At 44.0% G+C, this 112,366-nt stretch overlaps 2 protein-coding genes and 1 long non-coding RNA gene across 3 annotated transcripts; 1 reads left to right on the plus strand and 2 right to left on the minus strand.

Annotated features, from left to right (window-relative positions):
• Positions 1-3,140: 3,140 nt before the first annotated feature.
• Positions 3,141-71,390, minus strand: PLPP3 (phospholipid phosphatase 3). Its single transcript, XM_005284771.5, has 6 exons — positions 70,705-71,390; positions 34,981-35,138; positions 25,017-25,297; positions 24,034-24,091; positions 11,258-11,434; positions 3,141-3,325 (listed from the first exon to the last, which is right to left on the minus strand). The coding sequence occupies exons 1-6, from the start codon at positions 70,841-70,843 to the stop codon at positions 3,200-3,202; spliced, it is 939 nt and encodes a 312-aa protein (XP_005284828.2). The 5' UTR covers positions 70,844-71,390; the 3' UTR covers positions 3,141-3,199.
• Positions 71,391-72,926: 1,536 nt separating this feature from the next.
• Positions 72,927-84,240, plus strand: LOC122173820 (uncharacterized). The gene is made up of 3 exons (XR_006174726.2): positions 72,927-73,052; positions 82,806-82,899; positions 84,104-84,240. It is a non-coding gene; the product is annotated as an uncharacterized LOC122173820 (long non-coding RNA).
• Positions 84,241-106,228: 21,988 nt separating this feature from the next.
• LOC135972979 (uncharacterized) lies at positions 106,229-108,825 on the minus strand. Its single transcript, XM_065553871.1, has 2 exons — positions 107,864-108,825; positions 106,229-106,869 (listed from the first exon to the last, which is right to left on the minus strand). Exons 1-2 carry the CDS (start codon positions 108,438-108,440, stop codon positions 106,394-106,396), a joined length of 1,053 nt encoding a protein of 350 aa, XP_065409943.1. The 5' UTR covers positions 108,441-108,825; the 3' UTR covers positions 106,229-106,393.
• Positions 108,826-112,366: the final 3,541 nt, after the last annotated feature.

Raw genomic sequence — 112,366 nt, forward strand, 5'->3', positions numbered from 1 at the left:
TCCCTCTGAGAAAGTATTGGAGATATTATCAGACACAGTGCAGCTAGAGATGCCATCTTTCAGATAAGTCCTGCCAATGAATGTTAATATAAAAAATCCCCTTGCACTAAGAATAGCATTTACCCAGCTGTACCAAGTTTGAGTAATAACAACTCCTACCATGTTCTGCCTGCTTAATTCCCCCCCTGCTATTTCACTTTGATGTGGAATTCACATCCTATCACAAACGGTCATGCATCTTTGCCGCTACTGTTTTTCACTCCAGAGTGAGCTATCAGAGAGATACCTTGACTTTTAACTGCCACCTGTGTGCGGACATAAATAGATGTGGGCATTTTTGATTTTTATTTTTGCACTCAGAAAAGAACTTCCATATCCACCCAGATGAAAGTTCCCTATTACATTGGAGCGTTGTTGGTCTCAGAAGAAAAATGTGGAATAAATAAAATGGGGACAAAATAAGATTTCTTTGAAAATGCTGAAAGAGAGGTGGAGCATGGAAAGTGGCAGGGCTGCAGACTGTGGTCTGTGTGTCTTTGTCCTGTACACAACAGACAGCGTGAGGCTGTTGTGCTCCAGTGCAAACGTGCAGAGGTAACACATGGGCACATGTAAGGTTAAGTGCCTGGCAGCCCTTGACGTTAATTAGAAGCACTGTGGTCTAGCGGATAGGGCGCTGGATTGGAAAGCTGGTTCTCGCCCTGCCACTGATCTTCTGCATGACTGTGGACAAGTCACTTGACTTCTATGTTTCTGTTTCCCTCTTCAGTGTTCTCTATTTAGACTATACGCCCTCCAGAGCAAGGACTGTCTCTCCCATTTGCATTGTGCCTAGCAGAGAGGGGCCTACCTTAACATAAATAAGTAGAAGTAAAGTTCAAGCTCCTTGAGCACCACTCCTTCATACACAAGAGCACTGGGTAAGAAAGAGGTGTGGCCAGAGGAGAGCTCATCCTTACTATGTAAATAAGGGGTTTAGCTATGGGCTTCCATCTTAGTTACTTCTGCCTTGTGACAGAAATAAGCCAAAGTCCTGGTCTACACTTAAAATTTAGACAGACCTAGTGACATCTCTCAGGGGTCTGAAAAATTCACACCTTGAGTGCAGCAGTCAAGCTGACCCAAACCCTGGGGCAGACGCGGCTAGGTCAACAGAATTCTTCCATCGCCCTAACTACTGCCACTTGGAGACATGGATTACCTACATCGACAGAAAAACGCCTTCCATCGATGTAGGAAGCATCTACACTACCGCTCTGTAGTGGTGCTTCTGTAACACCCACAGTGTGGGGATGCCCTTGGTGACCCCCACATCAGAGCTCTCATTTAAAGTGAGATCAGGTTCAGGGCTTTTTTGAGCCTGGAACAGATATATGCAACGTCTACCCAGTGCAGTGTAAAGCCCCAGGTATACCACCCCAATGCATTTTCTTCAGATTAATCTAAGAACACCACAAATGTAGAACATGGTTAAAATAGGATATTTAGTTGTGTTATGAGCTTTTATTTAAAAAGCACATTTATACAGCAATAATTTCGCAGATACAAACTTCAATTTTGTATTCTACAAAAGTCTTTGAATATTCTTCTCTTTACAAAATGAAACATTACAAAAATACAGACAATTTAATATGATTTTTTATACAATTGTCTCTAGTTGTAGTTATTTTCATTAAAATATTGCTACCACAGACCTACAATATTTTAGTTGACTACAAAAAAAATTAATTCAATGCTTTTTTAAGCAGCAAAATGTAAATAACACAGGTCAAGACACAGTTTATAATCATAGTGGATATATCTAAAAAATTGTTTCAGAAATAATATTTTACATAGTTAATTTTTAATGTTTTATACATTATTTATATAATATTTATATATAAAAATCATAGCTTGCTATAGCTGAAATGATAGGACGGATTGTGTAATATAGATGTGCAAATGGCCATTCCACGTGGTTTGCATGATCCCTTTTCAATTTAGCTTTTTTTCAAAGTTTTAAGATAGATCTTCAATATTTGTCTTTAACTTCCATCAGAAAGCCAAAAAGCTAGGAGAAGTAGGCCAAATTCTGCTCTCTTTTACACACTCTTGATACACTAGCGATGTAACTGAGATCAGAATTTGGCCTAATGTCTATTGAATGGCTTATAAACAGGACCCTAAACAGAGAAGATGAGGGAATGTTCAAAACTGTTTGAAATCCAGGCTAGGACGTTCCACCCAGCAGTCCGTCCTAAAACTGCAGAATCATTGTTCCCTGGGACTCAATCCCAAATTCATAGTGCTAACATATCTTCAACAAGATTGACCACTAACAACTGACATGACGTGAACTCCCAAAGACGGCGGTGATAGCACAGAAAATCCTTCTGCAATTTATCAGGGCCAGGAGTAGTGAAGAGAGCCTTTTTTTAAATTAGGCCATTTGTCAATTTTGTGTAGGCTTGATGCCTCGTATAGTACTAATGTTACCAGGTACACAGTGGAAATGAAGAGATTTGGCTTCTAAGTGGATAACGGATTCATTCATGCACAATTTGTTGTGGAACCACCTTAGATTGTTGGGTTTTTTTTAAGTTTGTGTAGTATGACCAGGCACCCTTCTGACATTTTGGACCGGGCAAGCTTCTTCTGAATCAACATCACAGTATGGAACGGAGTCAAACAAAGCAATGTTTAAAAGAAGGGGGGAGAGGAAAAGAGCAGTTACACTTAGAAACCAATCCCAAATCTTGAATCAGTGCTGTTTCTTGTAGATAGTGCTATATAATTTAGTTGTGAGTTTTTCTTACAGGCATGGGAAATCTTCCTAGTAAAAGCTAAGATGGCCGGCTTTACATAATCGTTTAGTGTTCATTATGCTATGAACAATTTGAGTTCACTACAACATGAACACTCAACCAATTGCACATCCAGAATTCCGGCATCACTGTTTGTTTGTTTGTTTGTTTGTTTGTTTTTCTCATTGTTGCTTTTGACTTAGTTGAACAATACCCATTTCATGCAAATGTTGCAAGTGAAAAGGCCAGAGAGTAAGACCTTATTAGTTGGGCAAGAAAGTCTCTCCCTACATTCTACTGTCTGATGAGATTTGAGAGCAGCAGGTAGTTGCTGTCAGCAGTCATTTTTGCAAAAAAAAAAAAAAAAAAAAAAAATGGGGGGGGGAGGATTGTGGAGGGAGGAGGGTTGCAAAGGTCTACACCATATTGTGGTGATTGTTCCGTTCAATGATGTCCACAGGTGAAAGGATATCTTTCCGGATTGGAGGAGGAGGCAGGGAGGTCCTCATCTTGGGTTTGAAGAGGTCTGACACATAAAACACCTGTAAATAGAATTTAAAAATCAATGGAGTGATATTTGAAGAAGTTTTCCTCAAACACTATTTGATAGATTATCAATGAGAGAGTTTTCATGTTCTATTTTACTGTAACCGAATTCTTTGTTTGTTTGTCTGACTGACTACAGGACTGGGACCTAGGAATTCCTGAGCCCAAATCCCAGCTTTGAAACCACCTCACCGTGTGTCTTTAGACTCAGGGTCTGGTCTCAGAAGCTGCTGAGCATCTTCCACTCCCACTGGGGCAATGGGAGTACTTAGCATTTTGTAAGATTGGGCCCTTAGCCTATGTATGGCTGTTTCCCTAGCTGTGGCATAGGCATGTACAATACTTGACTAGAAGCCACATAGGGTTTTGGGAGGTTACATGATAATGGCTCAGTATGAACTGTGGTGGGCATTAATAAATGATCGCATTTATTTGCTATAAATAGATTGATAACACACAACTCCACAGCATAGGCTTGAAAGCCCAGAAATAAAGAGAGTTCCTTGGGGCACGGACTATCTTTTTGTTCTGTTTGTACAGCACCTAGGACAATAGGGTCCTGGTTCAGGTATACGCCTCCTAGGCACTACAGTAATACAAATAAATAATAATAATAATAATGACGATCAATATACTAGGCTCAAAGACACCCCCCACAAAAAAAGTTTTAATCCTGCTTGCCTGACTCACACAAATAGCCCTACTGATTAAAATGATCTGAGGGGCAGTTAAAAGCCCTAAAGTTAAAACTACTCTACAAACAACACCATTTGTAACAGGGGGAGGGATAGCTCAGTGGTTTGAGCATTGGCCTGCTAAACCCAGAGTTGTAAATTCAATCCTTGAGGGGGCCATTTGGGGATTGGTCCTGCTTTGAGCAGCAGGCTGGACTAGATGACCTTCTGAGGTCCCTTTCAACCCTAATTATCTATGAATCAGGGCCACTTGATATACTCTACTTTCCCCCTTTCTCATGACACATGAACTACAAAATTGAAGTTTAGTCAGGATGACTGTCTAGCAGTCAGAGTCCAACGGAAGGAGGAGATATTCCTGCATACCCAATGACGTAACCACGCTGCCGGATGTGAAAAGGCCAGCATTTGACAATTTAGGGAGGCAGAAACAGAGTGCTGGGAGGAAACCTTCATTTCCTCCTTGGCAGCCTTGGCCTAACCCTTATCAGTCCAGCATGACTGCTGCACTTTCTCCCTTACTAAACTTAAATCTGAAGCCTGAAGGGAAAACAGTCAGACAGTGTAACTCTCCGTAAACAGCAAAATGCAGAGAGGACTCATCTTTGCTATTTAGCACCAGAAGTTTGATATAAACAAAAACAAACTTCAGTGACGGGTGAACACACATGCCAACAAGCACCAAGGCTACTTCACTGCCCCACTTTTGATAAGTCTGTGAGTCAGAATTTGCCAGCTGAGCTGAAACTTATTGAAACACTGAAATTTGACAGCTGTCCGTAGAGAACGCATCACATTTCACTTCAGCCAAAGTGATAGGGAGAATGATACTTGGTATTTTAACGTTTGTAGAATCGTAGCAATGCAGGGCTGGGAAGGACCTCAAGAGGTCATCAAGTCCAGCCCCCTTTGCTGAGGCAGAACCAAGTATGCCTAGACCATCCCTGAGAGGTGTTTCTCCAACTTGTTCTCAAAAAACTCCAGTGATGGGGATTCCACAACCTTCCATAGAAGCTTATTAGTTCCGAGCATAAGCAAAACATTGGCAGGTGTAGGGTTAAGGTTCCCTTAAGGAAAAGGTTACAATTTTTAATGGTCCATTATGGGGTTTCTAAAACATCTGGTGGAGACAGGATACTGGATTGGATGGACTAGTGAGCTGATCTGGTATAGCAAGTCCTACATTCCTATCACGCTTATAGGATGGCAGCCTTAAAATTATAAATGTATTTGTATCTCTTCCTACTGCAGTGTTTGGAAGTGCCCTTGATTTAACACAATCAAATGGAAAAGGGATAACATGCTTACATGAATAACACTAGACTACACAATTACATTAGCTAGTCCAAGTACAAAGGTTATTGAACCGCATGCTTCAGGGTGGTTTATTGGTGAAGACAGGAAGGCATTTCCCTCTCACTCCCGTCCCCATCATATAGCTGTCCAGATGCACTATTCAGCAGGAGTATTCCTTTTCCGCCTCAACATCTTTTCTAAGCTACTATCAGAGACAGGAAACCAGGTTAGATGGACAATTGGCCTGATCTGAAATGACTATTTATTGCTACTTCTAAAACTGAGAAATTGGGAGTCTGAATCCTTCACTTTTCAAGTTTTATTACTTATCCATAAATATTTGTCTGGAGCAGAAAAGCGTAAGAGGCCCAACATTTAAAAAAATATTTTTTCCTTGAGTGAAAATGCGGACATTCAGATGTCTAGCTAAATAACTGTGCCCACATATCTGCTGATTAGACAAATAAATGCTAGCATTTGTGCTACAGTAAACGGAGGGAGTAAAATTGCACCCACAAAAACAGAAGGTTGGAGGAGTCCTTTTAAAAACAAAAAAAAGTCATGCTCGGAATGTCCCAACGAGAGAATGCATTGCTGTAAAACATTTTTCTTTTTTTGGTTGTTAGTACTCAAAAAATAAAATAAAATAAACCAGCTGTTTTGGAGTAATTCTGTTGCGATTTCTCTCACATGCCTGCCACCTACCACTGGATTCAATCAGAAAGGTGTCCAACTTCTACATCAAGAAATCTATGTCAAATCAATTGGTGGAAGGAGGTACGTGGCGGTTGCTCCGTGCAAGAGGCAGATGGAGATTATATTGAATGTGGCCTTATTTTATAAATGAGTCAGTTATGGATAGAGTATCATCCTATGGTTGGTTGTTTTTTAGCCTTTCCTCTGCAGTTCATTGCTTTTGAGGGTTTAATTCAAATACTTGGTCGTGGTTTTAATTCCCCTTTAAACTGTATTTCTCTCTAGCATGGCTTGAGGCTATGTACACACTTACAAGAATCCTGAAACATGATCTTTTAGGGTCAAAACAGTGTGTTAAATCCTCCTAATGCTTGAACTGTTTAACACTAAAAAAAGCTAATAAATGTGCAAAGTTTTTACTTGGATTTATTCCACTTCCTGTAGAAGGTGCTCTCCACCCATAAAGAAAATTTGACAGCAGAGAACTGGGATTGTACTATACAAACTAAGTCAGTCGTTTATATTTCCATTTAATAATCCCATTTCTTTTCATCATATTAAAGAAATCCATTCTCATATACACAATAGTAAAACAAACTAATATGATTTTAAGAGTTGAAACCAAAAGGTATCTTGTCTCTTTAAATGTTTCCACTCATGTAAACTATGTGATATGTATTAGTCTGCTTATACTTCTATTTTGATTTTCGGAAATTCTCATCCTATTTCACTTTGGAACCAAGTAAAAATGTTTCAGCAGCTGGAAGTGCTTGACACAAATGTCTTGCGTTTGTTATTTCAGGCCGGGAAGGACAAATGCGTCTGCTACAACTTTTAGCTTTGGTCACTCTTGGAGATGAAACACACAACTGGCTTCCACGGAGAATTACAGCATGATTACTACTGCACTTAACGGCCTTTTAGTATCAACAGCCTGGGACTCAGTTCTTGAGTCACAGCGGAAGGCTGTTCTTCAGAATGATTTTGAGTCACCCCTCTCTGACACAATGTAGTAGGGATGGGAGTGAAAAAACTGTGGCTAAGCACGGAGGCCTTGAATGCCCCGTGAATCAAAGGTCAAGCCTGGCTTTATCATCTTCACCAGTTAGTAATGTAACAGAGAGAGAGCCCTAGCCAAGTGAAGGAGAAATTACTCAGTGTGCGTCTCCAGAAAGGTTTCCCTGACAAGCAGGAGTTTATTGTTCTATGAGAAGAGCTGATTAGCTCAACAGGAAAGGGCAAGCCAAAGAACTACATAACTTGTAATGGTTGATATTAACTAGCAATTCATTTCAAGGAAAATCTTTCCCCTGCCTCACTGGTTCCAGTGAGTTTCCAGCTTTCAGAACTGGTCTGAAATCTGTTTTGCAAAGGTGTAGCAGAATCCTGGGGGGAGGGGTCATTAGGTTGATGTGGAAGTGAGAGTGGGGCTAGGATCTGGTGGGGAGCATAAGGAAATGAGTTGGGAGCTCCCAGGTAGGGTGACCAGACAGCAAGTGTGAAAAATCGGGATGGGGGCGGGGAGTAATAGGCGCCTATATAAGACAAAGCCCCAAATATCAGGACTGTCCCTATAAAATCCGGACATCTGGACATCCTACTCCCAGGCCTAACTCCTCTTCATAGGAGGGGATGCGATGCGATGCATTAGGACTGTGGACACTGCAGCAACCTCAAGGTTTCAGCTGTGGCTACGGAATGGCTCTGCAGCTGTGCTGTGGCTTATGAAGGAGTGCACAGCATCCAGCCCAGACAGTGAACCTAACAAACAACAAATTCTACACTTGATGCAATGATCGGGGCTTTTCTTGTCCCATCTTAGCATAGACAAGGGGCGGGGGGAGGGCAGCCAGCCAGCCTTTGAAGACTGCTAGTCTACAAGCAGTTAGCAGTTGGGCAAGAGAGGGAGGAAGAGAAAGTGAAGAGCTGGGCGTGGGAGTGCAGGGAAATCGTGCAGCCAGCCAATGAGAGCTGACTGTGAAGTTGCAGGGTGGTGGGAGGGATGCAACCCTGTGATCTCTGAGCTGTTCTGGGACATAGTGGTAGATGGGGCATGCAAATTGCTAGGATCTAGGGCTATCAATTGGGGTGCGTCTGACCTAGGCATAGGATGGAATGGGAAAACAAAAGCCTACTGCTTACAAGAGAAGGTCTAAGGTAGGACTTAAAGAAAGCCTGATCCTTGATCCTTTACTCATGCGAGCCATTCCTCTGACATGCTGACAATTTAATTTGGCAGGAGGTGAGACGGTTGCTCATTCCTACACCACTGCCCTGATTCCAGCTGCAGGGAACCCTGGAGTGGCTTCACAGTGGCAGTAGCCTAGCAGCTTTTTAGAGCCCGTGGCCCTTACTGTTAAGGGAGCCTCCAACCATCTCCCCCAAAAGAAGAAAAGAAATGTAGGCCCATAGTGGGCAAATACTAACCCTGGTCCTCATTTTTTAAACAAGTGAGTTCAGGAATCTAAGAACATTTTAGCTGTTGTTTGCACCTGGACAAATACGCGACAGGGATTTGGGTCTGAATCCCATTGGAAACCCTTTGTATCTTTTCCAGGCAGTAGGAACAGGGCAATGAATGACCAGTGCCCTCTCCACATCCGGGCTAAGAATGGAGGCATACAAAAGAGCAGTGAGTAGAGTGGGTGTGCCCTGAGCTAGAAGGGAAAGACCAGGCCTGTTTGTGAAATAACCAGGCAGCTGCTTCCTATGTTGATTTATTTCGTCACAGGAAAGTCAGCCTATGGGAGCAACATTCTCACCCTCCTCCTGGCCCACTACAATTTGCCATCTGTTAAAGGGTCAGGGAGGAGACCACCAGATTTGCAACTTGTCACTAGACAGGAAATGTACGAATGTCTGTCCCTAGCATCTGGACCCTTATTGTCTTTCAGAAGCCACTACTTAGCTCAGTCTCATGTTTCATCCTTTTATCATGTTGTTGTGCATATTCTTTCCCGCCCCCCTACCTGTGACAAAGCTTTAAAAAAGTGACAAAAAGGTTATGTGGATTAGGAAATGCACACACAAAAAAACAGTCTGACTACATACACAGTTAATGCCTAGACCAGTGTTTCCCAAACTTGGGATGCCGCTTGTGTAGGGAAAGACCCTGGCAGGCCGGGCCGGTTTGTTCACCTGCCCCGTCCACAGGTCCAGCCGAACGCAGCTCCCACTGGCCGCGGTTCGCTGCTCCAGGCCAATGGGGACTGCTGGAAGCGGTGCGCGCCGAGGGACGTACTGGCCGCTGCTTCCCACAGCCCCCATTAGCCTGCAGCAGTGAACCGCAGCCAGTGGGAGCCGCGATCGGCTGGACCTGTGGACGGGGCAGGTAAACAAACCGGCCCGGGCCCGCCAGGGGCTTTCCCTACACAAGCGGCGTCCCAAGTTTGGGAAACACTGGCCTAGACAAAGCCACATGACGTGAAATGAAGCACCTGAACTGAGAAAAACTGCTTCACTGTTCCAAAGGTTGCCCAAGAGCTTTCAATAGTGGTGTGTTGTTTCTTTACTTGGCTGCTAAGGATATGAAAAGGTTTCCAAGGCTTTGAGGAAAACTGTGACATTTGAACAAAAGATATATATGAACCATAATGATTTTGCTCCTGCTATGCATAAAAGAGGCACATTTAAAAAGGAAAGTCACACATAGTAGTGGTCTATGTGGAAGACTTCCACCAATTAACCCTTTGGCACTGGTATTTAGGATTTACTGACACTAACCCATAATGGTGCATGGGCACTTGGCAATGGCAAAACCCAACTCCCATACCCAAAGGGGTTAATCATTTTTTAAACAACTAGATTGCAGCTTTTTGTTGTTGTTGTTGCTCAGGTTTAGCATTTTATCAATAAGTGGAAAATGCACAAACAACCTATTTTCCACTCCTGCAAATAAACCTCTAGGGAACTTTATTCCTTGCCTCGAGGTTTACTTTACTTTCAGATCAAGCAAAATAAAAAGTGTGTAACCTTTTGAAAACTTGGTTTTAAGAGTTTCTAAAGCCACATAATTACTTTAGTCCCCAGTCCCTTTGTTTCTAAACAAGATAACTACACTGAAAACAATCACGTCATTACACGGAGCCGGCGCCTCCCATTCTGCCTACATTAAACGTTTACATGTGTCACTTTGAGTTAAAGGACTGTGCAATCAGGTCACTCTTTGGAAAGTAAATTGCATGAGAACAAGCCAGGCAGTGACAGACAAGCAATCATGGCTTTTGTAAACCATTTTCTCATAAACCTTTTTGCCACATAAAAAACAAAACAAAAAACCTGCAATCAAAAGAACAAACCCAAGATCCACATTCCCAGGCAGGGAATTGTTTTGGTTTAACTCTGAAGGGAACATATATGTTCCCCACCTCCAAGACAGTCTTCTGGGATCTTTGATTCTGTATAGATCCTCTGCAGAGCCTCGAAAAGCAACACAGCTTTCATCAACAAAGGAGTGTTTAGCCTTTGAGGAAAAACTGCCACCACTGTTTGCATGTTAGCCTCCCTGAGCTGCACTGGTAATTTGCTTGGATTGGAGAGGGCCACTAATAATTGAATCCTTGCTAATCAGCGAACATACTGACCCTAATGCTGATAGGGCAGAGCACAACTCAACTGCTTCACTTAAGATGCGGTGTGGGTTTTACATAACATCAGATGAGACTCTCTACATTTTACATATGGACTTTGATCCTGCAAATCCTTGGCCGGTGCATTGTTGGTGTCATTACTCATTAGCGCGAAGTAGGGGGAAACACTACGTGTAGTTGTCCTCATTGCAAAGCATTGTCAAGTGCCCCACGCGCCCGTTCCCTTATTTGCAAGGGCTCAGGGGTGGAGAACGTGCACAGCTGAGGACACAGGGGCTTAACAGCCATCCTCCTGCTAAAGAGGCTCTCTGCTCTTAAGCCTCAGAGCAGTTGCTGCACAGGAGTAACTAGGTGGCATTGCAGCCGTTCTCTGAGGCAGGATTGAGTCCCGTCTCACAGCACTCCCTACCTGCTCTGTGCAACAGCCATGCCCCCAGCGAAGACAGATTTTTAGAGAGGCTTTTGATTTACACGGCATCTTCCACACTGCAGTCCACCATGTAAATGTTAACTCTCAACAGCCCCACCTGCCCTGAAGTAGCTGGATTTCCTAACATGGTAAATAGCCTCCGTCACAGGTTATGCCCATCAGCATCTCCAGTGTTACCAGGATTGCCCTGTCATTAGTGCAACAGTAAGAGATGCCACTCACTATGCAGTAAGCCACCAGGGCTCCTTGTGCAAATCCCGCCAGCACATCTGTAGGGTGATGCTTGTGGTCAGACACACGGGACAATCCTGTGTAAAATGCCATCATGATCAGGGTAAACTGCAGAAGGGGACGTAGCAGACGGGCTCCTCTCCATGTGAATCTGGCCTGCAGATATAACTAAGGAGAGAAAAGAAAAACAAAGGGGAGCATTAATTTTACACCCTGGTCACAGTGTGCACAGCAACGTAGAACAAATGCTCTGGCTAGCTGTAGAAATGGAGCGGAGGAACGTCATTCTGCCCTCCGATGCACGCATCTGGCTGCCACTGGATACAGCAGGAATTTCATGCATGTATCAAAGGGCAGAACTTGGTCCTTCATATGTTATGGTGGAAGGGAAGGGGGTTCTTTAAAGGAGATGAATTACTTCAGATAACAAAAGCTGCCCTGAGACGGGTGCCTGAGATGGTCGTCATGGCAGCAGAACTGGTGGGATTCTAATCCAGTGGTGAGAGGCAGGGGGAGCTGGATTTCTGGGGGCTCCGGCTGGACCTTGGACTGTGAGCCAGCCCCAACCCCTAGGCTTTAGACCCCGAGCTCCAGCCCAAGCTGCAATATCTACCTAGCTATTTTTAGCACCGTAGCACGAGCCTGAGTCTGTGGAGCCGGGCACGGAGACTGGCTGCTGCGGGCTGCCACTCATTGTGTAGACCAGTGATTCTCAAACTTTTGTACTGGTGACCCCTTTCACACAGCACGCCTATGAGTGCGACCCCCTTATGAATTCAAAACACTATTTTATATATTTAACACCATTATAAATGCTGGAGGCAAAGTGGGGTCTGGGTTGGAGGCTGACAGCTCATGCTGAGGGGTCCCAACCCCCAGTTTGAGAACCCCTGGTGTAGACGGACCCTACGAGAAAGCAGTCCACACCACTGAGCGTTTTCAATTCCAGTTCATTCTGCATTAACAAGCCTGCTGAAGGTAAAGGATAAACACAACAATTCTCTAACATTTGCCAAGCAGAGCAATGAGAGTTCGTATTAACACTATTTAGCCAGACCCAGAATTAGGCTTGGCAGAATTCAATTTTTATTTTATTTTTATAATTTCAGCAGATCACATCGATGTTTATTTTAAAGCATTTTTTCCAATTGTATCTATTTAAATATTCAGTCATGCAGAATTATGGGATTTAATCGTCTTTTTCTATGATCCATTTATATTTTCACAACTGTGGGAAATTGGGCGTGGGGGTGTCAGACAATAATTACTTAAGGGCAGTGCAGAACACAAAGTGCCAACAGCACGTGTCAAACTATGCAAAGCAAATATCCTTATAGCAAACGCTGATAAGTTCTCACTTTCTTTCTTTGCCTGTCAATTTCTATGATCATCAATGGAAATATTTTTTGTCAGTTTGTGTGGATACCGTGAACTTGACATTTACCAATAAAAAGCTAATCTGAGAGGGAGGCAAGCTGCTTATCTAACGGCAGGAACTCTTCACCAAGAAAAAGCTGGTGGTAACAATGCACATATCCACCTCCTTCAGTCTGTGCAAACAGGATCATTATTAATGGACCTACAAAGAGCCAGCCCTGCTCCAGAATAACTGACGTGTTACAGTGGGGTTCACTCACTACTCACACAAGCAGACCTTATGTTGGGGCTACTCACATCAGGAAAGACTCTCTACCAGCTTAAGCTCTGATCCTTCAGCATACAGAATTCTGCAGTGCCTTTGTGTTACTCAAAATATAGAGAGGGGTGTGTGTGGGGGGGGAAGGTGGTAATGTTACTTTTACTTACAAGGGGAAACAAAAGGACTTGACCTTAGGTGAAGAAGTTGAAGTGACGTCAAATGGGTATTGTCCCCCCTACAGTTATCTTGAGCTTTTTTCCGTTGCAAACGGTGGGCACAACCTACTTCCCAGGTTCCTGTGGGAACTGGGGAAACCAAACGGGAAGAGAGGACAGGAAAACTGGAACCTTCTGTCCACAAATCAAAGTTGCCTGAGGCCGATCACCCCCCAAGGCAGAGCCAAGAGGAGCAGAGCCCTCCCAGAAAGTGCTCCCTTCCTGTGCATGAGGGAGGAAGTGGAGACGGCGGTGGGGAGGGCTGGATGGGGGAGATGTGGAACGGATGTGGATCAGGAAGTCATAGCACTGTCTGGGGTGTGTGGGTGGCTAGGGAGGAGACAGGAGCAGCAGCTTCTTCATTAACACTTGCAAGACAGAATACATCCCCTCCCCCAATGTCTAGAATTGTAGCCCAGCTAAACACCCTGCACAGCTCTGCCGTCCTTACCAATGAAATAGAAAATATAGCCAGTAGCCACGTGGAAAAAAATGGTGATTGAGTCAGGTTTCTAGGCCAGCCGCTCTGCTGGCAGAATGGTGTAACGTGGCCTTTGTGTAAATGAGAATCAAGCCCAGGGATATTTCCATAGCAGCCCCCAAAACACAGAAACGCTGTGCAAAGGCAAACCTGGAAAGCCGTAGTAAATGGTTTAATAGGTTGGGTCTGTTTCACAAACCTTTTATTTGCCCCTTTTGGAAAAAGTACGCGGAATAACGTTAAAATGATCTGAAGAAACATTTGCACCAATCTAGCAGATGCTTCAAATTATCCAAATTGACAGCCAATTCGGATTGACTAGAGCAGTACCAAAGCACCTCAGTGTTGGCCAAAGCACATTACAGAGTCTGTGGAAGACAGCAACATCTATACTGATAAATTCACTCCCACACATTTGTACTTGCATTTTTAATAATAATTTACATGCTAGGGAAAGAATTAGTTAATCAGAAAAATGCTTTATAAACACACTGCATCTTTCATCCAGAAGGATTTAAAAGCGCTGCTCAAAGTATAGGCACTTCAGATACTGCTAAAATGCAGTCATCTCTGAAGTGGAAGACAGAAGCTGTTTAATAGCACAGTGCAACACTACATAGCCATTTAAAACGATTTAACAGTGGGCACTTCTTTATTCACAGAACCAGCACGTTCCATGTGTTTCATTAACAGAGAACTGGCTTCTGAATGGTTTTCAAATATCTATGTGCTCATTCTGGGCCAAATTCTGATACCCTTGGTCATATTGAGTAGTCCTTTACTCCTTAAGAAATCAATCAGTGGGAACTAATTGTGGAGATAAGATACTGTGGAACAGGATTTAAGGGGCTCACAATCTGCGCCGTTATCATTCAAATGCACTTTCTTGATGTTGTTATACAGAGACAGTGCTGTCCCTTTAAAAGTCTACATTTTGGGAGCAAGGGTGGTGGTTTTTAAAGCAGCTGAGGGTTGTCAGCTAAATTTGCATTGCCACTGATGTTCAGATGCAAGTTTGCAGCCTCTGCCTCATTCAGATACAAGCATGGACCCTGTATACAGCATTACACTTTACACACAGTGCCCCTCAGCTTTGCTAGAAGAACTCAAGAGCTAATGTCATGCATAAAGCTTCATGCTGAGTTCATTCCAATTCCTTAAGAAAGAGGTTTCAAATGTTTGATATTATGCAACAGTAATGCATCTATCCCCTTCTGTATACTGATTTGAATTACTTCCCTGTCCTCTCCTCAATGCAGCCCAAAGGCTTTGACTCAAGAATTCAATCAGAGTAGAGAAAGCAAGAATTTAATTTAAAAAATGACCAATTAAAAATGAGCATTGAATTTAAATAGAACATAAGCTCAACAGTGACAAACTCAAGACATTTGGGGGTAAAATGAGAAAAAATGGCTTCAAAATGTGCCCGTCCAGCTGTTTGTGTGCCCACCTTTTCAAAAACGAATGTCTTAATTGTGCCACACATCAGGCATTGTATGCACACAGTTCAGGCTGGCACATGTCCTTCTGTAAATATGGGACAAAAGCAATGCATGCCTGGTATTAGGTAATTAAAGACCTCTAGCTGCCCAAATTGCATGCACGTCAACACACAACACACAGTCAATCTGTGGAACTCGTTCCTGGGTGATGTTGTGAAGGCCAAAAATATAACAGGGTTCAAAAAAGAACTAGATAGGTTCATAGACAATAGGCCCATCAATGGCTATTAGCCAGGATGATCAATGATGCAACCCCATGATCTGAATGTCCCTAGACTCTGTTTGCCAAAAACTGGGAGTAGAGGACAGGTGATGGATCACTTGATGATTGCCTGTTCTGTTCATTCCCTGTGAGGCACCTGGCATTGGCCACTATCAGAAGACAGGATATTGGGCTAGATTGGACCAGTATGGCCAGTCTTATGTTCTGATTTTGGAAATTCAAAAATCATGCACGTACAATAGGGAGGACAGTCCAAAAATCAGAGCACTAGCCTGGGACTTGGGGGACCCTGATTTAATTATTTGCTCTGCCACAGACATCCTGTGTGACCATGGGCAAGTCACTTAGCCTCTCCGTGCCTCAGTTCTGCCTATGTGAAATGGGGATAATTGCACTTCCCTACCTCACAGGTGGTAGTGAGGATAAATACATAGAAGATTGTACCTAAAACATAACATTTCCAGGCATGAATTTAGGAGGCTGAACTGAGGCTATATTGAAACTGTAGCCCTTGGTGTGGGTGTGTGTGAAATACATATCATAGGGGAAGAAAAGAAAAGCAAATCAGAAAGCTAAGGGAAAAACAGAAAGCATCAGAATGTCCTGGCACAGAAAAATCAGTAGTATAATGTAAGGCAGGAAACCCCCAGCAGCTTCTCTGCTAATCTTTTTCAGAGCACACTGTAAAGAATTTGCAAGTGGCTTCTGCTAAATGTGTAAATGCTGCCATGTAGGAGAAGTTTATGGGTGAGCCTGGATGGGGGTAAGATAATAATGTAAAATATGTTACTCCCACTGCAGCCCACTGTGTAGCATTACAAGAAAGTAACATATAATGATTAAAAGGAGCAGGCCTGTCAAAACGCAAGAGGGAAGGAAGGATGAAGTGACCTGCAATAATATGTAGTCACGGCCGGCTCCAGGCACCAGCTTGGCAAGCAGGTGCTTGGGGCGGCCGCTCCAGAGAGGGGCGGCACGTCCAGGTATTCGGCGGCAATTCGGCGGACGGTACCTGACTCCCGCTCAGAGCGAAGGACCTCCCGCCGAATTGCCGCCGCAGATCGCAATCGCGGCTTTTTTTTTTGGCTGCTTGGGGCAGCAAAAATCCTGGAGCCGGCCCTGTATGTAGTAGTAGCTATTTAGAGAGCCTATCCATTGTTAGAAGTGCTGGCAGAGGAGAAGTTACCACAGAACAGATGGCTTTAGGAGCAATACATAGCTTTCCTCCTGCCAGGGAACTTCCACTGATGTCAGGGAGAGCAGACTGTGGTCAGCAAGTGAGCCTACGCAAACAGAACAAGAGAACAGTTTGTGTCCACCTGCAGGATTACAAGTCAGGAGCAGGCAGGAAGAGAAGAATATATACACTTAATCTTTATACTTTGGAGTCGTTTACTGAGGAAGGCGCTGAGCAAGTAACTTGGCTGTCACAGGAGCGCCGCCAGCTTTTCTGCCGCCCTAGGCGGCGGAAGGTCCCGCCCCGAAATGCTGCCCCCCACAAAGGCGGCAGAAGGTCCCGCCGCCGAAATACCGCTACGGTCGCCGCCCTCCAAATTGTAGCGCCCTAGGTGACCGCCTAGGTCGCCTAATGGGTTGCGCCGTCCTTGGGCTGTCAAACAGAACTCCCCTCTCACCCCATCCATATCACATGGCTGCATTCAGCCAGCTCTAGGAAATTTGTCATTTTCTTTCCTAAGATTTCGCTCCGAGCATTGGCAGGGCCTTATCGTGTTTCCCTGACTGGACTCTTTACACTTGACCTGAAGTTATCTTCCATGTAAACCTCTCCCTCCTCCCACCCCAACCCACCCACACCCCCGTCTTTTGAAGAGGGCACAAATCCTGGAATTCTTATATGGGCAAAACTCTCTAAGCCAAATTAATCCCTGGCAAAGTCCACTAGCCTGCCTGGATGCAGTTAGCTAACTGATTGTGAATTGCAGGATTAGGAGCACAAGCACATTTGCAAGCACAAGCACATAGGAGCAAAAGCACATTTGCATTTTCTTCCTTTTGTCAACTGTGTAATCTGAAATTTAATTGCACATGGTTACCTAGGGGTCACATTTTGGCCCTGATCCCATCAAAACCCCCAAATTATCAGCTAAGTAGGACTTGAACCAAGCACTTGTTTTTCTTAAATGACTCTTGCCAGCAAGTTAAAGAAGGATCGGCTGGCTAAATGGACTATAAGGTGGATAGAAAGCTGGCTAGATCGTCGGGCTCAACAAGTAGTGATCAATGGCTCCATGTCTAGCTGGCAGCTGGTATCAAGCAGGGTGCCCCAAGGGTCAGTCCTGGGGCTGGTTTTGTTCAATATCTTCATTAATGATCTGGAGGATGGCATGGATTGCACCCTCATCAAGTTTGCAGATGACACTAAACTGGTAGATACACTGGAGGGTAGGGATAGGATACAAAGGGACCTAGACAAATTAGAGGATTGGGCCAAAAGAAATCCGATGAGGTTCAACAAGGACAAGTGCAGAGTCCTGCACTTAGGACGGAAGAATCCCATGCACTGCTACAGACTGGGGACCGAATGGCTAGGCAGCAGTTCTGCAGAAAAGGACCTAGGGGTCACAGTGGACGAGAAGCTGGATATGAGTCAACAGTGTTCCCTTGTTGCCAAGAAGGCTAATGGCATTTTGGGCTGTATAAGTAGGGGCATTGCCAGCAGATAGAGGGACGTGATCATTCCCCTCTATTTGGCATTGGTGAGGCCTCCTCTGGAGCACTGTGTCCAGTTTGGGGTCCCACACTAAAAAAGGATGTGGAAAAATTGGAAAGAGTCCAGCGGAGGGCAACAAAAATGATTAGGGGTCTGGAGCACATGACTTATGAGGAGAGGCTGAGGGAACTGGGATTATTTAGTCTGCAGAAGAGAAGAATGAGGCGGGATTTGATAGCTGCTTTCAACTACCTGAAAGGGGATTCCAAAGAGGATGGATCTAGACTGTTCTCAGTGGTAGCAGATGACAGAACAAGGAGTAATGGTCTCAAGTTGCAGTGGGGGAGGTTTAGGTTGGATATTAGGAAAAACTTATTCACTAGGAGGGTGGTGAAGTACTGGAATGGGTTACCTGGGGAAGTGGTGGAATCTCCTTCCTTAGAGTTTTTTAAGGCCCGGCTTGACAAAGCCCTGGCTGGGATGATTTAGTTGGGGATTGGTCCTGCTTTGAGCAGGGGGTTGGACCTCCTGCAGTCCCTTCCAACCCTGATATTCTATGATTCTATGACTCCAGCTCACCCCCTGAGCTTGCATCTGCATGCTACTAAACTCACACCATTCTTGGACCAGAGAGAGTATTCCATGACCCAGCTCTCCCCACTAAGCAACAAGCAAAGAACAATGCTAAAGGATTGCAATCAGTCAGTTAATCTAAAGCATAACTGCTGGCATCTCAGTTCTCATGAGGGAATGAGGATCCCTGGAATACAAAAGAACTCAGATAATTGCGAGGTTATTAGGAAGATTCTGTCACCAGGCGGCATTGAATTGCAGGCTAATAACTGATGTTTCTCCTTAATTATGCTCACTGACAGGTGGGGGGGAATTCTCTGCTATTCTTGCTTTCAGAGAACAGAGAAATGAACTGGTTCCCAGCACAAAGCTAAAGCTTTCTGCAGGGCTTGAGGAATAGAAATCTCCCTTCAGCCCAGAGCCAGGGCGTTAGGGCATCAACGTAGCTAGTCCAAAGATGTTACTTCAGGTTAATGACCACCCTAGAATCCACCGGCTTCCCCCTTCTTCCCCACTGTGCTTAGCAATATGATCCACATGGGCTGAAAAATCCTATTGTACAGGCCATCTGCATCCTCATAGTTCAACATCCTTATGGGCCTTATCTGACCTTCCTCCTTGTCTTCACTCGGGGGAGAAAAAAAGGTGTGTTCTTAACTCAAGTTAACTACCAGGAAGTAAATCCTATTGGAGTTCAGGCAGTTTGTAGTTTTCATGTTAGCAGGTTGAGATAAACCCCCAGCTTCCCTGGAGGCTTTAACTTGACCTGCTAACTCCCTTGAAAACTACAAACCACTTTGTCTTCAGTAGGGTTTTATCTTGAGTGAAGAACACCTCTATTTTCCCCCCTAGTAAAGACACTCCCTTAGTGTGCACACAAATACATTCAAACTTTCTCGGCCATTTCCAAACCAAATTGTATAGCTCCTCTTCACCCATCGCACTATAAAAATTACAATAAGCGTTATGGTTCTACTTAGCCAACTGGTAACAGGGCAAGAAAAATTAGTACAAACAGGATTACCAGAGAGTCATTTCCTTTTGTAAATTGTTATATAAAGCACGTGACGTTAATTGCAAGTCTCTGATGACAAGAAAATGACACAAAATGTAGCCCTGAATCTGTGTTTCAAATTGAGCCCCAAGCGCTTTTTGTGTGTATTAAATGTCTTCCTGGAAACACTTCCACAAGGATTTGGAATATAGAATCCCCTCTGGTACTTAGTATTTATTCCTATTTCACTAATGGGGGCAAATAATAACAAAACTCTTGGCCTCGTTTGGATATTTTATCAGTCCAGTTCCTGGTGGATAAATGTTCTCACCGGGGGGGAAAAAAAGTGTGTGGGGGGGGACCCACTACAATTTACACTAGTTGACAGCATCACCAGGGAAGCCAAGGACCGTCCCATCTTCTCATCCCCAGGGCTAAACTCTCCAGGTCAAAGTTGGAGCACATGGGTTGGGCACTGTGGGGGAATCTTGCACTGCTATTTCTACTCTGGATCATTTCTGTGGATAAATGACAGGCTGGGGCTATCGGTCAGGCACCCTGCAGGAATGCTAAATCCACCCCATAGTTGGACACCACAAAATGTGCACATTTTCTAAAGCTGTCTGACAGTTTTTGGTAGTGTTTCCCCACACAAGTACATATTTCCTAGTGAGTTTGAGGTCTCCATCTAGGCTCTCATGGCCAAAGAGCTGGCCAATGAATGGCACAGACCTGTTGAAAAGGAAGGTTTGCATGAACGATATTTTTATTGAGGATTTTGCACATCAGTGAATTATTTTAGATACCCACCCACTCATAAACACAACACCTCAATGGTTCCTTGGGGCTGATCATTTAAGAATGAGATACTTGCTGAGGGTGAGATTCACGGCTGAATGAGTGTTCTGCATTGTTCACTAAGCCCCCATACATCTGTCCAAGCATGTCTTTAAAAAAGGACCTGGTGACTAATGACCCCCAATCTGCAGGAGATGCCTGAAAAAATGCAGCCAGTTCCCTGTTCCACAGGCCCCTGCCAAGCCCTCCATCACACAAGCCCTCAGCAGTCCAACTTTCACTAAGCAGCTTCTCAGGAATCAGAGAGCAAACAATTTGTTTATATCAAGATGATTCCTTGATTGGGTCCATCAAACTTACTGTTAGAAGCATGCAAAAATAGTGCTTTGCCGTGATTTATCTGTGTTTCAAACCAGTCTGACGAAGCTTCTCTCACCCAATCAACTGGGAAGGAGAGAGGGTTTTTTAACACCTGCTAATACAATATCATTATCAGCTTTCAGTACAATGGATTTTGTGCCGGGGCAGTACATTTTCATTATGTTTTTGGTGTCAGAAAACACAAAGGAGAAGACTCTCGCACGGAGTGGCAGGAAGGAGTGGAATGACAAAGCGGAGGCCACTACTGGACAAGGAGACTTCCTGACATCAGACATAGACTATACACAACTATGCCTCTGTTTGTTTCTTTTTTCTCCCCCTCCAATTTCCATCAAACCCATTAGCGTAATTTTTGCCCCAGCTCTATGAGCACAATTGAACAGATAGCCTGACTGTGCATACTACCAATCCTAGCTCAGTCTTTCGAGCCTTAAAACCTCTGGGAATTCTGGGCCAGTAATCCTCCATCCAGAGGGATAAATGGAACCAATCCAGTGTCACGGGTCAGTTTGTTATATCCCAGCTAAGGAGCAGAGGTCGGTGCCTTCCAGACTGCAGTCTTGGAGGACATAGGCTGTACCGGTCAAAAGCCGGTTTCCACGATGTTTTGTTTTCAGTCTCTAGTGGGTTGGGGGAGAGAGGCAGACGCTGCAGAGCGCTGATAGCTGAAGTGCTTCCATATGAGGATGAAGGGAAGGGCAGGGACAGGGAAGAGAAATCAGAGCTTGATTACTGTTGGTGTGTGCCATGGCCACAATCTCTCTCTCTCTCTCTGATATATCACTGCTGCCTGCTAACAGCTGCAACCGAGGCCCTGTCCGACAATGCACTTCTCAGTAGATTCAGATGAGCATGCTTCCCCTCTGGAGGAGCCTAGCAGAAGGCTCATGGGCCGTGACTATTCAGCTGTGCGCTACCCCAAATACAGGGCAGCCGTTAAAAGCCACATGGTAACCTACTGTGGAGCTCAGAGAAAAATATATGGCAGGCACTGGGGCAAAGAGGTGAAAAAAAAAAAAGCATTGTTCCTAATGTCCCGTGGCAGCATCTCGTGCAAGATACCATCTCCAGGCCTGCCTGGCTCTGGCCTCTGCAGGGAACCAAGTGCATGGAGCATTTATATGGTCAGGCCCATCCTGCATATCTGAACTGCCAGTGTGCCGTTTTGTTTCTAACATGCTGTGTAACTGCTAGCCTTGCAGAAAAAACCTGGCAAAGTTTGTGAGAATAAAACAACCCGCCCAGTGCTTTTAACATAGGAGAGAGAAACTCAGAGGTCTTTAGTCAACTTCCATTGAAGCCAGTTGGGCAAAAATCCTGAGAGATGCTGACCTGCATCCCTTACTGTTGTTGAAGACACCAGGCACATCTCGGGAAGGGGGTGGAGGGGATTTGCCTGAGTCAGCACTTCAAGATTTGTCCCCATGTATTTTAAGAAAGGAAGCAGCAGAACAGAGTCCTTATGATTTAAGAGTGCGAGCCACTCCTTTGTGGTATCAGGATCAGCAGAGGCCTTGAAAGGGTGGTGGCAGAATCTAGCAAACAACGGGATCAAACACAGAAAGACAGCACCAGTCTCGCTTATTGTTCTGACAGACCCAGCCACCTGTTTAATTAAAGCCGCCAGTCCTCATTGCTTCCTGAAGCCGAGCCTGAAAGCCTCTTAGTGATGACCTACTTGACTGCCCCCAGAACCTTATTTAATACTCATGGCGAGCAATGGCTCCAAGCTCAGTTTGGAAAGTTTTGCAAGTCAGCCATTAAGGGCTTAGATTTCTGTGAAACATCACTGCGTTGGCTTTGGCACTATGAATGATTCCCCTCCCCTCCTGACACGGCAAAGGAACTTTTAACCTGTTAACTTTAATTAAAGCTGCTGCACTTAAGGGTATATAAATAGAGATCACTCGCTGACAGCGTGCTGGGGTCGGGGGGGAGTTACTGTTTCATGGAAAACTGAAGTAGTGATTTTTGTTGATGGGTAAAACAAAACAGTCATTCAGAAACCTGTAGTGCAGAACTGTTGCCACAACCCCAGGTCTCTCTTTCTTTTACACACACAAACACAACATTCAACCCAATTTTGTTTGGAGGGTAGGGTGGGGTGGGAAATGTCCAATTCCTTTCACATCACATATCCCCAGCCGTTCACTGACAACGTTGTTTTAACGTCGCTGAGAGGAAATGGCGTGAATGTTTCCAGAATAAATTTGAAATGTTTCAAGAAAAGAAAAAAGAAAATGAGGAAATCAATGAATGGAACCCCTCCCCCCAACTGTCTAAAACCCCAGTAATTAAATTACAGAAACTGCTTCCAGCCTCAGGGAGGGGAGTAAAAAACCAGGAGAGAGCCGTGGTAATTTATCTTTTCAGATGGCAAAGTAAAGAGGAGGTGGGGAAGTGCAGCTCGTGGATAAATAAAAGTTCATGTTTAATGTTTTCGTAAGTACAGGGCTGTTTCTTCAGTTTCCAATCTAAGGTTACAGGAGATATGGGGGCTGCAAATCTTTGAAAGTATCCAAAAACCTTTTTCCTAATTATTTTTTGCACAAATCACTGTCCAAATCCCCTTTCCAAAAAAGTGTACTGTAGTTCCACCCATAATTGACCTGTGCTGGGTTGTTTCATGAGTGCTATCAAGCATGCCTCCAGCAGCTACAGGCAGGAAGCACCTTGGCACACTGCTCTATTCAAGGGCAGAGTAGAGGAAGGGCAGAACCATTTTTCATTGACAAAGAAAAACAGACCAGCCCACAGTTTTGGATCAGGCTGTGAGGGGGAGGCCAGTTCACCTGCTTTGCTTTCAGATTTGACCCCAAATGTGACATGGAAACCAGACTTTAACCTATAGGGGCAGCCAGTTAGGCTTATATATTCATCAAGGGCAGAGACCAGTGCAAGCTGCCTAATATAACCCTAAATAAAGCCCCGGTGAATTGATCTTAGGCGATGCAGCTTCCTTGTTTGGCTCACCCCAAACTCTTGTTGACTTCAGTGAGAGTTTGAGCAAGGAATGCAGGATTGATCTGGAGTCTTGGTAAAAGTCCTGGTGCAGCCAAGGTCTGTGTAACCGGACAGAAATTTCAGGAATCACAAGACCAAACAATGCTAAAAAGTTCAAGTATTTTTGAGTTTTTAATGGCAGTTGTTTATTCAGTCCCTGCAGTCTTCTGATGTAGTCAGAGCAATGTAATCAGCTGCCAAATTGCTACAAGTGGGGGTGAGCATCCCATGTGGGGATGCTGCGGTGTGGAAACAGGTTTGGCTCTCAAAAAATTAAGGGTACTCACCACCAAATAAAGCATGGTATAGAGCGAGAAGGAGGCGTGACCAGAGAAGAAGGATTTCCTGTAAAACAGAGAACATGTCTGAACCAGCCATTGAAATATTAGATTGAACCTGCCTATGAATAATCTTACAACAGGGGAATTAAGAGATGTAAGGTACACCCTTATTTTTTCAGTATGGGCTACCTGGCATCGTGGATGGGGAAGCAACTTCTCTGGGGCTGCTGCTCCCCCCATACCCAGCAGGGTAGAGAGTGAGTGGATGAGCAGGGTATGTATTGAGCATTGGCTCCACCCCCATCCTGACACTCCAGCCAATGCAGCTGAGCATGGCGACATGACAAGAAGACCAGTAGCAAATTATTTCCTCTATGCATCAATAGGTGGAGAATCATGGGATTGCAGTTCCCTTCCTGGACTGCTTTTGGGGCAGCACGGCTATGAACTGTTATATACTCAGCAGACTGATAACTTACAAACTAGCCCCAAATATCTGGGAATTTCTAGAGAAATAAAGGTAAACACCAATCCAGGTACATTAAGTATAACTTGTAAAGTTCACACACCCCCTCCGCCCCCAAAATCAAAATTAAATATCCAATGAACACGACACAAAAAAGACTTTGAAAAAGAGTTCCTGGCACTGTTTGCTGTCTTTACACAAAGGAAGGGCTGCTTTGCCGTGTAGATCAAAACCACTTAACTGTGATGTCAGCTCTTATGGTAAATTCCCACATTGAGCAAGCATTCATAAAACAATGGTGTGGGAGTTAATAGAAGGAAGGAGAGGAATTATTCAGCAGAGTTCAATAACTCCTTAGGGAAATTGCCAGTCAATAGTAGTAGCTCCATGACAGTCTTTCCAGAGAAGGAAGTTTTCAAATGATCCATTGCTGGCAGAAGGGACCTGAGGAGTATTTTGTGGGACACCATTTTGGCAGAAACAACAGTTTTCCCTCCTATATTGTCAAGGAAATGCCTCTCACCTGGCTTCCTGGACTCTGCTGTCATTTCCCCTACAGGTGTAGTTTTGAATGTAGCCTTTAGAGCAGTCGATTACTGAAAAGTCTGGATTACAAACGTCCAGGAAATGAGGTCGCAAGCGTCCGACGGACACTTTGGCAATGTCTGTGAAGGACTGGCTGATGGCACAGCCAAAGGCAAAACAGCCCACTTGTTTGTAGAGAGCCGCCACATATGGGTTCTGGATGAAGGACCGAGACTTCTCCTTTAAGTAGTGAATCCGGTAGAACTCCCCTGTTATGATCTGAGGGAGGAATTAAAAAAAATATATAAATAAAAAACACATTTTGCATTAAGAGGTCATATGAGGTAAATGTGCAACCACACAAGATAATAAGATCTCAGAATAAATGAGCATTTGTTAAGAAATAAACTACAGGGTCCTGCATTCAAGTCTTTCAGAGCCCCATTAATTACTGTAGGCTTAAGGCCAGATGCATATTAACACTTCTTAGTGAGAGAATTTTTGTTTCAGACAGAAGGCGAGCATGTTTCTGAACGATACATATTTATCCGCAAATCCTGTCTTAGAAGCAGACTCAAGTTAAATAAATATTGATGGAATTCCAAGAACAACTTGCCCATCTGAAAGCTATTAGATGCCATAATATCTCAGACTCACGATTCTACCTCAGAATGCAACACGGGGTTAAAAATAAAATGCTTTTGTTTATTGGCTGGAGCACCCCTAAAATGGCACTTACCAGTCTCTCTCTTTCCCCCCTCTGTTAGCCTGCAGATAACAGTGACATGCCCAGAGACATGAAGAAACTGGCCTAACCTCTTTTTTTTGTAGATTCTAGCTATCCCATATTACTGTGTCAACAAAAGCAGTCAGCCAGACCTAAAAAGATTTGGTATCACCATATCAGCAATTGGACACTTGCTTCATGGACGTCGTAAGATACACAGTGCAGTTGTGGCCCAAATCAACAGCAAATGATTCCAAAAGGCAAATATTTCCAAAGAAGCACTCACTTGGCCTGAATCAGTCAGCTGAGCAAGAGAGAGAGAGAGCCCTAGGAATGCCACTGTTCTTAATATAACAAAACCGCAGTGGATTACAGCATTTTCACCTTTTTGCTGTGTTGTCACTATGTTGTTGATGCATAAAGCAGGTAGCCCACCCACAACAGGAAGGTAAATAAAAAACCAGTATATCAGTACACTCCTTTTCAGAAATCTACAGTCATTTTGTTTTCTTCACGCATGGATGAAGCTGAACTTGAGATCCCTTAAGTTCCAGAAAAACCTTTGTAACCGGATGATGTTCATGCAATCATAGATATCAGAGACAAAAAATACCTGCTAGGTGTTCTGTTCTTCTCCATCCTAGTGCAAATTGTTCCCTAATTATATTTTGTATAATTTACAATGCTTTGCTTTTTCTTGTTCTGAATAGCTCAAGTAATGGGGCTTCCACCATGTCAAGTGGGAGAGCGTTCCGCCACCTGCAGGATCTCACCATTTGGAATTCTCTTCTCCGACACATCCTAAATGTCCCATTTTTCTTTATACTTTCCAGAAATCGAGACCAACATTTTTTTTTTCAACGTAAGGAAAAATTCTAAGACCAAGCTAGTCATTGGATCAAAATCTACTCTTGCATATGTTGGTGTAAAGCCGTAATAACTGCATTGACTTCAAATGCTCCAGCTCCCCCAGATTTATACCAGTGTAACTGAGATCAGAATTCAACCAAAAGCTAATCAGAGAGACAAAAGAATCAAGGTTCCTTGAGGAGCAAGGTTACTATATTAAATTCCATATAGAAAAAAAAATCTAGCATTTCAGAGGTGGGCTGTTGTTTTTTTATTATTTTTCATAGCTTTAAAAAAATGAACACAAAGAATCAGATTCTTAGATCCTCAAAGTATTTAGAATCTGGCCCAAAATTTGCAATGGCCAGACCCAATTTAAATCATACAAAGCTTCTATAAACACAGGACTTTCCTGGGAATTCCAATGATCCTTGTAGTTATTAAGCAGCAAATTATGTATTTCTTGTGCCATGAAGGGGGGGAGTGTTGTGGATTTCACAATGTTGTCATAAATCATAGTTATGAACCTGAGGACCTGGCTTCTTGTAATCCTAACTCTTAAAAGGCAATTTAATGAAAATCAGGCCATGAAATGAAGTCTAAATGTCTCACCTCTCCAAAAGAGGCAAAAGCTTAAATTGTTCTGTCACGTTACACACCTAGTTTTTGAGCTCCAGATTTACAGCTTTAGGATTTTATTCATTACTTTCAATGTTTTTATACCTGAGTAATAAAATGAGGTGTTTTTTTTTCTCCCTCACTCCCCTTTCTGTTCCAGTCAGCAGCATTGTGATATGTAAATTTAACTGTCAGGAAAAATGCCTTCATGCTAATCCCTTTCTGAAACAGCTAGCAATATTCTTCACAGCATGGCAGCCAGCCAGCTCCATGCAGAAGAGAATTCTCCCCTACCTACCTTTTTAAAAACTTGGCACAACTTTTGGAAACTAATAAACTGGAAAAGTATTGCAATTAGACTAAGAGGAGATGAAACTGTATCATGGTTTGAACTCTGAGTACCAGGGCTTGAAAAACAAAGGTTGACCTAAAGTAACTGAAATAATATCTATGCAGGCTTTATCAAAGGGAAGTAAAAAAAAAACCCAAATGCTGCAAGCAGGCACTTATACTTCCATACTTCTTGGAGAAAGACATCGGGGCCATTGACCTGCCATGAAGGGTTTACAAACCACAGTCACATTTTACAAAAGAATATTAGTATCGAGCTCCCTATGGGCTTGACTGAGGTTGTCTGGTCTTGCAGCTGACCTGTTCCAGAGTCATTTGTAATCCCTTGAGAATCCAAATGTTCTGCAGATGATGGTTCATCTAGATTTTGGACTATCTTCAAATGCAGGCTGCGAGCCAGGAAGTATATTTGCATGAGGACCAAAAAAGAATGCCTGAACATTTCTCCTGTGGCAGAACACAGTTCATTTGTGTCATGGAAAGGACATTCATGCTTTCTAATTGTCGTTTGGAGGCAGTTCTTCTCCCTGCCGCTGTCGTTTCAATTTTCTCAGTGTTTGCTCATTTATCTGCAAATGAGTGGTTTAGGAATCTCCTGTGGGTTTTGTGGGCACTCAGGAATCTATTTCCACTACACACAAAGCCCTGGTCTACACGTAAAATTTAGATTGACCTAGCTGTAGTTAAGCCAACCTAACCACTGGGTAGCTACCGCCGCTTAGGGAGCTGGGTTACCTACACTGAGAGAAAAAGCTCTTCCATCAATTTAGGAAGTGTCTATACTACGGCTCTACAGTGGCATAGCTGCAGCTGTGCCATTCATAGTGTCAACATACTCAAAGAAATGGCCTGTGGATTTTGCCACTCTCAAAGTGAAGGTGTCCAGTCTACAACTGCACCGCAGAGGAATACCTCACCCCAACTGCATACTGCAACTTTCTTTGATAGCTGGGTGCATATAGTCATGCAGGGAAGAGGTGCCTGCATCTTATAAGGCTTAGAACTGCAGAGGGAAAATAAATTGAATTAAGGAGGATACTTGACACCACAGGATGTACCATTATTCTCAGAGTTCACAAATGGATCCCCTTAAAGCTTAGACATGTGACCATTTTAAACAGGGACCAACAAAGTCTAGGGATTAATATTTTTTCTCACTGCTGGTGGTCTTGGTAATTGCACAGATGTAGCAGATTGTAAATTGGAGACTTCAGTCTCCCGCTAACACACTGCTGGGTAGTCATGACCCCTCCCTATTTTAGTTAAAATCATGGCTGAACGTTAATGAAAAGCTAAAATAGGGCGAAGTTGTTTTTTGGCAGCGCTCTCCCTGATAAAGAGGGACTTAGAAAACTAATTCAGCACAGATGTGCACAAACTGAAATTTCATCCTGAACAAACAAGTCAAAGGTATTAATCTCCTTTTCTGACTTGTGTCTCCAGCAAATAATTTGCATGTGGTATATAGAGAATTTCCCAGTGTGAATTGCTGGAAATATTTAACATAGTCACTAGTAAGAAACAAATATCAAACTTTTCTCTCTAGTATCTTCTACAATCTTTCTGATCCAGTGTAAGTTTTATATGCAATTATCATCAATTATCCAGTTGCCCCAGTAATTACACTTTCAGGGTCTTTCTAAACAGTTTTGTCTCCAAGGTATTGTTTTTCTGTGTCTTGCCAAATGGGAGCACTTAACATTGCAATATAAAGTATCTGACTATCCACATTTGTATTCTTATAAATTAGCTGATCTAGAAAGCTTGTTGGTTTTTTCCTCAAGCTGTCAAGATCTGACAGTACATGGAGTTGGGTACAAACAACAGTATTAGCCATAAGGGGGCTCAGAAAATGGAATAAAGAACCTTTTACCTCTAGGGTATGGCTTCAAATCCAAGCCTAGCTGGAAGTGATTGCCAGTTGTTACCACCTGTTCAGTGGCCTATGTGAAATAGGTTTGTGGCCTCACTCAAGATCAGAGGGTGCAATTCATCGCTGTGCAGAAAACCACCACAAAGCTTGTGCACCACAGACGGCCCTCTTTGAGGACATCAATGATGCGTAAGCCTTGTGCTGTCCTCCGCACAGATTGAATTTCAGTCCTAGTGAGCAATTGCCCCTCCCTTGTTAGCATTCAGAACAGCAAGGCCAAGAACTGAATGGACATGAATCATTCTCTCCCTGATACAGGGAGTCCCTCCCCAACTAGCTTTTAATGCTTACTGGCTGGTCAGTGTGGAGAATCTTGTATTATCACAGCTCATGCCAAGCCTCGTCTATGGATAAAAAGAGGCCTTCAGTCTCCATGAGGGTCAAATATTTTCCACAAGTAAAAGCACAGAGATTAGGGTGTCTATTACAGGAGTGGGTGGATGAGGTTCAGTGGCCTGCCATGTGCAGGAGGTCAGACTAGATCAGCGGTTCTCAAACTTCATTGCACCGTGACCCCCTTCTGACAACAAACATTACTACACAACCCCAGGAGGGGGGAACCGAAGACCGAGCCTGCCCAACGCCCGCCATCCTGGGGGGAGGGGGGAAGTGAAGTGGGGCAAAGCTGAAGGCCAAGGGCTTCTGCCCTGGGTGGGAGCATGTAACCGTAGCCCTGGGTGGTAGGGCTTGGGCTTCAGTCCTGGGCGGTGGGGCTTGGGCTTCAGACTTGCGAGACCCAGGGCCAACACCAGCCTTGGTGACTCCACTAAAATGGGGTTGCGACCCCAATACAGTTTGAGAACCCCTGGACTAGATGATCATGATGGTCTCTTCTGACCTTAAAGTCTATGAGCATTTAGTAGCGGTCTGAGAGCAAAAATCTTAGGGGCAATTACTATCTCAAGGGTCTCATGCATGTGTAATGCCAAGGGCAGTCTTTGTCTCCAAGTCAGTAAATAATAAATGCATATCCTACTATGTCCTGAGAGAAGCAGAAGTCTTCACCTCTAAAGTTTACTTAGCAAGAGCTCTGGCATTATTCAAGACACATAAAACACAACCCGGACCTTTCGCTCTGGCCTAAAGATTCTGCCGGTGCGAGTATTTAAAGCTGGGAGTTGGAAACGTTAAATTTTTTTTGTTTTATTTATTGTCCTAAATTGCCCCTACCTGCAGTCATGTCTTTGAAAAGCAAACATTTCAAATGAAAGGAGAGATATTGGTGCTTTGTGGATTTGGAAGGACTTCGTATTATGTTACAAAAATTCTGGTATCTGGGTTACATCTGAAAAAGAGGTTAGCATGACTTGAATTTTCCATATATTCTGCCATAGCATGAAATCTGTTTCTTAAATCACTTGTTAGCCATTTGTATCACTCAGCAACAAATAACTGAGCTTTTGTATTTTCCTTACCAATTTACTTTTGTTGTGAGTGAAGTGAAACCTACATAAAAAACATCCATTTCTTTCAGGGAAACTTTTTTTCTTTTTAATTGACCTGCCATTTCATGTTAGAAACTTGATGGATTAAATACTCAGTTGATTATGTTTCCAATTGCACTTCCAACTCTTGTATTTGCCACTGGCTCACTACTGATCAGAAGCAGATTCTGCATGGAGCCGACATGACGGTATGTCAGGCAGTAATGTGAAAATGAGATGTTTTTTTCATTTTATTTTATGGCTTTTCCATACTTGGGGGTATGGAATTTTACCTGCAGGGTAAAAATTTCTCCTTGTTTATAGATTTTTTTTTCCACTTTCACTTTTGGAATGAGAGACAGAGAATTATTGGGACTGTTTGCCCATGGCTCTATGAATAAACTGGCTGGCAAACGATGCTGCGATCAATGAAAGCTGAAACCTGGCTTCGTTTCAATTCTGCTTGGGGGAGGGGGGAAACTAACAGATAATTATCTTGGAAATGGAAAAAAACAAGCCAAAGGATGACTTTGAAAAGAAATCAGCCATCTGTTTGGTAGACACAACACAATGAGTCATATACTACCCTCAACCTATACATACGTGACTTCCATTGACGGGAGAGAGAGTTCCACTGGGGATTGCTTCCTATCTTTGCACAGACTATAATGTAGTTTTAATCACTGCTGAAAGGCTCAGACAGTAATACTGAAATAGGTTTGAAATATTTCCCTGAGGGAAAAATTAATAGGACAAAATTCATCCCAGTGCGCAGGTTCAGCACAGGACCCCTCTGTACAGCTTAAGCCTTGAGCTGGTACACTAGGCAAGCTAAGCTCTCTCCCTATGGCCCTGCAAAGGCTAGTGGGTAAGGCAGTGACTGGGCCAAATCAGAGGGAGGGTTCACAGGATCCATCTTCATCTGAAAGGGGCATAAAGAGGCTGTGACTGCTACTGTATCCCACAGGCTTGCATAGCAGCTACTGAGGGCCCGTGCATCAGTGCCTCGTGTTGCTCCCATTGGGAAGTGGGTTTCACATAAACAACTCTCTCCCTGCCAGTTCTTCCCCACAGCCCCCAACAACCTCCTGCGCCCAACAAACCCACCCACCCACCCCACATGCACTTCATCCATTCAATGACCAACAGCTCTGGCTTTATTCGGGTGAAGTGAATTCTACCCAGAGTGCATGAACCGTCTAATCAAACAGACAATATCATGATTCTGATTAATTTACAGCTGTAGCTTCTGATGGAGTAAAAGGAAAGGAAAACTCATGTGCACAATTTACTATTTGAACCACCAGGGTCAGTAAGAACGAACAGTATAAAGCTTAGGCGTGCTAAAGATATTGGACATTACAGTGCTTGTAGGACAAAGAATGAAAACTGGGGGAAATAGGAGCTTAAAGTCATTTCTGTCCCTTAACCCAGTGGTTCTCAACCAGGGGTCCGAGGCCTCCTGGGGGGCCGCCAAGCAGGGCCGGCATTAGACTTGCTGGGACCCAGGATAGAAAGCCAAAGCCCAACTGCATGAGGCTGAAGCCCAGGGCCCTGAGCCCAACCACCTGGGGCTGAAGCTAAAGGCTGAGCAATGTACCTATGCGGGAGCCCCTGTGGTGTGGGGACCCAGGCAATTGCCCTGTTTGCTACAACACCTGCCCTGGCTTTTATATGCAGAAAACCAGTTGTTGTGGCACTGGTGGGCTGTGGAGTTTTTATAACATGGGGGGAGGGAGGAGTGGCTTAGAAAGAAAAAGGTTGAGAATCCCTGCCTTAACCTACCTACTCACAATACAGTTGCTTTAGCTGACAGAACTAAGTAAAGGACTGTTATGAAAGTGATCCTTAAGGAAAAAACTACATTATGCTCGAAGCGGGATAAAGGGAAACTTCAGTACTTCTCATACAGAAATGCTGGGGTTGGGGGGAATGGAAATGGTATCTTGATCAAATGTTTAAACAAAAATTAAGGGCCAGAACCTTGCATGTGAACGAGCTATGCTCGGTGCTAGACCTGTGGGGACAGGGAGGAAGGTGGTTCAAAACCACCTTTGCACTCTCCCAGTCGTGGGGAACTTGGGTCTGGCACCCATCATACATTAGAGCAGACTGCAGGCTGCTTTAACTTATCCTGGCCACTAACACCTGCCTGCAGCCATTCTGAGGCTGGGGAATGTCAGAGTGCAAATTCTGTCCACGTCCCTCGCCATCAGGATGGGATGGGGTGGAGCAGGTGGTGCAGAGCTGAGTAAGTGTCACCAATGAATGCCCCACATCAAAGGAATCCCCAGATATTCTTTTGCACTGCAGGAGTGGAGCCAAGGGACTGGAACAGAGGCAAAGATCTGCCACCTCTAAAGGTGTTATTTTGTTTTTAAATAACAAACTGCACTTCATTTCAGCTTTTCATGATGGCATTACAGACACCGGTCAAATTTTTGTAGAGCATTGTGACTTGAGTGTAATGAGGCTTCCTGTTACATGTTTAGCCCAAAGTGTTTTTAGTAAATAGCTGACAAATGTACTAGGGTAAGAAGCCTCAACTCCGCTGACTCTTCCAGGGCTGGATTTGGCCCATTTGCTGAAACTTAAAGCAAATATGTTCACACACAACATAATCCCTCCACACAGTAGTGGGAAATTGGATAGGGGAAAAAAAAAATCAAAAGTAATCAGAAAGGCGACACAAGTAAGATCACAGCAGCAGAACTGCCCTTTAATAGATGTCTAGCTTATTATTTATTAAAGCTTAATACTGCCTCCAAAACTTTTCCATGCAGCAGTTGGCTGCAAACGCACAACCTCTTTTTAAAAACTGCATGAAATGTGGAATATGTAAATACCACAGCAATCACTCAAATGTGGACACAACATGCCAAATCCTTATTGGCACTAAATCCTTTAGCTTGTAAGGAGCATGCTTCCTGAAACGTGAACTCTAGCTTATATTGTAAAGTTTGCAAGACTTGCCCAAACGGTTTGACTTGTTTACTTGCTTCAGAAGTAATCTTACTCTTCCTGCTGTAAGTTTTCATTTGCATATGGCTGCAGATTGTTGTGTGTTTTGTGGAAGATGATTAACAGCACTGGAAATTTATGCCTCCTATACACAGTAAAGGCACATCCATAGGATGATGCTTCCCTATGCTGATAATCTGATATGGAAAGGGCTTCTTGCATTGGGACAGTAGGCCAATCTCATCAGTCCCCATCCATTTCCATTAAAGGGCTGGTCTACACTGGGGGGGGGGAGGAGGGGATCGATCTAAGATACGCAACTTCAGCTACAAGAATAGCATAGCTGAAGTCAACGTATCTTAGATCGATTTACCTCGGGTCCTCACGGCGCGGGATCAATGGCCGCGGCTCCCCTGTCAACTCCGCTTCCACCTCTCGCTCTGGTGGAGTTCCAGAGTTGACGGGGAGCACGTTTGGGGATCGATTTATCGCGTCTAGACGAGACATGATAAATTGATCCCCGATAGATCGATTACTACCCGCCGATCCAGCAGGTACTGAAGACGTACCCTAAGAGTCAACATGGTTTCAATAAGTGCTGGAGCAGAACTTAGGCCTTTTAGTTTCTCTGCTTCTGTCTGCATACAGGTCTGTGCTCATTAGTATAGTGGTATTTGAAATGGGGAGATCTTCTGCCACAAACGAAGCAAATCAACCCCCAGCTACTCACCAAATTATTAATGGGTTAATTCACCAGGGACACCAGACTGTCTTTGGATGCTAATGAGTTTCAGTCACTAACCTGGACTGATTTTGAACAACTGACCCAGAGGTGAAAGGCTTCATATCCTATTACCAACACCATCTTGTCCTTGTTGCTGTTGCAGTAGATTTTTTTTAACTTGTTCAAAGCACAGTCCTAACTCCCAATCCTTAGAAAATCTCTGCTCAGTAATTAATTTATAACAGTCTCTTTGTGTTGATTGGCACGCTGTGTGGGAGCGTCAATAGGGCCCTGTCAGCATTACCTGCTTAGGAGACGACACAAACATACAGTCCTGTCAGAGAGGGGCAGAAGAGTGTGACCGATTCTACTTACAGCAAGGATGGCAATGAGAATCCCTGCAGCACACAGCACAGCGTCGTTAATCGTCTCGCCCGTTTTCAAAGGGTACTTGATACTCTCGTCGTTGCAGTAAAACCCCCTTTGGTATGGCTGGATTGTGCTGGTTTCAATGATCAGAAAGGGCAGACCAGCTGGGGGAGAGAAAAGACAAACAACAGAGAACAACACAAAAGAAAAAAATCAGTAATGTGGACAAATACAAACAAAAAGCAACAAAGCCCTCCTCAAGAACGCCATAAAACACAATGCACCACAACTCTCATGATACTTTTCTTTTTTTCCTAATCCGTTTCCAAAGTGCACAGTGTTGGGAACTGTTTTATTAAGTTTCTCCTAGGGAAAAAGTACCTATTCTGCTATGGTTATCAGATGTACATGCTGCATGGTCCCAGTGAAGCCTTGCGCACTACAAATATTAACGTACAGGAATGAATGCCAGCAGCATCACTGCAAGAAGTCATGGAAAAGAATATGACACTATTCCCCACAGAGCGCCTGGCGCTGTGACCAGAGCACCAAAATGTCTCTCTGACATGACATGATGGAAGCTGAGTTGGGCAGGGCTATAGAAGGAGTTACTGAATAAACAAACTCTAATTAGCAAATATCAGGTCATGCTTTTCCTGCCATATTGACCAGCCAAGCCCCATCTACACTGGGTTCAATACAGTTTTTAAAAACAAAACGAAACTGCATTTCCATGGTTAATATATCTCTGTGTCTTAAAGGGGTTCCAACACAGTTTGCCTGGCCAATGTGGACAAAGGATTGGCAATGTTTGGCACGCGACCTGCCAGGGTAAGCCCCCAGGAGGGCCGGGCCAGGCCGGGCTAACATCATTAGCGCAATCTTTCTTTGAACACTTTTTGAATGCTAGTCAAACACAGCATCTATCCAACCATCCACAATAGCTGGTGAAACCACATCAGATCCTACTGGCTGCAACCATGAGAAATACCTTTTTAAAACACTGTTTTAAAGACCTTAATTGCCACACTGTAGCTGGAACTTCAAACCAGATGTACACTATATGGTCACAGACCAATAGAAACTGGTTCTAATACAAGCTAATAAAACTTAGAATTATTATTAATAATAACAATAATAATATTATTTCAGAGGAATGTAGCATTGTCTAGAACAGGGATCGGCAATGTTTGGCACGCGGCCCACCAGGGTAAGCCCCCTGGCAGGGCAGGCCGGTTTGTTTACTTGCCGCGTCCGCAGGTTCGGCCAATCGCGGCTCCCATTGGCCGCGGTTCGCCACTCCAGGCCAATGGGGGCTGCGGGAAGCGGCGTGGGCCGTGGGATGTGCTGGCCACAGCTTCCCGCAGCGCCCATTGGCCAGTGGGAGCCGCGATCGGCTGAACCTGCGGACGCGGCAAGTAAACAAACTGGCCCAGCCCTCCAGGGGGCTTACCCTGGTGGGTCGCATGCCAAACATTGCCAATTCCTGGTCTAGAAGTTAGAGTAGAGGATTGGAAATCTTTCATAGTTCTGTTGCTGATCTTGGATGAGTATGGGCAGGCCACTTAACACATCTATGTGCCTCAGTTTCACCAAGTGTTTTGCTGTTGACTTCAATAACAGCAGGATCAGTACAATTGATCCAAAAGCTCTTTGTAACCTTTTCAAAGTGATTTACAACTACACATATAGGAAAATCTTCTTCCATCTCTGAAATAATAGCCCCATTGAGGTGAAACAAAAAACCATTGAACAATGCAGCAACACTACTTAACAGTTTCGGACATGACGCAAACAGCAACAAAAAACAATGTTTGACTGAAACTACAGGGGATAGCATTTAGGTAAGCAAAATGTAATTATCCAAGTTCGCATTTGGCTAAAACACCAGGACTGCTCACCCTACTGTTGCAAAAAGTGTCATGGAATATTTATTGACCACTAACTGGGTTAAATGTCTGAGTTCTGGTTTACACTCCTCCAACTTTAAAATTATCAGATTTTTTCCTCTTAAATTAAGAAATGTTGCTTCCTGGTTTTCTCTTGATTTGCCTCGAGCAAAAAGTTTTACTGCTGTCATAAACAGCTACTCTGTAATTAGTGAAGGATTTTGTCCAGAAAGGTAAAATCAAAGGCTCATTTTAAAAATGGTTTCAATTTGTGTATGAACAAGTTAAAGTGCTTACATTTTGTAATCCGTTTTGGAGTTCTTTCATTCCGTTTTAACAGATTTTTCTAATCCATAGTTCTTACTTTTTGCTGATTGCCTTAAATAAACGATTCACAATGTGAAACGTATAAATGTACTCTGAAAAAGGTCTCTCATTCACACACACACACGCGCGCGCGCACACACACGCAGCTGAATTCTGTTCTCAGTTTCTCAAATACAGCCGAGACCATAATTTGGCACAGTGTTCTGGGTTATTGTGTATGTGATTTTCTATAAGAATATAAGGAGCTGGTAATATTAAGCACACAGAGATCCAGGCTGCCTGCAATGGGCTGTCTGTTTTCCAACACACTAATGAAATAGTGAATAAATGTCTCAGAACTATTCCTCTTGTCAGCTCATCTCAGGCTTTGCAAATAAAATTGGACATCTCATGTGGATCCAGCTCATCTTCATTCCACTGTCTAAGAGTTTTGAAACCTAGCCAGTTTGGCTCTGAAAGGTATCTCTTAAGCCGGCAATATGATATTAATAGCCTTCTTTAAAGATCCAGAGTAGCCCGATGAAAAATTGCACCAGAAAAGCTAACGCTGTTTGGTGCGATCCAGTTTCACCACCACTTGAAACAGCAGCATAACCGTTGAACTTGGGGAGTAGACATACCACAGTTACATGGCTTATTGTTATTTCTCCAGTTCCTCTTTTTAATAGCTTTCACATGACAGGTCTGTAAAACACATGTTCCCACAGACAATGAAACACATCTGAAAGAAAGAAAGAAAGAAAGAAAGAAAGAAAGAAAGAAAGAAAGAAAGAAAGAAAGAACAATACTGTTCCTGTGTACTATATGAACCCAGGAATAATAAAGATTTGTTTTCCCTTCATTCATTGAACAGCATGAGGTTGTAGTATTTCGGTGTGTTCAATCATACGTTGGATTGCCACAGCTATAATAAGAGCATAAGTGGCATACATTGTGTCTATTTTCCTAAAATGCACATAGACATAGTTTAGAAAAAGCCAATGGTTTTGTTTTCTCTCCTATAAACTTGTGGTTTAGTGGGATATTGCCAATAGAGTCTTGACATTTTTCCAGCAAAACAGTAACCTCAGATTCCCTTTTTTTCTTTTTCCTTTTTTTTCTTTTTTACAAGAGAAACATAAACATACCCTCACTAGCTCAACGGATATTGCTTAGAAGATATAATATACCCTAGACTGTGGGCTAGAGGCTGTTCTTTCAAAGGTTATTATCCAAGTGACAGAAGGCACCACTCTTGTAATAAAGAATGTGCTGCCAGATACCCTGCTAAAGATGGCCCTTTTTTGAAAAGATTATCTCTCTGAGCACAGATTGTCTAAGTGACTGTCACCACTCTCACTTTCAGGCACTTCACATGCTTTCTGGCAATTGTTTAGCACTGAGACTGCAACATAGGGAAGCCTGTACTAGTACCAGAAGCTATCTGGAGAATGGATTTTACAGAAGATGCTATGGATGAAAAAGAACACAATAAAGGAACAAAAGGAAAGGTCCCTTCCGGGTTCCTTACAGAGATGTTCCTGATTCTGCTTTCATTTACACTGGAATATTCATCAGAGAGTTAAAGACTTCCAGATTAGAGAGGTGGCAATTGTCTATCAGAAAGAGAAGGCAAGTGTCATGGAGGGTGACAAACAATGGAGTTAAATCAATGAAGTTACAGCAAGAGAGCAAAGTTTGGCCCCATCACTTTTCCTGTATTAGTGCCATAAGGAAAATAAAAAGACAAGTCCAATTTTCCACTGTGGCATCTTAATAAGACATCCACATTTTTCATTTTGGATGCTCATATTGACACTTTCCCATAAACGTACACACTGTGCCCTTATGCACTGATTTGTGTGTCCAAATTCAAGATTTGGACAACATTTTAAGGCACCCACCTTTTAAAAGCTACCATCCTTCATGATCCCTTGACATCACTAGAAGACAATGGCAGAAGCCCTCAGAGTGTTTAGAAACTAATGACAGTCAAAGAGGCAGTCCTTAGAAAGCAGGGGAGAGGTGGTAAGTCCATACCAAGGCGATTGGTTGATCCATATAATAGGCAATAGATTGTACCATCCTAAAATGATATCTGGTAGCTATTTATCCTGGTGCTTCTGTCCTTGGCTCATGTTCATCTATGCCAGCGATCCCCAAAGTGTGGGGCGCCCCCTCCTACCTCAGAGGGCCATGGAAGAACAAACAGGGAGGTATTGCATGGCCAGGGCAGGGCAGGGCCATGCCAGCCACCACAGTGGCTGGGAGGGAGCGCCATCCAGCCTCTCCCCACTCCAGTCCCGCTCCCAGCCACATAACTGACTCCCGGCCCTGCGCCTGGCACTGTCCTCAGCTTTGGCGTGGCTCAGCTCAGCTCCCGGCCCCGCACCAACCCCCCAGTCTCTCACGCTGGCCGCGGCTTTGTTCCCGGGCCGGGGCTGAGGCTGGGGGGCAAAGCCAGGAGCAGAGCTGCACTTGGCCACCGGCCCAGCTGCCAGCCCCAACCGCAGCCCAGCTCCCGCCCCCACCTCCAGCCTCGGCCCCTGGCCGCAGCACCACTCCCAGCCTGAGACCACCACCACCCCAGCTGCAGCTCCAGCATCGGCCCCCTTACCCCGGCCGCGAGGGAGCGGGGCAGATGGGGTAAGGGAGGGTGAGACCTATGCTTTCAGTTCCATGGGAAAGGTCTGCTGATCTATGCTTTCAGTTCCACAGGAAAGGATGGCATGAATAAACCTGTCCTCTAATACCGCTGCAGCGCTAAGGGATCACATCCTCTTTAGTACTGACAGTTCCCTTCTGGACACCTAGATAATGGCAGGCAGACTTTACTGTAATGCTTCAAGAAAGTACCATTTCACTACTATCCAAGGGCAAGTCTACACTACCGGTTAAGTCGATCTGTTAAGTCACTCAAGAGTATGAAAAAGCCTCTCCCCAACCCCCAAGTGATGCAAGCTTTGCACTGTCCACACCGGCACTATAGCAGCAGGAGAAGCTCTCCCACCGACATAGCTTACGCTTCTCGCCGAGATGGAGTAATTATACCGACGGGAGAGCAGCCTCCCATTGGCACAGTGCATCTTCACTAGACGCGCTACAGCGACGCTGTGCAGATGTAGCACTGTAGTGTAGACTGGCCCTGAGGCATTCACATACAGATTTACCCTCACCAGACCCCTGTGAGGTAAGGAAGTGCTATTATCCCCATTTTACCTATAGGGAAACTGAGGCATGGAGCAATTAAGGAATTTGCCCAAGGTCACACAGGGAGTTTTGGCAAAGCTGGGAAATGAATCCAGTTTTTTTTGGATTCCTAGTCCTGTCTCTTAACTGCAGGACCATCTTTCTACCCTGTGGTCATATAAAGAGTTTCTGGTGTAATAACAACAATGAAATTCCAACCACACACCCTGAACTAGATATGCTCTGCTCCCCAACAGGGCTCTGCTCCAAACCAGGAACATAATAGAAATCTCTTGAGTCCTGATCCCGGACCATTAAAACCAATGGGAGTTTAGCCGTTGACTTCATTTGAAGCTGGATCGAGCCTCTGCTAAATGCAGCGTGAAGCAGGTGTGGATATTAATGAATTCAGTTAGGCACTGCAGGACTCCGTGGTGCTGTGCAGTGAAAAATTATGTTGCTTTTGTTGGGAGGAAGTCAAAGCGACTTTCTAACCCCTCGCTGCTGGTGTCCTACACTAAGATATTTCAGTAAAGGATTTAAATGTATTTGCCTTTATATTTAATAAAGCACATTATCCTGGAGGCCAATCAGGTTTTGAAATCTAGCACTGAGGAGAGACATCTCTTCCCCTGTTTATTAATGCCTTTTCCCAACAATCAATTCATTTTCAATACCTCCTGGGAATGCTAACAACCTATAGAAAAACAAAACAAAAACTTGCACTCACTGACCAGCTTCCAACATGCATAAAATCAAAGGCTGAAGAAAGGATTCTGTGTTGGGTTCAGTGCTTTGAAACTTGGAGTCTTTGAAAAGCTACCACTTGTGCAGATTTAAAAAAAACAGGATAAGCTTTCATTGGCCACCCATTGATAAAGTCATGTGGGAGGTGTTACTGGGGTGACCCAGCCATGAAGCTCTGATCTTCCCAGCCAAAGCTTCACCTTTGCACTAAATTAAACACAGTCTTTTTTTTTTTTGAAGGGTTTTTTTTTTTTTTTAAATCCTTGGAAGAATCTTTACTCTTTGCTCTCCCTAGACATCACAAGTCATCAAGAATTATATTTCCCATCATAGGCATCTCAGCTAAATGTCAGGAATTACTACTTGAGCTTTTGCGACAAGTATTCTGCCCTGTATTTGCTTTAGAGTCTATGATGCTCAGACCCCATGGAGGTTTTTAAAGTTTCACTGCATTCGGGTGCTAGCCTAATAGTTGAAAAAGATCTTTGAATAATATGGTGGGGCGGTGTGGTGTATCTGATTCCTCACTCAGGACACAGAGTATAAATATTTGGGTTTCATGTAAGTGACAGGGGTTCCTTTTAGAGTAATTAATGGCTGGGCTTGGGAATGTATAAAACTTATTTGGTTTACAATATTTCTTCAGATTTTGAAGGCTGGATAAAATCCAGATTAGACTAAGGTGGGCCCCTATTGAGACTTTCCCCAGCTCTTAAAGAAGAATTGCCATTTCAGACAAGGAAAGCACTAGCCCTGGCTGCTGGTGCTAATGTCTGAGTATGGCTCATTTAAAAAACAAATATTTATAAGAAGACTTGAGCATTAAGGTGCCTCCCCCATGTCAAGCACAGGGAATCCTACCATGCCAGCCTTCCCAAGGGGCTTCAGCTGCAATGAAACCAGCGGGATTTTTATCAACTGTAAAAAACATTTTAGGGGCCTGAGCCAATCCCTACTGAAGTCAATAGAAAGGATCCCGTTGACTTCAGTGGGTGTTGGATTGGGCCCTAAGGCTGGGATTTCGAAAGCATTCTGAGGCAGTTAGATGCCCAACTCCCAAGGAATCTGGGTGCCTAACTCCTTTAGACTCCTATGGAAATCTCAGCCTAAATTACTAATATTTGTGTCTTATTGAAAGTAAATGAAATCACTTTAGCTCCATATTTTAATGGCTGCTTCTTTTAATTGTTATTCCTTTGGTTTCCAGCAGTCTAGTAGACCTCTCTCTGCCCTTGTCTACATGGAAATTGATCTGATTTCGTTAACAAGTGGCGAAATTTTACCATCCACATTTTAAATACAACTCCCCATTCAAATCAATTAGCAGTTCCACTTCTCTTATGGGAAAGTCCTACAGAAATGAATAGGGATAAAAATGACTCTAAAAACCCACTCAATTTAATGTGGGTCATAAACCTGCTTTAGAATCCTACAAATCCTATAGGAAGTCACTCACTATTCAATTTGATTGTTTAACTCTATGGAAAAAGTCATATGATACCAGATGTTGATTTTAACCAAAATATACAGGCTTTAGTTTATTTTCTACTCACAACAGGTTTTGCTACACAATTCACTAACCTTTGTTTCTGTCTGTGTTAGTCTGGTCTGGTGTCCCTCCTGCTTACAAAAGGGGTGGCATTTCATTACTATTAATTGCGTTTAAGCCAATAGGCAGAGACATAATTTAACTTAAGCATGGACAGACTGCCAAGTCCATCATCTGCTACAGAGCCTAGAGGTGTGCTAATGGGAAAGCAGAGCACACTGTGATCAAGACATGAATCTTGCTGTCTAATTATTAGTGATGAGCTCGTTATTCACATCTTCTGAGCAGCGTTAATCTCTCTCTGTTTTCCCACATGATACTTGCAGTGAGCTTCACATAACCTGGAAGGAAAGAATATTTAATTCCTGCATGTACATCCCTGTAATGTTTATGGCCCCAATGAGATGCGCTACTAATGACCCTTATGCACATGTGTATTCCTTCTGAAGTGAATGAGACTGTGATTTGGGGTAGAGCAGTGATTTTCAACCTATGAACCGCGGACCCCTGGGGGTCCACGGACTATGTCTAAGATTTCCAAAGGGGTCTGCACCTCCACTCGAAATATTTTAGGGGCCCACACATGAAAACAGGTCGAAAACCACTGATGTAGAGAATCCCATTGGAGTGCTGAGGCCTAAGACAGGAATTTATTAGTGGTACTTGAGCTTGAGGTTCCATCCATTCACTTCACAATTTTTTGTGATACATGAACCAATAATTTGGGAACTGCTGGCCCAAGGTAAACTATGTCGCCACCTACTGGTCATATGCATTTATCAGGAAAGCAGCAATGAACAATTTCAGGATTTTGAGGTACATCTGTGAGTATAACACGGTTAAAAGGTCAGATCCTGACAGTGATTATCTGTGTGGGCTTTCTGGGCTGGTTATATAGAAAAGATCTTGGCAGCAAACACATTTAAAACAAATAGCAAATCATCCTCAGACACTGACGGGTTGGACAGATCATCATCAAACTCTTTCTGATTCAAAGTCTAAGCAGAAAAAGCTTCACTCTACTATTGGGATCTTACGGTGCCAGATCCTGTTCCAAATTATATGAATGGGAGTTTTGCCCTTGATTTTAGTGGGAGCAAGACTGGGCCTCTAAAAATGTCTGTTATCTATTTACTGAGGTAAACAACACATACAAAGAAAGAAAGAAAATGACACAAGAAGAAAATATCAAGCAGCAAACTCAGCTGTTCCTCCTGGGAGTTCTACTTACAGTTCTATATTTAAAAAGGCGTATATATTAAAGTACACATTTATTTTTGAAATGGATAAAAATGCACTAATAAGAATTAAAAGTCCTTGTCCAAGACACACTACCCAGGTGTATATAAAATTCTGTGTTCATGTGCTAAAACAAAGGCCAGACGGGCAGGACAGCCAGTGCTGGACAGGGTGAATACAAAAGTTATTATAAATGCCAAACCAGAGCCATCTGTAGCCCAACAAGAATGGGAACAAAGACATCATTTCAGATGGTCTAAAGCAAGAAATAAAATGTGATATGCAGTAAAAACCCAAAGTGTCAAGATCTTACAAGACACCTCTATAAATCTGAAAGTTTGGAAGAAATAGGCAGATATGACATGGCTGACCTTGGATGTCCCAGCTAGAATGGGAAATGGTTTTAGAATGGGTTTGCAATGTCTCCAATACTCATGGCAAATACACCATGTGAAAAATATACTGAGGAGATTATTATGTTTTCAGTTATAAATGTAGTGAATGTAGCTTACTATATTGGTCAATGGAATTTTGGAATGAGTTTTGCTTCATCATGACTTCTTCATGTTTGTGTATAAATTGCTCTACTATGACTTGTCATTCCAATGGAAGGGCCTGAGACCACATAAGACCTGTGGATTCGAATCCCATGATTAAGTTCATAATTTGGGGGGCAGAGGCGGTGGGGGTGGGAAAGAAGGAATTCCACAAAGCCCAAATTATATTCTTTCAAGGAAACCTGGGAGCTCGTCTTTAAACTGGTTTAAGAGTAAATGGAATCTATTCTCTCCTTGAGACACACTACTCCCATTGACACAAATAGGAATCATGAACAAACCCAAGTACTCAGAGACTTTTTATTGTAATTATGGGACCAGATCCTGCTATTGAGGTCAATTGGAGTTGGGTGCAAGGAGAGGTGGCAGGATTAGGTCTATTCCATCAATTGTTACATATGCTGACATTTAATGGGATTATTCCTGTGAATAGGGACTGATGGAGCTTGCCCTTAATATATATGCAAATAACACCCAGTGGCCTCAATATCTTAGCACACTGCCCTCAAACAGCATAAGCTATAACCCCTGGCTACTTTTCATACAACATTCATTATAACATCCCTGCAATTTTGTGAGTCCACATTTTGACATTCACAAAACGTCATAGACATTGAAAAAAAAATGAAAGGGTGAATGCAGAAGCTTTTGGAAATGAAAGTGAAGCCAGCGCATCTTGTCCATGTGCGGCCTTTTTTAAAATTAAATTTTCAGTTTCATCTGTTTTACTCCCAAGCTTTGTTTGCTCTCCCCCTGAGATGCCCGGAATTACGCATATTTTTGGAGCAACTTTCCCTTTCCAGCCTGCTCAGGATACGACAAGCCCCGGGCTTGTAGCACTGAAGATTGCAGCGAGGAGCTTTCTGACGCAGCTCTGTCAATGTACCTATTGTAAAGGCAGAAGCCTTCTTCAGATTTGAAGCAGCGGCCACCTGCACAAATAATGGAGGGATATAACTCTGTAACTGAATACAAGTACTGAAAGCTTAAAAAGTCGGTAGTCCAAAAAAATCCTTTTGACCTTCTACTTAAAAGTTCACTAATCACTTTTTATTTATAATTTATTTCCTCTTGCTATATTTGCCTTAGATAATACACTTTTTTTGGAAGTTCCCCAGGAATAAATGGTATTGCTCAACTCCCATGATTAAGTGGAAGTGAAACTTCCCCCCCCCCCAGATAATCAAGGGTTGGTACATTTTCCAGAGACCTGTCCAAGAAGCAATATGCAGCACACAACAAAGAGAAAAGGGCAGGTGTTTAAGGGACCAGTCAAAAGCCCATTGACAGCTACAGGAGTTTGACCTTAATGAACTTTTGATCAGACCCTAACAAGCTTTGTCTACACACTGAAGATGTACCAGTTTAACTTTGCTGTTGTAGTTAAAGCAGTACACACACACACACACACAGTTATTGTGTGTGTAGTCCAGGCCTAAATAAACACTTTCTTATCAAAAGGCCAGCACTGAGGTCGTTACTCAGTCCTTTTTGAGGTCCATAGGAGCTTTCCTGAGTAAGGACTGATGAACCAAGTTGCCCACAGAGATTATGGACCCTTTTCTGAATGCTCTGCCCCCAATCTTTGCCCATTCTGTTCTCATACCAACTCATGTTCTCCTTCAGGCGAGGAGCTTGCCTGGATGCTGCAAACCAGATCCCCATAACAACCATAGTGCCTTGAGGATATGGACCACTGTGAAATGAATAACAGGGAGAGTAGAACTAAATCAGATGCCCCCTTAGAGCCATTTTAACTAGGAATGAAATTTAAACCTTTGAAAATCCTGTTTCAGTCTCCTCAATCTCCTGTTTTCACTGGGAATACAGAAGTGCTAAGTCTCCTGGATTTGTTATGTGGGCACACAGGTTCTTACACAACCACATCACGGTGAACTGATAGACCTTTCATGGTTTCAATTACTCTGGTCTGAAGTAGCTATAAAACCTACAGTGAAAGGGAAAGCCACTGTCTACAGGACTGAAAAATCCCTCACAAGCCATTACCAGAGGAGGATGAATTCCCCACCCTGACGTTCCTGCCCCTCTGTGGAAAGGTTCCTAGGCAACTAATTTGCCTGCACATTATTTATATTCCCAACATTCTTTGGGTTGAGATTTTCAAAAGCGACCAGGGATTTTGAGCACTTCCATTTTTGGGTGCCCAAATTGCAGGTACCTTAAATGGGTTTGTTATTTTAGAAATTGCTGAGCAACTACATTCTGAAAATCAGGCCCCTCGTAGGCGTATCAAGTTGGGCACTTAAAAATATACTAGCTGCTTTCAAAAATACAGGCCCTGGCTTCCATGTAAGCAAGGGGCAGCATTAGACCTTTACTATGTCATCTTAGCTTACACTTTGGCACAATTTCCCACCCTTATCAAACTAGCTCCTACCATAACACAGCTGAGGTCGACACTGTAACGGCAATAGCAATGCATTCGAAGGGCTGATGCTTTGCCTGGTTGCATTTTGCAAGCAGGCAGGTAATGTGCTGGTTTATGCACACGTTTTCATCGATTACAGTTTAAATCAGGTCTAAGTTTGTTCCTAATTCTAACGGTGCAGGCAGCAGCTAGCCTGCTATTCACTTGTACTCCCAGGACACAATGTGTGTAGTGTTCTTTTAAACACAAAAATGGATCACTCCCAACTTCCCTTTTCAGACCTCTTGTAACAATGCAGTGCCCTGCTGTCAAGCAATGTGTGAATAAATTGGGGAAAAAAGGTTAAAGAAGCCCAAGGGAATGGCAGTCCCTTTTTCTTTATTGCGGTAAATTTCGACAAAGCCTTCACTGTTCTCTCCATTTTTTCTGAAGGGCTTAGTGCCAAGTAACATTATTCCTCTTCACCATGGTACTGCCATGAAATCAGCCTGGTATGTTTGCCTGAAAATCGTAGGTTTTCATGGAAATTGTTTTTCCTCCACAACAACTCCCTTTGTAAAATTAGACATGAAAAGAGGAGGAGAAGCGTTCAGGCTGAAATCTAATCACAGGAACAAAGCACTGAGCAAATGCCACAGCAACTACGAGAAAAGCACAAATAACATCTGAATTCAGCACCGCACAATACGGCTCCCGGAGTTCATTAAAATGTATACTCCCTTCCCAGACAGTAACATTCTCAAACTCCTTTACCACCTACCTTATAACATTGAGCCTAGTATAGATATGGAGAATGCATTTTAAATACCTTTTCACAGCCAAGTATTTTAAGCATTCTAATTACATGAAAGCATTTTTTCCACACCATTAAAACTATGTAATGATTTCTAATAAAAATAGTTTATTTTCTTAAAAAGGAATATTTCTGGCTCCTGTTAAGAGACAGGATCTCTGAGAATTCTTAGGAATGCCTTCTATTTTCCAATCACTGCCTCATTTAAAAATAAGCAAATAGATGCTTTAGTCCTCAGACTGGGACTTGGAGGGTCTTAGTTATTCAACAAACTAACCTTTATTAAATCCTGTCAGAAGGAAAGATTTGATGCTTTTCAATATGCTTACTATATAAACTGCTGAAAGACCAGCAAACTTCAAAAGCTTCGCAAACTGAGCTCGGGTTTGGCAAGAGTTCATTAGCTGCCTATGTCTTTTCTGTGTGTGGCTTGTAATTACATGCAGACTTGATGCCAGATCTTAATCTATTAAGGGGTACCAATTAACATGCTGCTGGATGGTTCACAGGTAGTTAATGTCAAGAAGTATGCACCCCACACACCAAACTTCATATGCTGATTTTAGTTGATTTTTTTTTAAAGTAGTGAACTTTCGTGGTGCTCGGGAAAGGAGATATTACCATGACAGGTGGTAGGAGAGAACTGAACAAGCTTCCTCATGCTTTCTGCTAATAGGACACAAATCAATGAGCCTGATCTTGCAATTTTTTCCCAGGTAAAACCGCCCATGGAATTCATGTTTTGCCCAGTCAATGGATGTTTTGCCTGAATGAGAACTGAAGGATAGGGCCCTAAATCTGATACAAGCCTGGTCATTTCACTGTTGCTCTCTTTCATGAGCACAGTTGTGTCATACTTTGAAGGGGTTTTTATTTCTGTAGGCAAATGTTCCCTTGGGAACTAGGTTGTGACAATGCAGCTCATTTTCTTTATGACTTGTAGATCTTCAGAGGCAAAAAGGCTACTGTATATATCAAACCCACTATTATTTCCCCTGTCAACACCTTTCTAAAAGCAACCTAAAATCCTAGCAAAGGCTCAACCAGTTGCCCTCAACACTATGGGAAATGGTGTCATTTTTCACTCACTATCATACTAGTTGGAAAAATCTCTCCCTCCCTCCTCCCGCAATCATATGCACCAAATTGCTTTCTTCCTGCACTTCCCAATGTTAAAGTGCCACCTCCCCTACCAAGAATGCAGGTTACTCCTATTATGAACAAAGAAGCATTCTCCACCTAACGTTCAGTGAGGCATGATGCATGGAGGCACTTATTTCGCAACTATGTAGGAATTAATTAATGATTATGAAATAATTATGAGTTTCCATCACTGGAAGGCATCACGCTACAATCCAATTTAACTGAGCAAAATTAATATTAAGCTTTAACCTTGATGGTTGGAATTAAACTGCTCATTACCCACTCACTAGGCTATGTCTCTTTGCTTCCCCACTGCACCGGACAGGCATACAAACTGAGTTTTCAGGGAGTGAATCTATTTTATAAACACTACAATCTTTAACCAAAGGATCCTCCTTTTTCCTGAGCATTAACATCCTTCAAAGCTGGTTGGTTAATGTCACTGCTGTTTCCTTTGCGGGGAGGAGCAGGGGGCGGGCCCTAGGCCTTTGCGGGAGGCAGCGGGGTGGGGGGGGCTGGCCCTAGGCCTCCGCAGGGGGGGCAGGGCTGGCTTGGGGGCCAGGGGGAAACCACCCCCCAGCACTCACCAGTGGCACGGCTGGGGCTGGGTCGCTGCACTCCCGCCACTGGTGAGTGCAGCCCCGGCCTTGCTGCAGAGCTCAGGGGAGTGAGGGCGGGGCTGGATAGGGGTGGGAAGAGGCGGGGTGGGGCGGGGCCATGGGGAAGAGGCGGAACAGGGGCTGGAGCAGTACGCAGCTGCATAGGGCACCAGGTGCCCTACGCAGCTGCGTACTTTGCGTATGGGTAAGGACATCCCTGAACCCAGGACCTCCAGAACTAAAGCATGAGCTTCTGGAGCCAGGGATAAAAGACTAATTCTTCTAGCTGGCAGCTATAACAGATTCATATTCTTTGTGGATCAAGCCTAAAGAGTCACGTACACAACAGTGGGCTGCACTGACATCTTTGACTTCCATGTGATTGTATATGAGGTGAGTATATGCAGAATTTGACCCTTTCAATCATAACCCGGAAAAAAATAATGAGCAAAAGTGCAACTATTCAAGAGATCTTATGAAAAGGGTATTCTTCACTCATAGGCTAAGTGGCAATTTTTTGAATTCTTTTTTGATGTGCATAGATATAAAAATTCCTCTAAATGAAACATTTTTTAGGAAAGGTAGAACTGCAATTCTGTGCAAAAAAGGTATGATTTAAGGATTGTTCACTCTCTTAACCCACAGTCATCTGACGGGCTAAAAATAATAACAGATTTCCAAATACTCCAATTTATCACAATGATTGGTTTGCCAGGTGAAAATTAAGAATCAAGGTCTCTTCTTTCTTATCCTACTTGACACTCTCTAATGATTTGTATAGCACTTCTACAGTCCCTGGATCGAATGCATTCTTTTGATAGCCAATCTTCATCTGCATCCTGCATTAGCCAACAACTTGCAGAGGCACCATAAAACCAATGACTCATCTTGTTTGCAAGCTCTTAGTCCTGAGAACAATGTGCTGATAGATTGGGCCATCATTGTCCTTCCAGGCTGTTCCACTTGCCATAACCCATGAAAAAGCATAGGGACTTTCACGCCTATCTTGGATTTGGTTCCAATCTCATAGCTAAGAGGCAGCCTGTTCTGGAAGCCTATAATGGGAATCCATTGGAAGATAGGAAACAAAAGATTGGAAAAATTTTAACACGTATCTAACAACTGATTACTGTTGCTGTGGACATGTCCTCAGACACCCAGTGAGTTTAATGTTCGGATGCCATTCAGCAGATCAATAAGAGCTCTGCAGAGGTACATTTGTTATTACATTAAGCCTAATATTAAACATACATGTTAAATAGTCTGTCAAACGTTCCATAATAATACACTCCGGCAGGAAGGTAATACAATGGCATGATGTACTGCTCCAATTAATTTGATTTTGAAGGAACAGGGGAAGCTTTAATCTAGTTGATTTCAAAAACAATACAGGGAAATGATTTAAAAGTAATTTCAAGCTTCCCACTGAGACCCCCTGCTAATTTTTGTGGTTTTACAATCACATTTTGTTCTATGTTAATAAAAATATTTGTCTTCCCTGTTGTAGTGTGAAAGTGTCTCATAAACAAGAGGAGAAATTGACTAATGCCCCCAATCCAGTAATGCATTGCAAGACTGGCGCACAGGGGTCTACTTACATGAAGCAAGATTGCAGGACTGCACAGGGGAAATAGTGAAACAGACTATATGCAGAAATCCTGGATCCACTGAAGTCAGTGACAAGACTTCCGGTGCAGTTGGATGCCCAGTGTAAACAAACTGGGGGGGGGGGGGGACATCTGTGGACGTTCAGGACAGGCAGTAAGCCACCTCTTTTCTGCAAAGGTGATAAAGAAGCAAATCCCTTGGCAATGAAGTTTAAGGGAAGTGGGGAATATGGTTCATTTTTGTGCTGCCTCATTATCTGACATTATTGTCTGCTATGGAACTGCTGCTGCTTTTTGGGTTTATTGAGTTTTTAAGTATTTGCCAGAAATGCCTAGAGTATTCAGAGAGAAATCATAATAAATATACACGAGGGGTGAGATTCTTCCAAAGCGCTCAGCATTGGCTTAGCTTTGCTCCCAGTTAAGTCAAAAGGAGGAGCAGCATTTGAGTGTATTGTGCCTGCCAGGTATATTTTAAAATACAAAGGGTCCTTCATTAGCATTAACTAAGAAAAATTTCCGTCTTCAGTCTTTAGCTTTTACCTACAGCTCTCTCCGGGAGCAACTGCTTCACTATATTTATTTTTCTGAGGGCTTTTAAAAATCCACATTTACTCTCCGTTTCCAAATCTTTGTGTTCTTTGCTATCCATAGAGAAAGTGGTCTTCCAAGAGACCTTTCTGAACTTACCTCTCCACTTCTCACATGTCATTGCAATATTACTTTCGCCATGTTTGAACAGCCTACACTCCACGGCTTGCTGACGTCAGCAGGCCTGCAGCTTAGCCCAACCCTTGCATTCTATTTTCTAATAAACCTTTCAATGTGTTTGACAGGTTACATGTCTTGTCCAGCCATGAAAGCTTTTTTGTTTATCATGAGGATTTTTAATAAACAGGAAGTGAAAATATGGACCTGACATTTTATTGCTTCTTTGTGCTTGACATGTAGATACTTAGGTTTTCTTCCATTTGTATTCATGCTAATCTGCTTAACACGGATTGTTTTAATGCTTTGAGTCTTTATGCCAACTATCACTACCTGAATAATTTATGGGAAAATCAAGTGGGGGGAAACTTAATACCATAATAAGAGAGAGAGAGAAAGCTTCAGTTCTGTCATTCCCTGGCAGGTTATGGGGCATGGTTTTATCCAGGCCACAAATACAAAAACAACAAACAATATGTGAGAGAGGTCATAAATACTTCAGCTTTCCTCTATTACAACCAAAAATCCAGTTGGCTGGACTGGAACTCTATAGGCAGCTCCCTCCTTTTATATGAGTATTATTTGTTTGTATTGTGGTGGCACTCAGAGGCCCCTGTCGGGGGTTGGGACGATTTTGTACTAGGTGCTGTACACATACAATGAAAAGACAATCCCTGCTCCAAAGAGCTCACAACACTCCACCTTCAGCTGTTGCCCTATGAACACGGACAAACATGGACGCAGACCCTTGCCCCTCCATCTCTCTTCCTCTCTCTCCTTCAGCCTAAGTAAGAGTTCATTAGTGGGGGCAGGGTACAGTGCTTTCTCTTCCCTCTCCATTCTTTTTCTTCGATCACCCTGCCCCTTTATCTGATCTGGCTACTGATTTATATCATGCCTTGTTTCACAATATCTCGGTAACTCCCTCCTCAACTCTCCCCCGTGGCTGTCTCCTTAGCCAACCAGTGATGGGATTAAGTATCAGAGGGGTAGCCGTGTTAGTCTGAATCTGTAAAAAGCAACAGAGGGTCCTGTGGCACCTTTGAGACTAACAGAAGTATAGGGAGCATAAGCTTTCGTGGGTAAGAACCTCACTTCTTCAGATGCAAGTAATGGGATTGTGATTTCAGAAGTAAATGGCCCTTCCTGACCAGCTCATTGTGCAGTGCTGGGATTTTGGTGGCATTGCAGGGTGACCAGATAGCAAGTGTGAAAAACTGGGCCAGGGGGTCGGGGGTAATAGGAGCCTATATAAGAAAAAGCCCCAAATATCGGGACTGTCCCTATAAAATCAGGACATCTGGTCACCCTACGGCACTGAGGGGCAGTCAGACAGAGACACGAGCAGGACTCCTGGAGCCAGAGATGCTAGGGAGAGAAATCCACCTATCTTTGTGGGAAGAGAATCTTTCCCCCCTCCATTATAAAAATGCAAAACTATATTCACACCCCTTTGGCGATTCCCCTGCCGGTAGGGAAAAGAGACAAGCACCTACAGCTTATTCCCTCGCCTGGAAAACAAAACCATGCTGTGTTGAGAAGTCTTATACTTTCCTGCATCCACCTCACATCTTTCTAGTCCCGCAGATGCTTCACCAACCCTAAACTGCTCTAGTTTAGAAGCCAAGCCTCAGCCTCGCCACTGAAAAGCCTCTTTGTTTGTATTCTCTTTCCAAATCAGCATATCCTCAGATTGAACCCCCAATGCTTTTTTTTAATACTAGATGCCTTGGCAGCAGAAAGATCCGCCAACAGGTTTGCGGTCCCATAATAGCTTTCAAAACCTCAGTGCTGGGGCACGTACATTGCTAAGGAACTCGTTTCAAGTTAAAAGAGAGAAAAAAGAAAGTATTACAAAATTACTTCCAACAACTCTTTAATCATTAATTGCTACCAGAAGAGCTGAATTCCTTCCCTCACCTCTCCCCCAGTTTAAATGATACCTTTAATCAACCTTAAATTATATAGGGTAAGACACACCAGAAAACTTGAAATGCAGTTTGTCCTCCAAAGCTGGAATATTTTAAAGGGAAAAGAAGAAAAAAGTGTACCTTCCTCATCTGAAAGCACAATCACGGGCACCACATTTCACGAGAGGAAGCGCGGACTCAGGGGACTGGGACTAGGGAGGTTTTAGGTTCAATTCCCAGATCGGTCACAGACTTCCTGTACCACCTGAGGGAAATCACTAAAACTCACTATGCCCCATCAGAAAAAATGAGGATAATAAGCCAGCTTTTCTCAGTTGTGTCTTTGGGGCAGGGACTGTCTCTTGCTATGTGTTTGTATAGCAAGTAGCATGAGGGGGGCCCTGTCTCAGTCGGGGCCTCCAGCACTACTAGAATACAAATCAATAATAACACTGCAGCTTAATATACTTGTGAGGCTTTGAGTTAATATGATGCTGAGCTCAATGTTTCAGACCCAAATGTTTAAATCTGATCTACCTAAAAAACCACCCCAATATATCTTCGTTTCTGTCCTGTGCTGACTTCTGAACCCAGCCTCTTTCTACTAGTACCAGCGATGCAGTTTAGAATCCCACTTACTGTTACATCACACAAATGCCTTTAAGTGTCTAACCTGAACATCACAGCATGAATGAAGGTTGTGACTCGCTACATAGCACCTAGATTTTGCAACATCCCTACAACAGAACCCTTGGGAGGGTTCTTTCTCTTGACTTCAGTAGGCTTTGGATAAAGCCCACCTGAGCAGACCAAAGTGAGATAAGGAACTGAGAGCCTGATTTCTCCTGCCTCGCCCCTTGTGAAAGCATTTATCTCTGAGCAGAATGAGAGCAGAAATGTTACCGTTCTGGTCTGCTGGCATTTTATGCCCTGACTGCACCCAATTGCACAGGTTAAATGACTCTAAAAGGCAGGGCGGAACCAGAGTACCCTATGTGACATTGTGCAGACTATATGGTTTTATAAAAATATGATAAGTGAATATAATGTAACTGGAATGTGCTTCATGCAAAAGGTCTCTTGTTAGGTATCATTACAAAGTTTATAATCTACTGAGTGTAATCATGCTATTTGTATAAATGTACCACTCTTGTATCTAAAACTAGAAATATGAAATATAACTCTGAGGGCCTATTGTAATTATGTAAAGTGTGGGCCATTAAGGATGGTTTGGAATCTTGATGACTCCCATTGTCTGCAGATGGCTGTATTTACCTGTGAGTCTTCCTGTATATGTGTGTGCTGGCAAGTGAATAATGAAGTCTTGCAGTGACATGTGATCATGTCACCCGAACTGGAATCCATCTTTAACCTGGGGCTTTTCCAGTGAGGGGGGGGTGGAAACCCAGAGGGATAAAGGATTCCCGCCTTATGCAAAAGATTTATAAAGGGGTGGAAGAGAACAAGGGGGGGAAGGAGCCATCATGAAGAATCCCCTAGCTATCACCTGAGCTGCAACAAGAGCTGTACCAGGGGAAAGAATTGTGCCCAGGCCTGGAAGGTGTCCAGTCTGAGAAAAAACTTACTAACGCATCTCTGAGGGTGAGATTATCTGTATTCAGTTTGATTAGGCATAGATTTGTGCATTTTATTTTATTTTGCTTGGTGACTTACTTTGTTCTGTCTGTTACTACTTGGGACTACTTAAATCCTACTGTCTGTATTTAATAAAATCACTTTTTATTTAGTAATTTACTCAGAGTATGTATTAATACCTGAGAGAGCAAACAGCTGTGCATATCTCTCTATCAGTGTTATAGAGGGCGAACAATTTATGAGTTTGCCCCGCATAAGCTTTATGCAGGGTAAAACGGATTTGTCTGGGTTTAGACCCCATTGGGAGTTGGGCATCTGAGTGCTAAAGACAAGCACACTACTGTAAGCTGTTTTCAGGTAAACTTGCAGCTTTAGGACAAGTGATTCAAACCCTGGGTCTGTGTCTGGAGCCAGACGGGAGCGTCTGGCTCAGCAAGACAGGCTGCTGGAGTCCTGAGCTGGCAGGGAAAACAGAAGCAGGGGTAGTCTTTGCACATCGCGTGGCAGCTCCCAAGGGGGTTTCTGTGATCCAACCCGTCACACCCTATTCAGTGGGATTCTTGCCATTGACTGCAATGGGAACAGGACTGGGTTCCAAACCCTTACTTGAAAAATCCCTGGCCTTTATGGATTTAGCTCATGTCTTTAATCGAAATTCATAGGTTAGTCTAAACATACCTTTTTGATGGCAATCAGAGGCCACAGTGCACAGTATGGAATAATGGGGTCTGAAATGCTTTTCGATGACAGTAACAGAGTTAATATTCAAAAAAGGTTAATTTTTGCTTTTCATTTATTGTACTCTACTGTAAATTCAACCCACTAAACTATTTTACAATATACACTGCAGGGGAAAAATTCCCCTGATTATATGTCATTTACCCTTCAGCCCAGCAGAGTTTCAAAGGCATGTTATAACTCCCTTAAAACAATGGGCTATAATGGGAACACTTTCAAACCACTTGACTGAGAACTGGCCCTTATCAGGGACTGGCGCAGTTCCACTGATATGAGTGGTTTGACTCTGATTTCATTCATAGACTTACACCCTCAAGTCTGACCCCCTGTATAACACACAGGCAACAGAATTTCATCCAGATACCCCTATATTGAGCTAATAGCTTGTATTTGACTAAAGCATATTGTCCAGCAAGGTATCCTGTCTTGATTTGAAGATTTCACATAACTGTCAAATGAGAGTAACTGCACTGAAACCAAAGAACTTATAAGCCTGTCTGAAATCAGACTCAGTTTGCTCTCAAGTGCATTTGACTCCTATCAACCTCACATTTTTTGCCCTGCCAATGATAGAGAATCAGCAGTTTTGCAAGTGACTTCAACGGAAGCATTATCAGGGTCTCTAAAGGCATAATTATATCCATGGAGGGAACGCCACTGAGGCCTCTGGTGGACAATATCATATCCTATTTGTAGCCATCTACTCATTAAAAAAAACTTTGTGTCCAGAACACATTCTGTAACAGCGCTTAGAGCCCAGTCTTTAGAAAGCTTCTTTGTAACCTTGAATGTGCAGATTTTATCAAAATGGGCCTTCTCCAAAACCCCATCTGACTTTTCATGGGTTTGTATTTGTCAAAGATTCATGCCAACTCAGTCAGAAAAATAAATGCCACAAAACTTGTCATTTAAGAAAAAACGTAGAGGCCAATGCTTTAGAAACTTGCCCACATGCTAATCACTCTACTATTCAGCTTCAGATTGAATAGGACTCCAACAATGGCACAGAAATACACTGAACCTATTCCACATTTCATGCCCCTTCACTCAAAATGTTGCTGTTACCTTGGTTTTTAACTGCTTTGTGGAAACTGCACCAGAATGACAGCTGCGTGCTAAAGCTGCACTCCTTCTGTGGGGATATGAAAGTGACAAAGATTTCTTGACCAAGAAAAACCCACTTTATTGTCCTACTTAACATATTTGAATGGAATATAGGGACTGATCCAGCAAACACTCATATAAGTAAGGATTAGGCCCTAAAATAAAAGCATAGCCTTTTGTGACTAGTCAAATCGGGAAGATTTTTGCTAGCCTGACAATTACAAGTAGGATAAAACTTTGGTAAATCATTTATCTTTAGGATTAACCATTTGTACTATGTGTCATTGTTTAACAGATGTCTCATGTATATTTTTATCAAGGTACACCACAACTCTTCTGTTCCGGGTTTGGACAAGCCAGTTCTAAATGCAAAAGGTAGCCAGATGGCACGACACCCATTTCCCCTTATTTGAGAAGTACACATGAAACTGTGGTCACTTGTAAACATTAATAGGTTCAGTTAATCAAACATTAATTTTCATAGTCTTAGCAGTCTATCTTACTGATAGATGCTCAGAACTCCTATTAATATTAACAGGAGTTATATGCATTCCTCCTTTGAGATGAAGTTTAAGGCAATGAACTGGGACTTGGGAAATCTGGCTTTAATTCCCTCTTCTGCCACAAAACTTCCTGTGTGACTTTGGGCAAAGTATTAGGCACTCAGTCGGATTTTCAAAAGCACTAAGCACCTAGTTCCCATGTGAGTTAGGTGCCTAGGCACTTTTGAAAACCCTACTAGGTGCCTCTCTGTAACTTTAGGTATCTAAATACCTTTAAAAAATGTGGCCCCGAATCTCTCTGTGCCTCAGTTTCCCACCTGAAAACTGGGGATAAAAATCCTTCCTTTTCCCCCCATCCTTGGTCTGTCTTATCTATTTAGACTGTAAACTCCTTGGGAAAGGGGCTGTCTCTTACTATGCCTCTGGACAGCACCTAGTCCAATTGGGCTCTGATTTTAATTGCAGACTCTATGTGCTTCTGTGATACAAGAATAATAATAAATAATGCATCACGAGGAGGAAAAAAAGCCCTGATGGTTTAAGTCATCATAGGATCAACTTCTTGTTTAACACAAAGTGCACGACCCTCAGGTGGTGTCAACTGTCCCATTCCTATTGACTTCCACGGAGCGACACTGATTTACAGTAGCTGAGAATCTGCTCCAAATTATTAGACCAGCTGCAGAACATCATTTAGAAAACAAATGCACAGGGAGATCCACTAAAAGGAACTCAACAGGGGATCACTAAAGACGATGTCGTAATGAGATATTTTTAACTAGTGTTTCCCTTATGAAAATATCAGTTTAAAAACAAGGAGCAGGGCAATATCTTTTTGCAAGGGCTTTATGAAAAGCCATGGCGTTTGAATCTCTGCTGCTAAGTGTTTGAGGTTCTTGGACAGTTGCTATGGACACTGCACTTGTACAATGACTATAGTGAAGACTTTCCTGTAAACATCAGTGGGAAAGATAACTGGAGCCATCTTCTGTATTGCTTCCGTACAGCATGACCTAACCCCTGCAAGAGGGTTTAAGGAAAGAGGCATAACATCCAAAATGTCGAGTTGTAATTACTTTGCAAATATCAGAAAGACTGGAGAAGAAGAAAATGCTTCCACCACATTCCCTGTCTTTTTTTTTTTTCCTCTCTTTATAATTAAATGTTTGGGCAAATACATTGCAAGTCATGCAATTATGTCTAAACTCTGAAAACAGTGGAGATGGAATTCATATGCATTCTGTGATCCCAGCTTCAGCGCAGGCATGATCAGACCCTAGGGCAATGCTGTAAAAACTTTCCAAAACAGCTGTAACTTTGACTGGTTTACAATAAAACCATTTTGTGGTTAGTTACATATAGGTATGATACCATTCTGTCACTTCCTTTTTGTGGTGGCAAGCATCAATAACTACCACCCTTCGAAGGAGCAAGCTGTCAGAAAACCTGTCATTTACTGCATGAAAGAGAGGAACGCCCACAGCTGCTAACCAGCGAATCTCAGTCTTCCTGTTTGATCTAGTGAAAGGAAGAACAGGCCTTCTTTTCGGCTGGTGTTACTAATAAAACAAAAGTGACTCCTGATCCTGCAGTCTTTACTGCCCTGACCCTGCAAACACTTATATATGCATTTAACCGTAAGCACAGTTCCATTAAATTTCAGTGGACCTACTCATGTTTACCCATAGGCATTAATTAGTGTTTGCCGGATCATGGCCTGAGTAAAGGCAAGTCTTCACTGCAGAGTTAACTTGGATGATCAGCACTCAGGTTAGCCTAGCACTGGTGTGACTAGCCACAGTGCAAAGTCCAACTCGAGTTATTATGCCCTCAGGACTGGATGCACTCCCTTTTGTGTGTGTTGCTAGGGCTTAGGGTTACCATATTTAGTGCCTCCGAAAGGAGGACACTTTAAAGGGGCCCCAGCCCCGCCCCCGCTCCCGCCCCAACTCCGCCCCCTCCCCAAAGTCTCCGCCCCCTCCCCTGCTTCCCGCGAACATTTGAGTCGCGGGAAGCCTGAAGCAGGTAAGGGGGGGTGTGGGGGGAGGAGGAGGCGCGGCCCACCCCCGGCCCCCGAGCCCCCGAGCCCCCGGCCGGGCCCCCCGAGCCCCCAGCCCGGCCCCGGGCCCCCCCGAGTACCGCCGGCCGAGCCCCCGAGCCCCCGAGCCCCCGGCCCGGCCCCGGGCCCCCCCGAGCACCGCCGGCCGAGCCCCCGAGCCCCCGGCCCGGCCCGGCACCGGGCCCCCCGAGCACCGCCGGCCGAGCCCCCGAGCCCCCGGCCCGGCCCGGCACCTGAGCCGCCAGCCGGGCCCCCTGAGCCCCCGGCCCGGCACCGCATGTCCGATTTTCCCGGACATGTCCGACTTTTTGGGATTTCCCCCCGGACGGGGATTTGGAGCCCCAAAAGCCGGACATGTCCGGGAAAATCCGGACGTATGGTAACCCTACTAGGGCTTCTACGGACAGATCCCATGGTTCTCTGTGCTACAGTAAACTGAGCCACTCTATGATTCTTTCCCAGTGAATTGTGGGAAGGCATTAGAGGACTATCAGCATTCAAAGGAGTTAGCCTGCATCTTCACTGCAAAGCAGGTGGTTTAGATTTACCAGCCTGTGTGACAGCCTCACTTGGGCTTTACAGCCTCAGACAGCCCAGCCATCTCAGGCTGAACACGCCACTAAACCCAGGTGAGAAGATTTTGTGCATGGGCAGGAGGGGGGTTAGGGACAACACCTGAGTAACAGCCCATGTTACTCTGCAGTCAAGATGCACTTTGCATGGCTGAAATCAATGAGAGCTTAGCCAGAGTGAGGACTGTAGAATTGGATCCTCAGTTATTTGAGCTGTTAATTTTATCTGAGACTAAACACATGCGTTTGTTCTTTCACCACTGGGGAAGTTTCCTTCCTAATTTATGAACCACTTTCTCTCTCACACACATTATTTAGATCAATTTTAACACAGTGATACAAATACAAAAGGCATACATATTATAACCCTCTTGAGAACCAAACTCGTCACAGGACCTGGAGTTCAATACATTAAATATGCCAAAACAATGTTGTTTAATAGTTAATATTGACTTGGGGAGTCAAATAATTGCCCTCTCTCCCGCCAGTTTGGTGAGAACTAACATTCTTTATTTTGTTGGGTATTTTGGATAAGACATTGCTGTCAGTGAAATAAAGGACAAAATTTAACAGAGTTGGAGGTTGTGGAAATCTCTGATACACCTCATTTCTTTGGGATGAATGCAATTTCCATACTTTTAAAATATACTCCTTTGGGAACGATCTTACTCTTACTGCAAGTTTGAGCCTTCCATCAAAAGCTATTTAAAGATGCTTCAATTCTTCTTTTCAGCATCTGTCTGCCTATTCGTGAAGGAAACGTCACAGGAGTTCAGAAGCTCCTTCTATTGATTAAACCGCACGGCTGTAATTAGGGCATCACATACAATGAAATGTGAAAAATGACACTTAAGCACTCTAGCATGCTGGAAGGTACAGGAGAGACAGCAGATAAAAAGAGAATGGAATTAAAGAAATATAAAGCATGTTTAAAAGTGATAGAAATGAGTCTTCCTGATAGGTTAGAGCTCTTATCGGAAAAAGCTATCATCATTATTTATTATTATTTGTTTTACCTGTGTCCAAGCTGTGAAGATGCCCCACAAATGGGATTCCCACTGACTTCAATGGCCATTCCATTCCTGGGGCACTTATAGGATCAGGCCCAAAATCTGCGAGCAGGCAGGTTTCAGGTGCACAAGGAAGAGATGAAAGATATGGCTTACTGCAGCCTCCGAATGGGTGAGACAAAAAGTATTCAATGAGCCCCTCACTGACTCTTAATTTACCATCTGTTTTCTGAGTCTTTAGCCTTCACCTGTGTCATGTTTTCAAGCGTCACCCCACAACCACAAGGGCTAGAAATCTACTTGGTTTAGAAAACAAAAGCCGAGATTCTCCCACAGTAACATAAGTGCAGGAAGTGGAGCTTTAAGAAAAGTCATCAGACACACAATAAAATCATGACATTTGGCAACATTGCACTAATACCCCTCTGTGTGAAGGGAGAAAACTTTATTTGGGGATGGGAGATTCCCTGTTCCCCGCCTTTCCCCTTCTCTTATCATTAGACCATGCAGCTATGTATTTATGTACACAAGATTTACTTAACCCTAATGACAGTTGCACAGCATGCTCACTTTGCACTGAAAACACAGTCCTCAGCTATGGATGTACAGTACACTCCCGGTTATCCAAATGCCTGGGGGACATCCAAAACTTTCAGAAAACCGGATGTTCGGATAAATGGAAGTGCTATTAACTAATGTAGGGCTACCTGGGGGACACACTGTGGATCTGGATACGTAGGATTACAGGGAATTCAGGTAACTGGAATTATATTGTACTTACATAAAGATAGTCTACCCAAAGGGTGGGAAGGCTGTTGGTTTTCACTCCACTGGCATCAACAGGTGTATCTTGTGAGTAAGTATGGAGGATTGAGCTTGCTATGTGCAACACCATAGTGCCCAATTTTTAAAGGAACCTTAACTCAACTTTCCTTTTTGCAGCCACAAATAATCAGACACCATTCATTTCAGGCACAGATGAGGGCATGTAGATGTCTAACTACCTAGCTTGCAGGCACAAAATGGGACACCAAGATTATGAACAGCATGCCTATAGTGTTTTGGATAACATCTTACTGCAACAACCTGACAGCAAGCTTCTGCCATACTTCTCAGCAACCTTCACACTGAAACCTGCCTCGGTCATTTTCATTATAAACAATTCAAACAAATGAAATGATCAGCTATATAGTGAGGCTGGCATACACTAAGACAACGGCATATATCAAGGCAACCCAAATCAAATCCGAATTGCCTAAAGAGTCACGTGTGATCAACTGAGATTTTAAAAGTCCAAAATTAATCAGTTTACTCTTGATGCTTTACATTAACGTCTGTGCCCTCTGTAAACATAGACGATTACAAGAGCTCTTCTGGCATAAATGTAATATGTATATTATGTGCTGCCACAACAGGTAAATAGGAATCTGAGCATATTTCGTATTACAATTAAGTGGTTACATTTCCTTTGACCCAGAGTGATAAGTGTAGCTCCATTGATAGGAGTAGAGCTCAACAGTTGTAAGCCAGCTGGCCCAGGAGGTAAATGACTCAGTTAATTGATAACTAACTTCTACAAGATAACTGCCAGTAATAGCCTGCTCACTGTACATACTTTTAAAGCCCGCGAGAATTTATAAAAGAAACCATTTCAAAGATTTCCCCACACATTAACCCATCACTGATTAATTTATTTTCAGTAGTCCATCGCCACATGGATGCTAATTTCTGACCTAACTAGAAATCCACCAAATACAAAAGGAACCACTGTTCCAAAAACAAGGTTGAAAGTAACTAGCCAAATGAATGTAGTCCAATGTCAAGATATCACTTCAGGAAGCTTTTTTCTTACAACAGTTCCAACATCCGCAAGATGCCCCTGCCAGTTCCTAGGTAATGGTTATGTGCAAGGGTCGTGGGCCTCATGGTATCTCCACAAAGCCAGATCTGTTCAGCTTGTGTTTAACTTTTCTCCTAATGAAGAGTGGGCAGAGAAAGCACCATGAAAATGTATCAAGGTGAGTCACTATAACAGATCCAACAGATATTAAAATTTTCAGTGTCAGAAAAAGTTCACAACTATGCCTGATGCTGCAGTTCTAACAGTGAGGTAAACACTCACCCTCCAAGTGACTTATATTGTGTGGTATGGACTAATTCTTCTAATGAGCAACCTCGTAGCCATCTTAGAGGGGAAGATAATGCCAGTAAGCTGTGAAGTCTTTGTTGCTTAGTGTTTTCAGATAGATTTGTCTCTTGAATAAAGTAACAAAACGAGAGATGCCCTCTAAAGCTAAAACAGACACTGCACACTCAGAATCTTCTTTCCAAACATCATCATTAATGCTGCTTAGTCCAACATGTCTTAGTTTTGCAACACCCCTCATCTTTAACTAGCCCCTGTCCTTAAAATTAAATCACAATCCACATACTGCTCCCATTGATTTGTACAGGACCTTGATCAGGTCCCAGGTGGATTTTGGTTCCTGAGAAGCAGGAAGGTGACACAATTTTGTACACACATTTTTCCCCATAGAGAAAGTTACTACATTACTAGTTCCCAAATTGCTAGACTACATCCTCTGCTCACTTATGCATTTGAAATTTTTGCTAATATAATATTTAGGTTTATTTTTTAAAGTGCAGTTTAGGATCAAGCCAGGACTAAATCTCTATGTATATATAAAAGAGAGACATGGAGTCTTTTAAGGAAAGTGAAGAGATTTTTAAATGCTCAGTGGGCTGCCACTCAGTTGCTTCCCGATTTCCCAGGTGCAGCAATTGTCTGCTGTAATGATTGCCCTGGACTGATGACAGTAAAGGAGAAAACTGAAGCTACGTTCAGACAGAGGAATGAGAAGTGTAGTGAGTTGAGTATAAAAGAAAACAGTGGCTTACAGCTGTCCAGTGTAAAAAGCAATCTACATAAGCCTCAAAACTCAAGAGAGTCTATCATTTGACTTCCAGGATTCCAACAACCACGTAGGCTAAATGAAATCTGTCTGTCATGTGGCACCAGTAGGACTTCTGGAAAGTCACTGCACCCGTGTGAGCTATAGAAAAGTTCCTGAAGATCCAAATCTGCCCTATCGTCCTTGCTGGCAGAGTTCTCCCTGCTTTCATAGAAATGATGCTTGACTGAGAGCCGGTTGACAAAGTTCAGGTGGCTAGAGCTTTCCTGACGTAGGTCCCCTGCCAAGCAAAAACGGCTGTTTTGTGCAGAGCACCCTGCATTCATCAATGGTCTAAGCATCTTCCAACGCAGCCCAACTATAGGATATAGGGGAAGGGGTCTTTGCTGTGCAGAAGGCAAAGTGGAAAGGCAGGTCTGTCTGGCCCATTACTCAACCACCTGCATGCAACCAATGCACCAGGCAACTGTTGGTCCAGTTTGTCCACAAGTCTATAGATGGAGTAACAGGCTATCTACAAGCTGACCTGGCGAAGGACATTCCCTCATGAAGGATCAATTCAGTCGGTATAATAGCTGGACATGGATCCTCCTGCACTAGTTTGCCTCAATCTATGCGTCCCGCTCTCCAGGAAAACACTGGCGCTCAGTCGTACTGACATGCTACTGTCAGTGGTACTGCTGCAGTGAGGCCTCCACTCTGAGAGTCATCATGGATATTAACATGAGGTGGAGAATATACTGTGTTTGCTCTCTAGGGACGGCTGTGTGCGTGTTGGTTGCTTTTGCACCCTATCCTGAGTGCACATCCTCTAGTCTACAGCCCTCCAGGGTACTATGTTATACTGTAATCCTTCCTGCCATAACTAATGGCAGTTTGCCTACACAGAATTTCTGGCTGGCTTCTGTGTCTGGGCTTCAGGTAGCAGACACTCTTTCCTTTTGCTATGCATTACTGCTGCCAAACGCTGCTCTGTGCATGGGGGAGAAATGTCAAAGACTGTCGGCAAAGATAAAGGAATATATGATTGGGCAGAGCTTAATATACAGGTGGAGCTAGACACTCCTATCAAGAGCAGGGGCCTCTCCCTCCCCTGCTATAAACCTTTCCAGTGAGCTGCATGCTTGTCCTACACTTTGCTCTTTGAATGTGAAGCAGTGCTTGCTCCTATTTAACTGTGTATCTAGAACACTGTAGAGATTTAATTCCTTCCTGGCAGAACTCTAACCAGACCTGTGGGCATATCGTTTTCTGGTGAAACACAACAACCAACCAAGAGGATGAATGACTAGGGACTCTTGACTGGCTTGCTTGCTGTCCTAACTATTTCAAGGAGTATCCTCTTATTCTCTAAACAGAGTGATGAGGAAGGAGACAGAGAGGGGTTTTGTTTTTTTCAGATGACCTAATTTAAAGTCCAGCTAAGTAAGGTGCTTATTTCTGTTAATGAATAAAACTCTGACATAAAATCTGTGGACATTGCTCAATGCCAAAAATAAAGGTTAAAATCATCCACGTTACTCATAGACTTTAAGATCAGAAGGGACCATCATGATCAGCTAGTCTGGCTTCCTGCACATGGCAGGCTACAGAACCTCACTCACCTATTCCTGTAATAGACCCCTAACCTCTGTCTGAGTTACTGAATGCCAATGGAGGTGTTGTCTGTATAAGTTTTAATCGACTCAAATATATTTCACTCAGAGTCCCATGCTTAGAAAGTTTTAGAACTCTTATAACAAGGAAGGAAAGGTAAATGTGTAAACAAGCAAGGCACAGTGACCTGGTCTGTTTCAAAAGATCTTCATCCAGGTGTCCATTCAACCTGTAATTAATTGACAGCCAGTAAAATGAACCCTTTCCTGCCAGCTTTTCAATTAGTTTATTCCCAGGGATCCCTCTGTCATAAAGAGGTGACTCCTTCTTTTAAGTGTTTACCGTTCTCCCCACATCAAGATAAACATTTTATTTAGCGATGAGTGGAAAGGTGGGTTAGGTTCCCATAACTATTCACACTTAGATTAAAGTTAAAGGAAGCACCTGAGACAGGCTACTGTACTTATTTCCATCTGGCTGTCTCAGATACATGTTTCACATCTAGGCAAAAAAAAAAAAAAAAAAAATCTAGGTAATCTCCTTCTCATTGGTAATTTGCTCTCAGAAGGAGGTTGATTGTGTATTTAAACAAGGGAGTCTATACAGAACTAACTCCTGGAAAGTTAATAGTGGAGAAAGCATGTTTTTAATGGAAATTTCAAGAATATTTTATATTCTCTCCCCTCCCCCAATATTTATTCACACTGGTAGAAGTAAATATGGCATCATAGAATATTGCAAATGAAGGAAAGTTTTACTAATTTTATGATTTACCTCCAAATCAGAAGAGCCTAAGGACTTGTCTCCTTGTCACTCTGTATGTTATGGGCCAGGTTCTCAGCTGGTATAAATCAGCACAGGTCTATTGAGTCAACAGTTTGCACCAGCTGAGAATCTGGCTCAGTGTCTTTACTACTGCCTCCCACCACCATAAAATAGATCACTTTTTTCATTATAGTTCTGAACAGGAGTCACTACTCTTCATGGATATTCCTCTTCTTACATTTGTCCCATCTTTGCCAATAGATTACATTTCCTTTCACTGAAATACCTTCTTTGCATCACAAACCAAATGAACACGAGACACACTGAACTAAAACAGGCCTTTTTCTAAAGAGCTCAAAGGTATAAAATGAAGATTAGATGGGAATCAAGAGCTCATGAACACTGCAAAATTTTACTGAATTCTCGTCCCTGGATGAGATTATATTAGGAAGCTAATGACTCTTCTTCTGCCAGCTGGTCAGCAGAAAAGTTCCTTCCCTTGAAATTAATAACTTCTGATCTTTGTTAGTGTATTCGCACATGGTAGTTGGGTCACAGAATAATCCCCCAACAATCCTGAAATCATTATTAATTTGAGTATATTTGTAAAGACCTTCCACACACGTGCATCATGGTTACAGGTTATATAATTGTCTTACTACGTTTTACCAGCTCTCTGCATCTGCACATGATTAAGCGAGACTCAGACTCCTTCCTTCAGCTGTTCAAATTATGCTCTCACTTCCAAATGTTACTTAGATATACTAGAATATTCACCATTCCCTTTCTGCTCCCACCTGAAATAATCGGCATCAAAAAGACATAAAGGGGTAGTTACACTGCATACATTATCCACGAACATCAGTTGTAAATTGGTGCTTTGGTAACATATGTCAGATAATTCCTGCAAAACTTTACTCATTCAAGTAGTACTTGCTCATGCAAGGAGTGCTGTTCGAGTCAACAGAACTCATGTGAGTAAAGGGTTGGAGGATTTGACCTGTAGGAATCATTTCACCAAGAATTTAACCCTCTGTTTAGAAGAATGAGGTAAGTCAAGCTAGTTTATATCTTTCTACTTATATCAGTTTTATATAGAGCATATCAAATATTTTATTTTTTCCAGATACAAGAAGATTAAGCTTTCTGCACTAGTCTGTATTCCTGTGGGAATATAAAGAGAAAACCATGTCTCTCTTCTTAATATATTAGTGCCTAGTAATAGAGACCAGATGATCAATAAACTACGTAAAAATTAAATCAAACTGACAGTCTTCAGAAAAATGTGCTCTAAGCAGAAACAATTGTTTTAAAGACTGTGGTGTCTAGAATATTAAACTCACATGCTTCTGTTATTAATTTATTTGTTGGAAGCCAGTCGACTTTTCCTGCATGCGTCAATTAAATAGTCAACCTTATACATAACTATCTTCAAATGCTAGATGTTTCAGCATGCAAGGTATTTTGAAAGAAACTGTTGACAATGCTATACTTTTCTTTAAATGCAAAAGCAGAGTTTCTCTAGCAAAGCAAATCAACAGATTTCTAGATATGTTACTACAAGATGTCTTAAATCACTTTCTTCAGTGCACACACAATACTTCAAGGAAATAGTTATTTTTTATTCTATAAATACATATAATGAGATGTCTGTACTTTGAAGGGGAAGGGGAGGACTGGACTAGAGCAAATGATGTATCCCAACAACCAAACGTAACCTACAATGCCCATCCTTTCCTTCTCAGCTGTTTCTAAATTTTATGAAATGTGCTTAGTCATTTGTTATGATGTGCTTAATTGTTTGTTACACAGCACCCATCTCCATCTGTAGCTGTCTTTGAAACCTACAAAAGGTGAGTAAGTTTGGTTATTCAGATGGGATAACTGAAGCACAGAAAGTTGAATTCCCCAAGGATACACAACAAGTCTGCACTGGAAACAGGATTGGAACCCAGGTCTGGGATTTCTAGCCGTACATTTGATCCACTAGACCACAGTGCCCCCTGGATACTGTTTAGAGCCATATCCTTTTTCTTTTGTTGCCAGCATAGTGTGTTGTGATACATCATTTTGAGGCAAAAAAAAAAAAAAAAAAAAGCTGTAATAAACCCCAAGTGTTTTCTCCAGTCCCTATGTTTGGCACATGGATTTTATACATTTCTATACACATTTTTTTCCCTTATGTGGGGAGGAGGGAATTGTTGCTTGGAAAAATCAACCTAAAAGCCTACCCCATTGGTTCTTTTTCCTGTCAATTACAGCTGTCAGAAAAGTTAGTGCTGCTACTTCCCAGCATCACAAAGTTGCGTCTAAGAGAGTATGAAGAGAAGCAGGGGGCCTGATCCTACTCCATTGAAGCAAAACTCTCACTGGGAGCACTGTAGGATCTGGTCTCTATTTGCTTAAGAAAAAAAAATCACCTTTGCCAACCCCGCACAGCCACCAAAACACACGTGCCCATACTATTTGTGAGTTTGCCTTATGAGTCAGGGATGGGTTGCTGCAAAAAGTTAACACATTCTTATCTGTTTCCACACAGCCAGTAAGGGAAAATGAGCATTTGACATAGTCTTTCTGAGATTAAGAGGCTTGTTCTGAATCCTTTGAGTTTAAGTGTTAATCATCATATGACACATAATAGAGTAATGAGAGAGGGCTTTCACCTCCTGAAATAATGTCTCTGAGCCCAGCAGCTTGACACAGCATCTCAGTCAGCATTTACAAACTATACAGCGCCTGAGGGGAACGGGACGAGTTTGTTTTCACAAGAGTGACTTATTATGTCTTGTCCTTGCATTAATTTACACTGGGGAGGTACTATTATGATTGTGAAAGTGCTTTTAACACGTTATATATATGCCTCAGGTCATGGCACTGGGCAGTATCAACACAAATTACTCAGCACATGGTCAGATCCTCATCTGGTGTAAACTGGTGAACCTCCAATGCAGTCAGTGGACTGGTGCCAGCTTACATCAGCTAGGGGTCTTTTAATGCCACAACCTGGCCTGATTCAAGAGGAAGCAGGGCCTGGCTTCTTTATCAGTGTAATCTCTCTATGAAACGCCTATCATCATATCAAAACAAGGCTTGGTAGCTAAACCTATTACAAGTAAAAACTGTGATTTCATCAGTTTCCTGACTTAATCTTGCCTCGCCCCCCAGATCTCTTTCAATGAGTTTTCTAAACTTGAGGCATGCCTGTTTCTTGATTAATGAAACCCATGGCTACTGTGGGAGATGAGTGTTTGTCAGCAGTGGGGCATATCAACTACTGTATCTCACTCTTTTCAACCTCTTACACTGACCTGTATCGTACCAAGTCCACCCATAAGACCACTATATTTCCCCTTTTTTTGCTTAGTTGCGGAGATATACCGGCACTGTAGTCTGAAAAAGCCTAAAACCTTGAAGACACCAACCTGGTAGGACAAATCACACATTACCTCCCAAACTGTAACCACTGCTTCCCCCTCCCCCCTGCGGTTCTTGTACTTTGCAGAAGGACACATACTACATGTTCCCAACAGACTAAATCTGGGATGGCACCTTTCAAACTATTGTTTAGACAGAAATAAAATGAAAACCATGCCTGTTCCCCAGGCCGCTCCTAAAGCTAGCAAGTTTGGGAGATGCTGTGTTTACATACTGAGGACAGACAGAAGCTCTGCTCACTGCTGGGACATCCATTTTATTTGGATTGACACCAGGACTACTTTGTGTTTTCAATACATCGCTGTGGCTTTCACACGGGGGGGAGGCTTTCGAAAGTCAACTCAAGCCACGTTCGTTGCCCCAGTGGCCTTTAGCAACATCTTCGCAACTTTGTCCCTATTTTTGTAACAAACCCCTCGGGAGGGGGATTTGGTTTGGACACAGCCAGTGCAAACTGCCACTCTAGCAAATCTTTGCAGTGCTTTTTTTTTGGCATAATTTTTCAAACAGGGCGGGCAGATTGGGAATATACAGCTGACTGCACGGGAGAAAAAGAGAGAGAGTGGGGGGACAAAAAGAGCTCTCGCAAAAGAGACCGCCAGCAGCAGCAAAACTGGAAAATGCAAGGGGTGGGGGGAGAAGTCAGCAAGTAAGATGCATTTGCAAAAGGCAAAAAAAACCCCAAAAAACAAAACCCCAAGCTCTTCCTTTTCAGTTTCAGCAGAGAGTGAGCCGCAAGAGGGGACGGGGGAGGGGAGCAGAGAAGTGCATGAACCACAAGAGAGAGAAGAAAGTTGCGGGTCGGCGACGCTCACCCATGAAAAGGCAGAGGAGATCCAGGCAGATGAGCAGCCCTTTCTTGCTGCTGCTCTTGGCCGGGTTGTTGTTCAGGGCAGGACTGCCCCCGTTCTTGCTCTCCGGAGCGATCGCTTTGTCGTACTTGTAGTTCTGCATGATCTGGGGGGGAAGCAAACCCGGTCCCCAAGCGGCAATCCAGGCGCTGGAGAGGCAGGGGCGCGCTGCCCGGGCTGGGCTCGCAGGAGGCGGTCGCTGGTGGACAGACTTTGTTTAGGCGGTGGTGTGGCTGCTGTATAAACTTCTTCCCGGCGGGGGAAAGCAGGGGAGGGCCAGAGGGAGGCGAGAGGTACGTTTGTGTTCGTCTCAAACCGTTCAATGTCCTTGTGGGGAGAGAAAAATAAAAGGGGGGAAAAATGCGATCGAGAAAAAGTTGGCCAAGTTTGGAAATCACCAAGTCCTGGGGGGGTGTAATAGTAGCGGCACCGGAGCCCCCTTTGGATGCTGGCTCAATGAATGGAAGTTGGGATCTTGCAAAGCAACTTCCCCAGCCGGTTTAACACAAAGCTCTGCTTTTGCTTGGGGGCTGCAGCTTCTGCTGCTGGCAGGGGCTGGTGCCTGTACTTTTATTTCCCCAGGTCCTTTCCACCCCTTTAACAACACACACACACACACACACACACACAAAGAAAAGAAACCCGAAGTCACTCTGGCTCTGATGGGATATCCAAGTACAGCCCCCTTCCTGAGGCTGACATATACATATGATAATTAACTCCACATTTTTTTTTTTTTTTGCAGAGGGAAGAAAAGCAAAAAAAAAAAAAAAAAAAAAAGTCAGGAAAAGCTTCTCTCCAAGCAGAAGGGAGCCCCTAGTGTTCACAGTCCAAGTGTAAAAAGAAAAGAAAATGTTTTCAGGCTGGAGGATTTCCACACTGGGGGTGGGGTACGTGGTGGCAACTGCCTCTTTAAATCTCTCCACTGGGTTTTTCTTCTGATCGGCTCTACAGGTGACGTGTGCTAAGATCAACCCCCTCTGAGGGAGCGCTCTGTTGTGCCTTGTGACCCAGCATAAGGAGTATTTTGAAACCTCTTTGCGAGCACCCTGCTATGCCAGACCACAAACAGGGATACAGAAGCAGGTTTGGGTCGCAACTGCTCTTGGGGCCCTGGACACAACCACTGCACAGTATGTAGGGAATAGGTTGACCACAGACATCCCTCCTGGCTGCCTCATCCAGTGGCATAATCCCTCCACAAAGTTGGCTGCTTTGCCCCGCTGCAGAAGGAATGTTGTGTTAATGAAGCTAGAATAACTAAAGCATTTGGATTTTTGGCTTGAACAGTCCCAGAGTTACAAGGCTGCACACACACTATTTACCCAGGATTATTACCTCTGTTGATCTCCCCTTTGATCTGATTAAAAATTGCCTAGGAAGTAATGGAAATTCTACCTTGGAATCCTGACTGGCGGGGTTGTAATTTTAACAACCCTGAGTTGAAGGCAGGGAGACCAAGGTCTGAAGATGCTTGAAATTGAATTAAAAGGACACTGTTAAGGACATATAAGCAGGAGTGCCGCCAGCCTTTTTGCCGCCCTAGGCAGTGGAAGGTCCCGCCCCCGAAATACTGCCCCCAACAGAGGCAGCGGAAGGTCCCGCCCCCGAAATACCGCCGAAGACCGGGGCGGCCGAAGATCCGGCTGCCGCCGTCACCGCCCCCCAAATGTTAGCGCCCTATCGCCTAATGGGTTGCACCGGCCCTGCATATAAGCAGTGTTGTTTCAGCCAGTCAGTCCCAGGATACTAGAGAGACAGGGAAGGTGAAGTGATATCTTTGATTGGACCAGTTTCTGTTGAGATGAGATAGAAGCTTTTGAGCTTACACAGAGCTCTTATGCTTCAGGATGGCACCTGCCCACACCTTTTTCCTTATGCTGGAGTGGTCCCTTCAGTCCTTGCACAAGCAAAGCAACCACTGGACCAAACCCTGTGTTGACTTACATCCTGTGCAATCCCAGTGCCTCCAGTGTGCACTGTGGGGGACTGGACTTGTTCTAGTTAATAAGAAGCAATTCTGAAAAGAGCAACCCTACAATAACAAGCTTATGTATATTCTGGGTAGGAGGGTAGTAAATTTCCAGTGAAGAAACATGTCTAGGTCAAGCATCCAAGTGTGGTATTTACAGTAACATAACAACAACAACGTTTGAAAATTCTAAGAAACACTCACATGAAGGTCAAGGGATTATTGTATGTGAATGACTTCAGGATAGCACCTCCAAAATTCCCTGTGAACCTATTTAGACAAAGCCCAAATGAGCCTGAAACTCCATGCATAGACATTTCCTGTGGCATTGCAGATAATGGTAAGTCTGCATCCATACACCTCTGGCGAAATCCTGCTTGCCTTACTCATTCTCACAGGATTTGTTCTCTAGTGCCTGGTTTGAGTATCAAATTTACTCTCATTTTTTACATGAATTCATTATCAGCTGTGATTTGGCAGGTACCCCTCTTATGCCCCAGTACAGCCTACCTCAGTGGCTCTCAACCTTTCCAGACTACTGTACCCATTTCAGGAGTCTTGCATACCCGCAAGTTTCACCTTACTTAAAAACTACTTGTTTACAAAATCAGACATAAGAATACAAAAGTATCACAGCACACTATTACTGAAAAATTGCTGACTTTCTTCTTTTTACCATAGAATTATAAAATAAATCAAATGGAATATAAATATTGTACTTACATTTTCAGTGTATAATATATAGAGCAGTATAAACAAGTCATTGTCTGTATGAAATTTTAGTTTGTACTGACTTCGCTAGTACTTTTTATGTAGCCTGTTGTAATACTAGGCAAATATCTAGATGAGTTGATGTACCCCCGGAAGACCTCTGCGTACCCTCAGGGGTACACGTATCCCTGGTTGAGAACCACTAGCCCACGTGGACCTTAGATCTGCATGCAAGTTTCTTCACTTTATACTCCCACTGGAGTAGAACTCATGTCTATGATACAGTGCTTCCTACAATGCACTCATCTGAACTGGGGGGGAGGGGCGGCGTGTGTGAGTGGGGGGTGTCATAATTTGCTGCTGGCCTATATCACAAGCTAATTAGTTGCTCTGGAGCAAGAGGAAGCATCCAGGGAATTGTGGGCTACAGTGTCTTCAGGGGCTACTTCAGGGTTCCTTGCTCAGGCCTGTTTTTAAAGGCCCCATCTAGTCCTAAGGAATTTGCAACTGATTCACAATAACAGTCAACAGTATCCAGACAGTTTCTTGCATCAGTGTTAGACACTTAGAAAAACAGCAAGAGACTACCACTGACTGTAGTCAAATGTGTCTTTTCCGTTTGGTAGCTCATGGCCTATGAGATGAGTTCATTGGTTTAAGAACACTTTGTTTCAGCCTGCATTAGGTTGTTTCAAAATATATTGACTGTCAATTATCCCAGTTTAGAATTCTCTGGGTTAAATTCAATTACCTTTTTAACGTGGGGGGGGGGAACTATTATTGTAAAAGTGAATGAAAAAAAAAAGGAGGCTTTTCTTGTACTTCAAGGGAAAGTGAGAGGGTGTTTAAATGAAAGTTTTTCATTTCCATTTACAAGACCCTTCAGGCTATTAATGTTTACGTTTTCATAACAAAATGATTGTACTGTTAATTGATGCATGCAGTTGCACACAAATTAGTCCAAATTTTGGATTTTTTTCTTAAGGGAAAAGAACGCTACAATTCTCCATTGTAAAGCGTGAGCTGATCAAACGGTTAGCACTGAAAAGCAGCTTTAAGACTTTAGTTAATAAAATGCCAGAGAGAGTCATAATAATTTGGTATGTTGTTTATTCATAAATTCAATTATTTAATAAATTATACATTAGCTATCATTTTAGGGCCCAATCTTTCGTTTCTCCCATACTAAACTTTCCAGATTTACTTCACAAAGTCACTTGATTTACACCAGCAGAGAATTTGGCCCTGGATGTTTTGGGGACCTAGTCCTTATCCCACTGAAGTCAATGATAAAACTCAACAGCTTCAGCAGAGGCAGGACTGGGCACTGGGTGTAAAAGGAGTGCCAGATCAGGCTTCATCAGGGTATACTATGTTCACAGCAAAGGTCGTTACTGACCAGAATTGTATGTAATTGTTTAACGGGAATATTTTAAACACATATATTAAATAGACAATTACATTTCATTTATTTAATCTTGATATTTCTAATGAATCATTTTCTGTAAAAATAATTGAGTTTAATGAGCAATCTCACTAAAAACTTCCCATTCAGTTATATTCTCTTTAAAATTGAGAGAAGCATGAGTAGTCATTCCATTTCAGCACAGAGTGGTTTCATTCAATCTCAAATTTGACTCCAATTTGTACTTTTTAATGTGAATTTCTTTGTAAAATGCATTGAGATCCTCCAGAAAGAAAGACACTAGATAAATGCAGGATATCTATCATTTCTTTTACTCTTCCGTTCTCCTATCTCACTTCTTCTCCCATCTTTCTCCTTGGTGTGCTTCTTTATCTCCCACTCTCAATTTCTAAAATATCGTTTGAAATTTCAGATGGAGATAAGCAAAAGTGCAAATCAAGGTGACTCAGACCTGTGGAACTCATTTCCCTAGGAAGTCACTAAGGATAAGAATTTAGCAAGTTTCAAAAAGGGATTGGACATTTATATGGATAAGAAGAATATCCAGAATTATCATAATAAATTATAACAATTTTTGAAGGGATATTAAACCTCATGCTTCAAGGTTTAAACCAAACCTAAAGGGGGGGGGCAGATTATCCCACATTTGCCTATTGTGGGGTTCTTACACCGTTCTCTGAAATACCCGGTCTTGGCTATTGTCAGACATGATACTGGACTAGATTGATGTCAGGTTCGATTTAGTCTGGCAATTCCTATATTCCCAAACTTCGGTGCTATGGGCGGATCATTTATTTTATTTTACTTGTAGCTACTTTCTATAAGTGACTATTACCATGGCAGGTGGGCTTTTCTGCAGCAACAGCCTCCTCTAAATATGCTTCCATTTAACAAGCTGAACTGCTCCTTATCTGAGATGGTGCACTCTTAGGCTAAATTTCTGCTCTCAGATTGGCACAGTGGCTCTCCACTTTAACTTTCCTGTCCGTTTAGACTATCTTTAATGTTATTGGAAATTTCACCTATGTAAGCAGAGCGAAATATCAAAGATGATATCCACCATCCCAAGTCTGAGGCTACGTCCTCACTCCATAGTGAGGGGGGGGTGTCGATTTAAGATACGCAAATTCAGCTACGCGAATAGCGTAGCTGAATTCGACGTATCCGAGCCGACTTACCCCGCTGTGAGGACGGCGGCAAATCGACCTCCGCGGCTCCCCCGTCAACGGCGCTTACTCCTACCTGCGCTGGTGGAGTACAAGCGTCCCGACGAGACGCGATAATTCTATCCCTGAGAGATCGATTTCTGAGACGTAGCCTGAGAGAAAAATTAGCTCTACTTAGAGATGCAACAGGTGCAAGGCTGAGAAAACACTCCTCAGAAGAACATCCTTCCTGAAGACTCCTTTGTGAGGCTGACAGGATGGAAGAGGAGAGCAGCTTTAAATGGCAATGCACAACTCATCTGTCCCCATGACTCAAGTTAGACATCTCAGGTCAGTTTTCTTGTTCATCTACAAGGTTCATCTTTCTATTGCCAACACTCCACAGCATAAAAATGAATTCTGTTGCCTGTCTTTTTGTTATTAAAGCATGCTTCTATATTCATTTACCCCTGTGTAAAACACTACCAAATCAGAGTTCTCCCCTCAAAGCAGTGCTAGTATTTTATACCCAGGTTACTCTTATTTTGGGCCTGCTAGCTACAAGGTCCATTGAAGTCAGTAGAAAGACTCTTATTGACTTTTTCATGGGCTTTCAGATCCTTCCTGCGGGTGCAAGTCCCTACATCAGATGCAAGGCAGGGAGAATCAGACCCTGGGTCTTATTTTTACATCACAAAATAACAAGAATATAACAAAACCAAAATGAGAAAGCAGGAAATGTTTGTTTCATTGGTTGTTGTCTACACAAGCTTCAAACTCAGATGGAGGAACAGAGCTGGGATATACTGTGCATATCAAATAGGCTTGAATCAAAGCCCCAGACCTGAACAGCACCACATTTTTGGAAAGCTCAGATCTGGATTGAAACTTTTCAGCTGGGGTCCATTTCTCATGCCACAGGCTGTTGCATATCCTGAGGGAATACTATCTGAGGGGTTACCATCTGAGTGAGAGCTTCTAAGGGCTAAGCCTATTCTGAGTCAGAGCTAGTGTGGCGTTTAATTACTGCTGTCACTTGGCTCCGAGTGCTCTATGACGGGCCATGCCCCCTTTTAGATATCATCCGCCTTTCCCGCCACCTAGCCACCAGCAGAGTTCCACACACCATCAGCCTGGCACCCCTGCTAAGAACTATTTGCCAGGTCTGAGGAAAGTCCAAGAGTCCCTAGGCACAAGATCAGTTCTGTTACATGGATACATTTGCACAAATGCATAAACTGGAAGGAGGTGTTAATTCTCCACTCTGCAGCACCATAAGGATAGCAGAGTAAAACTGGTGTAACTGCATGAAGAATCAGGCCACAAATATTTGACTCACATATAAGGCTACTTAGGTGATTAAGACCCTGCTGATACAATGGGCTTTGTGCTTTTTAGTAAAGTCCAGTGTATTTTGAAGCACACATTTGCAGGGTTATCAGTTCTCGCGATTTTTATAAGTTTTGTGATATTTAGTGTTTGTCTTAAAGCCTTCGCTCAAGGGATGAGCTGATTACATGGGAATGTCAGCTTTCATTTAAAGAAATAAATAAGTTTCTTGGATATGGAGGAAAGCTGGAAAATGTGACCTAATAGTGTAACCTAAAGGTTCAAAATCCAGAAAGAGGGTGGCGGGTGGGGGAAATGAAAGCCAATTTTTTTAGATTTTTAAAAATTCATGATTTTTAATCTAACATCGTGATTTTTAAAACCATCTCATGATTGTAGGGGGGCTAAAATGATTTTTGTTCACTTGTGGCTGGCAGTACTGCACTTGGAGCAGTAATGTATATATATATTTAAAGCTTGAACAATAGCCTAATTGCTCAAAAAGAGAATGATAGCACCATCTAGTGCCCTTCTTTGGAATTGCCTTATAAAATAAAAATTCAATTAAACTGATTTCAAAGGGTCATAATTAAAATCTTCCAGGATCTTATCATCATTGGATTTCTAAAATGCTATTCTGCTCAAATAGAGTATTTACTGAGGAATTAGAATAAGTTTTTAACTTTAAAATAATACTAGATTCTTAGTTATGAAACATGGACATTGTTAAAAATCCCAGCATAAAATCATAGTCTTTTTATTGCTTTAGTGATTTTTTTAAAAAAGAGTTTATATATAACAGTTTATATATTCATATATTCTCCCCAAATACTTTCATGCATTTATTAGCAAAACCTTAAAGAGTTGTATGTATACTGCACCCTGATGTGCAATTTACCCAGGACAAGTATTTTCACAGTCCGTGGTTAGTAAAAGAAGTGGTACATCATCTAACAGTCTTTGTAAAGACTGGCACAATCTGAGTTTGTGCTTTTTGCTGGCCGGCTTCCAGAAGTGTGTTTGAAATTCAAGTAATGTGGCATGTGTTAATGATGTACACTCGTCACCATGTCAATAAACGTCTCATTGTAAACTGCAGCCTCACAGGCTATGTCTACACTAGAGCTTTTACTTCTCAGCTGATTGCAGGTTAACTCAGGGTAGCTAACGTGTTTGTAAAGTCTAGTCTGGACACTCCCCAGATGATTGTTCCTGGATGCAAGTTTTAAGGTTTATAGGGCAAACAGACACTTTTAAATCTGGTGGCTTAGACCTATCTCTGATCATAAATGATCCAGATATCCTGTATGAAAGTGTTCAGAGGCCAAATGAAAAAAAATTCCTTTTCCAGATCTGTACAAAACCATCTTCCCATTTTATAGGTAGCTTGATAGCTTTCGGTAAAACCTTAAAAGATGAACATGTCACGTTCATAACAATGAATGAGAAGATTAATGTGGCTGTGTTTTGTAAATCTGTGCTTCAGTGAAGCACTTGAAAAGGTAAATGAGAGCTGAAGAGCGAGGTTTGAAGATTGTGTGTGTAGGCTCGTGTCTTCTAAGCAGGAGACAAAACCCCTTGCAGGTTGACGTTGATGGGGGCTGGACAGAGGTGAAAGTAAGCCAGTACGCCCCGGTACGGTGTACCGGCAAGAGCCGGTAGGGTAGGGCTGCAGGGTAGGGCGGCGGGGTTCTGGGGGCTATTTAAAAGTCCAGGGCTCCTGCTGCATCTATTGCCCCAGCCCTTTAAATAGCCACCGGAGCCACGCCGCCACTACTGCAGGGCTCCGGCGGCTATTTAAAAGGCCAGGGCAGTAGAAGCAGGGGAGCCCTGGGCCCTTTAAATAACCCCCGGAGCCCAGGGGTAGTGGGGGGCTCCAGGGATATTTAAAGGGCCCGGGGATCCAGCTGTCTCTGCCGCCCCGGTCCTTTAAATAGCCGCTGGAGCCCTGCCACTTCCCCAGGGCTCCCGCAGCTATTTAAAGGGCCGGGGCGGTAGAAGCAGGGGAGCCACGGGCCCTTTAAATAGCCCCCAGGGCCCAGGGGTAATGGGGGGGCTCCAGGGGCTATTTAAAGGGCCCAGGGCTCCAGCTGCCTTTGCCGCCCTGGTCCTTTAAATAGCCGCAGGAGCCCCGCTGCTTCCCCAGGGCTCCCACGGCTATTTACAGGCCAGGGCGGTAGAAGCAGGGGAGTCCAGGGCCCTTTAAATAGCCCCTGGAGCCCCAGGCTGTTGCTGCTACCCCGGTGGGGGGGCACTTACCTTACAGAGTGGGCTGGGGCTGGCTCTGATTCCCTCAGCCACGCCCCTTCCACCCTAGGCCCCGCCCCTTCCCGGGGCCAGAGCTGGCTCCAGCGTACCGGTAAGTCACTGGACTTACTTTCACCCCTGGGGCTGGATGAGTTACTGGAAAAACAAGGAGACGCTCTTAAAATGGGTCTTAGAGAAGCATATGTGTGAATAGTTGATAGACTGATCAAGAGATAAGGAAGCACAAGGAAAATAACATATCTAGTCCCTAGGTCTGCTCTGTTTCCAGTATTGGTCCAATTTTGAAGTCAATCCACATGTTTCCTATTGGGGATGACTGAAATTAATGAGAGCTTTGCCTATGAAAGGACTTCGAGATCAGTCCTTTCAATGCCAATGGGATGTCTGCATATGAAATGTCTGCAGAGCTGGGTCAGAGATTTGTATGCAACTCTTGCCATGGATTTGTCTACACTAAAGTTTTTACCATAGTTAACTCACTGCTGGTTATCTTCAGGTCATTAACATGTTTGACAAGGCGAAGCCGAATTTAAAAATTGTATTAAAGCGAATGTTAAAATTATATAATCCATAGGTTAAGAAAAGAGTCTCTGTACATCTGGATATAACACTTAAATTATCCAAAAGTACAAACGTTGGTTTAAAAGTAATATAATACATATAGTACATAATCAGCAATAACCCAAATATGATTAACAAATTTAATGATACAATTTAGATATTAGCATCCAAATATTCGGGTACATCACTCATAAAAAGTTATACAGAGAGTTGGTTGTGTAAAGCAAATATATCAATGAGTGAAGATTGTCTCTTAGTAATTGAGAATTTAGGATAGGTTGACCAGTTCGAAAATAAAATCCATCAGGGAAGTATTTCAGTTACTTTCCCGACTGTGCTTTCTACTCAAATATTTGTTCCAAGATAAAAATGTCTGTGGTTTACACTAGCCAAAGCACATAGGGTGAGCTCCTGACCTCACTCCGCCTGCTTCAGCCCCTTCTTGCCACACAGAAGAGCCAGAGTGATATCAAAGGGCCGTAAAAGCCCCCGTTCTGCTTGGTGGACGTTCCCCAGGTGCAGGCACTGCACTCTGGATGACAGCTGTAATAAGGCTGCCTTCAGAGACAGTCTCAAGCCCTGACAGAGGGGTCAAACAGCTCAGGCTGGATGATGTAGGGGCACATCAAGGACAAGACCGCAGCACTGCAGAGATTCTGGGCAGCACTGCAGCCCATAAGACTGCCCAAGGAAGCTGACACAACTTAAATAGCCATCTGCATTATGCCAGGGGCCTCTCCAGGATCAGCAGAGTACAAGCGTGGCTTAAAGGCACCGTACCCCCCACCCCCACCCCTCACCCTCCCCGCCGCCATTCCTCTGGGCTATGAATTCTGTGCTGTATCTCTTACAGGCTCAGCACAGAATCTCAACCATAATCTTCAAAGCCTGCTCTTCAGCTCTCATTTAACTTATCAAGTGCTTCACTGAAGTACAGATTTACGTAACACACCCCTGCTGTATTAACGTTTTCATTCCTGGTTGGGATCTTGACACGTTCTTTTTTCAAGGCCTTACCAAAAGCTGCCAAGCTTCCTACAAAGCGAAAAGATGGTTTGGTGTAAATCTGGGCAAAGGATTTTCATTCTCCACTTGAATAATTTTGTCCAGAGTGTTTAGATAACTATGATCAGAGATGAGACCAAGACACCAAATTTAGGAGTATTTGGATCCAGGTTTTTGGATCAATCCGCTATAAAGTTAGAAGACACTTACACAATTCACGTTCAGATCTAGGTGTGGATTTCAAATACCCCAAAAGGGTGTGGGCCTGGCTTTTTGGTTCAGGCCTCCTTCCATATGATGCCTCATGAGGGAGGCTTCCCTCACCATCTTCTTTTTGCAGCCAGAATGAATTCCCCACCGATGCTGGTTTTGTTCCATGCGCCTATGTCCAAAACTTGTTTTAAACTGTGTTTCCGAGAGCCAATTAAACATCACAGGGGAACACCCAATTTTGAAAGGCTGCAGAAATGCCATGAAAAGAACCTTTGAGACAAATGATGCTGAAGAACTCACATTGACCTTAGACAACTTGGCTGACTTCATGATAAAATTTATGTTGCCACTAGTATGAAATACAGAACCACTTGGATGCTCCTGATGTTGCTTTCTCTGCAAATCATCAAAATGTTTTGATATCTTCTACGTCAACAAGGGCCAGGGGCATAGTTTATCTTAATTGGTATGCCTTCTCCTGCTCGAACTTCTAGTAGTTGGACGTTAAAGCCAGACAATTCCAATTAGAAATAAGGCACACATTTTTAACAGCTGATTATCCACTGCAACAAAATATAGAGGAAGTGGTAGATTCTCCACAGTGCTTAATGTGTAATGAAAGAGCTACCAGGGCTCAAGCCATTAGGTGCTGGGGCTCAAGCAATTTTTTGACTTTCATAAGTAACGTGGCAAGCCCAGAGATGTCAGGCCTATGAACTGCCACATTTAGAGGTGCCGGGGCCCTGGCACAAATTAAGCACTGATTCTCCAGCTCCTGAAGTCTTCATATCCAGACTAGATGCTTTGCAGGAAGATATGTCTTAGCCAAACACATGTTATTGGGCTCAATATAGGGGTATCTGGATGAAATTCGATGGGCTGTGGGTCAGAATAGAGGATCCCTTCTGGCCTTAAATCTTTGAATCCTCTCTGAATCTGGGACTATTTAAATAGCTGATAGGGCAATGCCAGTAAACACATTTGAAACATATGGAAGCACAGACTCAACAACAGCCACTGCACAACAGTCCCCAAATTGCTTGTATACCACCACATCCCTCACTCTCTGGACTGGCTTATCCAGTATTGCCAACTCCAAATGTTAAAAATCATGAATCAGTCCCCCATCTCCCTCTCCCCCTCCCCAATCACCAGAGTTTTTACAAAATGATCAATGTTGAGTTGTTTTTATTTGACCTTGGGCTTTGAGTCTTCAGGGTGCACCTGGGTTATACTTTCAAGCTTCTGCACAATCACAAGGGCAAGAAACATCCTCTTTTTAAAAATGAAAGCTGAGACTCTTACCCCACTAAGAGCTGGACCTTTAAGTCAAACATCAAATATCCTGAAACTCATTGGCAGTATCGCTTACCTGATGCCAAAACTACAAGTCATGGCATGGCTGACTCATGGAATCTCTTTACATTCACTTTAGTTTTCATCTTCCGCTCAGTTGTTGCCAGAACCTTTATCAAGGTGGATCGTGTGGATGGCTTTCTGTGTCTGATGATTAGCCTGGAGAAATGCTGGTATGTTACCAATTAATACTAATGAACCCAAACACTGAATTTATCTATTGCCACTAGACTTCACTGAAAAGATTGCATGTGTCCATTCTTAAAGTTCGTGTGGAGAAATCAGCATATTTTTCATGTCTGCACTTAATCTATCTATTTTAGGGTTTTCTACCATGCCTGTCACTGTAGTGTCTTAATATCAGACACTGTTACTCCATAAATTATGCATGCTAGTTGGGATTGAGAGGGCTCTGGTGGAACACAGTAAACCAGTGAAATAAAATGTCAACAAATGCAATAGCCTTTGTTAAATTCAGATGAGAAGAAATTAATTCTATAAAAGGGAACTCTTAAAATAGCTTGGCACCAAGGTGTAACAAGAGACAGCCTTTCGCTGGTGGAGAAGGACGACAGAATGACAGTCTGCCCTTTCGGAACTCAGCCTGGAAAAAGCGAGGGCTTTTCCGCCATGACTGTCATTTTAATATCTTTTTTTTTTTAAAAGCAATAAACAGGAGCTTGCTTCAAAAGTTCCAGGGTCTTCAGTAATAAAACCAAGCCATTTCATGATCAGCCAAAAAGACTATTATTATTATTCCTATTTGTGCAGATATGATCTGAAGAAAAACACACCTCTAGGACTAATAATAAATAATAACGCTATTCATACATTTGCACTGGTTACAAGATGTCAATTTCCCCATAATTGAAAGGAACAGAAAAGGGTATACAAATAGCAATCTGTGGTGAATAAGTATTGCCCAGTGCTTTGAGTTGAAGAGATTTCTTATGGGTACATGTATGTTATGAAAGAAAAGTGTTTTAGCATCCAAAGGACCCTGGAATAATTCTCCTGAATTTTTGCACAGAGCCTTATTCAGAGTGGCTGAAAGTGCCTGTTATTTAAACACAAAGGTGTTTCAAATGGGAAATGATTTCCAGGAGACCAAGACACCTTAACCACCCATGGGACAGAGCTTCAGGCAGACAAATAGGCAAGGAATCCAAACAGATACTTCCATGTCTCTGTTATTCAGATCTCAGTGCTACAACTGAGGCCAGGTCTACACTACACACCTATAATTGGTATAATTACAAAAAATCCACACCTCTGAGAGACATAGTTATACTGACCTAACCTCCGACACCCTCCCCCCCCCCGCCCCTCCATGCAGACAGCACTATGTTGATGGGAGAGTTTTTCCCGTTTACATAGCTGCCGCCCCTTGGGGATGTGGATTAATTAACTGGCGGAAGACGTTCTCCTGTTGGCGTACTAGCATCTGGACTAAAGCGCTACAATGGCACAGCTGCATCAGTGCCAGTTCACCGCTCTAGCGCTGTACGTGAAGACAAGCCCGTAATTCGATCGGACTAGGAGGAGGAAGAGAGACAGTGATCAGGTTCCTGATTGTGATTATGCAAGTTGTAGAATGAAGGTTCTGTACCCACCTTTGCTATTTTATGCTATTTTTCATGACTGGTTATGGGGGAAGGAGAAGAGGGGTGTTGTTCTGTTTAGTGGAGTTGAGATACTATCTTTTTAAAGGTTTCAGAGTCTTTTTAAAATTGGCTTTGTTCTGCCCCGGCCTGAGGACACAAGAAACTGCGTCTGAGTTCAGCTCTGTGGAGCTTGAAAGCTTGTCTGTTTCACCAACAGAAGTTGGTCCACTAACAGATATCACCTCCCCTACCTTTAAAGTCACACATGTGCTTAAGTATCTTCTTGATTCGGGGCCTTCATTAGCAAAGTATTACTGAACTAGCTGTGGCTGACATCACTTATGGGCAAGAGTGGCCAGTTTAAGTAGCTCATTCATCACCGCAAGCAGCTATGTTTGGAGTCAGATACTGCCAATTACGTGTGTCGTCCCCCACCCCCACCTCCCCTCTTCTTAGTCCCTCTAGCCTGTGATGAACAATGTTTATTCTACGCGTTGGGGAGTGGGGAAGCTCTGATAAATCTATTAAGTTGTTTTCCCATTGTAGCCAAAATAACAGCAGGAGAAAAAATCACTAGGAAAATGAGCTCACCTCAAGCTGCTCATTACTGTAATTGTTTATGCTTTGTTCCAGAGCATATTGATAGCATGGTAACAACGTGTGTAATTTGGGAGATGAGCTGGGTGGGGTGACAGTTAAGATCTTTTAAGGAAGACTGGGGAGAGAGTCTGCCTGAGGAGATGTTTTTCCAAACAGAACAGCCTCTTTTCCAGTCAAATGCAGTCACATTTCTGACTTCATACCTTAGTTTCTACTAAGTGAATGACTGTAAAACAGAGCTGAGGGTTTTTTTAATGAAGTAAAATATAGGGAGAGCATTATGTATACTGGATGTATGCAGCAAATGGTAAAATCACCATTTCTTTACTTTTCTCCTTTTTCTTTTCCTAAGGCTGTAATGATCACTTTCCAAGCTGAGGCTGGAATAGCATTGAAGAATTCAGGAATTCTAATTCTCTGGCATGTGCGCCATCTAGTGTTCGATCACTGTGAAATGAAGTCTTGCCAAGACGAGAGAGCCAAATTTATCTTTGAGACAACTCCTTTAAATGGAGTTACACCATGCATGAAATTGTCCTCGGATATCAGACAACCTCCACCTCTATCAGGACAGGTGAACTAATATAACAAACAAAAAAGGCGCCAGCTCACTAGTTAGTTAGATGGGCAGTAGGAACTCAGTATTTTCATGCCTGAAGTCAGAGCCGGCTTTAGGAAGTGCGGGGCCCGATTCGAACAGTTTTGACTGGGCCCTGGCAGGGATGCCTGAAAAAAAAAAAAAAAAACACGTAAAAAAACATGTGGGGCTTGTACTCACCGGGCGGCACTCGTAGTCTTCGGCGGTTTGTCCTTCACTCGCTCCGGATCTTTGGTGGCACTGAAGGACCTGCTGCCAAAGTGCTGCCGAAGACCCAGAGCGAGTGAAGGACCCGCCGCTGAAGTGCCACCGAAGACCCGGAGCGCTGCCGGGTGAGTAAAAATTAAAAAGGAGCCTCTAGCCAGGGAAGGGATTCTCGGCCACTTGCCCCCACCCCGGCGGCCCTGCCACTGGGCGCGGGGCCCTCTTAGGCGCAGGGCCCGATTCGGGGGAATTGGTGGAATTGGCCTAAAGCCGGCCCTGCCTGAAGTCCTGTGCAAATACCCCAGTTTTAGCTACTCCTCTAAAACACTCTCTTATGGTCTGAGTTTGGCGGGGGTAGATGCTATTGTCTTCCTTGTTCACTGATTTTGCCACATGCTGCCATTTCCTTTCTGTGTCACTGAAACAATTGATTTTTCAGTGAGTTTGTTTGCCCTGTCTGACTGGACTTTCTTGCTGAATTTTTTCAGGACCTGGGCAGAAATCATATCTGGTGTTGGGAGGTAGGGCTTTTTCTGATTTCTTCTTTTTTGTTTGTTAAATTATACAACATTAAGGATAACACAAACAGGCAACCAGCAGGCTTTTGAAATCAATTCCGCAAACATTCAGATAGCTTGCCAGAAGCCAACACAATATAATGCACACAATTTCTAAAAACCAGCTAATGTGCTGAGTGAGTTTAAGCTGGTTGTTAATGTTGATTTAGCTGCCTTGTCTGTGTGGGGAGATTGTTCCTACAGGTCACAGAGTAAGAGAGGAGAGGAGAGAATGGAAGAAAAATAGACAACAATTTGAAATACAGAAAAGAAATAAAAACAACCAAATGAAGGCAGGAAATAAAGAGAGAACAGCTAATTAAATAGAATGGCAATGCCTTCAAAAAGAAAGTAGTAAGCCAGCAAGTTGATATATAGTAGCACTCAGCATTACTAGTGGAAATGGAAACATAACTAGGAAGCCATCCAATAACAACTAATATGAACAGCGTCCATCTTTTCTCCCTGTGTTGATATATTTTTTTCCAAGACTCATATGTTTTCCCCTGATGGACATGGAGATTGGAAAGAGAGCATCCTCTTAATTGAGGAAACAAAATTTCTCATGTGCCTAACTGATTTAGGAGCCTAATTCCCATTTTTAAAAGTTAGATTGGCATGTAGGAACCTAAAGGCTTGTCTACACAAACATTTAGTTAAGGGCCTATCAAAGATACTGCATTTCAGATGTAAGGATAAGCAGGAAGTGAAGGACCAGTGAAAGGTTCACTGATGGCCGGCTCATTACCCAGGCTGTGTTGTTGCACAAGGGCACATGGGGGAATTAAACCTAGTGCTCAAACACAGCCAATCCAGGCCCTACATTCAGGTGCCCAAGATAAGTGGGTTTGCACACTTGCTGCTCACCCCTCTCCCTGTGTATGTAGGTGGGTGGGTTGGCCCCTCTGTCTTCGTTTATCTTTCCATCTAGCTAACCTTCTCCTGACAAACCAGAGAGAGAATTTAAAAGGAAAATTTTAACATGATGTTTGCAAACCATGGTTCTGCTTCTGTGCTCTCTCTCTCTTTCCCCACCCTGTTTCTGGCTTTGTTATCAAAGGGTGCACCTGCCCTGTAGCACCCCCTTCCGGCCAGCATAGCTCTGCTGAGGCCCACGTCAGTTCCCCTTAAAAAATCCACACAGTCCGTATATTAAAAGCATTCCCCTTCTGGGATCCAGTTTAAGTCCTGCACAAAGACTTTCCAAATAGAAATCATACCTACAAAGTCTTCATTCCTGTTTCAATGGGGCCCAGCCCCTCCTCTCTGAGGGTCTGTCTTTCCTTTTAAGTTTACAGTACTTCTTTCACCCCAGGCCCACAGCCCCTCCTCCCTGAAGGTCTATCTGCCCTTATCTTCTGTCAGCCTAGCTGCATCTACACTGAAGGGTTTTGCCAGCATCATGTTTGCAGAATGTGTGAGTTTTGTCACATCCCTAAGCAACAAAGTTGTGCCGACAAAATTCTGTAGTGTAGACCTGACTTTGCAGCACACTGAGGAGCTGTAACAAGGTGTAAGAATATGTAAGTTAGAACAGGGTGAAGGCTACTTTAACTGACACTTCCTTACATTCTCATGCTAATTGCTTTTCTTGCTATTCCTCTCTTCTGACTCCTTGTGTGGGCAACAGCAGCTCAGGCTAGGTCTACACTACCCGCCTGAATCGGTGGGTAGAAATCGATCTCTCGGGGATCGAATTATTGCGTCTCTTCAGGACGCGACAATCGATCCCCGAATCGACGCGCTTACTCCACCAGCGGAGGTAAGAGTAAGCGCCGTCGACGGGGAGCCGCGGAGGTCGATTTTGCCGCCGTCCTCACAGCGGGGTAAGTCGGCTCCGATACGTCAAATTCAGCTACGCTATTCGCATAGCTGAATTTGCGTATCTTAAATCGACCCCTCCCTGTAGTGAAGACCTGCCCTCAGACTCCCCAGGCTAGTCTACATTACACAGGCTTTGCCAATACAACTGAACCGGTATAGCCTCCTAGTGGAGATGCACCTTCTACAGGCAAAAGGAGTTCCTTTGCTGGTGTAGTTAAACCACCTTCTCAAATGACATAGTATATTGGCAAAAAGACCCTTTTGCTGAGGTAAGCTGGGGCTTTTGCCAGCATAGCTGTGTCAGTCAGAGATGTGGGGTTTTTCCATACTGGGACCCGGACCAACATTGTTATGCTGACAAAGCTTTGTAGTGCAGACCTATTCACCCATATACTTAGTGAGCCAAATTCAGAGGTGATCGGTAAGATGTAAGTTCCACATTAGTGACTAGATGTGAATATAACTAAGGGCAGAGGGAGTCTACGGGCTTGTCTACATGGGGAAATTTATTGACAGACCTATATCAGTATAATTATACCACCATAACTATGCTGATAAAACTCCTCATGTTGACATTCCATTTCTGGATTTAGAATGTCTTTTTTTTTTGGTTTAGTTTATGTCTCTTTGGAAGTGGTTTAAGCTAATCCCCCAAGAAGCCAAAGGAGCATCTCCATGGTGAGTTATACCACCATAGCTATAGCAGTATAATTATACTGGTATAGTTCTGCCGGTAAATTTTCCTATGCAGTCAAGCCTAAACTTGTGCAGGAGGCTGGGCAGACACTCATATCAGTTTAAAACTCGTTTATAGCCATTTATCTTGAGTTGATTGGAAATGGGCTTTGCACGGAAAAAAGGCGAGCCTGGAGATTTAGCAGATGACCTCTGTTTTATGAAGATATGCAGCAAAAGAGAGATAATCTTGCAAGTTCTGCCAAGCAAATAGGTCTTATCATCAATAAATCAAAGAAGGAAGTTATGAAAGTTAATTTACCTACCAATGATTTTATCTGCTTGGAAAGTGAAGCCTTGAAAACTGTGAAGAAGTTTCCTTTTCTGGGTAGCATCATTGTTGGATGTAAAGGCCAGAATAAGTAAAGCAAGTAAACAATATAGTATGGGATAAGCAAAAGATCTTTAGAAGCAACAACCTGAGCATCTTCCTCCGGAAAATGAATATGTCCACCCATCCCAAATTGAATAGCTTTCAATGCAGGTGGCTGTGTAGAATATTCAAAGTAAAATGGCCTGATAGCATAAGTAATGAAGAGGTCTGAGAATGGGCACAACTACTTACAAAAAAGTACAGCAGAAGTGATGGGCATAACTGGGACATCTTTTAAGAATAACGGGCTGCCTGAACAAGAATTTATTTAGTGACCCCAGGGCAAGTTATTGGAGAGGCCAACCTCCATAGCACAATAGCGCATACTCCGTAACACAATAAAGGCTGAAGCAGCATAATTACATCTGAATATAAAGGACTTGAAACAACTTCTGCCTGATGCCAGGGCTGCCCGGGAGGGGGGGAAGTGGGTCAATTTCCCCCAGGCCCCGGGCCCCACAGGGGCCCCCACGAGAATGTAATATTCTATAGTATTGCAACTTTTTTTTATGGAAGGGGCAAAATTGCTTTGCCCCAGGCCCCCTGAATCCTCTGGGCAGCCCTGCCTGACGCATTTGATGACAAGGGAAGAATGATGGTGGTGGTGATGATGATTAGAAACTGGTTTAAGATAAAGCAAAAGAAGCCACTCTTAAACCAAAAATCAGAATGCCTACCCAGGGATTTGCACTGGTTATACTAAAATGGTTTAACTAAATCAGTTTTAAGCTCTGTCTACTTTAGAGAGTTATACCAATTTAATTTAAGGTGTGATGTTAAACAGATTTAGATAAACCAAAATAAATGTCCACACAGCCTTTTGCACCGTTCAAGACCTGGTTGACACTTTAAATATATACCCGCATAGCTTTGACAGTCAGAGGTGTGAACCCCTCCCCCCCAATGACAAAGCTATGCCAACCAAACCCTCAGTATAATAAATGCAACTGTGCCCACAGAAAATGGCTTCTGTCAGCATAGGTTATGTCAGTCAGGAGGGTGGTGTTCCTATGCTGGCAGAACTCTTTCTGTCAGCATACACTGCGTCTACACTCTCTGTAGTGTAGACATAGCCAAAGTCAATTAGGAATTAGTTTAAACTAAACTCAAATAAGCCAAAATGAGTGTCTATGCCAGGATTGCAACCATTTAATTCAATCCATTTCAGAACCTGTGCAACTTTCTCATGTAGACAAGGCCTAATTAAGTTTCTGCAAACTTGTGGGTAAGCAAACCCTGAACCATTAAGGGTAGCATTTTTTATGCTGTGGACTGTGTACAGATGTTCACTCTGTTCCGTGGTAACATCCTGTTAAATACAGAGATTTGATGATTATATTACTGTGTAATGTTTCTCTAAACAAACAGTGTTGTAATGACTATAGTTGTGTTTTGTTTCTGATAGTTACATGGCAAGGATTTGTAAACCTGATAAAACCTCCTGAATAAATGAATAGTTAGAGAAAAGAAGAGAGCGAGAAAGAAAAAAGTAGACTTTTCGATACCTCCAGAAGAGTTGCATGGCCAATTTTTTCTAAAGGGGACTGGGTATCCACGTTCTTCAGGCAGCTTTGAAATTGCCACCTTTAGGGTGTTGGGAGAAGGTGTAAGTTGTACCAACTAGACTTATTCTCTAGACTAGTGATATTCCCCTTTGAATTTGGCCCTCAGTACTCTAAATGAGTTCTACCTCAGTGTTGTGTGTTTGCTTTATGGCCTATCCTTTCTTATCAGTTCAACCCAGACCCTTAGCTGCAAAAGGCAGCCAGACTCAGCAGGCGCACACGTTCTTCTCACTATCCCATGAAGCTTTCTCTTTTAGATTGTAAGCTCTTTGGGGCATGGACTGCCACTGATTATACGTTTGCACCATTCCTGGCACGGCACTACTGCAATGTAATGGATTTTGTGCCTACATTCTTTCTAATGACAGTTCTGTCAATAATTGGCTATTCTGTCTGCAGTGCCATCACTCACTGTATTGCAGGTGCAACTTAAAGGAACCTTCGGATGCCAGATTCCAGGTTTGTTCCTTTATATATGACCCTACTCAGTGATACTGCAGTTTCAAGAACTATTCTGCTCATCTGTTTTGCTGGAGCCAGACTGCATTTGTCTCTGGTGTGTGACAGTACATGAATCATTTGCATGCGCTAGGCTGTGAATCAGGAGCAACACAGCTTCCCTTGAATTTGGAATAAGGTGATGCATTTTCTCATACACATACTCCATCACCCCTTGTTTACAAAAAAAAGTACTCACCCTATTAGTTCGTTCACGTCAGCTAGCAAGGAGAAGAGTCTGAGCGAACAGCGTCTCTCTTTTCCGATTATGCCCAATAGGTACATCCACTGCATACGCTGTCTCATGATTTATATGCTGCTGGTAAAACAGACATTACCAAATCAATATAGCAGTACCTTTCAAGATCCTACTGAGTCAAGAGTTCCTTGATATTGAATAGGATTCCTTATCAAATCTTTCCGTGGTTTCAAAAACTTAGATTCAAACAACTTGGTAGGTAGCTGGTTAGTTTAAAAAAAAATGCAACAGAGAAATAAGTCAATCATGAAAAATGAACACAGCATGTCAGAAACATATTTAAAACTAGACTGACAAAGCCGTATATTGCGGGGAACAATCCTCTGTTATTTTTATTTTATTATTATTAATGTTGTGGTACCGTGTGGGAGTAGTGCAATGGGAGTCCGTTGTGATAGGTGCAGGGCCGGCGCTTCCATTTAGGCGACCTAGGCGGTCGCCTACGGCACCAGGATTTTGGGGGGCGGCAATTCGGCAGTGGGGGGGGGTCCTTCCACGTTCCAGGTCTTCGGCAGCAATTCTGCGGTGGGTCCTTCACTCGCTCCGGGACCCGCTACCGAAGTGCCCTGAAGACCGGGAGCGCGGAAGGACCCCCCTGCCACAGAATTGCCGACGACGACTGGGAGCGCGGAAGGACCCTCGCTTAGGGCGCCAAATACCCTGGCGCCGCTCCTGGGTAGGCGCTGTACAATCACATAGCAAAAGAGATGGCCCCGCCCCAAAGACCTTATAATCTAAGTAAAGGATGATGAAGACAACCTACTAGGTCTTTTTCATCTCTAATTTCAACAAGCCAAGTCCTGAAGACCTTAATATTGAATTTCTGAAATTGATGGGAGTTTTGCCTGAGTAAAGACTTCAGGATTTGACCGTTTATTCTACGATCTACCCCAATAGCATTGTATAAAGAGAAAAACCTCAGTAGAGGCTGCATCAATACACTATATGGGGAAAATTAAGATAAGAAAACTGGAATGCATATTCTATATAGGTTCTTGTACCACTCCCATCACCAAAGTATCAGAGTGCCTTCCAGGAGTGCATTAAGCGATGTGTCTAACATCTATCATAGGTGGGTCATTCTCTCTTGCATCCTCTCCAAGGAGATTTGTGTGTGCAGTGGAGAGTTTTGGTTTGGTAGGGTTTTGTTTTGGGATTAAAAAAATGTGCAAGCTGCTGTGTGTTTATATTGGAAAAGGCAGGTTGAAAAACTGCACCTTGTGCTTGGCATGGAAGGTGGTGAGGTTTGGGATGGGCCTTGGGGAGTTCCTGGGGGAGTTTGTTCAACAGCGTCATAGGGTATGTCTACACTGCAAAAAAACCAACAATCCAGCAGCAGCGAGTCTCAGAGCCTGAGTCTACAGACTTGGCTTCACGCGATGGTGCATGGAGATGTTCCCGCTCAGGAAACCCATCCTCCCTTCCCCCAGTTTGAGCCTGTCCAAGCGGCACAGTCTCAATGGCTATTTTTAGCTCCATAGCGCAAGGCCTGTGAGCCCAAGTCTGAAGACTCAGGCTCTGAGACTTGCTGCCGCCGGTTACTTTTTTGCAATGTAGACACACCCATACTGCCCTCCCTGTCTCCCCCTCCCCCACCCAGAAAGCTGTTTCCTCCACAGATGAACTTTACCCTTATGGTAAAATTAATTAAACTAGTACTGGCGTGGAACCATGGCAATGTCAGAATAAAGCCAGGTCTACTCTAGAAACTTTTGCCAGCATAGCAATCTTGTTAGTAGTGTGATTTTGTTGTTGTTGACATTTTTATACAAGCAAGAACTCTAGTTTAGACACAATTATACTAGCATAAAAGGGCTTTTGCTGGTCTATTTTATTTCGTTTGGGGAACAGGTATAAGCTATACTAGGGATTCTCAAACTGGGGGTCGGGACCCCACAGGAGGGGTCGCGAGGTTATTACATGGGGGGGTCGCGAGCTGTCAGCCTCCATCCTAAACCCTGCTTTGCCTCCAGCATTTATAATGGTGTTAAATATATAAAAAAGTGGTTTTAATGTATAAGGGGGGGGTCACACTCAGAGGCTTGCTATGTGAAAGGGGTCACCAGTACAAAAGTTTGAGACCCACTGAGCTATGCCGACAAAAGCACTGTTGGGCTGGTGTTCCATTTGGCCACCGAGAACCACAAACGGGAATGCAAAGCGACGTCCTCCTTACTCGGGCTTTGCGAAGCAGCATGCCTGCACTAAAAGGAAATGTTCCATGTACACTACTGAGCGACAGCTATAGTGTCACTCCATATGTTGACTTTCTGAAAGTGTTCGATAAATGTATTCCAAGTAGTGGAGTCAAGTTTGGATTCACAATGATTTGTGCACCAATGGTAATACACCTCTACCCCGATATAACGCTGTCCTCAGGAGCCAAAAAATCTTACTGCGTTATATCGAACTGGCTTTGCTCCACTGGAGCGCGCAGCATCGCCCCCCCGGAGCGCTGCTTTACCACGTTATATCTGAATTTGTGTTATATCAGGTCGCGTTATATCGGGGTAGAGGTGTATATGTATGTTTAGGTCTAGCTGGCAGCCTGGTGTTATTTGCTGTAGTTTGAGACTCCTAGGTCCTAAATGATGGGGCAGAGGAAAGGGAAAACGTGGTGGCATGTTGCAGGTAGAGTGATGGGCAGGAGTCCAGTGTTCCCTCTAATTTTTTTATGTCCATGGGTAGAATGAATTTTGTTATGTGCACATAACAAAATTCATGTGGTGGGGGTGGGGCCGAGAGGTTCAGAGTGTGGGAGGGGCCTCAGGGCTGAGGCAGAGAGTTGGGGTGCGGGGGTGGGTGAGGGCACTGGCTGGAGGTGGGGGCTCAGAGGTGGGGCTGGGGATGATGGGTTTGGGGTGTTGGAGAGGGCTCAGGGCTGTGGCAGAGGGTTGGGGTGCGAAGGGGGGTAGGGCTCTGGCTTGGGGTGTGGGCTCAGAAGTAGGACTGGGGATGATGGGTTCGGGGTGCGGGAGGGGGCTCAGGACTGGGGAAGAGGATTGGGTGCGGGGGGGGTGAGGGCTCTGGCTAGGCATGAAGGCTCTGGGGTGGGGCTGGGGATGAGGGGTTCAGGATGCGGGAGGGGGCTCAGGGCTGAGGCAGAGGGTTGGGGTGAAACATGCAGGCTCTGGGGTGGGGCCAGGGATGAGAGGTTTGGGGTGCAGGCTGCCCGGGGCTGCGGTGGGGAGAGAGGACTCCCCCCAGCACTCTCTTGCCGCTGGCGGGGCTGGGCTGGGCCGAGGGAGGGGCTCCTTTACCCGGCATCTCCGGTGGGCCAGGGCAGGTCTGGGCTGAGGGAGGGGCTCATTTCCCCTGGCCGCAGCAAGTCTGGGACAGGTCCGTGTTGGGGTGGTGGGAGGCACACCTCTCCCCCCGCCGCGGCAAGTCCATGCTGGGGCCGGCGGGGATGGGCACCTCTCACTGTCATGGCAGGGCCATGCTGGGGGAGAGGCATCTCTCCCTGCCACAGCCCTGAGCCCCTGTGTGGGGCTTAATAGGCAATTGCGCAGCCGCGCAGCTTAGAGGGAATTTAGGGCAGGACCCTCTTTTTTTGTTCTGGGTTTGTACAGCGCCCAGCACAATGTGGTCCTGGTCCATGACTACGGCTCCTAGGCATTATGGTAATACAAATAATAAATAAATAGCAATATTAATAGGAGCAATGCATTGCCTAAACGGTTTCCCTATGAGCTGGAACACATAATAGTTCCTCCCCATAAAAATAAATGATCACCCCTAGTATAACCTTCATACAGTTATTGCACTGGGTATGTCTTACACGACATGCTGGAAATCATTCTGCAGAGCAGCACTCCTTTGGATTTTGTGTCTACATTCTTTCTAATGCCAGTTCTCCACTGAAGGCCAATGTTTTATTATAAAGAGGGTTCAACTTATTAAAGAGGGTTAAATGTCTTTTCAACTAATCATTGGCCGAGTCTATTTCCCACTCACCTAAAAAATGAGGGCCAAATTCATTGGCCCTAAGCCTTTTGTTTTCACTATTGCTTGATTAGTCATTTCTGTCTGGAAAAATCATCCAAACTATCTTCCCCTTCTCCCACATACAGAAAGAAGTGAGCATATTGTAATCTGCTTTGCTTAACATGCATCTCTGGGACAATCTTAATAAGCAGACATTAGATACACTGACTTAAAAGATGCGAGGTGGCATTTGTTGTTGCCTATTTACTACAAGCTCCAATTCAGCCCTACTGATAGGCAGTCACCTCAGTGGAGGCCCAAACCTGGTCTCATGGAAGCCCATTTGCTGTGGACTTCACTGGGACCAAGATTTGACCTTGAATGATCTAAGCGTCCAGCTGTATGGTTGTGGGTCTGTGTTTGTTTGTACTGGGGAGGGGAGGGAGAGACTCACTACAAAAGTTCAAGGGAATTTAAATAAATCTGTGTATCCAAAACATTTTTCTCCTGTCCTGATTCAGCAAACTTTGTGAAAACATTCTGGTTTCTATTTATGAATATATCTCCAGAGGCTATTGCTGCTGCTTCTTGGTTTCAGACTAGTCCTTAAATTTACTCCTGAGAGCGTTCTCAGGAGGGGAGGGCACTATAATCTTCACTGAGAGAGGAACTGTTTATAATATACCAGATTTACAAACATGATGAAAACAGATTAGTAGATCTCCTGAGGACAGAAAAAAACTGTCTGAAAAATGAGCTCTGAAAAGATTTTTCATTTACATGACAAATATCCAGTATTAGGGTGACCAGATGTCCCGATTTTGTAGGGACAGTCTTGATATTTGGGGCTTTTTTTCTTATATAGGCACCTATTACCCCCCACTCCATCTCGATTTTTCACACTTGCTGTCTGGTCAGCCTATCCAGTATGCGCTAGAATGAGCCAATCTCTCTTCTGAAGAAGGAAGGTTTCTATCCCATGAGTGTGAATTAGTATATTTTAATAATCTTAAAAATGCCTATTTCTTGCATTATTCAGCAAGACCCTGATCCATTGAAGGTAGTGGAAAACCCATTGCCTTCAAATGTGCATTGGCTGCTATTGCAAAATTACGGTGACGCATAAACATACAAAAGAACACATGTAAAATAATATCTCTAGTATAATATAGCAGTATCACTGCACACAGCAATGAAGGAGTCTGGAATTTCACCGCACTCATGCACACAGCTAAAATTATTGCAAAAAATTATACCTATGTACAAGAGAAAGAATTTTTAATATGCCTGACCTGATTTGGGTTTGCTTTTAGACTATGGCTAGGTCTACACTGTGGGGGGGGGGGGTCGACCTAAGATATCTTAGGTCGATTTACCTGGCCGTGAGGACAGCAGCGAGTCGACCGCTGCCGCTCCCCTGTTGACTCGGCTTCAACCTCTCGCCGCGGTGGAGTTCCGGAGTCAACGGCAGAGCGATCGGGCATCGATTTTATCGCGTCTACACTAGACGCGATAAATCGATCCCTGATAGATCGATCACTATCCGCCGATCCGGCGGGTAGTGTAGACATACCCTATGATGGTGAGTTGACAAAGGAAGCCTGGTTTAGTGGGCAAATCAGAGGTCCGAAAGTCAGGAGAAATGCCCCAGATTTTATGTGGTTAGCACCTATCAGTAAAATGGGAATGATAATAGCTGGTTGACAGGTGTCTTGTGAATTAAAATTTGCACAGTGCTTTGAGATACATAGGTGGGAGAAGCCAGAGATGTACTAAGCATTAGAAGATAAGTTACTGGGTTTACATGCTTTCAAAATATGTTTTAATGAATTATTTCTCAGGAAAGCCTGGGAGAATTAAATCCTCTATTCAAAGAACAAGTATAGCAGGTTCCTCCTTCCCCCTCCCTCCATGCTTCACCAGTGTGCCTCAGTCTTGACCTAGAGGGCCATCTCCAAGGCTGCGAAGACAGTTCAGTTTCCATGCCCATTCTGTTCTTGACCTCTCTACTAGGACTGCCAATAAAGCTGATAATTAGTGATAATTGCAGGGGTGAGATTTTTTTGTCTGTGATCTGGAGACTTGCCCAGGACTGGAAGGAATACAGTACATTCATATAGCCTCCCAAACTTAGATTGCGACTATGATATGCTCTTCAGGGAGCCCAGAACCGTAAACCTCTCAGCCTCAGCAAGAGAGTCCTGTGTGACAGCTCCCTGCCATACCAATCTGTCTGCCTAACCAGCAAACTCCTCGAGCCTCTGGCAGTCTAAACTTAACCCTCCAGGTAACATTCAGTGAACCCCAGTTCCTGAGTTCCCCAGAGGCATCTATCTCTCTGCAGCATCCAGTCCCTCTCCCTGGACACTCACAGCAATTAACCAAGTCTGCTGTCTCCAGAGACAGAAAACACACCAGCCAACAGGCTGATGACGCATATAACAGCACTAAGGTGGTCTATAGTAAAACTGAGAATAAGTCTATTAATTAAAAACACAGATTTAAATGATACTATGCAGGAGAAAAACAGCAGGTCTGGTTACAAACAAAAATAACATGCTTCAATCTTGGCCTGATTAGCTTTCTCACTTCCACCAAATCTGCAGCACCTAAAGCCTCTCAGACAGGAGAATCCACCCTTCATAGATTCAGAGGGTGCTGCCCCCTTGGTCCCCTAAGTGATGGATAACCAAGGGGTTCTCTCCCCTTCTTTTCATAGTCCAGTAAACCAGTATTCTTTTGAAGTGTACGCCCCAGACAGAGTTCTTCTTCCCCACAGGTGTGCTTCCCCATGGGTGTGCAGATGCCATGCTGTCTACCTCATCCACTGGTCAATTTGCTTTTTCCATTGGCTTAATCACTCTGTTCACATTATATGTAAATGTACTTTCATTGTCCTTTGCTTGCAATCCAGCCTTGCAGACAGACAAATCCATATTCTAGGGCAGGCTTGTTTATCAACTGCCTCCAAAACATAGGTTAAGAACGTATTTCCAGCCCATACATGCATCCCACAGTGATACTCATGACCAGCGTGTCACCAGTTTTACATGATACCTTACAAGACACTGGCTAAATATTCTGACAATAGTGTGTTGGGTGTACCCTTTGCCAGCTGGTATAAAGGGACTCTCAGGGTCACAGTGACCACCAAAATCATTTCATGTAAGTCAACGAACAACCAATAGTATAATTTTTGGTTACTAGCCAGGTCTGGATTCAAACCAATGATGCGGAAGTGAAAATCTCTATTTTCTATTGCAAATTACCCCAGAATGCAGTTCCCCAGTGTGGTACTTTAAGGGCCTGATTGACTCCCACTGAAGTCAATAATAGGCATTGGATTAGGCCCTGAAGTAACCAAACATAGTAATAAGTCACTAGTCATTAACCTTATAAACATCCCTATATTTGTCTGAATAATAAAATAGTTTCCTCTTATTTACTATACTGATTCACGCAAGACTAAACTATCCTCTGAATGGGGCCCAATGAGAAAAGGGAGAGCCAATTCACAGACACTTCTACATGGGTTTTACCATTGGCCCACAGTGTGGAAACAGCTGGTATGTTTTGAATGTTTAATACCTACCCCTGAAAACTGAGAACATTTTCAATTTGGAAAAGAGAATTCAGCAGTCAAAATGGAACTCAAGGAAAGCTACAGTTGAAACTAATTTACTACCCATGGTGCATCTACCTACTTAATAATATCATCTGTAAGACAATCAACAGGGATCTAAATGAATGCTTATCTTCTCAACCAAATGTATGAACATAATTATGTTGAATCAGTAGCAATACAGATGCTAGTGAGAAGAATATTTCAAATCATGTAATACATCTTCAGGGTTTGTTTGGATTCCCGTCCCCCCCCCCCCCCCCCCATTTAATAATATTTTAAAGAAGTCACTCAAACCAAGACTTCTGACACAAAACTCCATACTAGAGCCCCAAAACAGCAAAGCTATGAGTGCTTAAAGTGTTCGAGCAGTGCTTTAATTTTAAGTCAGATTTGAGAAAGGTTCCTAGCAGATGGAGAAAGTAAGGACCCTATTCATAAAACCTTTGGCGATTTGCCACAAAAATGGCACATTTATTGAGCGCGGAGAAAAAATATGGAATGTGCCTTTTCCACATCAGGAATGCATTTCTCCCATTCATAAATCCTGTCCCCTCTCCCCCCACCATTCACTAAAATGAAACCTTTTTTAGTTTGCCACTGGGGAGGGTGGGGCGGGAGAGAATGATTCTCAAAGGGACAAGAGAGACACTTCAATGTGCTTATTAAACACACACTCTCACACTATCACATGGACGTAAACACACACACACACACACACACACACTATCACATGGATGTTAGGGCAAAACTGGAGACTGCCCAGACCAATTACAGACCACAGGTGTCATAACAAAGCTAACAAGGATGCGAATAACCTATTATCCTAGCAGTCTGGTAATAAATTAAAGTATGCTAGAGCAAATGAGTCTAAAAAAGGGCACAAAAGTAATTAGTACAAGATTTTTTAAATGTATTAGGAGCATTTTATTTTCTTGTATTACAATAGCAGTCCCAGTCAAGATTGGAGTACCACTGTACAGGGTGCTGTACATACAGTAACAGGTACTTTCTGCCCCCAAAGAACTTATAGTCTAAACAGACAGGCAAAGGGTGGGAGAAAGGGAGGATTATTACCAACTTGTACAGATGGGGAACTGGGCCACACAGAGATTAAGTGACTTTCCCAAGATTGTACATAACTCTGTGGGAGAGCTGCGAATTGAAGCGAGATCCCCTGAGTCCCAGTCTAGTGCCTTAACCATGAGAACATAAATGATATAAGATAAACACAGGGGAGGGAGCAAAGAAAATGTAGTGGAGAAAAACCCATGAAGTGGGAGGCATAAAGATGCGGGCTTATTCTGCATTCCTGGCTTCTGAATGAAGAAAGTGCATTAAGCTCAAACAAGCATTAAGTGCTTGACTTACTGTCTGCATGATTGGCCAAATCCTGAAGTCCATAATCAAGCAACCCCCTAATGAATCTGTGCCTGTGGCTCCAAGCTGGAGGGTGGAAAGCGGGGAGCAAGTCAGGAACATAGAGGAGTCACCACTGGAAGAATTTGTCTGGCTTGGACTTTCATTCCTATTTCAGAAAATGGGCAGAGCATCCAGGAGACATTGGTGGACATTTCAATGGCATTTTTTGGCCTACCAAAGATGCCTGGAGGAGGAGGACGCTACAGACATGGAAGACTTGAACTGGCTGATGCTGTGCACGACTCTTGGTGTAGCCACTGACGCTGATGCACTTCACAAAGCCTGGCACGTTTGCAGCAGCCACAAGCACAGACTGATGGAAGTCCATCATCTTGTGGGCCTGGGATAACAAGCAGTTGTTCCAGGACTTTTGCATGAAAAAAATACATTTCTGGAGCTTTGTGAACAGCTTGCCCCAACCTCCAGCATCACAATATATGCATGAGGATGGCCTTCCTTGGCCAGAAGCAGGTTGCTTTAACCACCTGGAAGCTGGCTACCCCAGACTACTACAGGTCAGTTGCTAACCAGTTTGTTGGAAAGTCAACTGTGGGAAAAGCGGGGGTAGAAGTTTCTGAGGCTAGCAGGCGTGTGATTTATTCAAAGGCAGTAGGCATAACCAATAACCCTGAAGTAATTGCTGGTTTTGAGAATGGGTTTTCCAGACCATGCCAAGGCCATTGATGGGACTCATGTTCATAGTTTGCCTCCCTCACGGAGCACATGAGTACATAAACTGCAAAAGATACTACTCTATTGTTATGCAGGCCCTGGTGGCCCATAATCGCTGACTTATGGGTATCATCGTGGGCTGTATTGGAAAAGTTCCTGATGCCAAAGTTTCCTGCTGATCAGGAGTCTACCTTCATTGTCATGCCAAGACACTATTCCCACCAAATGACATTGTCATAAATAGAGTTACTATCCCCACTATTCTTCTAGGGGAACCCACCTACCCTCTTTTTGCTTGGCTTATGAAAGTGTATCCTGATCTCAGAGGCCCTGGCAAAAGAAGGATTTATTACACTCTCCATAGGCGTAGAATAGTGATTGAATTTGCATTTGACAGATTGAAATCCCACTGGTGCTGTTTACAGACCTGTTTGGATTCCAGTGGCATCTATGATGTCCGCATTATTGTGGCTTGCTGTGCTCTTCACAATCTTTGTGAAGCCAAAGAGGCACCATTTGCGGCTGAAAGGATCTCTGACAGTAATAGATGGCAGACTCAGTACACTCAGCCAGAAAATGCCCCATCACAGCTGGAGCAGGATACCCCTGGGCCACAGAAATCAGGGATGCTTTATGCTCCCACATCATGGACTTCCATGGACCAATGGAAGAGGGAGACTAGCATGTTTATGACTGTGTTTGTACAGCAATTTTAACAGTAAATGAAGTACTGTCACTGTACACCATGAATGGGGGGATTGATTGTTATGATTTTAAATGACAGATCAGGGGATGATTATGAAATGGCGGGGGGCAGTGTACTGTGTGGCAAGACCTGTGGATTTTCATTATGGCTCAATGTATATCGATGTATTGAGAAATTGTGTTTGGAAACAACTTCCTAGTTGTGCCATATCATGTCTTTATCTTTAGGATTCAAAATATACATGATATGATGTGATGCAGTGATGATAATACATTTTCTTAATAAAATAAAAGCCTTTATTTGTGAACATGGCTGTCAATATGAAAGCCTTGCCCGGCAGGCCAGCTGCCATTAGAACACCAAAACACCAGTAATACAACAAAATCGATAAAACAAACATTGAACAGTGCAAACAGTGAAATCAGAGCCAACACATAAATCCCCTACTTTTGCATCCTTACTCCTTTCTCTTTCTTACACATTTAGCATGCACCAGGGACTGCTGCACAGGGGTGAAGGCCTGCACGGGGCACATTTATCCTGTCCAGCTTGTCTTAAGTTCAGGTTACACGGGCCACCCATCCATGGAATTGTCCAAATTGTTCCTAGTCTGCAGCACAAGATACTGTGGAGGGGCTCAGGACATGGTACGGGTGCAGTAGGAGTCAGTACACTTGCAGCGAACAGTGCAAGCAAGTACCCTCCCAAACAGGTGTTTCTGCTGAGCTCTAAGCTTCCTCCCTCGACTGACATTCCTGATCCAGCAACTGCCCTGCCAGTCTCTCCTCGCATGCTGCAATTCTGTCTTCATGCTTAAGGCTGCGATTTAGTCATGGGTACTTTTAGTAAAAGCCAGGGACAGGTCACGGGCAATAAACAAAAATTCACGGCCCGTGACCTGTCCGTAACTTATACTATAAATACCATTGACTAAATCTTGGGGGGCACAGGACACCAAGGAGGCACTGATGGGGGGGTGCACCCCGAGGAGCCACTGCTGGCGGGGAGCCCGGGGAGCACTGCTAGGGGGGTGCCCCCGGGCCAGGGGCACCAGCTGCCAGGGGCCGCCAGCAGCAGCTGCTCCAACTGCCCGGGGGTCGGCTGCTTGGGCGGCCCAAGGGTCAGCCACACTGGCCGCTGCAGAAGTCATCGGATCTGTTGACTTCCACACCCTCCGTGACAGACACGGAGCCCTACTCATGCGCTGCAGCCTGTCTGTGTCTTTCCACTTCCTGTGAGTTCTTTCCCCTTTGGTATTGCAACTACTTGTTGACCCTGTCCAGAAAGCCCACTATAAGTTCATCATGGAAATTATTCCTCTTGGATCGGTTCATGACAGTTCAAAATCCCAGGCTCCTGCTGGAGTGTGACCAAGCTGCAGGGGGTACAAGGGTCTGGAGAGGTTGAAGGACCTGAAGGCAGATGTCAAATATTATCTCAGTACTTCAAAAAAGGTTCAGTGCATCCACAGAGATAAGTGCTTGGGGCATTTGAAGGCCAAAAAATGAGACTTTGCAAAACTGCTTCAGTATATTGGAAGAGGAATGCTTCAGTTCCCAGAAGCTCTGTGGACACAACTGAGTTAATCAGAGCAAAACGAGAGCACAAACAATGGCATATTAAAATTTACAAATGCAAATTTTTTAAAAATTGGGGACCATCTTGGTCTTTGGGAGCTACAGCTTACCACCTAAGCCTTCTGTGTTCTTTCAGGCATTCCACATTCTGGAGGACACTGCCATTTAGGAACTACCAGGATTGTATTTTATTCCAAGCTGCTGGTGGCAAGCTAGCCATGGTAGTGCAAGAGAGGTTTTTAAAGCTTATGGTGACTGAGCAACACATCTACAAGTGGAGTGGGCCTGGAAAATATACTCTTCCTGGAAATGTGACTATGTATCTGGAGTTCCTACTAAGGGAAAATTTTGCAGCTATCAGCACGCAGGAGTGGGTCAAAATTCATGGGGGAATCAACAGTGGGCTGCATTAGCATCCGCATGGATTACAGCTTCCCTACAGTTTCTGATATAGCCTCGTCTGACTACATCCATCTATGGACTACATGCAAATATACATGATAAGACAGAGGCCTTGTCTACACTACGAGAGTAGTTCGATTTTACTTGCATCGAATTTTTGTAATCGATATTGCAAAGTCGAACGTGTGTATCCACACTAAGGACAGTAATTCGACTTTGTGCGTCCACACTAACGGTGAAAGCGTTGACATTCGAAGCGGTGCACTGTGGTCAGCTATCCCACAGTTCCCGCAGTCCCCTCTGCCCATTGGAATTCTGGGTGTAGCCGGCAATGCCTTCTGGGTAACAAAATGAGTCCAGGGTGCTTTTGGGAAACTGTCGTCATCCGTCCATCACTCCCGCCCTCCCTCCCTGAAAGCGCCGGCGGGAAATCAGTTCGCGCGCTTTTCCAGTCATTGACAGCGCGGACGCCACTGTACTCCGAGCATGGAGCCCGCTGCGACCATCGCTGCAGTTGTGGCCGCTCTCAACGCCTCGCAGCTTATCATAAAGGTTTCCCTGAGGCAGATGCAGAAAAGTCAGGCGAGGAGGCTACGGCACCGCGGTGATGTCCTGAAGTCTGAGAGTAGCACAGACCTGTCAGAAAGCAGGGGACCCAGCGCCGAGGACATCACAGTGGCAATGGGTCATGTTGATGCCATGGAACAGCGATTCTGGGCACGGGAAACAAGCACTGAGTGGTGGGACCGCATAGTGCTGCAGGTCTGGGATGAATCCCAGTGGCTGCGAAACTTTCGCATGCGGAAGGGAACTTTCCTGGAACTTTGTGAGTTGCTGTCCCCTGCCCTGAAGCGCAGTGACACCCGGTTGCGAGCTGCACTGAGTGTACAGAAGCGAGTGGCCATAGCCCTCTGGAATCTTGCAACGCCAGACAGCTACCGGTCAGTCGCGAACCAGTTTGGGGTGGGCAAATCTACCGTGGGGGTTGTTGTGATGCAAGTAGCGAAGGCAATCGTTGATGTACTGCTGCCAAAGGTAGTGACCCTGGGAAACGTGGAGGCGATCATAGATGGCTTCGCAGCGATGGGATTCCCAAACTGCGGTGGGGCCATAGATGGAACTCACATCCCTATCCTGGCACCGGACCACCAGGCCACCCAGTACATTAACCGAAAGGGCTACTTTTCCATGGTGCTGCAAGCACTGGTGGACCACAGGGGACGTTTTACCAACATCTACGTCGGATGGCCGGGCAAGGTTCATGACGCTCGTGTTTTCAGGAACTCTGGTCTGTTTAGACGGCTGCAACAAGGTATTTACTTTCCGGACCACAAAATAACTGTTGGGGATGTGGAGATGCCTATAGTCATCCTCGGGGACCCAGCCTACCCGCTAATGCCCTGGCTCATGAAGCCCAATACTGGCGCCCTGGACACTGAAAAAGAACTCTTCAACTACCGGCTGAGCAAGTGCAGAATGGTGGTGGAGTGTGCTTTTGGCCGTCTCAAGGGGAGATGGAGAAGCTTACTGACTCGCTGTGATCTCAGCGAAACCAATATCCCCATTGTTATAGCAGCTTGCTGTGTGCTCCACAATCTCTGTGAGAGCAAGGGGGAGACCTTTATGGCGGGGTGGGAGGTTGAGGAAAATAGCCTGGCTGGTGATTACTCACAGCCAGACAGCCGGGCGATTAGAAGAGACCAGCGGGAAGCGCTGTGCATCCGGGAGGCTTTGAAAGCAAAGTTCCTGAGTGAGCAGGGTAACCTGTGACTTTAAAGTTTGTGTACTGAGAAGCTAAACCTGCCCCCGTTTCTTTACCCAGTTAATGTTGACTATCCTATCCAGTTACATACCCCCTTCACCCCCCCTCCAACACACGTGTCGAAATAAAAATAGTTCTACTTTGTTAAAGCACACCGTTTTCTTTAATACTGTTTTCGCGGGAATTTTTTAAAACTGGGACGCAGACTGTGGTGCGGAGCGGGTGTAGTGTTGTGACGCGAATGCAGCTTCTAAACTCAAGGATTGACAGGCTCCGCTGCGGTGGGATGCTTGTTTCAACGGAGCCTGTCACCCCTCCTGATCGGGACTGTGTGTATGGGGGGTCTATGTGACTTTGTGGCAGGGGGAGGACGGTTACAGATCCCATGCTGTGTGGCTCTGTGATCCTGCCTAAGGACCGGCGCTTAAGATCTGTAACTGCCCTCCCCCGCCACAAAGTCACAGAGCAACCCACCCCCCCCCCCAACATTACATCAAAACAACCTCCCAGACTAACCGGGGTAACTAGTCACTGCATCACTGCACTGTGTATGTGCCCTGTTGCTGTGCCTGCCCCCGACTATGTACCCTGCCAAAGGAGACTGTCCTGTCCAATTACCAACCCCCTTTCCCCTCCTCCTCCAAAAGAACATGATTGAAACAGTAGTTAACAGAAATGAATTTTTTATTATCAACTACACATGGCATTGGGAGGTGAAACTTGGACGTGGGCTTGTGTCAGGCGGGAAGGAAAGAACTTTTCAAATTTTGGGAAATGAGAGCCTTCTGCTACTAGAGCTCTCTGCAGGGGTGGAGTGAGACTTAGCAGGGACTCTGCCGCCTCTCCTTCTTTGCACTTTGGGTGAGGTGGGTATGGGACTTGGTGGCGGGGGAGGGCGGTTAGAGATGGACTGCAGCGGGGCTCTGTCCTCCTGCCTCCGTTCCTGCAGAACATCCACAAGGCGCCGGAGCGTGTCCGTTTGCTCCCTCAGTAGTCCAAGCAGCGTTTGAGTCGCCTGCTGGTCTTCCTGCCGCCACCTCTCCTCCCGATCCATGTTGGCTTGGTGCATTCGGGTCAAGTTCTCCCGCCACTGGGTCTGCTGTGCTGCCTGGGCTTGGGAACAGGCCATAAGCTCAGAGAACATGTCCTCCCGTGTCCTCTTCTTCCTACGCCTAATCCGCGCTAGCCTCTGGGAGTGTGATTCCAGGCTAGGTTGTGAGACAGTCGCAGACGGGGCTGTGGAAATGGGAAAAAGGGAGTGAATTCCTCAGAAAGATAAATGTAGTTGTGAACAAAGAACATAGTCTTTCTCTGTGAACAAGACCATGCACAGCACCTTTCACATGCGCACTCAGCACAAGGTCGAATTCTCGGCCTTCGCATTCAGTGCCTGGGGTCTTGAACAGCACATTTGAGAAGCGAGGCAGCACAACGGAATTTCTGTTGCAGGCAGACATGGTAAGCCGTACACTTGTGGCAGTTTAAAACTTTTATATTACCACTGGCCTCATTTCACATTTAAAGCAATGTCAGTCCCTGCTGCCAGCAATCCGGCAAGCGGGAACTCTGCCCCTGTCCCACCCCCTCGCGGCTGTCCCCGGGAACGATCCCTTTCGGCTGCCCCTCTCCCGCCTCCACCGCGTGGCTGCAAACCAGCGGTTACAGTTCTGTAAAGGAACGGGAAAGCAGTCCCAACACTAACATTCCCCTACCTAATTAAAAGCAGGTCACCATGGCCGACATCACCCTGATGAGGATCTCCGAGAGCGACAAAGAGAGAATGCTCCGGGAAAGCCTCCAAAGACCAGGGCCGTATGCCGCCCTGCTGTGCAGAGCAACGATCCCCGAGTACTTGATAATCTCGTGGCGCGGCAACGTGTCGTACTTCGGAGGACCCAATAAGGCCGCTCTCCCCAAGAACCTCATGCAACGGCTTTCAAATTACCTCCAGGAGAGCTTCATCGAGATGTCCCAGGAGGATTACTGCTCTATCCCCAGACACATAGACCGCATTTTACTGTAGCTGCAGTAGCAGGGAATAAACAGTAGAGCGGCTTGTGCAGGACAATCACTGAAAACCGGACATTGCTAGATTTCTTTTCAAAACTTGCACTGCCCATTACTAAACCGTTAAGCGCCTAGGGCACACTAATCATGAACAACCCATTCTTTTAATTGTTAATATTCCTGTTTTGTTAAAAATAAATGTTTAGATGTTTACAACACTTACTGGCTGATCCTTCACCAGATTCTGTGTCCGGGGTAACGGCTGGGGACGCTTCGTAGGGGATCTCTGTAAGGGTGATGAAGAGATCCTGGCTGTCGGGGAAATCAGCGTTGTGAGAGCTGCCGACTGCCTCGCCCTCCTCATCTCCTTCCTCATCTTCCCCGTCCCCTAACATGTCCGAGGAACCGGCCGTGGACAGTATCCCATTCTCAGAGTCCACGGTCACTGGTGGGGTAGTGGTGGTGGCCGCACCGAGGATGGAATGCAGTGCCTCGTAGAAATGGGATGTCTGGGGATGGGATCCGGAGCGTCCGTTTGCCTCTTTGGTCTTCTGGTAGCCTTGTCTCAGCTCCTTGATTTTCACGCGGCACTGCGTTGCATCCCGGCTGTATCCTCTCTCTGCCATGTCTTTAGAGATCTTCTCGTAGATCTTTGCATTCCTTCTTTTGGATCGCAGCTCGGAAAGCACGGACTCATCGCCCCACACAGCGATGAGATCCAAGACTTCACGATCAGTCCATGCTGGGGCTCTCTTTCTATTCCCAGACTGCACGGCCATCACTGCTGGAGAGCTCTGCATCGTTGCCAGTGCTGCTGTGCTCGCCACGATGTCCAGACAGGAAATGAGATTCAAACTGGCCAGACAGGAAAAGGAATTCAAATTCAAATTTTCCCGGGGCTTTTCCTGTGTGGCTGGTCAGAGCATCCGAGCTCGCACTGCTGTCCAGAGCGTCAACAGAGTGGTGCACTGTGGGATAGCTCCCGGAGCTATTAGCGTCGATTTCCATCCACACCTAGCCTAATTCGACATGGCCATGTCGAATTTAGCGCTACTCCCCTCGTCGGGGAGGAGTACAGAAGTCGAATTAAAGAGACCTCTATGTCGAACTAAATACCATCGCAGTGTGGACGGGTGCAGGGTTAATTCGATGTAACGGCGCTAACTTCGACATAAACGCCTAGTGTAGACCAGGCCAGACTCTCAAAGAACTGCACAGCCATACCCTGTCCTTCTCCCCCACCACCCATTTCTTCCTTTTAACACCCCAGCACATCTGTGTAAATGCAAGTATCAAGTAAAAAGTAAAATTTAAACGCTTGCTGTACTGTTGTTTGCATTTCTCAGGATCCATTTTCAATTGCACGTGGTAGGGGTGGGGGGCCAACGCTGAGGTGCCGGTGTGTATTCCACCCTTAACGGACACACATTGCTAACCAGGGCTTGTAACAAAAATTTTATTGTTTCATAAACCAGAAATCCCTCCCATTCATAGATTAGTAACCACCAACATGGAGCTAAACGCTTACCAGGATCTGGGACCACTTCTTCCTCATCTGCTTCTGCTGCTGGTTCCATGGTGGACTGCTCCTCTGTGGGTTCTGGGCGGGGAGGGGAATCAAACAGTTCCTCCAAGTATGGGCCGGGGAAGTGATGCAGCTGCTCCAGCAGCGAAGCCTCCTCAAGGACTGGTGAACTCCAGAGCCACTTCACTAGCCTGATCTGCCACCTGCTGCTGGTCCAATACCAGATTCTGGAGTGACAAGGTCGCCATCATGGCTGACGGGCTATCATGAACCCCGCTGGCTCAGCACTCAGTGCAGTACTCAGCGCCAAGCCAAACGCCTTGTAAAAGTGGCAGGATGATGGGGAGTTCCCAGAGGTGCGGTTTTCATCCCTGGCTTCAAGATAATCACTCTTGAGCCACTTAATCTGCTCCCTGCACTAGTCACCAGTCCTGTGAATCCCCAATGCAGGCAGCTTCTTTGCTATTTCCTTGTACACATTCCAGGTACTCTTATTGAAGTTGAATGTTTTGCTCACCCCGCACTGGAGATTATCAAAATTTAGCCGTGACCCTGTGACCAGATAGCAGCACGATTGGCAAAGGACTTCTTGTTGGTGCCTCACTCTGTTTGCAGCTCAGTGGTCAGAATACAATGGAAGGATTAAACGCCAAGCAGCTGTATTTGCACCAGGCGGGCCGCTTCCATTTCCTCAGCGTCGATTGGCTAGTCTTGGGATAGGACAAGGACCACTTGCCCACGGGATGGTGCGGTTGTGTTGACAGATTCTCAGAACCCTAGTCTGTGGGACCCGGGCGTGAGCTGCATCCACATTGCAAAATGATGGAGTTTGGACTTGAGTGCCGGTGTGACTCGGGCTTGAACTCACCCCACTTGCTGGGTCCTGGGTCCCAGAGGGCTTGCTGGCCCGAGTCAGACAGAATTATGTGTAGACGGAGGAGGAGTTTGGGTTTGATCCTGAATGTGAGCCTAGGCTTACATTGCAGTGTAGACATACACTGATAGATTATGCCCCCTCCCCCCAAAACAAACAAACCAACAACAACCCACAGGGGAAGCCACTAAAAGCCAAGTCCCTGGCTGAATAGACTCTGCAAGGGTTCTGCTCTCCAAAGCTTGCCATGTGGCTCACCCAAAAACCATGAGTATCTTCAGATCTGCAGATTAAATGGATGAAACCCATAGTTTCTTCCACAGAGGAGATGGGACAACAAGCTGTCTACACATATCAGAATTACCAGGAAATGCCCACACCATGCATTCAACTTCACAGCAGGGGAGATTTTCCAAGGCAAAAATGGGAGTTGGGTGCCTGAAAGTCCCATTGACTTTCAATAGGAGCTGGGTGTGTCACTGCCCATATGTGCCTTTAAAAATCTCCTTCTAAATTTCCATTCCTGTATGAAGGACTAAACCACACAGAGCATTCAGCCTTATATAAGTGCATAAACCATGCACCTATGTGTATGCATACAAACTGTCTCTTTATCAGTGGTCACCCTTATAGCAATGTTTATCACGTTATATGTGCTATAAGTGTTTTATTTTTATATAAGGAATTCTATACCCATTACTGCTACACACAATGGGTTTTCAACAAGTATTGTCAACTCTACAGCACGAGGTACAGCCATACATGCTAGAATTTCATTTACGCTGACGAGATGAAAATTTGACTTTGAGGCAGCTTCGTAGTTTGCCCTGCATTTTTGGAATAATGAGGAGTCAGGTGGCACCTTAAATACTAACAGATTTATTTGGGCATAAGCTTTCATGGGTAAAAAAAACACTTCTTCAGATGCATTGAGTGAAAATTACAGATACAAGCATAAATATACTGGCACATGAAGAGACGGGAGTTACAAGTGGAGAACCAGTGTTGACAAGGCCAATTCAGTCAGGGTGGATGTGGTCCACTCCCAATAATTGATGAGGACATGTCAATACCAAGAGAGGAGAAATTGCTTTTGTAGTGAGACAGCAAGTCCCAGTCCCTATTCAAGCCCAGATTAATGGTGTTAAGTTTGCAAATGAATTGTAGCTCTGCAGTTTCTCTTTGAAGTCTGTTTTTGAAGTTTTTTTTGTTGAAGGATGGCTACTTTTAAATCTGTTGTTGAATGTCCAGGGAGATTGAAGTGTTCTCCTACTGGCTTTTGTATGTTACCATTCCTAATGTCCAATTTGTGTCCATTTATTCTTTTATGTAGAGACTGTCTGGTTTGGCCAATGTACATGGCAAAGGGGTATTGCTGGCACATGATGGCATATATCACATTAGTAGATGTGCAGGTGAATGAGTCCCTGATGGTGGCTGATGTGATTGGGTCCTATAATGGTGTCACTGAAGTAGATATGGAGACAGAGTAGGCAACTGGGTTTGTTACAGGGATTAGTTCCTGGGTTAGTGTTTCTGTGGTGTGGTGTGTAGTTGCTGGTGAGTATTTGCTTCAGGCTGGGGGGCTGTCTGTAAGCGAGGACTGGCCTGCCTCCCAAGGTCTGTGAGAGGGAGGGATTGTTTTCCAGGATAGGTTGTAGATTGTGGATGATGTGCAGGTTTTCAGTTCAGACCCATCTTTACAGGCACTAACTGAAATCAATGACAATGCCCCCCTTGACTTCAGCATGTGTGAAACTGAGCCTTACATATCTGATTCTTCACTGCCTGGCATCTTGTGCACAAATGAATCAGAGTGGTAGTAATCTAGACCTAATTTACAGTCACTTTGCACAGGTGCAAATGTCTACACAGGGTGCAGAGCAAGGGAGAACTGGCACAGGATGTCATTATTTAAAATGAACACCACTAGAACTAACCCGTGAGCTGATTGTTACATGTAGCATAACTTTGACTGTAATAGGTGCAACACTGGATTGCAAGCAAAAAACACAATGCCAGATCTTGCAGCTTTTCCCCAGACCATACTCAGGCATGACCCCCATTGGCATCAGTGAGGCTTTTACCCGAGTTAAGGTAAGTGGTGTAGAATTTGGCCAAGCGACTATCTTTTAAAAATTATGTGTGTGTACGCCCCTTAGTACAAATGGGCTCTATGACTGGGTCCTCTAGGTGATACTACAATACAAAATTAATAACAGCAGCAGCACAGGTCAAATTTTATCCTAATTTTAAGTAATTTAGAGCACTGTACATGTGGTGGACTACACATTAAAATGAATTCATGCAAATGGCAAGAGATTTCT

Source organism: Chrysemys picta, chromosome 8 (genome assembly GCF_011386835.1).
Source record: "Chrysemys picta bellii isolate R12L10 chromosome 8, ASM1138683v2, whole genome shotgun sequence".
NCBI classification, from domain to species: domain Eukaryota; kingdom Metazoa; phylum Chordata; order Testudines; family Emydidae; genus Chrysemys; species Chrysemys picta.

Coding starts and splice junctions, on each gene's coding strand:
- PLPP3 (XM_005284771.5), bottom strand. CDS start 70,843: ATGCAGAACTACAAGTACGACAAAGCGATCGCTCCGGAGAGCAAGAAC. Junction 11,435..24,033: donor ATACCATGCTTTATTTGGTG/GTGAGTACCCTT, acceptor TTCTCTCCTTAG/TTATATCTGCAGGCCAGATT. Junction 3,326..11,257: donor CCCTGGTGGCTTACTGCATA/GTGAGTGGCATC, acceptor TTCTATTTACAG/GTGTTTTATGTGTCAGACCT.
- LOC135972979 (XM_065553871.1), bottom strand. CDS start 108,440: ATGCAGAGCTCTCCAGCAGTGATGGCCGTGCAGTCTGGGAATAGAAAG. Junction 106,870..107,863: donor ATCTGGTGAAGGATCAGCCA/GTAAGTGTTGTA, acceptor CCATTTCCACAG/CCCCGTCTGCGACTGTCTCA.